The sequence below is a fragment of the Lemur catta genome, chromosome 13 (assembly GCF_020740605.2).
Source record: "Lemur catta isolate mLemCat1 chromosome 13, mLemCat1.pri, whole genome shotgun sequence".
NCBI lineage: Eukaryota > Metazoa > Chordata > Mammalia > Primates > Lemuridae > Lemur > Lemur catta.
In genome coordinates this window covers 5767194-5911372 of record NC_059140.1, presented here as the reverse complement: position 1 = coordinate 5911372, position 144179 = coordinate 5767194, and the positions used below count along the sequence as shown (strand labels likewise).

Below are 144179 nucleotides of genomic sequence, written 5' to 3'. Positions count from 1 at the left end.
TAAAATAAAATACTGTTAATATAAGCAACAAGAAAAAAAACTCACCTTGCATAAGCTTATATCAGGTCAGATATCCACAGATAGCTAACAACTAAATAAAACTAAATTAACTAATTGTTTATCCAAATAAATGTTAACCCAACACAGGCATGCACTTAAGGAAAGATGAACAAAATTAAAATGAACTTAACAAACACAAACCCTGCCTGTTTACTAAAAACATCATTTCTAGCAAATCTAGTATTAGATACACTGCCTGCCCAGTGACATATATTTAATGGCTGTGATATTCTGCCTCTACAAAGATAGCAAAATCATTTATTCCTCAATAAGAATTTATATGAATGGTCACATTAGGGTTTAAATGTCTCTTACTTTCAATTAGCGCAATTGGCCTTCCCATGAAAAGGCAGGGATATTAAAATAAATGAGAAGACCTAATGGAGCTTAAACCAACTAGCTCACTTAAAAACATCACCTAAGTGCACATTTGGGAATAACACCAATTGGGGGTTGGACAGATGTGGGGGTGGGGGGAGAGGATGGGTGTATACCTTCATAATGAGTGCAATGCACACTGTCTAGGGAATGGACATGCTTGAAGCTCTGACTCGGGAGGATAGGGGGCATGGGCAATATACATAACCTAAATTTTTGTACTTCCACAATAAGCTGAAATTAAAAAAAAGAAAAAAAATCTTAACCTAACCATAAAGAAATAACACAACCTAACTGGGTAAAAATTTGGGGGTGACATTAGAGCACAATACCTCTGAGTGATTTTTTTGAGACAGTCTCACTTTCTTGCCCAGGATGGAGTGCAGTGGCACAATCAAAGCTCACTTCAACATACAACTCCCGGGCTCATGTGATCCACCTTCTTCTCCCTCCCATGTAACTAGTACTACAGGGATGTGTCACCACACCTGGCTAATTTTTAATTTTTTTTGTAGAGATGGGTCTCAGTATGTTGCACAAGCTAGTCTCAAACTCCTGGCCTTCATCAATTCTCCCACCTTGGCCTCCCAAAGTCCTGGGATCATAATGCATTAGCCACCACACCCAACCTCTTAAAATGATTAGCATTTAGATCAAACCAGTCAAAGTACTGTAAGAATCAGTTGACCCAAACGATTTGATCAACACCCCAGAGGTAACAGCACAATTGCATTTTAGAGTTTCTGTGGTCAATATGGTTTATGACGACCTCCATGTTGGATCAAAACATCCCAATAGTGTAACCAGTGTTAATGCTTTTTTTTTTATTTTTTATTCAATGATTAAAGTTCTACAGGACCTGCCTTCAGACAATGATCTCAGTTGAGACTGGAGCAGTCCAGTTTTTATGTATTCAGCATTTATCCCAGTAGAAAAAGGACAAGAGAAATAAAGTCTACTTCTAAAAGAACCCTCATTTTAATAGATGATATCATCTCAATGTAATATACTATTACATGCCCTCCCCAGAAACAGGGCTTGTTAAGATGGCAGAGCCTGGTAATTGCATAAAACTTAAAACTTTGTAATCACAGGTTCAACAACTCTTAACAACATGTTCATAATAAACTTTCTCCTGCTTATTATTCCTATTCTTCTTTCCATAGCATTCCTAGTATTATTTGAATGAAAAGTATTAGGTTATATGCAACTTTGTAAATAGCCAAACACTGTTGATCCCCATAGTCTATTTCAATCCATTGCTGGCACAGTGAAGCTATTAATATTTATTAAAGAACCACTACAACCACCAACATCATCTATACTCTTATATATCATTGCACCTACCCTAGCCCTAGCCCTAACTATATAAATTCCATTATTCATGCTATAACCACTAATATAAATATAGGAATTTTATTTATTCTAGCCACATCAAGCCTAGTTGTATATTCTATCCTTTAATCAGGATGAGCATCAAATTCAAAATATGCATTAACTTGCACACTATGAACAGTAGTACAATTTCATATGAAGTTACCCTAGCCACTATTCTATTACCAGTACTATTAATAATGGGTCATTTACATTAAGAACATTTTTACTCAACAATACACATGACTGATTTTCCATTATGACCTTGAGCCATAATATGATTTATTTCAACATTAGTAGAAACTAATCGAGCCCCATTTGACTTAGCGAAAGGTGAATCAGAACTTCTACCAGGCTGTAACATTCAATATGCTGGAAGTCTATTTCCCTTATTTTTTCTAACAGAATACACTAACATTTTTGTAATAAATACTCTAACCACAATCTTTTTCCCAGGAGCACTTCATTATCTCCATATACCAGAAAGGTACTCAATCAATGTATTGTTAAAATGCTTCTCCTAACTATATTATTCTCATGAGTCTGAGCATATCCACAGTTCTGGTATGATCAACTCACACATACATCTTCTATAAAAAAATTTCTACCACTCACACTGGCCTTATGCATATTAGTATAGCCTTAATGCCTATTTTACTATCAAACATTCTGCCACAAATGTAATAAAAATGTCTGATAAAGAGTTACTTTGATAGAGTAATTACTAGAGGTTTAAGTCCTCTTATTTCTAGAATTATAACAATTGAACCTACTCTTAAAAATTCAAACACCTCCATGCTACCTAGTACACCATATTCCATGGTAAGGTCAGTTAAATAAGCCATGGGTCCCACAGTCTCAAAATGTTGATTTATATTCTTTCCATACTAATCAACCCCATCTTTACAGGAACCATAATCATCATATTTAGCTGACACTGGTTAATAAGCAGAATAGAACTAGAAATAAACATACTAGCCATTATTGCCATTTTAATAAAAAAAAAAGAGCAAAACCACAATCCACAGAAGGAGCTAATATTTCTTAACACTAGTAACTGCATCTATACTCTTAATACTAGCTATCATTATTAATATATTATATTGCTGGTAGTGAACAATCATAAAAATCCCCAATCCAATAGCATCCCTAATAATGACTATGGGAGGAAGGCATGGATCTCGACCTTCCACAATGCTAGAGGATCGCTCCCCCACAGGAACGGTGGTGTGAACCCACAGAGAATCACTGTGGGACACAGAGAATAAGAAAAAACAGAGGTGAGTGGGAAATCAGACCAAGATAATTTGGAGAGTGTGGACGGAAAATAGACAGCGGAGTGCAGGACAGTTGTACCTGCCTCACCAATGAGTGAGGCGGGTTCAGCCCCACAGCAAAGCGGCTTGTTCTCCCCACTGACCTCCACACCCACTCAATCAAAGATCTGACTGAAGTTGGTGCAGAATCACCATGGGAGAGGTGGAGGTCCGAGGACAGGTGACATAAGCTGGAAGGAGCTTAGACCCTGGGGGGTTTCCGCGGCTATATAACACTTAAAGGAACAGATGCCGAGCTGCGCTGAGGCGAGGGACCGGGATCGTGAAATATTAAAGCGGGTTTTTTTGTTTCTCTTTTTTTTCTTCAGCTGCCCCAAGCCAGGGAGCTGCTGTGGGCTCTGGCGCCTGCCGGGCTCCGAACATTCTCCCCCAGCACCGGCAACCGGTGGGCGTGTGGTTGCCATTTTGGGTTCCACAACGTAGCCACTGCGGACCCATAGGGGGCTGTGCGGTCCCCGCACAGATCCCTTTTGTAGTCCATGACCCCATGCCAAGAGCTGTGGCTCTCTGTGAACTCTGTGGATGGGAGACATCAGCGGGAAAGAGCTAAGACTCCTGGTGATGGAATAGCAGGTTTTTTTTCCCTCTCTTTTTCTTTTTCTTTTTATTCATATTGTTTTTTTAAAATATTATTATTATTTTTTATTATTATTAGTGTTTTTTGTTTGTCTTTTGTTTTATTGTTTCTCTTTTTCTTTTTCTTCTTATTCGTATTTTTATTTTTATTTTTATTTATTTATTTATTTATTTATTTTTTCTCCTTCTTTCTTTTTCTTTTCTCCTTTTTGGTGGCCCACTAGCCCAGGAGCTACTGTATACTCCTGAGCTCTCCAGGCCACCAGCTCTGGTTCCTACCAGAACCTGAACATTCCCCCCCAGTGCCGGTGATCTGTGGGTGGGTAGCTGCCATTGTGGGGTCCAAGGCCTAGCTACTGCAGAGCCATAGGGTGCCAGGTGGCTCCCCAGGGGTATCCATCCCCTGGTCTGTGGACGCTCTCCAGGTCCCCTTCCCAGGTGTGAACACTGAGTGCTTCCCCAGAGGCAAGAGTGTGGAGCCTGGACCTTGGGGACATTGGGACAGGGTAGACCTTTGCCATAGGAGCTGCAGCAACTGGGGCACTAAGCAAGCGAGGGCACCACCTCCTCCCCCTAGCCAGTGTCTTTCCTGTGGAAAGAGACAGAAACCACACACCTAGAGGAAGAACCAAAAGTCAGGGGGAAAAAAAAAAAAGAGAGACTTTCTGCTTGCAAATAGTGTGAACCCTGCCTGCTAACTGAAAGTCCACAACATAGTGACATAACTTGCCAAACTGGTCTTAGGTCAAGCCAACTCTCTGGGTGTGGACCCATCAGAAGCAGTCCCCCAACTGAGATAGAAAAAACTCTAAACATCACACAACAGTCTCCCCCTCTGGACAAAGGAAGCAACATACCTAGATTGTTTCAAAGCCTAAGAACAGAGTACAAGGCATGCTGTTAGCCAGACTAAAGCTGTGAGAAAAGATCTAACGATAGACCCAGATGGGAAGGGCTCAGCGGAAAAATATGGGGAGCACAAAAAACCAAACAGAAACCTCTCCCCCAAAGAGAAATATCAGCTTTCCTCCAATTGGCACAAACCAGATTCAGAACACCAACATGTTACCGGAAGAATTTCAGTTATGGATTATAAATAAGCTGAAAAATAAACAAGAAAAAATGGATAACCAACACAAACAAACCACAAAAAAAAAATCCAGGATTTTCAAGAAAAATTCACTAAGGGAGTTGAAATATTGAAGAAAAACCAAACTGAACTCCTAGAAATGAAGAATTTATTCAGAGAGCTACAAAACACAGTGGAAAGTCCCAAGAGCAGGGTAGATCAAACAGAAGAAACAATCTCAGAGATTGAAGATATCTCTTTCCAATTAAATAAGTCAGTCACAGAGATAGAGCAAAGAAATAAGAAAAAAGATCAGAGTTTACAAGAAATGTGGGATAATGTGAAGAAGTCTAACGTGAGAGTTATCAGCATCCCTGAGGGTGAAGAAGATAATAAACAAGGACTGGATAAACTATTTGAAGACATAATAGAGGAAAATTTCCCAGACCTTGCTAAAACTCTAGATATATATACAGGTTCAAGAAGCTCAAAGAACCCCTGGGATATTCATAGCAAATAGGAAAACACCACGCCACGTAGTCATCAGACTGACCAAAATATCCATTAAAGAGACCCTTCTTTGAGCTGTAAGGAGAAAGAAACAAGTAACATACAAAGGGAGGCCCATTAGAATTATGCCAGATTTCTCAACTGAAACTTTACAAGCAAGAAGAAGTTGGGGCCCCATTCTCACTCTTCTGAAACAGAATAATGCCCAGCCTAGAATCTTGTACCCAGCTAAGCTAAGCTTTCTATATGAAGGAGAAATTAAGACATTCTCAGATAAACAAGGACTGAAGTAATTCACCAAGACAAGACAAGCACTCCAAGAAGTACTCAAAAGAGAGTTACACACAGATCAGCACAACAAAGACCCATGAATGTAAAACCACCCAAGAGCTAAAGATCAAATTCTAGCCACCACAATGGCTCAAGAGAGAAAACATAGCAATGAAGTTGTACCCAACAATATGAACAGAAATTTGTCCCACTTATCAGTTCTCTCACTAAATGTCAATGGCCAAATTCCCCACTCAAGAGACATAGACTGGGCCAATGGATAAAAAACCACAAACCAAGTATCTGCTGTCTTCAGGAAACTCACCTAACCTTCAAAGATGCATTTAGACTGAAAATAAAAGGATAGAAATCAGTATTTCAAGCAAACGGTAGCCAAAAGAAAGCTGATGTGGCAGTTTTAATTTCCAATAACTTAGTCTTTAAACCAGCAAAAGTAATAAAAGACAAAGACGGTTACTACATACTGGTGAAAGGCAGAAGTCAACAAGAAGACACAACCATACTTAATATATATGCACCCAACCTAGGCACATCCAGATTCATAAAGTAAACCCTACTTGATATGAACCAAATGATAGACAACAATATCGTAATAGCTGGAGACTTTAACACCCAACTGACAGCACAGGACAGATCCTCCAAACAGAAAATAATCAAAGAAATAGTAGACTTAAACAGAATGCTAGAACAAATGGGCCTGACTGACATCTACAGGACATTGTACCCGAAATCCACTCAATATACATTCTTCTCATCAGCTCACGAGACATTCTCTAAGATTGACCATATCCTAGGACATAAACCATGTCTTAAAAAAATTCAAAAAAAATAGAAATCATACCATGCATCTTCTCAGATCACAGTGGAATAAAAGTAATAATGAACCCTAACAGGAATTCTCATTCCTACTCAAAGTCATGGAAGCTAAACAACCTTCTCCTGAACAACTATTTTGTAAAGGAAGAAATCAAGTCAGAAATCAAAACATTCTTTGAATTAAATGACAAAGGAGACACAACTTATCAAAATCTATGGGAAACATCTAAAGCAGTCCTGAGAGGAAAATTCTTTTCCATAAATGCCTATTTCAAAAAGACAGAAAACTTACAAACAGACAACTTAATGAATAGACTCAAACTGCTGGAGAAAGAAGAACAGACTGACCCCAAACCCAGCAGAAGGTGAGAAATTATTAAGATCAAATCAGAATTAAATGAAAAGGACAACAAAAATACTATAAGGGAAATTAATATAACAAAAAGTTGGTTCTTTGAAAAGATAAATAAAATAGACACACCACTGGCTAGACTAACCAAGAGCAGAAAAGAAAAATCTCTAATAACTTCCATCAGGAACATGAAAGGACAAAGCACGACCGATGCCACAGAGATACATGACATCATCTATGAATTTTACAAAAATCTTTATGCACACAAATTGGAAAATGAGGAGGAAATGGACAAATTTTTAGAAAAACACAGCCTTCCCAAGCTCAATCAGGAAGAAACAGAATTCCTGAATAGACCAATATCAAGAACTGAAATTGAAACAGCAATAAAAAACCTTCCCAAAAAGAAAAGCCCTGGTCCAGATGGGTTCACACCCAAATTTTACCACACATACAAAGATGAACTGGGGCCCATTCTACATAAATTATTCTCCAATATCGAGAAGGATGGAATTCTCCCCAACACATTTTACCAAACCAATATAACATTGATACCAAAACCAGGAAAGGATGCAACAAAAAAAGAAAACTACAGGTGAATTTCTCTCACTAACATAGACGTAAAAATTCTCAATAAAATCCTAGCAAATCGTATCCAAGTGCTTATTAAAAAAATAATTCATCACGACCAAGTAGGCTACATCCCAGATATGCAGGGGTGTTTCAACATTCAAAAATCTATAAATGTAATTCACCACAAAAATAGAAGCAAATATAAAGATCATATGATCCTCTCAATAGATGCAGAAAAAGCATTTGACAAAACTCAACACCTTTTTATGATAAGAACACTTAACAAAATAGGCATAAATGGAACCTACCTAAAAATGATACAAGCCATATATGACAGACCCACAGCCAACATCATACTTAATGGGGAAAAATTGAAAGCATTCCCACTCAGAACTGGAACCAGACAAGGCTGCCCACTGTCCCCATTACTTTTCAACATAGTATTGGAAGTCCTTGCGAGAGCTATCAGGCAAGAGAGCAGAATCAAGTGTGTCCAAATAGGGACAGCAGAGGTCAAACTCTCACTCTTCGCTGATGATATGATGTTGTATCTGGAAAACCCCAAGGACTCAACCAAGAGCCTCCTGGAATTGATTAATGAATTCAGTAAAGTCTCAGGTTACAAACTCAATACACACAAATCAGAGGCATTCATATATGCCAATAACATTCAATCAGAGAACCAAATTAAGGACTCAATACCCTTCAAAATAGCAGCAAAGAAAATAAAATATCTAGGAATATATTTAACTAAAGAGGTAAAGGACCTCTATAGAGAGGACTATGAAACACTGAGGAAGGAAATCGCAGAACACGTAAATAGGTGCAAAACCATACCATGCTCGTGGATTGGAAGAATCAACATACTTAAAATGTCTATGCTAACCCAAAGTAATGTACAGATTCAGTGCAATCCCTATTAAATTACCAACATCATTTTTCACAGATTTAGAAAAAATAATTATACACTTTGTATGGAATCAGAGAAGACGCCGTGTATCAAAAGCAATTTTAAGGAATAAAAACAAAATGGGAGGTATTAATTTCCAGACTTCAAACTATACTACAAGGCTGTGGTTCTTAAAACTGCCTGGTATTGGCACAAGGGCACGGACACAGACCAATGGAACAGAACAGAAAATCCAAATATAAAACCATCCTCATATAGCCATCTAATCTTTGACAAAATAGAGAAAAACATACTCTGGGGACAACAATCCCTATGCAATAAATGGTACTGGGAAAACTGGATAGCCACATGTAGAAGACTGAAACAGGACCCACAGATTTCACATCTCACAAAAATCAAATCACGGTGGAAAACAGATTTAAACCTTAAATGGGAAATGATTAGTATTCTAGAAGAAAATGCAGGAAAGACTCTTACAGACATTGGTCCAGGCAAAGAATTTATGAAGAAAACCCCTAAGGCAATCACAGCAACAACAAAAATAAATGAATGGGTCCTGATTAAATTAAAGAGCTTCTGCACAAGCAAAGAAACAGTCAGGAAAATAAACAGACAGCCTACAGAATGGGAAAAAATTTTCGCATACTACATATCAGATAAAGGACTGATAACAACAATCTATTTAGAACTCAGGAAAATCAGCAAGAAAAAATCAAACAACCCTATCAAAAAGTGGGCAAATGACATGAATAGAAATTTTCCATAAGAAGAGATAAGAATGGCTAACAAACATAAGAAAAAATGCTCACCATCCCTAATCATTAGGGAAATGCAAATCAAAACCACAATGAGATACCACTTAAGTCTGGTGAGAATGGCCTTTATCAAAAAATCCCAAAACAACACATGTTGGCATGGATGCAGAGAGACAGGAACACTCATACACTGCTGGTGGGACTGTAAACTAGTGCAACCCCTAAACAGATTCAAGTAGACCTACCATTCGATCCAGCAATCCCATTATTGGGCATATACCCAGAAGAACAAAAGTCATTCTATAACAAAGACACCTGTACCCAAATGTTTATAGCAGCACAATTCACAATTGCATAGTTGTGGAAACAACCCAAATGCCCATCAATCCGCGAATGGATTAGTAAACTGTGGTATATGTATACCATGGAGTATTACTCAGCAATAAGAAATAACGGTGATACGACATCTCTTTGGTTCTCCTGGAGAGAGTTGGAACCCATTATATTAAGTGAAGTATCCAAAGAATGCAAAAGCAAGCATCACATGTACTCACCAGAAAATTGGTTTCCCTGATCATCACCTAAATGCACATCGGGGAAGGATACAAATTGGATATCAGACTGAGATGGGGGGGCGAGTGGTGGGTGTATGCCTACATGATGAGTGCGTTGCGTACCATCTGGGGAATGGTCATGCTTGAAGCTGCTGACTCGGGGAGGTGGGAGTGGGGGGAGGGTATGGAGGTATGACTACATAATGAGTGCCAGGCTCACTGTCTGGAGAATGGACACGCTTGAGGCTCTGACTCAGGGGGATGGGCAGGACACGGACAATGTATATAACCTGAGCTTTTGTACCCCCATGAAGAGCTGAAATTAAAAAAAAAAATGTGACACTGTGATGATAGGCAGAGGCAGTGAGAGTCCATGTTCAACTGCTCAGTGTAGTGGATACTTAGCACTGTGAAGTTGCACGTCTCCACGTCCCCAGCACCAAATGTGTCACTCAGACCACACATTTAACTGCTGCATGTAATACACAGGGTAGTAATAAATCACCATGGCAGTATTTATGATAACTTCTTGCCTTGAGCCAGAACCACTTAAAAACATTTTGAAAACGTGTTTTCTAATATCCTTTTTAAAATATTCATAGGCAGCCAAGTATGTGGCTAAAGCCTATAATCCCAGCACTTTGGGAGGCTAAAGAGGGACAATCGCTTGAGACGAGGCATTCAAGATAAGCCTGACCAATTTACTGAGACCCTGTGTCTATAAAAAACAGACAAAAATTAGCTGGGCCTGGTTACATATACCTGTAGTCCCAGATACTTGGGAGGCAGAGGCATGAGGATTGCTTGAGCCCAGGAGTTTGAGGTTGCAATGAGCTATGATGATGCCACTGCATTCTAGCCCTGGCAACAGAACAAGATCCTATCTCAAAAAAAAAATTTATATGAATCAATTTCATTGAAAGTAATGCACAGAGATAATGGAGCAAAAAGAAAATTTCCCAATATCAAACCCTTGGTGATATTTTTAATTCATCATAAAGAAAAGAATTTACTGATAGTAGTAGCTACTTATTTTTGCTGAGTGTTCTCTGCTTTTCCGAATGTTTCACAATGTTTTCTTCCAAATATGAGCCTTCCACTTTTGTTCATGTACCTCTGGGCCTTATTCTCAGAGTCAGCCTTTTCCTCAAAGGGCAAGTATTTCTCCTCCATGGCTGGTACCCAAAAGGGGTCACTGGGGATGATCTTGTAAAAGAAGGTGACAGAATATGCTAGGTTAGTCAACTATATTTCAACTTCAAACCCCATCTTCTAAACTCTCCAATTTGTATAGTCTTAGCTAATGAAAAATTGAGGCAATGAACAGTAAATCTTGCTAGGAGTGGTAATAAACAAATCTGAAGAATCACTGGAGGTAATAAATCTAGAGTCACTTCCATTGTGACCAAATGGAAGTTGATTCAACAAAACTTGTAACATGTATTATTTTTGCTCATAAAGTCCTTTCATAAGACTAAGGAAGAAAGAACATTGTTAATTTTTATTATAATTTTAAAAGCTCTCCTTTTCACTATGACATATCTGAGTGTTACCGTCTTTCCACCAATTTTGCTTTTTTTCTCCAACAAAGACAAACACATGTAAGCATATTCTTGAATATTCTGAGATTTTCTCTAAAATTCAAATGGAATGCTCAGGTAAGCTGGACCAGAGGCAGACATGAGAGGCCTCCTTTCCTCTTTTGTCTGGGCCCATGTCTGTTTGCTACTTTGATGGAGAGGAAACACAAGACCTGTGGAAGGCTTACTGAGGGTAGTTTTTCTCCAAGGCCACTCTGAAAGGAAGAGAGAAAGGCAGAGCTTAGCTATGGTAAAGAAGCTGAGAAAAAGTTAATCTGAAAGCAAGACTGAGTAGAGGGGCTCATGCCCTCTTGGATGGCCAGCAGCCAACTCATGATGTCCAAGGAAGTGGTGAACTTGGACATGAACCTTCCTGAGTTCCACATCCAAGAGACTGACTTCCAGGACAGGACAGTGACTTGTGCACATGCCAAACACCATCCCTTTCATTTAGGGGGGAACACCACTCCTGGTGGTTTCCTTCAGGTAGAGCAAGCTCTGTGAGCTTAACACTTCCTGGAATTTCTGTCTCTTCACCCAAGATTCCCCATGGGAATCCTATTGGTAAAAGTGAGAAGAGAAAACAGACCTGGGTAGCCTTGCCTCTTTTTTTCCTTCTTACTGGAAACAAGCTGTCCACAGGAAGCACACAATCTGCCAAGCTGCTTATAGAAGTTGACCTTGCCCCTTCAGTGGGAGCCCTGTCCTATCTAGCCTGTTTAATTCTAGACTTCAGTATTAGGATATCCACTTGCCTACGGATAAAGACCACAGTCTCCAAAATCAGGTTTTTTTGTAATAAAGGTGAAAGCTTTTATGTGTCTTATTCTTTTTTCTTACACTTTTTGATTTTTTTATTTATTTGGAGAAAATATTATTTATTAGGTGGGCACATATCCCAACACTTTTCAATTCAAAATATAAAATGAATATATGTATATGTGTATATATATATATATATATATTTTTTTTTTTAAATAGTCACTCTTGAACAGAAAAAAGGATATTCCTGTGGACCAAGAAGGGAGAGAGGGGAGCCCACAGCAGTAAATTGTAGTGAAATCCCCATCCACAGCCCACAGGGAGTCAAGACGGATGTAAGGCAGGAGTGCTGGGCTCCTAATGCTCACTTAGGAGGAGCCGAAAGCCACATAGCCCAAGCGTGTGGGACCCAGAGCCACACACTGTTCTCTGGAGACAGAACATCCATGTCTGCCTGGGGATGTGGCTAGAAATTACTTCCAGACCATGAGGCAGAAGCAGTCACCTCTGGATACCAGACTTGGCCTGTGCTAAGTCTTGCCCTGCACCACCTGCACAGATGCAGGCCCTGAACTGAACCGCTGCCAAGGACACAGCCAGAGCTATGACACTGGGCAGAAGAGTGGGCAGGAGAGGTGGTGACTATGCAATGCCTAATAGGGAGGTCACTCCACAACCGAGTGTGTGGAGGAGAAAACTCCTACCTGAGATGGCCTTGCAAATAAGAATTACAGAACACAGCACACAAAAGCAAAGCCAGCACCATGAAAGACAGCCACCAGACTCAACAAAAGGGAGAATTCATAATCAAGTCAGGAGACGTAATACAGTAATCTGAAAATCCTTATTGACAGCATGTTTGAAATCCTCAAAAAATAAGGGGGCATGGCATCTATTAAACATTAGGCAGTTGTGGAAAAGAAAGAATTAGAAATCCTAGACAAAATTTAGACATAAAAATGAAAATGAAAGAAAGAGGTAGATTAAATAAAAGATGGCTGAAGAGAGTTTAGGTGAAGGAAAACACAGACTTGATATCCAAAATATATAAAGAATTCTTACAACTCAATAAAAAGACATACAACTCAATAAAAAATTAGTAAAAGTCTTGAATAGACATTTTTCCAAAGAAGGTATACAAATGGCCAACAAGCAAATGAAAAGATTCTCAACATAATTAGTCATTGGGGAAATGCAAATCAAACTATAATGAGGTATTACTTCACACCCACTATGATGGCTGTAATAAAAACAATTTAAAAATAGGAAAAGGAAATATTCGTAAAACTATGAAGAAATTGCAAGTCTCATACATTGCTGGTGGGAATGTAAAATGGTACAGCCACTGTGGAAAATAGTTTGGCAGTTCCTCCAAAAGTTACACACAAAATTACCATTTGACCCCACAATTCCACTCCTAGGTATATACCCAAAGGAACTGAAAACAGGGACTCAGAAAAGTATATGCACATAAGAGTTCACAGCAGCTTTATCTGCAATAGCCAAAAGGTGGGAAAGCCCAAATGTCCATCCATGGATGAATGGATAAACAAAATATGGCATGTCCATAGAATGGGCATTGCACAGTCACAAAAATAAATGAAGTACTGATATATGCTACGATGCAGATGTACCTCCAAAACATTGTGCAAGGTGAAGCCAGACATAAAGGCCATGTGTTATGTAATTGATTCCATGTGTATGAAATGCTAGAATAGATAAACCATCAAGATAGAAGGCAGGTTGGTGGTTACAAGGGATTGGGGTGGGGAGAAATGGTGAGCAACCGTTTAATGGATAAGACATTTTAGAGTGATGGAAATGTTTTGGCAATGGTGGCAACACTGTGACATGCCAAGTGCAATAGAATTGTTTAGTTTAAAATGGTTCATTTTATGCTATAGGAATTTCACCTGAACATATAATTTTTTAAAAAGACAGACTTATAGAAATTTCCCCGGATACAACACAGAGAGACAAAGATAAAAAAAGTATGAAAGGAAAGTCAAGAGCCATAAAATGCATTCAGGATTTATTTAATAGGAGTTCTAAAATCAGAGAACAGGACACGAGTCCTCAGAAAATCTTGACTGAGTCCTGAGTGAGATGATGAAATAATCCAGCCCCTGTGACAGTGGAGAAATGCCGGGACCGTGTGAGCACCTGCTTCTCCCGACGCTCTGTTCCGACACACTGGGCTCCGCAGGACAGGCGTGAGCCGCGGCTGTGCTCCCTGCTCTTGGACAAAGGCTGGAAACGGAACAGCGGCTTGTGTCCCGGTGCTGAGGCAGAGACAATCGGAGAGAAAAGCCAGATCTTCTACAGAGGAACACGAAGCAGACCAGTGATAGGCTTTTTATCGGCAGCGACAGATGCCAGAACACAAAGAAGAGCTTCCAAGCGCTGAGGAACCTACGTGTGAGCCTAAAAGTCGTGTCTAGTTAAATAAACCATTATCAGTGAACCAAAAAAAAAAAAAGCTTTTGTTGAACACATTCTAAAAACATATTACTTCTCACAGATTCTCAACAAAAGAACTAAGAAATACCCTCTTGGCAGAAAGAGACTAATCCCTGAAGGAAGAGCAGGTCGTAAGTGAGAGCAGTCAGTCATGCACAGAGGCCTCACCAGCAGCAAGAACAAAAGTTCTGGGGGTCACAGCAAGTCTGTAGCAGGAATGTCCTGAAGTGAGAGCCCCATTGGAGGCTGGGGGAAGGTCCAGCCTTTGGAGTAAGCAGAGTGGCAGACGAGGATGACAGGATGAAATTCAGACTGAGAAACTGCAGCCAGCGTGAGAAGCAGGGAGGAAGCTCAGTCCCGCAGACTTAGTAACCTGAGGGGCTTCTTCTGGGTTCCAGGTCACAGGGAGCAGACTGCAATTTTGTGAGCACACAGGTCTCCAGAGACTCGATTCTGACTCTCCAGCCTCTAAGTTGTGGATAGCAAGGCTCACTGCAGACCCCTCACTGGCAGAGAATGTCCCCAAGATACCAGCCAGGCTGAGTCCATGTGGGCTCAGGGTCTGGGCCTGGGAAGGAGCAGGGAAGGTGGCTGCCATTCAAAGAAGCCTGACTGGTCAAAAGCAACCCACCCAGGGTGAGGGGCACAGGGAGCTAATGAGGGGGGAGCATGAGGAAGCATTGTGGTAATGCAATAATTCTGCATCTTGATTGTGGGAGTAGTTACACAAAGCCACACACAGTAAAATGTTATAGAACTGCACAGATCTGCACACATGAATACATGAATATTCTGGGCAGAAGGTCTCTGCCTGGATCTTTGTCTATGTCAGTTAGCCACTGTACCAGCCCTAATTACTTCAGCAACTATTGGCATGGCATTACGATCCTCACCGGTGGAAACGCTCATGACTGATACAGAGTGATTGTGAACATTAAAGAAGGGATCGTATGAAAGGCATGTGGTAAAGCACCTGGCATACCCTAGTTCTGTCTGGCTCCAAAGCCTGCCCCTTTTCCATGGCAGCAGACTGCCATAAAGACTGAATTTATCCAAACATAAATTGCCCAATGGTACGAGCTAACACAGGTGCATGTGTTGTACCTGGTGAAATCTGAATAAGCTGTGGCTCTAGCAACATACTGTGCTACAGTTATAAGAGCTGCTAACACTGGGGGAGAAGAGGTGAAGTGTAACTAGGACCTCCCAGTACATACTTTTGATAACTTCCTGTACATAAAATTATTCTAATTTTTTTTAAAAGCCACCCATCCACAAGTTGTAATTCTAAGTCAAGTGTTAGGAGGAGGAGGTAAAACTCTCAGCATTTGTAAGAAACACAAACTGCTTAAGAAATGGGCTACTCTGCCTTGATGGTGGGAGAAGAGGGTGAGGGTGGTGATGTCTGCTCCTCATGCAACAAAACAGGCAGAGAGAGCGCAAGGAGCGGGAAGGGCCAGAGGGTCAGTGTGTGAGTGCAGAGCCAGCGAGGCAGGCATGGAGGAGCAGACACGGGGGCCGGTGCAAACATGGTGTGAGGGTCAACAGCCCTGGCTCTGGAGCCTGGTGGTGTCAGCTCAATGCCAGGACCCTGCACACTTAGCTGTGCTATCTTGGGCAAGTCGGTTCACATCATTTTGTCCCTGGGTTCTCCCATTTGTAAGGGTGGAATGTTGAAAGTGCCAATCTCATGACTGGATGAGGACGGGATGAGATCGTCAGCTGATGGAAGGAGCTGTGCCTGGGACGCAGAAAGGCACGTCACCAGCCTCTCCATCCACTGCCGTGTCAGAACCCTCGGCCTAGTTCACAAGGGCAAGTGCAGGTCAGTGGGAGGGGACATCCAGAAAGTAGGTGGTCTCTTCCACTCTGTGCACCTTTATGAAACCATCAGCATAGGGTGACTGGAAACACAGCCACTTTAGCAGCTGCTGCTGCATTCTGTGCCCTAACAGATGAATCCCTCTGCTTCCACAGTCACCTCTGGGGACACTGCCCCCACCCTCCCAGTGCCACAACGTGTAATAGCACAGAACTAGTGCCTCAGGTAAAAGGAGGATGACATGCTGGATATGAGAAACAAATGTGATCAGAGTCTATGTCCACAGGGGCATTACCAAAATCTCTCAGGGTGTCATTAGCAAAGCATTGGCAGGTTGCTGGGACCCTGCCAAATCTAAATGCTATAATGTGTATTGTACTGGGGGCTCCTCTGCAGTCTATTATTAATTTTTTTTAGTTTTTTGATTCATTTTTTATCTTATTTTATTTTTTTCATGTGTATTGGTATTGTTTATTTTATTTTTCCCCCAGAAAACCTGTAAAACCATCCACCATGGTAGAAGAGGAAAACTGTTTTATTATATCATTAATCCAGAATGTGATGTGCATCACAAGCACTCTGAGAGATTCCAAAAATAAAGAATAGTCACCATAATTAGTCTACACAGAAAACTTGACAGCATCACTTGTCATATGTAGGGCATTCTGGATTTGCCTGGTAATTGGGTAGGCTATCCCTGTTTTGGCTATATTGAAAGAAAATTTGAATTGGCTATGTTGAAGGGCAAAATTAACTTCTCTTGTCTTCATGACAAGATGTAGATTTGCAACTTGGATCCAGGGACCTGCTGAAGATAGGATTTTTTTATTATTAACTTTATTTATTTATTTATTTATTTATTTATTTATTTATTTATTTATTTATTTATTTATTTATCTATCTATCTATCATATGTATTGGTATTGTTTATTTTTCCTCTGCAGTCTAATGTAACAAACTTCTCAGTTTCCAGCAGAGGATAACACCAAAAACAGCAGCAATGAATGAGCCAGCAACAGAAAAATGGAGAGAGTAGGGTGAGTCAGGAGGGAGGGGATGAGAGAGAAAAAGACCATAAAGTCCATGGATCCCATGTCAAGGATCCATGGTATCTTGAGGAAGAAGGACTGCCTGGACCCACGAGCCATGTCCACACACGCTAGGGCTTCTTGTTTGATTGTAAAGGGCCCAGCTGTCCTAATCATTCTAATACTACATCTGGCCCTGTCCTGTCGCTGACTAGTTGTGTGGCCTTGAGCAAGTTACATAAGCTTCCTGAGGGTCGATCCTCTACCACCCTCCTGCAGTGGGATTGCTCAAGGCCGCCTCATGTCTGAATCTTCCTAAGAGCGCCCACATGTTCCTTCATTTCATCCTCAGGCTGGGCCTGAGGTTCAAAGAGGTCAAGACTTGGCCAAGGTGGCCCAGCCGGGAAGTGGTGCAGATTCCCCTGTAACACGAGGCCTCTACAGACTCTGCACCTAAGCCCTCCTCTCCTCCCACGTTGGGCCTTTGCTGTGGCTTTATCTCAGGAAGATGCAAATGACTATTTTTCTTTGAAGGTAGATGTCCTTAGTATACACTTAATAAACGCATGTTAATTGAATTTCTGCCTTGACTGCAGAAAGCTCAGCTTATTATACGAAATGTGTATATTCTTTCCTTCTTCCTGGATACCTGAACACCTGTTTGAGCGGAGAAAGAAACTGTGAGCCTCTCAGGAAAACCTGACAAGGTATCAGAGCAGCGGGTGGCACTGCTGATCCAGACATTCCCAGCACTGGTGCGTGGACGCGCAGGAGCAGAGTAGCCGGTGGCCAGAACAAGGAGGCAGCTGTGGGTTGAGATCTTGTGGCTGGAAGTAGATGGCTGGCATAAGAGATTCCTAAAATTGGTTGGTCAACCACGCTGGCCCTAGTGGCTGATGGGTCTAGACCAGATGAGCCACTTGATGCCCAAATCCAGTGAGGATGCAGAGGGCACCACGTGGAGGTAAGGCTCCCTTTCCCTCCTCCACAAGGAGGTCGCAGAAGCCTTCTCCTCCTTAGAAATGGGAAGGGGAAGAAAGTCAGGAAACTAAACCTTTACCTTGGCATCATCCACAACAACTATGCTGCAAGGGAATGTGATGTCCCTAGTTTTTAGCTGGTTACTATACCCCCATAACCAGCTGGCAGACAGACCCATCGTAGAACATAAAGAAGCCACGTGTTCTTAGCAGGTCTGAGCTGTAGTGCTAAATAAATTTTAGATTCTGTTCAATAACAAAGTGACAAATTGTAAGAAAGAAATGAAGTGCTGGGTGAGAGACACCAGACTCAGACTGGCTAATTTAGGACCAGAGTTCTTTGTTGAAAAATAGAAGACATGAGAGTTTCAACACTTCTGAGGTTGGCTCAGGTTGTCTCCTAGAGGCTCCCAGGACCACTTTTTCACTCACCGATATCTGCCCTGGGGCACCCTTTTGTGACTTTGCTCCAGGCTGCACCAGCCTGAATGCTCAGCAGCTCGCACCTCTTTCGTGGGACCCAACAGGTGCTCTGCTGTCACCTTCACTCCTCTTGTCTTCGTGTGGACATTGTGAAGCCACTTGCCTCATCATGCCAAGCAAACCCTGAGAACAGTGGACATGGAGTAGAACCTGACCGCCAGAGGGTAGTTTTGAATTTCCTTAGTGGGGCATAGACAAGGCTTCCCTAACGGTTGTCCACCGCGTGCTCTATAGAAAGTCCCCAGCAGGACACAGAGAGGGGGCTGCTATCAGACTGAAGAAAAAGGTGCCTTTTCCTCAGCAGCTCACCCAGACAGAATTCTTCTACCCAGAGTGAGAACGGATTTTTGCAACTCAGCAGCCTGAAGGGGATGCCATTGTCTAATTCACAGGAAGGCACCCAAGTGCAAACTGTTGCCCTGGGTTTTAAAAAGGGAGCCTGAAAAGAAAAAGCTTTGTGTGCTCCATTTCATTTTTTTGCCTAATTTTCACTATGATCATGGCTGTCAGGTGGGAATCACATGAAAAATAAACTTCCTTAATACTACTGTAATCACTTCCTTTTTTTTTTTTTTTTTGAGACAGAGTCTTGCTCTGTTGCCCAGGCTAGAGTTCTGTGGCATCAGCCTAGCTCACAGCAACCTCAAACTCCTTGGCTTAAGCGATCCTCCTGCCTCAGCCTCCCGAGTAGCTGGGGCTACAGGCATGTGCCACCATGCCCGGCTAATTTTTTTCTATTTTTTTTTTTAGTTGTCCCCCTAATTTCTTTCTATTTTTAGTAGAGATGGGGTCTCGCTCTTGCTCAGGCTGGTCTCCAACTCCTGACCTCAAACAATCCACCGGTCTTGGCCTCCCAGAGTGCTGGGATTACAGGCGTGAGCCACTGCGCCCGGCCTGTAATCACTTCTTTCTTACCACCCCTCAGTGTAATCTAAATATTAAATGGTAAATCTTGAGATTATGCTAATAGGCATTTACAACAGCATTGGTTGGTAATATTTTTCTTTCTGTGCCTATTATTAGCTCCTTTTCTTCCTTTTACATAGAAGGGAAAAAAGAGATTATGAAAATGCTGACTTCAAAGGTTTCTTCATAAACACATGGCTGTAATTTTATTTTCTCTATTTTTGAAGTACTTTCTCTCAAAAGGTTTTGATAATAAGTTATATGCTGTGATAGAATACAAATGAAAAAGCACCTTGGAGTGAGATGCCAGATCTCAACAACAGTGTTACTTCTAAATCTAACTGAAGGGAAGAAAAAAAAAAGACAGCCAAGAAATGTCAGATCAATGACATTTCATTACAATGTAATTTTCAAGACTTTCAAAGATTTAAAGTTTTTGGAAATAGGACCATGATAGGTGGCAAGGATGTGACATGACAGAATGATGGTCTAAAACTGGAGCAAAACTTTTCTTGACATTTCTTTCTAAAATTACATGGTGGCCTTATTTTTAATAACAAATTTAGCTAAGCCAAAAACAAATATTTTAAAACCAGCATTAATTTTATAAAATCAATTTTTAGCCATTTAAAAAAAATTCTGAGACATAAAGGAGGTTGAAAACCAAGCCCTCAAGGCTTTCATAGAACAAGAATTACCTTAATGTGGTAAAACCTTGCTGTTTACATAGTAGTAGCCCCAAGATATTCTATTCTTTGGTAATAGAGATTTTAGGTGGGCATAGGGGCAACTAGGTTCAGGGGACACAGGCACAATTTTTGTACAAAGAGTCAGATAGCAAATATTTTAGGCTAGCAGGCCAGATAATCTCTGTTGCAACTATTTAACTCTGCATGAAAGCAGCCACAGAAAATATGTGAAAACCTGGGTATGGCTGTGTTCCAGGAAAATTTTGTCCACCAAAATGGGCAAGGGGCCAGAGTTTGCTGATGTCTGACCTAGTTGAGGATCTGGGGCTGCCCACGATTCCACGAAGTCTACTAGAAATAACACCTTCTGTGAGGCCCGGGGGGTTAGGAAAACCTCATAGTAAATATTCCCTTTCAAACCTCATCCATCCTACTTCTGACCTCGGAGCAGCATGCATTTCCTTCTGCACACACAGCACATGGTTTCAGTGAAAAGATAAATGCCAGTCTCTCCTCTGTATCACCAGGGGGGCAGGCTGCACGTGCTCAGTATATTTTGAATACTGTCTCTTGGGACTTTTACTTTACATTTTGCTGTTCAAATTAAGAAATCTATCCTTGCTATTTAGATATGTCCAGATTTGTTAACATTATTACAAGTCACCCAAAAACAAAAAGCCAATACTACAATATTTCTAGTCAAAATTAAGAATTTATGAAAAAAGTAATGCTCTGCAGTAAAAAGTTCACTATTTATATTACATGTAAACATTTTTACTTAGTTTTCAATATAGTTTTATCATAAGAACATTTAATACTAAAATATCTTTACTACAAAATGATTCACCCCATGGATTTAATTACATTATAAGACAAAAAATTCCATATGAATTCTATAGGGAAGTATGATGCATCAGGAGGTAAAGGACCTCTATACGGAGAACTACGAAACACTGAGGAAGGAAATCGCAGAACATGTAAATAGGTGGAAAACCATACTATGCTCGTGGATCAGAAGAACCAACATTGTTAAAATGTATATACTGCCCAAAGTTATCTACAGATTCAATGCAATCCCTATTAAATTACCAACATCATTTTTCGCAGATATAGAGAGAATAATTTTACGCTTTGTATGGAACCAGAGAAGACCCCGTTTAGCAAAAGCAATTTTAAGCAAAAAAAACAAAATGGGAGGTATTAATTTGCCAGACTTCAAACTATACTACAAAGCTGTGATTATTAAAACTGCCTGGTATTGGCACAAGTGCAGGGACACAGACCAGTGGAACAGAACAGAAAATCCAAATATAAAACCATCCTCATATAGCCATCTAATCTTTGACAAAGCAGACAAAAACATACTCTGGGGAAAAGATGCCTTATTTGATAAATGGTGCTAGGAAAACTGGATAGCCACATGTAGAAGACTAAAACAGGACCCACAGCTTTCACCTCTCACAAAAATCAAATCATGGTGGATAACAGACTTAAACCTTAGGTGGGAAACTATTAGAATCTTAGAAGAAAATGTAGGAAAGACTCTTACAGACATTGGCCTAGGCAAAGAATTTATGAAGAAAACCCCTAAGGCAATCACAGCAACAACAAAAATAAATAAATGGGACCTGATCAAATTAAAAAGCTTCTGCACAGCCAAAGAAACAGTCATGAGAGTAAACAGACAACCTACAGAATGGGAAAAAATTTTCCCATACTACACATCAGATAAAGGACTGATAACAAGAATCTATTTAGAACTCAGGAAAATCAGTAAGAAAAAATCAAACAACCCTATCAAAAAGTGGGCAAAGGACATGGATAGAAATTTTTCAAAGGAAGATATAAAAATGGCTAACAAACATGAAAAAATGTTCAACATCTCTAATCCTCAGGGAAATGCAAATCAAAACCACAATGAGATACCACTTAACCCCAGTGAGAATGGCCTTTATCAAAAAGTCCCAAAACAATACATGTTGGCGTGGATGCGGAGAGACAGGAACACTCATACACTGCTGGTGGGACTGTAAACTAGTGCAACCCCTATGGGAAACAATATGGAGATACCTTAAACAGATTCAAGTAGACCTACCATTCAATCCAGCAATCCCATTATTGGGCATCTACCCAGAAGAACAAAAATCATTCTATAGAAAAGATACCTGCACCCAAATGTTTGTAGCAGCACAATTCACAATTGCAAAGTTGTGTAAACAACCCAAATGCCCATCAATTCACGAATGGATTAGTAAATTGTGGTATATGTATACCATGGAGTATTACTCAGCTATAAGAAATAACGGGAATATGACATCCCTTTGGTTCTCCTGGAGAGAGTTGGAACCCATTATATTAAGTAAAGTATCCCAAGAATGGAAAAACAAGCATCACATGTACTCACCAGAAAATTGGTTTCCCTGATCATCACCTAAATGCACATCAGGGAATGATACCAATTGGATATCAGACTGAGATGGGGGGGGGAGGGGATGTATGTATGCCTACATGATGAGCGCGTTGCGCACCGTCTGGGGAATGGCCATGTTTGAAGGTGCTGACTCGGGGAGGTGGGGGGTGGGGGGAGGGGATGGAGGTATGACTACATGGTGAGTACCAGGTGCACTGTCTGGTGAATGGACACACTTGAGGCTCTGACTCAGGGGGATGGCAGGGACATGGGCAATATAAATAACCTGAGCTTTTGTACCCCCATAATAAGCTGAAATACATATATAAATAAATAAATAAATAAATGAATATAAAAAAAAGAAAGAAAGAAAAAAATATATGTTTTTAAATAAAAAAATATATGTTTTTATCTGTGTCCCCAGAATCAAACATAATGGGACAGTACAGGATTTTACTAGAGAAGATGTTCAGTAATAAGGGGTAGGTAAATAAATAATGCTCCAACTATTCAGTGATACAGCAAGCAGTTATTAGAAGACATGAGGTAGAGCAGTGTGCACTGGCCTGGAAAGACATTCTGGAGCGCTCTCCAGGGATGAAGTACTGTATCATTATTTCACTGCTTTAAGTTACAAACAGCACATATAGAGTGAGCCTCATGTTTGTAAAATAAACAAAATGTTATATTTACATGCATACAAAAGGTTTAAGAAGAATCAATACCAAAATATTAATAGAAGTTAGCTCTGGGTATTCTGAGTATAACGAATGACTTTTCTGTGTTTTCTAAATCTTTTACATCGACACATTGATATTGTTATCAGAAAAACCCAAACACTAAAAAGTGTTTAAAATAGCTACTGGAAAGAGAAAAGATCTGTTGCTCAGAGGTTTCTCCACATCACATTGCCAATTCTTTCCCTGTCCTCACTCTCAGCGGGAGGGAGAGGAAGAGATCACTAGACAGAGCACATTTGCCCTCCAAATTAGCAAAGCTCCTAAAGTCAGAACATAAAACGCTGCATGAAAGGTTGATCAGTAATAATGAAACTGAAAAATATATATTAGTATCTTATACCATATTATTGATACTACCATCAGCTATCTTAGATACACTGTAACATAAAGGCAAGGCAGTAAAAATACTTTTTAGCCTATCTGGTAGGAATATCCCTTTGAAATGACTTGAAGAAATCACAGTCTTCCAAAATGTCTCAGAGGAGAAGAACAAAGCAGAGCATCAGCTACAAATGATTTTATCTAAGTAACCAACATAAGTCAATTCTTTATGTAGAAAAGCTAATATATTTTATATCTAAGTAGGAATTTCTCAGTTTCCAGGAAACTAATATAAAATTATCTGAAATAAAATATCAAACATAAACTTTCAATGTGTCCATACTTTATATTTGGTGTCCTAACTGTGTTTCTATGGAAAGTTAAGAATAATAGGGAAATGCTAAAATTGAGGTTTCTCTTGTCACTTTACTGAATGCCACAAAATTAAATTTTAAGACACACATTGAATGAAAATTTAACTGTCATTCTCATAAACATAAAATGGTAAACTCCGTGCTCACGAACTATTCTTTTCAAGTTTCTTGATTAAATGCTTTTCTTCATCATTCTGTGCTTAACGTCTGGTGTCTTATTTGCGCTCTTGCCAGCTTCTCCTAATATTCTTCTGTCCAGGGAGTTCTTCAGTTCACAGTTAGCAGAACAAACTCTTTAAAGCTTATTAGCCCCTTTATTTAACTGATAAATTTAGGCCATTTTCTTACCTCTACTTTTATTCTCATCCACTGAAATGAACGTATAAAAACAAGATGAAACCAGACATGGTGGCTCACACCGATAGTCATAGCTGCTGAGGAGGCCGAGATGGGAGCTTGAGCCCAGGCCAGGAGTTTGGGGCCAATCTGGGAACAGTGAGACTCACCACTTTAAAAGACACGGAGGGGCAAATGTTGCCACTGAGTTGTTTAAAATAAACTTTGAATGGAACTAACCAGCAGTAAGTTCTAAGAGATAGGTCTACTTTATGGGTAAAATATGACACATCCCTCAGATTTTTAAGTTCTTTAAGAACCAGATTTGGCACATGTACCATGTCCATGTCAGTCTGAGGACTTAGAACCTCATTCCCACTCAGCAGTGGACTTACATAGTCATTTCCGATCTCCGAGTCCCTGTTCCTTCATCAGTAATACACGGAAAATGTACATAGGCCTTACCTGTATTTGGAAGGGCCAAATGAGATATACATGAAAATATATTGCAAATTCTGAAGAATAACATAAAGAGTGTAAAGGCCCACTAGAAAACTTATGCTTGCTCACTAGATGACCGATGTCCACTTGACCTAAGTCTATACTTTAAATCTATGTTTCCTCTCTAGGTGACGTATGTTCGGCTTGACTTATGTCTGTAACTGGAAACATGTACCCTGCAGAGATAAAGCAAAGCAATTAACCTGTAACTAATTGTTTAAACTTTCCAGCTGCCTATCATGAAAGTTATTGTGCTTGCTTGATGCCTGAAAGAATTTTCCTTAATTGGTGCTATCTGCTTCTGTAAATCTGCTCGCTTAAAGATTGTAACTGAAATGGGGGTGGGAGTCCAGTCCAAGGCTGGTCCCAGACCCCACAGCTGTAGAAAAGGTGATATAATGTTGTTTCAACCACCGTGCCTAGAGTCACGTAGCTCTAACTTAGGATAGTATAAAACTTTCCTGTTTTTTAGGCTCAGGGCCATTCTCTGTACTTGTACTCTAACAGGGCAGGGGGTGGTCGCTGGCCAGCTAATAAAGACTCATAACTTGACTCAATTCGGTCTCTAGGTGGTCATTTCTCGCACTCCATACTATAACAAAGAGACTATTTTGAGCTCTCATCCTATGCTACCCATCCACTAACTGGTTTTGTAAAATCACTGGGAGGCTTGCCTTACACCACCAAGCAGAGTGGAAGTTCTCACAAGCATTTGCATGCTTTGTGTATAAAGGTACAATTAATTCACATATTTGTTCATTCTTTCACAATTTTAAATATTCTCAAAAGCGAATACAGTACTTCCCAGTTACAAGGGCACATCCATCATGTCATGAGGCTTCATTATTCCAACTTTTAAATAGATTGAGGCCAATGAAGTTTAAGTACAAGAGCTATAAGACATTTTGTCTATAGTAATAGAACCACTGGCATTTAAATGAAACAAATGAGCCAACCACATTTAAATGTCTTTATGATACAATGTTTTCTACTTCAAAACACTCATTTTTATTAAAGAACCACCTTGTTAGCCTGAATTATTTTTACCTAGATTCATCCCTTTCCAAAATTCTAGAAGTGAAAACTCGAAGGTTTCCTCTCCCCCGGCCCCACCATGGTTTGAAGTCTGAAGAGCTTTAACCTCAGTATTCTTACCTTCCCTTGGGATTCCGCTGGGGGGTGTTGGAGGGGGAGCCATGGCAACAAGCGGTGTGGCACAGGCAGGGTCTGGCATTTTAACTCCCAAACCTTCACACCACCTCTCCTTTGCAGGAGGAACATGAAGTCTGTTATATAACAGAGGAGCGCTGAAGACATGTCTGTTTCAAAGTGGGAAATTTAAAGTAATCAGAACTCCAGGTAAACTACTTTGTTTAAAATAAACAAAGCAAAACAAAATTTCTGCAGCCCTGGCACTAACATTCACACCTTTCACAGTTATTTTAAACACTCCCCACAATTTTCTTTCTTCATGTTCAAATTACAGTTGGAAGGAATAAAGCAGCCTATTAAGTACACCATATGGACAGTCCTATGGCAACCTCTATTTTTAATTTAAGTAAGAAATCTTCAAACATTTGGGTCTCAACTGTCCCACGTATCAGATACTTAATGAGTGGGAGGAAGGAACAACGAGGCCCTTACCTGGCTCCTTCGCTTAGGTTCCATCTGGACAGGGAAGGACCGAACTCCGAAGCCGGCACACGTGAGTTTTCATTCAGAAATGGGAGGAAACATACCGAAAACATCTTTATCAAGTCCCATGGGATGATGAATAGAGCTACAAAAATAAAAGGCCTCAGGGAGGGTCCCATGCGGAGTTGGGGAAATGGGAAGAGGGGCAAGAACTGGGCATTTGGGCAGGAGGAGGGGAGGAAACGGGCTGAGTGGCAGGCAGAGAACCAGGGGTGGGGCTGTGAGGCAGGGCCAGGCTTCGCCCCGGGGGCGCAGCCTCGGGAGAACTGGGTCCGGGCAGGCAGGAGCCCGAGGGTGAGGAGGCCTCCCGGGGGACCCTGGGGGTAGCAGAGGCCAGAAGTGTCCCTCTCAGGCATCTCCCGGGCACTGACGCGCTGCAGGTGGTGGCCCTCACCAGCTCCAGAACCCAACTTGGCAGTCTTCATGGCAGTGGGTGCCGGCGCCACCGCTGCCGGGTCCCCCCACCGCCTGGCAGACCTCACGGTCCAGCCCGGCTGGATGGGTGCGCCGGCCCAGCGTGGGGCCGGCACCGGGAGACACACAGCAGCCCCGCGTGTCCCCACGGGGCGCCCCCGCTGCTGTCCGGGCGGCTGCGCGCTCGCTCCCTCCCCAGCCCCGCCGCGCTCCGCAGCCGCTGCGCGCCCGCTGCCCGCCCGCTGCCCCTGCAGCCCCGCCCCGGGCTGCGCTCCAGCCTCGGCCCCAGCGCGCTCCCGCCGGCCGCTGCCGCCTCGGCGCCCACACGGGTTCGAGGGTGGGGACCAGCTGCGCTGATTTAAAAGGGACGGAGACCCAACAAACTCTGAGGGGGGCCGCCACGGCCAGGAAAAAGCACGGTCAGAGCTCCCCCTCCTTCCGCTGCAGCCTCCATACTGAAGGCTGCTCGCCCTGGCCGGTCCTTGCCAGCTAGAAAGTGTCCTGTGGTCGCCTGGATACAAGGAAAACGTCACACCCAGAGTTCCCTCTAGGCGCCCACCTCAGAGCCCAGGGAGGTGACTCACCGTGTCCCGCCCTTCCCTGCCCCGCCCCCCGGGCTGCCCCGCCCCCCGGGCTGCCCCGCCCCCCGGGCTGCCCCGCGCCCCCCGGGCTGCCCCGCGCCCCCCGGGCTGCCCCGCGCCCCCCGGGCTGCCCCGCCCCCCCAGGGCTGCCCCGCCCCTAGGCAGCGAGTACCGGGCTCCGGTTCTCACTCAGCCCTGGCTGCCAGGGCCTCTCTCCTGCGGGAAGTGCAGGGGCCCTTTGTTCCTTGCAGCCATCGTCGCCAATGGGCTCTGTAGAAAACCCCTGTTAGTAAAGAGCCGGTTCCGTTAGCGAATTATTTTTCTCCCTAGTCTAACACGTTTTCTTTGCTCCTCAAACTTAGTTACACCTGGAGCTCAAACCGTGAAAGCCAGTATTTCACAAATGACACCCAGATCAATGAAGCAATTTGCTCCAGGTTGCAAAGTCAGCTATGCAGGTATTATGCCTATGGCGTTCACAGTGCTGCCTTTAATAAGTGACTCCATTTCTGGTACTGTTTCTGGCTTCTCTTGTGGAGAATTTCATCTTTTTAGAGGTTAGAGAAAGCAACTAGGGAGCCACTACCATAAATTAAATTCCCATATAGAAGAATTGGGACAAAACATCAATAACCTTGGGAGAAAGCAACTGGAGTTTTGAATACTAGGGAGCGCCAATCTGCCAGAATCAAAAGTATATCCCAGATGTTAGAAAGATGGGTTCAAACACAATTTAAAGAAAGGAGGAGCTTGGTTTTGTTACATTCTGAAAGGACAACCTAAGATGGCTGGGATTCTCTTTTTCAGTTTTCCAGGCACACACTGCAATTGAAACTGATGACAGAGAAAAGGGAAAAATACCTACAGACATCTTTTCACGTTGCTTGGCAGATAAAATACAGAGTGGAAATAAGGAAGAATGACTCAATGGTGGCACGGACCCCGAAAAAAGACAAATGTCCAAAATCATGCAAAATGCTGCATATAGTTAAAAAGCCTTTTTAAATTATTCTAGGAAAAGGAAGACAGGAACAAGGAAAGGATACGCTTTAGTTCTAGGGTTGAAAAGCAAACAACTGATGATGCCAGCATTTCTCAAACTGTCCATATTCTACCAAAGCTCCGTGAACCAGCAAGTTCATTACAAACAGCAGCGAACGCTCTTTTCCCTCGTTTTAACTCTGTAAGTGTGAGAAGAGTAGTCAGGGTTTGGAAGGCAGAGGTGCGTGTCAGCGGCTGCACAGTTGTCCTTGGGGGAACCTGCCTGTAGACAGAGACAGAGGCCCAGCCCGCGCCTGCCCTGCGGCCTCCCCAGACGGCGACTGGGTGTGACTCCCACCCGAGGCCGCTCCGTGAGTTTCTTTTCCACGCCGGCCAAGGCAGCCATAATATTAATATAAAACATGAAGTGACGCCGGCTGCGGTGAGGCCCAGGCAGCAGGCAGCCCTGGCCCATGCGCCTCCACTGTCCCTCCCGGAAGCTCCGCTAAGGACAGGACGGCGCAGCGCAGGGTGGCGCTGGGCGGCCGCTGTCGTCTGGGTCCCGCGCCCACGAGCCGCGCCCACCCGCGCCCCTCCCACGCGGCACCTGCAGTGAGCACAGGGCCCCTCCTCTGGCACGTCACCTTCCTCCAGAAGAAGCCACCAGCTTGGCCTCCAGCTGCAGCATGGCCCGCCGCTTGGCCTGTGCAGCCACCAGCTGCCCCATGCGCCCACACGCGACCCCCGCGCGGCTCTTGCCACTCTCGGCCAATGGGATCGCCAGACCTGCGCCTGCCTCCCGCCTCGCTCGGCCAAGGGGGTCCTTGGGCCGATTGGGACCCTTAGAAATTTGCAATTTACCCATTAGTGGCTGAGGGAGGAGGGGAAGGGAGGGGAGACATTGGGTGCGGGCGACATCAAGACTGGCGCTCGCAGCGATGCGCTGGTGGCGGGGCATGTTTGCTTGGAGCAGTCTAACGCTGCTTGCACAATAAACGCTCACAGGTACAGGTAGTGTGTGGCCTGTTTATTTACTGGTGGGTCTCAGCGGATCGGCTTCCCTAGTTCTGAAAAAATGGGGAGGTATAACAGGGAAGCGGCCGATGGAGATGAGGGCCATCTTTTAATGTAGCCATGATTTATGTAACCCCTAGAGGCCAGTCGGGAAGGGGTGCTGGTGAGAGTTTAGTGGCTTCCTGGGGTGAAGACAGTAAAGCTGTGAGAAAGACACCATCTCAGCAAGGGGAAGCACTTAGAGTCCTCTAAGAGCCACTACAAGAATCTTCCTTGTGGGATATCTTGGAAAATTAAATGTAAAATAAAACTGATTTTAAACCCAATAAAGATGGCATTTAGGTTTTGATCTAGTGGAGGCACTGAAGGAGTGGATGGGTCTTTCTACCCCCCTCCCCACCCAACCCCCACCCCGCCAAGATGCCAGACCAAAGGCGGGACAAAGAAGCCAGGAAACTGCCCTTGAAGGGTGGGGTCTGGGTGGCATGGGACACTGGCTGCATAGATGGCAGGGACTCAGAACACCCGGGGGAGGGGCGGGGACGGAAGAGTCACCCTTCGGAGGCCAAGGCCGCTCCAGTTTCCTTGGCTGGACGTAGGAGGTGATCTGGCCACTTCATCGCCTCCATTACGCAAGGGGACACCCAGAACCCGGGAGAGGACACCCAGGTCCCAGGCCGCCGAGAAGTGGAACTCCTGTCCCGCATCCCCATCGCCCCATCTCAGGCCTGACATCAGGGCCAGGGCAGGGGCGTCTGGTTGGGGGGCAAGGCGAGCAAGGGTTGGAGACGGTCCCAGGGTGGGGGCAAGTAGGGCGAGCCAGGCGGTCCTGGGAGATGAGGAGGAAGGGGCAGGGTGTGATCTGCCCTGTCTTTTTTGGGGGGAGGGGCGCAGGACAGAGTCTCACTCTGTTGCCCGGGCTAGAGTGAGTGCCGTGGCATCAGCCTAGCTCACAGCAACCTCAAACTCCTGGGCTCAAGCAATCCTTCTGCCTCAGCCTCCCCAGTAGCTGGGACTACAGGCATGTGCCACCATGCTCGGCTAATTTTTTCTATATATATTTTTAGCTGTCCAAATCATTTCTTTCTATTTTTTAGTAGAGATGGGGTCTTGCTCTTGCTTAGGCTGGTCTCGAACTCCTGACCCGGAGCGATCCTCCCGCCTCGGCCTCCCAGAGTGCTAGGATTACAGGCGTGAGCCACTGTGCCCGGCCTGCCCAGTCTTTTGTTTGAAAAGGAGGTTTAATTGCCAGGGCTGGTCTGTGTGACCAGGACAGTCAAGGCGTGGGGACAGAGCGCAGGTACCAGGGCGGGGATGTGTTGCTCACAAGGTGACCCTCCCGCGCTCGGAAACCCAGGCCCTGAGTCCTGCGCCTTGCGCCAGCTGCATCTCCAACCGCAGCCCCAGCCTTGAACCTGGACCAGTGCTCAGCCTGAGCACCACCGACTGCAGCCTTTTGGTGTCGCCTTCCCTGCCCCAGGCTCTGACACAGAGCAAGTAAACCCCGCACCCCTATCGCCTCTGCGCACCCATGAATCTAAATGACCCTGGCTGCCCTCAGTGCCGCCCGCCCAGTACCCGCCACCCCCTCCATGTGACCGCACATGCGCGGTGTTGCCAGGGTCCCTCTCCCTGGGCAACTGCAGGACACCAAGCGACAGGGGACTTAGGGGCTGGGGCGCTGCGCAAGGCAGCTGGCAAATCTGGGCTGAGCACCAGTCCCCAGCCCTCGGAACCCAAGGCCTGTCTCGCTCCCCTAAGATTGTGGAGAGCATCCTCCTCCTCCAACCCCACCCTCGGAAACCCCTGACCAGCCCTTGCTCCCACCGGAACTGCAGACCTTCCCACCCCACCGCCCCTAACCCTCGGAATTCTACTTCACTTTACCTGGGAACCCCAGATCTGCCCTGCTCAGAACCCCAGAACTTCCCCCCACACACACCTGCCCACCTCCACCCACCTGCCCCTGAAGCCCCGGACCTGCCCTCCCTACCTTCTCAGCTCTGCCTGGAATTCCATGACTGTCCACCTCCCTCCGCCGTCGGAACCCCAGACCTCCCCTCCCCAACCCCAGACCCGTACCTCTAAACACACGTCTGTCCCCCAACCCAGACCCGTCCCTCAGTCTGGGCCTCAGAACCCCTGCCCCCCATGCCTCCCGCAGCTTTGCTGGTAACAACCACCTCTCTCTCCTCCCGGGGGCCAGAGGCAGGAAGGCCGGGCTGCTGGAGGCCAGCACGGAGTCGGAGAGGAGGAGGCTCTGGTCCGCTTCGTCAGATGGAGACAGGAGAGAAGATAATACTCTGTCTCGCCGGCGTCCCCAGTGCACGCCCTCCGAGCCAAGTGGCTGTCCAGCTGGGCTGCCCTCACCGTAGTCAGCTGTAAGGAAATCCGTGAACCCGGGTGGCCCAAATCACTGATTCTGCCGAACACAAGTGTCTAGTCCAGGACTGTCCAGGGCTCGAGGCCCGCGGGGCTGGTGAGCGCTTATGTGCGGGAAGGCGCCACTCCCGCTGCTCCTGAGCGCCCCCGCTGGTCACCTTCCCTCTCGGGAAACTGAAAAATTCAATGTGTTGGTGTGAAAAGTCTCTCCTGGTGGCTCTATGGAGAGCCCTGCACTTGCCCCTGTCTTCGTAAGTGCCCATGCTTGCCTTTTGTTAGACGTGCCGTTCATTTTCCTTGGTAACTACAACCAAGAATAAAGTTGGTGGGTTACAGGGTAGGCACATATTTACCGCCAAACAGTTTCCTAGCTGGGGATAAGAGTTCAGGTCACTCCCCTTCAATGCCGAGTTGGTGTTGCCATTGTCATTTGGGGCACTCTGGTAGGTGTATGTGGGTATCTCCTTGTGGTTTGAATTTGCATTTCCCTGACGACTGATGATGTTGAGCCCCTTTTCACGTGTTACTTACTGGCCATTTGGAGCTCTTGTTTTACGGAATGCCTTTTCCAGATCTGTTGGCCATTATTAAATTGTGTTGTGGGTCTTACTTAAAGGAATTCTTTGTATATTATGGATACCAGTTCTTTATCAGATAGAGGTATTATACATCTGGCTGGCCTCATCAGGCACTTTATGATTCCTTTTGATAATCAGAACTTCTTAATTTTAGTGGAGTCTAATTGTCAATCATATGTTTAGTGCATTTTGTGTCCTATTTAAGAAATCTTTGCCTATTCCATTGTCCAAAGACAATATCCTGTTTTCTTTTAGAATTTTTACTATTTCACATTTAGGTCCACACCCTGCTGGGGTTTTGGGTGTTGTGTATGGAGTGAGGTCGGGGCCAGTGGGTCACTGTTCATTCCACTGCTCGCTCCCCCCATGAATATCCAGTCGACTCAGCCTCTGCCTGGCAATGTTACCTTTGTGGACAGTCAGGTACAGGTCTATTTTGGGGTTCTCCTTTATGTTCTGTTGATATTTCTGCCTATCCATATTCTATTCCATCCTAAGTTCTAGTACTTTTACAGTATGTCTTACTAGCTAAAGTCCTCTGACTTTTTTCTTCTTCAAGATTGTTTAGGTTTTCTTGGACTTTTGCTCTGTCATATAAATTTTAGAATCAAATAGTTAATTTACAACCATGTACAGATGCTGCTGGGATTTTAATTGTATTTACGTTCAATCGATAGACCAATTTGTTCATCATTATTGTTAATCTTAACAATGCTGAATCCTCTAACCCATAAACATTTAGTTCTCCTTTAATTCTTCTCAGCAATGTTTGGCACATTTCACTCTATAAATATACAAGACTTCTTCTGTTAGATTTAATCCTAGATATTTGTTGTTTTCTAATGTTGTAAATGATATTTTTGAGTTTCATTTTCTAATTTTTTTTATTATATATAGAAATACAATTTATTTTAGTGTACTGACTTAGTGTTGGGTGACCTTACCAAATGTTTATACTGGTTCTAATAGCTTGGGGATTCATTTAGGTTTCCTACTTACACAGTCTCCATCTACAAATCTTTTCAATCTTTATACCTTTTTTTTTCCATTTCATGCACTATTCCCTTGAATAGTACTTTCAGTACAATGTTGAAAGAAAATAGTATAATATACATCTTTGTGTTGTTCTCAGATTCAAGAGGAAAGTGTTCAATATTTTGCCATGAGGTATGATGTTGCTATAGGTTTTAAGGGAAGTTCTCTTTTACTGCCACCGTCTAACATGCCTAAACCCTCTGTGTCCTTCACATGTGACCTGTGTGGCTCACCTTGCTATTTCTCCACTATCTCCATCTGTCTCCTTCTTGGAGACTGTAGTTAACTCCAGGAGGTGATGCTGACTCTAAGACTCGGGCTGTAGACAAGCCGGCTAGCACTTGGTCCAGAAACTGCCCAAGGCACACAATGGAGAAAGGAGTTTCCACAGCAACCTACAGGTGAGGAACTGTGGTGTTGTCTGTTTTGTGTTATCTCAAATCATCCCATATCTTGCTGCAATTTCTATTTCCATTTTGTTTTTCTCATTCTATTAAAGTATTTTGGGGGTATATGTTAGAGTGTATGTAATTGATTAGTATCACAATGTACCCCAAATATGAATAATTATAATGTCTCCTACAAGATGGATGCGCAAATATTTTTTGCTAACAGAAAAGTGTAAACAAAAATGGAGAAAAAGGAGAAATCTGGTCATTATTTGGCTGTTTATTTTTGGCACAACACGGGAGAAAACATTATACTGAATATCCAATATTTCCCACCAAACAGCGGCGGCTGTCCTATTTGGGAGTGAGGAGGGCAGCGCAGAGAAGGCAGGAGGGAGGGATGGGAAGAACTTTCCACACTGCTGGGGTGGGCAGACTGCCCGAGCGGCCCCCAGGGCGGCCCCGCGAGGAGAAGGGCGAAGGGGCGCGGGCGCCGGTGCGGGTGGAGCCTCCGAGCCAGGCGGGGGCGCCAGCCCGTCGGGCGCTCCGCGCCAGGAGCCGCGGGGTCAGCTCTTGCCTGAGCGCGGCTAGTCGGAGGGTCCCTGAGCCCACCGGGCTGCTGGCGGGCAGCGACAGGGGCGTGGGCAGCATTGGGGACCCGAGGGACGGGCACGCGGCCGCCGCATGGAGCTGCTGCTGCGCCCGGATCCAGAGCGCCCACCGTGAGATGAGAGGCGGGTGCCGGGCCCGTGCAGCGACAGCGACAAGTGCTTGGCCGGGCCCGGGGGCACCGCTGCTCCTGCCCAGGCCCCGCAGGCCAGCCATAGGGCGCTGCTCGCAATGAGTAGCCATTGCAGTTGACGTCCTTATGTTACTATTTTTTTTTTAGTTTTAATGTAGTGTGTAGTTCAGTGAAATGTTATCTCTTAAAACAGGAGAAATCTGAAAAAATTCAGAAGAATTTAGTCATAATTCTTTGTTCTTGAAATTTGGAGATACTTTAATATGTTTATAATATTTTAAAACCATTTAAAGTTGCTATAAATCATTTTTTCAATATTTTAAATTAATTAGCTCTTAGACGATGCCTTTAAAAAATTATTCTCTTATACTTATTACTAATGCAGAATTTTTGTTGTTGTGGTTACAAAAAATCCTGTCTGGACGTATCTTTCTTCCACTTATGAATTTTCTGTAGGGTTAATAATTACATCACAGGAATGGGAGCTTGAAATATTCTTTGTGGTTTTAAATACTTCCCTAAAATTAATTCTGTTTTAGTGTCTTATATGTTTAACAAACTAAAAATTATGAAGTCTTTGTATATTTCTTTGGGTGACATTATTAATGTTGAGAAACTAATGCTTTTCAAAATATTTAGAACATAGCATTTCCTTACTATAAATATACTTGTATATCTTCTAGATTTTGTTTTCATAATGTTTTATTGAAAGTTTCAAATTTTAATTTTCTTCTTAATACATGTGTTCTGAAATATGACAAGTTCATTTTTATTTTGTTGAAATTTACAGGTAAATGGTGTCCAAATTCAGTAGGGATAGTGCCTCATGGTGCCTATCTTTCTTTAAATGAAAACAAGAAGAATGAAATCAGTATGGGCTGAAAATAAAAAGGAACAATAATGGTGATGACAATTGTTCCTTTGTGGCTCAGGAGGGCATCGGACCCTCAAGAATACTTAACAGTAAAGAACATCTTTCTCTGAAAATTAGAAACAAAATTAAGGCATTCATGTTAAAAGTCTGAACTGTATGCAGTTAGGGTGGATAATGTCAGAAAGGAGGGACATCAACTGATTGTAGTCAAGTGTCCATGGAGAACAGAAGATATTCCAGTATAGAACTTGGAAATGTCCAACCAAATTCAATATTTTTACATTTTATTATATATGACTTTCATTTTGTCTTCACAGTGATGCACAGGACCATGATGGTAAAAGAACTTAGAAGTCTTTAGGAAAAAAAGAGTATATACTTTACTCCTTTGTTCTGGACACACACACAGACAGCCAAAAGCATTTTTATTATAGCACACAGGAATTGAGATCAAGTCATCAAGTCTCTCCATTGTTTCTCTGTCCCACACTTTTACAGTGACAGTTTTCCTGCCTGTGCTTTCCCCCAGGGAAGCTAAGAATTATAAATCTTCCTGTCAGAAACATTGTGCCTCCACTTGCAGCTTACACTCCGTTAACTTTCTAAAGAATAGTCGATGTATTACAGTCATTCAGTGGTATCTGCTGTGCAGCATATTTATCCTTATGCCATTTGTGCATTTCATAATGATCTTTCCATGGAACTAATCTTGGTGAGAAATAAGTTTTCCTTCTCTGAAGTTGCCAGCTGTTTTCCAGTTTTCAAGCTATTGCCACTGACTGAACCAAGTAACCCTCTCTCACCTTGTCACCTGCAATGATCCAAATCACTTTACGCTCTCAATGAGCCCTCATAGGTCTTACAATGCTGCTCAGTACCTGTGGCAAAATTAGTGATGAAAATGATTCTATAGTTATTAGTATAGTAAAAAAATTTAAGAATCATACAGATAATATTTAGTCAGCACAGGGCAGAGTATAAAGATCACTATTCAAATGATACCATTTATAAAATAGCGCTATTCTAAAAATTAGATATTGTGATACCGAAGAGTAAATAGATTTACCAAAGTTGTTTTTTCTTCAAAAGAACATATTCTCTAATGCAAAACACCTGCTGGGTTTCTATAAATGGCTTTTTTAATTCACTCCTATTTTTCCCCTCCCCCTGATCTACGCCCAGGTACATTATGATCAATCTTTTTTTCCTGGTTCATGTGATGGTGTTATTTTTCATTATTCATGATTGTGCACATGCTTTCGAACCTACAACACTGAAAGGAGCCTAGGGTGAATGCTGGTATGAGAATGAACTTGTTCTGTGTCATATGGTCACTGAGGGTGCTCAGAGGATTCACCTTCAGCTCCAGGAGGCCATGGTTGTCACTTCTTATGAGTGCTGAGATGTGCATTAGGATTTTAACTTTTCAGTGTGTCAGATAGTACTCAGTTATTAGCATTCTGGCCAACCTATAGGCCACCTCCATAAATTTTTTTTAAATTTTGTTTCTCCCTAGTGGGTACCATATTATTGCAAATTGCATGATTTTTCCTGTTGGGTTTCCCAGATTCATTAAATTCATACATAGGACACAAAGTTTAAAATGCAGACCAACAACAAATGACTTTTTTGCACACACATATATGTTTTTGACCACTATCAATTGTTTGATTCTGTGAGTTGAGATATATTTCCAAAAGATATAAAAATACTTATACTTTAGTTGTCAACATTATTCCATTGAAATATTATATATATAGTTAATGAATAACTGCATATTCATTATACAGTTATTAGTACATATATTAGTAGCTTATGCCCAAATATTTTTTAACTGGTAATTCCTTAACGTACCAGACTATGATTCCTAAAATGTGGAGAACACTATACCTTTAAGAGAGTATTATTGGATGCTTCTCATGGGTCCAACTTGACAGCACAACAAAGAAATGGACCGAGGATGCAGATGTATGTTGGTGGTGACTATCAGTTGTTTGCTTCTGGTAGTTAAGATAATGATGTCCCTTTATTAGATTAAGCTTTTGGAGAATGATGATCAACTGTAAGATGTGTCCTTTACAAACTCTTACATGCCAGCTGGTTTTAGAGCAATTGTCTACATCAGCCATTAATTTCTGAGTATGAGCCAGAAATACTAATTATCGACATAGCTACATTGCCTTATATATATACATGCATGTGATGACATAGACAGGAGAGACTTTAGAATATAACTGGACATTCATCTCAGAAAAGAATCTAAGTGAATGTGCTGTTTTTGATTTTTTCTGTCATAAAGCTGAATTGTTTTAAGCACTGAATTAAACTAGTGATGCCTGAATCCGAGACAAATAACACGAGATAGTAACTCCACAATAATTAAGTGACATTTTACAAGGTGTTCTGGTGTAGGAGATATCCTGAAAAACTCAGTGGGATTATCTTGGTTATCGGAGACGTCAGTGATTTTCAAGGCATAGGAGAATATCCTTGTTGCAAGTGAAGTCTCAGGAAAAGAATCATGTGACTATTTTGATGCAACTTCATGGTTGTCATAAAGTTGTTAAAAGAAGTGTTTACCCTTTTGATAATCAAAAAGTTCTATGTTAGCTAGTCTGTTTGAGATGAAGAGTTCACATAGGGATTTCTGGGACATAAACTAAACTGGGACTAAACTCAGAGAGAACCATGACCAGTTTTAGGTGATACAGGATTTAGATAAGCACATAATGGCCCCCAAAGTTTCTGTGTCCTAATTCCCACACATTGGGAATGTAATAGACTTCATGGCAAAAGGAATAGACGTTTGAAGGTGAGATCAAGTTTGCTAAACAGCTGACTAAAAATAGAAAGATTATTCTGACTTATCAAAATGGGTCCAGTGTAATCACAAGGGTCCAAAAATGTGGAAAGGCGATAAATAGAAAGTGTCAGATTGGTGAGATGTGAGAAAGACCCAAGTGGATACTATATTTTCATTGGTTTAACCAATTTTATATGCCTATGAATGTTTTGGAAGTTAAATATAAAATGAGGGAATAAAGAACAACAAAGATATGACTTCTAAAAGGGGAGGCCCAGGTACAATAAAAGTATAGATAGTGTGCATTCCACAAGGGCACAATTGTGGATATGTTGGTGTTTTCCATATACATGTTTAGTGTGGCAAATGATGCAGAGGCTAGATTTTCAGAATTTATATGAGATAGTCCATGTTAATCAAGACTAAGTGGATAAAATAAGAAACAATAATTATGGTGATAATTTGACTATTTAAGAAAGAACATTGATAATGTAAGGTTTATTGTTTTTTCCAGATATACAAAAGATGTTTCCTCTGTGCCATTAAGATGAACATTCTTTCTACTCATGTTATTAAAAATGCCTTTTTTTTCCAACCTGGTGTTGGAGTCTCAGCCAACACTTTCCTCCTTCTCTTCTACAGCTTCACATTTCCTCTGGATCAAAGGCCTAGCCCACTAACCTGATCATCTCTCACTTGGTCCTCATACACACAGTGATGCTCCTCACTGCAGGGGATTTTTGTCTACAGACCTCTTGGAGTCTCTGGATTCTTGGAACGACTTCAAGTGTAAGGTGCTTTTCTACATGAGCAGGGTGCTGACGGCCTCTCCGTCTGCACCACCTGCTCCTGATCATGCTCCAGGCCATCACCACCAGCCCCAGCACCGCCCGGATGGCAAAGTTCAAACACAAGTTCACAAATTACGTGATCCATATTTTCTTCTTTTTATGGCCCCTCATTTTGCCTTTTAGTAGGAACCTGATATTTTACACTGTGGCTTCTTTCAACATGACCCAGACCAATGTGCTGATTCTCGATAAATACTTTCACCCATGAACTCCATCATCAGAGATCTGTTTTTCACTCTGACTACATCCAGTGATGTTCCTTTGTAGGATTCATGCTGTTCGCAAGTGCATACATGGTGATTCACGTGTTCAGGCATCAGGCGGGATCCCAGCACCTTCACAGCACCGGATTCTCCCTGAGAGCCTCTCCCGAGAAAAAGCCACCCAGATCATCCTGCTTATGGTGAGTTTCTTTGTGGTCACATACTGAACAAACCTTATCATTACAGCCTTTCAACCCTGTTGTGGGTGTTCAGAAGCTTGTTGTCAATTGTCTATGCCACTGTTTGCTCTTTGATACAAATGAGTTCTGATAAAAGAATAATTAATAACCTGCAAAATATGCAACCGAAGTTTCAACAGTGTTTAACATGTTAGGGATAAAAAGTTGTCTGAAAAATAGATTTTTCTATAATTAGTTAAGTTATCCAAGCAGAATATAATTTATCTAATTTAAATTAAATATATTGAATCTCACTTTTATTATCAAAATACTTTTGAATTTGATGCTACCAAGGACAATATAGCTCCACTAGTTTAACATCCATTATGATTTAATATTCTCATGTCAAACCTCTTAACTCTTTCATCTTTATTTGACCTTCATAAGGGAAAATATTTCTGTCTCCTTAAAGTATACTTTAAGAAGCTCCTATTGGTAATCAAATCTTTCAGTGTTTTTCTTCTGCTTCTTCTTAGCTAAGAATCTAATTCTAGTTTGAATTTCTCTCAGCATCATTAATAAACATTTCTCTGTTTTCTGTCTCCATAAAAGCTGTGGAAACTTCCTTCTCACCTTTGGAGATTAAGTTTTTTTTACCTCTCACTTTTTTTTTTTTCAGTGTTTACCTTCTGTTTGCTGTTAGATGCAGCTTGACTATTGCTTTTAATAATTTTTCTTTGCTTTTCTGTTTTTTATATATTGTACATCTGAATTTAATGATTCAGAACTGTTTGTTCTTTTTATATATTTTAGTGAACCAAGTACATGTGCTTCTTTTCTTCTCATTGCATTCTTAATATATGTATTACTAAATTTGTATTTTCTATTACTTTGTCTCCCTTGCACATGGTGCCCAAATTACAGTTCCCTAGCCCTCTCCTCACATCAGTCTAATTTAATGTTTTACCCAAATGTTATCTATTAAGTAGATTTATTGCATTTTCAATAGTTTTCATGTGATTTGCTCTTTCCAAGCACGGCTTGTCAAGCTTATAGTTTCTTGCACTAGCCACAGTGTTTTGGTTTCCGTTTTCCCCATTGTATTGACTTAAATGTTTTAAACATAATTCTTATATCTGAAACTTAGGCGATGTGAAATTTCTTCTAACTCTCATCATAGTATCTTATTCCTTGAGTACAACCTAATTTATAATTGGGCTGTCATATATAAGAGACAGCGTACTCGGGACATCTACAGCCACTTTTTAAAAAGTGTATTCCATTATCCTGTAGCCCGTTGGACAATCCATATGGATTTGATGTCTTTGGGATCAGCTGTGTCTGAATAGAGCATGTGCTTCTTAGTTGATTGGTCCTCTAGATAATGCCCTTGATTTACTTCTACTCCCGGGAAGTTCTCACATTTTCCTTTTGCCCCTACTCAGCATTTTATGGATTCCTGTATTTTTCTGAGGATTTTAGCCACGTGCATTAAAAGTGTTTAGAATGTATAGTGTTTTCCCCAAAAACACAAATATGAACAGTGTCCACATGAAGAAAATATTTCACACAATATTTTTTATAGCATCAACAGCATCTCATAATAAATCCCAAGTTACTTCATCGGGAACACTCCCCCTCAATATGCCATATGGCAATTATAAGTTGTAAAATGTGATTATTTAAAAATATACTAGATATTTATGTTTTGCCCAAATACCTGAAATGACAATACTGTTCTACAGAGAATAGTACTTTTATATGGTCAGAATTTCTGTTGTCTTTTAAAATGAAGCTAATATTGGTAGAATTATTTTCTTAAATTCACATATTTTGGTTCCAATCACCATGTTGCCAAAATTAGCACTTCCCTGACCCAGTAAAAATGATCTCAGTTTGGATTTTCCATTTAATGCTGAAATCAATTTAAAATATCTTAAAAGAAATCTGTATGTGACTTGGTATTCCTGGTTGGTTATACTTTAATTGATAGTTTCTGTTGTAATTTTACAGTGTTTACAATATATAAGCAGTTGGATATTTGTTATTAATTTAATAAAAATTTTAGGCTTAAAACTTATCCATTTAGCCGGGTGCGGTGGCTCACGCCTGTAATCCTGGCACTGTGGGAGGCTGAGGCCAGAGGATTGCTTGAGGTCAGGAGTTTGAGACCAGCCTGAGCAAGAGCAAGACCTTGTCTCTACTAAAAATAGAAAGAAATTAGCTGGACAACCTAAAATATGTAGAAAAAATTAGCTGGGCATGGTGGCACATGCCTGTAGTCTTAGCTACTCGGGAGGCTGAGGCAGAAGGATTGCTTGAGCCCAGGAGTCTGAGGTTGCTGTGAGCTAGGCTGATGCCATGGCACTCTAGCCTAGGCAACAGAGTGAGACTCTGTCAAAAAAAAAAAAAAAAACAACTTATCCATTTAAAATACTTTTGTCTGTTATTTGAAAAGAATGCATATTCTCTGTTGGGTGGTCAAAATGCTGCCCATTTATTTCTATTACTAATTAGTCAAATATTCTAATAAAGTTACCTAACACTTTAGGTTAATTTATTTACTGTATACCAAAACAGTTGATTTTTATGATGCTTTTAATGTCACTTCGTATGACTGAAAATATGTCAAATTGTCATTTCTAATGAATCTCTGAATTATTTATGTTTGAACTCTAGAAATTATATCTATACATGTATCATGGTTTGGTATAGTACCTAATAAACTGTATGTGCTAAGTGAATACAAACCACCTGGAGCCATCAAATGATCTTTTATAAATACCATTCAATTATAATATTTTGTATTTGTCATAAAAATTATGTGTCTGTCTTATCTAAATACTGATGAAAAGAGGAGGTTATCTCCGTCAGAGCCCTCTTCATAAAACCCAATGTCAAATTACAGTTTTACTAATATCTTTTATATTCAATAACTTATTTGTCACACACAGTAAATATGAGTATTAGGTACAGTAATTGCAGTCACGATCTCCATTCTACAAAAGAGGAAATTTTGGGTCTGTCATTGATTATGCAAGCCTCATTGCATATTATTATTCCAGATTTTCTCAGGTCAAATTTCCAGAAAATCTCTTACCATGGAATACTATATATTAGAAATAAATATCTTTATAGGAACAAATTTTGAAAGAAAACTGAAGAAATAGCTTATACAAATAGTCATATATAAAAATAAATACAGTCCTGCCCTACATAACAAAGTTTTGGTCAATGATGGACTGCATACACTAAAGTACTTCCATAAGATTGCAATGAAGCTGAAAAGTATCCAGTGCATGTTAAGATTGAAGCACAATGCATTATCCATGTATTTATGGTGATCCTGGTGTAAACAAACCTATGTTGCCAGTGAGATAAAACTATGGTACATACATTTATATACAATACCTAATACTTGATAATATGATAATAAGTGACTATGTTATTGGTTTATATATTTATTGTACAACTTTTAGTCTTACATGTTCATTGATGGCAAGTGACCTATACAGGCGTACCATTTTTTTTTTATTTTTTGTACTGTATTTTACTGTAACTTTTCTATGGTTAGATATCTAACCATAGATACACATTTAGATACACAAATAACATCGTGTTATGATTCCCTACAATATTAAGTACAGTAACATGTTGTACAGGTTTGTAGCCTAGGAGCAATAGGTCATACCATATAGCCTGGGTGTATGGCAGGCTATACCTTCTACGTTTGTGCAAATACATTCTGTGATGTTCACACAATGACAAAATCACGTAACTGCATTTCCCAAAACAAATCTCCATTGTTGAATGATGTATAGGGCTTAAATGATAAGTTTTATCAACATATAATAAAAATTATGCCAATTCTTCAAAGTAACTTCTAAAAATAAAAGCAACACATTCCAATTCATTCTATGAGGCCACCATTACCATGATACCAAAAGCAGGAAAGAAATCAAAAGTAAAGAAGAGTATAGACAAAAATCCTTTAATAATACAGACACAGAAATCCTTAGAAAATACTAGCAAACTTCACAAGGAGCATATAAATATGCCTATATGACCTAGTGAGATTTTATTTTAAAAAATGTAATGTTGGCTTAATATCCAAAAGTTAATCAAGATAATACACAATATTACTTTATTCAAGTGACACAAGATATCATTCCAATAGACACACGAAAATATTTGACAAATCTGACACCCACTGTGATAAAATTCCCAGCACACTACTCATATTTGGAAAATTCTGGGTCTTGCCAGAAGTAATGTATGAAAACCTACAGTTAACATTATACGTAATAGTGAGAGACCGAGTACTTTGCCTGTAAGTCTAGGAACAAGACAAGAATCTCCACTTTCACTACTCTATTCAACATTGTACTGGAGATAATAGCCAGGGAAATTACATTAGAAAGTGAAATAAAATCCTCCAGATTGAAAAAAAGAAGTAGAACTACCTTTTATTGGAAACAACATAATCTTGTACATAAAAATTTGGAAGGAACTTACAAAAGCTCACTAGAACTAACAAATAAATCCACCCATGTCACAAGATACAAGATCGATACATATTATACTAGCAATTAACAATGTGAAAATTGAATTAAGAAAACTACTCTATTCACAATGGCATCACAAATAAAGAAATATTCAGGAATAAATTTCACAAAAGAAGTGTAAGAACCTTACACTGTTTTTTTAAATGCTAAAAGAAATTTCAAAATAAATGACTAAATGGAAAGACATCTAATGTTAAATGATAACAATACTTAATATTGTTAAGAACAGAAAACCCCATAAATTGATCTAGAGTCAATGCAGTCCCTTCAAATTTTTTTTTAATTGAACTGCCACTTTATCTTTACCATTAAGGTGATGGTATTATTTATTTTGAAGTCACATGGCGTATTTCTGAGTCCATTCTCGAGCTATTCCGTCGTAATTTCTCCTATCCTTTCTACAGATCTTCAAAATCTCAGGAACCAAAGGATCATCGGGGTTGGGGTCGCACAACACGGAAACAGCTGGATGACGACACTTCGGAAACGGTCAGAGCCGGCGACCACTCAGATCTAAGGAAGTGCAGACGGACGCTTCCATTTCTGTTCACGTCGGGTGGTGAATGCGATCTTGGGTGGTTTGAAGGCCTATGCGGATGGCAACTGGATCGTCAGGAAGAAGACCCCTCCTTGGTAGGGGCTGTCGTTGGGCCCCGTTAGGGTCGCCTGCCAGTGGATCATATGGTCCCCCGCCGGCCCTGCTGAGACCTGGGCAGGGGGTCTTGGGCCACGCCCAGCAGCTCCTTGTGGACGCGCTTTACCGCGCTGTCCTGAGCTGGGTACTCCGCTGTCCCCAGGCTGCGCTGCCGCCACCGCGCTGGTTCCGGGCAACCTGGCCCCCGCTTGCCTCGGCCGCCCGCATCCGGGTGCCAGTGGCCTGCGGGGACCCGCTTTGTGAGGTCGCTGAGGCGGTGTTGACAAGGCGGCCTGGAGGCGCCAAGGATGCCTCCTGTCCCGTGGGGGAGGGGGCGTCCTTCAAATTTACAACTGCATTTTTAATGGAAATCAACCAGCTTACCCTAAATCTATATTTGTGTGCAAAGGAAACCAGAAATCACAAAACAATCTTTAAAAGAGTAACAGTAACCGAAGCACATAGTAGAAGAACGAGGATAGATGCAGGTAGACCAATGAGGAGATTTAAAGGTTCGTTAACAAACACAGGCATTTTGAGAAAGGGGTCAAGAAATCTGAGGGGAAAGAAAAGTGTTTTGAACAAATGCATGCTGGTAAAATTGGATATGGAGATGCAAAAAGGTAAATGTGGACCCCAAATTTGAAACACATGACAAAAATATTCAAAAAGATTGTATATCTAAATGTTGGAACTAAAATATTCCTAGGAGGAATACTAGAGTATTTTATTGTGATCTTGAATTAGGCAAAGGTTTCGTAGATTTTACACCAAAGGAATAATGAAGAGAAAATTTGATGAATTGTCCATCAAATTTAAAATTTTTTGTCTTCAAACATCATGGAAATATAAGTAAATAAATGGGAAACTACTCCAGCTGCCACCTTGATATCAGATTTCTAGCCTCAAGAATTGAGTAAATGCTGCTAAAAACACCCAGCCCTGTAGTAATTTGTCATGGCAGCCCTATCAAACTGATGTGATCTACTAGGACACATGCAGAGTGTCCCCTGCAGCATAGCTGAGATGGCAAGAGGATTGAATCATGTCAGGGTCCACTAGCATTGAAAGGCTAAAATGCTGTGAGAAACGGCCTCCCTGGTGGAATATTATGAAGACAAGGGAGACCACAGCTTTCAATATGGCAGCATTAAGAGGATGTGTTCTGTAAGACAGAAAGTTGTAGACAAATGTTAGAATAGCTTAAACCCCTCAAATATTTTAAAACATAAGCCATCCTAGTAAGAGTGATATTTGTGTGTTTTATAGAATTGGAGGTCTGGAAGGGCAGTGGAGCTGACAGCTACATGGGATACCTGTGGCAAGTAGTTAAAACTATAAAACAATAGTCAAATGCAAAGACACTCATGGTCTAGTGTAAACTGAAAAAAATGCAAACATTTTCTCTGATCTTCTTACAAGTATATGCACATGAATTTTGTACGTAACCAAGTTGCCACTGGGCACTAAAGGAGGCCAGGATTCCTTGGAAGGGGACTGTGAGTCACTCAAGTAAAAAAGTCCTAGGACAGGACCCAGGGAGTTCCCGTATTTGGCTCTGGGTCCTAGGCCCACCCTGGTCATGTTGAGTTCCAGGCCGTGGAAACCCTTCTGTGCCCACTCTCACCCCAACGCAGTACTGGCGATGGCTGGTGCCATGGTACCCTTACCCATTACCCAAGGAGATGGAGTAGTTGGACCCACACACCTCCTCGTTGATTTCCTGCATTGAGCCCTGCGAATAAGGTGCCTGGCAGCTAGGTCAAGTGGTATCAGTGGTCTTTTTAGGAACTCTATACCCTAGATCAGGCACAGAGAAGAATCTCCAGAGACCTCCAGCCAGGGAGGAAACCAAATGGTGAATCAAGGCCTCAGAGTTAACATCTGAGTAGACAAGCTTGATCCCCAACACTCAACTTTCCATTCTGCCATCATAACCTGGGGTGTGTCGCACCCACCAGTGTTCCAACACCTGAAAACCTGATTCTGCACAGGAATCCCTCTCATCCCTGTTCCTCCCACATACATATATTAATAGGGAGGGGTGTGAGGCTGCCCAGGTGGAATCACAAGTGAGGCCTGACCTGGATGGACCTGCCCTGGGGTACCTTGTGTTACCTTTGGGTGTCTCTTGTCAACTGGTCTGAGGCATGGGGGTGAGAAGCTTGAGGGCTGAGCCAATGTCTGCACCATTCAGAAAGGCTCTCACTCCAGGCCTTGGAGACAAGAGCCTCAGACAGTTGGGATACAGGAGGAGGACATCTTACTCTCTTAAGAGTCTCCTGTCAAGTGAGTTGTATAGAAGGCTGTCTCTAGAATGTGGGTGCCTGGTTATCAGAGCTCTAAGTTCTCTTGGGGATAATCACCAAGCAGGTGAGGTCACTTCTTCAAGGTTCCATCACGTGGGCCCTTTTCAAAGGGCCTTCTGGGCTGCTGACTGCTCACCCTGCTCCCGCATGTCAGCTGCTGGCTTATCCACGATTATGCAAACACAGCCTCCCTCAGCACCCCAGGAAGTCCTGGCTACAGTCAGGGCCACAGGTTTGAGGAGACAGAGCTGGGTCAGAGCCTCCTTGTTCTTACCAGTTCTGCAAGCCTAGATGTGTCATTGTGCCTCTACTGGCCTCCTCAGTCTTTCAACCTGCACAGTGGGAATAATGCTTACCATCTAGCTCCAAGGGAACTCATCTGGTGTATATGAGATAATACTTATAATTCTTGTAGGTGTGTATTACTTGTAGGTAAGGCATAAGCTTAGAGATGGAAGAATTATGATCAGTAGGATGTAGCCTAGAATAAAACCCAAACTGACATGGGTTCTGTCAGTTGGATCTTGGGGAAATCACTCCCTCCCTTGGTCTCATTTACCAAGACCCACCATGGGGGAGTTGGAATTAAATAAAATTCAGATTTTGTTATCTTGTGATAATCAACCTTCAAATGCCTTCCCATTATATTTGGAGTCAAGCTCATGTGCCTTACCTTTGTGTCTGTGGTGGGAGCCCCATGATGACGCACAATGATCCCCACCTCCAAGTATCCCCATCCTTGTATAACCAATAAGGTTTAGTGACTCACTTTTGGTCAACAGCATGCAAACTAAAGATATGGAATGTCACTTCACAGATTGAATTACTAAAAGATGGTGACTTTCCACTTGCTTTCTCTCTCAGGTGTCTTATCTCCCTCTCCCTCTCCCTCTCTCCCTCTCTCTCTCCCTCTCTGTCCTGTACCTTCCTTTGGGGAAGCAAGCTTGAATGTTTTGTGATTCCCTATTTATGGGCCTGTGTGACAAAGAATGGAGGGAGGGCCCAGGCCAAGAGACAGAAAGGAACTCAGGCCCTCATTCCAAACTGAATGATGCCAGCAACTAACCAGATTGAGCTTAGAAGCTGATCCTCCCCTGCCCAAGCTTCAGTTGCAGAAACAGCCCCAGCCTTATGAGAGACGCTGAGGCAGAGGCACACAGCTAAGCCATGCCAGGATTCTTGGGCCACAGAAATTGTGACATAATACATATTTGAAGTTTTAAGAAACTAAATTTGGAGCTAATGTTTTCAGAGAGCAGTAATGACACAGTGCACCAGGCCCCAGCATCTGACCCTGTCTTCCCCCACCCTCCCATTATCTCCTCTAAGGCTTGCTGCAGCCATAGTCGCCACCTGTCTAACCTCGTCTGCCCAAACTCATTTCTGCCGACAAGTTTCCATACCAGGGATACTTTCTCCCTGACTCAATGTGCTAGTCAGCATTTTCCAGAGGGGAACGGAAACCAATAGAATTTATAGAGACATACAGGAAGAGATTTATTATGAGGATTGGCTTATGCAGTTATATAGCCAAAAAGTTCCATATGCCAAATGAAAACTTAAGGACAAGTAAGCCAGTGGTCTGTGTCTGAAAGCCTAAGAACCTAAAACCAGGAGGGTGGGGGGCAGGGGAAGGTCCAGTGGGCAGAGAACCAGGAGCTGTGATGTTCAAAGACAGTAGAAAATTGATATGCCAACTCCAGAAGTGTGGGTAAACATTTGCCTTTCCTCTGCTTTTTTGCCAGTCAAATTTAGCCGTGCAGGGGTTGTTGTATATCAACTTTAGTGACATAATTGTTAATAACTTATGATAACCCATACCTTTATGTTTTATCTGGGCTCTCAACAGATTTAATGGAGACTGCTTTCATTGGTCAGAGCAGAGTCCCTTTCCTCAGTCTCCTGATTCAAATACAATCTCTTTATGAAACTCCCTGTAAGACACACACAGAAATAATATTTTGCCAGCTATCTATGGATGCCTTAGCCCAGTATAAATAAAATTAACAGACAGTGAACCACCAGAAGTGTTCCCCTTTTTCAACTTGGAACCCATAAGCATCTTCTTAAACCACACTTAATTTTGAGATAAAAATGACAAGGTCATAATTCTACTTAACATGATACAACTTTTGTACAACTGAAACTTGCATACAACTTAAAACACACTTAACCTTTGCCCATAACAAGAGGTAAAGTCCTTGAGTAAATTTTTCTAATCTCCAGATATTCAGTAACTGAAATAATATGATGTAAAATTAATCACACTAAAATACTGATACAAAGTCTAAATACATCTTATGAAACATAAGGGAATAAAGGGAAAATACAGAGATATTTGCTTAATAGATGTATATAAACAAAAAAGTATTTATAACAAAATGTGGAAATACTTGTGAAAATTACAGTCCTCCTTGCTGCAGCTGGTCACATGGTCCTAGCTCGTATTCATAAACTATCTTCTTTCCCTGCCCATTCTATATTTGCTTTAACTCCAGAAAGGTCCTGAGCTTATCCTGGCTTTTACCAGCAAAGTTGACCCAAACCTTCATTCTCGAATGGACTGGGTCAGTTACAGTACTGCTTGCATTGTGCTGTTAAAGTTTTCACTGACCTTAATCATAGGGCATAGTGATACTAACAGATGTTCTGAGGCTGCAGTCTGCAACCTTTTTGGCACCAGGGATCAGTTTCATGGAAGACAATTTTTCCACAGGCTGGGAGCAGGCGGGTTGGTTTCAGGATGATTGGAGCACATTAATTTATTGTACACTTTATTTCTATTATTATTGCATTATGATAGATAATGAAATAATCATACAACTCACCATAATGCAACCTCTCTGCTAATGATCATCTGTATTTGCAGCCATTCCCCAGTGCTAGCTCATCTCCATCTTAGATCATCAGGCATTAGATTCTCATAAGGAGTGTGCAAGCTAGATGCCTCACATGTGCGGTTGACAGTAGGGTTCACACTCCTATGAGAATCTAATGCCACCACTGATCTCACTGGACAGGGATCTCAGGCCATGGTGCAAAGGATGGGGAGCAGCAGTAAATACAGATGAACACACTCACCTGCCTATTGCTCACCTCCTGCAGTGTGGCTGATTTGTAACAGGCCACAGACTTGTACCAGTCAGCAGCCTGGGCGTCGGGGACCACAGCCCCAAGGGATCCTGTAATCCAAGCATACTGTTTCTTATCTCCATTGTGAAACAGTAGACCAACTTCCTCTTGGTAGTCTGGATCAATTACATCAGCCAACACTGTAACTCCTCCCTTCTTGGCCTATTGACTCAGAAACACAAGGATCCCACAGTGGCCAGTGGCAGTCTTATCTTCCAGTGCAATGGAACCATTGTTGTGTCTCCTGGTGGAAGATTCCTCCTTCTGGGACTAAGAAGACTAGGCCAGCAGAGCATAAAATCATGGGAACAAGAAGCCAAACATTTTTTATTTGGTCACCAGGGATGACGGTGAGTTGTGCCATTCTCATCCACGACTTGATTTTTTAATTTGTAAATCCTAAGTATAAGTGAAACAGGACCATATGTTGGATGCTAATTCAGAGCATATACAGCCTTCTGTGAAAACTTATCTCATACCTTCAAGATACTGCACCTAATTGGTGCTGTAAATGCATCTTCAAATGGTGATTACAAAGTTCTGCAAAGCCTGCTCTTTCAGAATAATGGAAAACATGAGAAGAGCATGAATTTTGTAAGTATGGGTCCATTTCTACACTTCTTTGACTGTCAGTTGAGTTCCTTAGTCAAATGCATTGCTGTGTGGAATAACAAGGTAGTGGATGAAGCATTCTACAAGTCAATAAACAATAATTTTGGCAAAAACATTGCATGCAGGGAAAGCAAATCCATATCCACAGTAAGTGTCTTTGCAGTAAGGACAACAGCTTGCCCCTTCCATTATGGAAGTTGTCCAGTATAATCAACCTGGCACCAACCAGCTGGCTGATCATCCTGTGGAACGGTACCATACTGGGGTTCAGTGTTGGTATCTGCTGTTGGCATATGGGGCACTCAGTGGAGGCCATAGCTAGGTCAGCCCTGGTGAATGAAAGTCCACATACTGAGTCCATGCATAACCTCCATTCCCTGCCAGGATGGTTACTTTGATCATGGGCCAAATGGGTGATGACAAGTGTGACTGGGGAAAGAGGCTGACTAGTATCCAAAAAATGGGTCATCATGTCTACCTGGTTATTTAAACCTGTCTCTGCTGAGATCACACTTGGGTTGGCCTTGACATACGACACAGATATCTTCATGGTTTTGGCTTTTCCAGAAGTATGTTTATGCATATGGCTCTTCCTCAAATTCCCTTTCATCAATTTCCCAATCTTTTTCTTTTCAAGTTGCTGACACTCCAGCCAAACCGTGGGCCACAGCCAATGAACTGGTATACAATAGCATGTCTGGCCATTTCTCCTTCCAACAGAAGTTCACAAGGATGTGTACCACCCAAAATCCCACCCACTGGGAAGATTTTCCTTCATCTCTGTCCTTCAGGAATGTCTTAGAGAGGGGCTGTAGTGCTGTAGCTGTCCAGTTTTTGGCGGTGCCTGCATGTTGTTCAGAACCATCTGTAAACCAGGCCCCAGTCTTTTCTGCCCCTGTCAACTGATAGTAGGGTACTCCCCATCAGGTGCTGGCTTTCAGACAGAAGGCAGTGCAGGAGGAGAAGAAACCATTGGCATTTGGGCCACTTCTTCCTATAACTTAGCTGTGTTTCAGGATCTGCTTGGGCCCAATCATGTATATGCCACTTCCATTTGACAACACAGTGTTTCTATGCACACTCAACCTTGTAGCTTGGTGGGTTAGATAATACTCAGCTTATCATAGGCAACTCGGGTCACACAGTAACTTGTGGCCCATATCAAGCATGTAGTTTCTACAAAGCCCAAGCAGTAGGCTAAGGGCTGTCTCTCAAAAGGAGAGTAGTTATCTGTAGGTGATGGCATGGCCTTGTTCCAAACTTCTAAAGGCTGACATATGATCCACTTATTGGGGCCTAACAAAGGCTCCAAAAAATTCCTAACTGCCACTGATACCTCAACCGCTGGATCTTGATGACCTGGTCTGAGTGGCAGAGCAGCTTGCACAGCATCCCGGGCCTGCTGCAGAGTTGTCTCCTGGACCCCCCTGGAAACTAGCAGCTTTTCAGGTCATTTGGCAAGGGGCATGCAGTAATACACCCAGGTAGGGAATATCTTGCCTCCAAAGTCTAAAGAAGCCACTATGCACTGTGTCTTTTTCTTGGTTCTGGAAGGAGCCAGATGCAAAAACTTACCATTCACCTGAGAAGAGATATCTCAATATGCCCTAGCCACTGGGCCACTAACAATTTTCCTGAGGTAGAAGGCCACTAAATTTTAGTCAGATTTATTTCCCATTATCTGACAAGCAAATGGCAGTTTTGTTCCTGGGGGGAAATTCTAATACAGAGAAAGGAGAAATGCAGACACATAACATTAAGACAGTCCCAGGAAAAGTAGGGATGGGCCAGCATCTGCAGTTCCTGAGGCCAGAGAAAAAAATTACACCATATATATATATGCATTTATTTATGTATTAACGCTTCATTTTTCTTATAGTGTATCACATTTGATGACTTTGGATTGTCCTAGTTGATTAACTTCCCCAGGGGTCATACAGCCCCTTTGGTGCAGGTGAAGGAATGCAAGAAGGAGGTGGGTGCGGCCACAGGTGGGGAAGGGAGAATCGCCAGAAAAGGATCACCATCCTCCCCGGAGGGCAGTCAGGTGAGAGGTGCCCAACCAGCCAGGGCAGGTGCCCCAATCAGTATGAAGTTACCCAGTGAGAGGGCACGTGTGATGTTAAGTCAGGAATTGGCAGCACCCCTGGAACATTCCAGTGAGAACTGAACTCTGTCATCAGCAGAGAGGACACAGCTGTCCCAGTGTTGGCTGAAAATGAGGGGAGATAAAGAGAGTGAGGATCAGCTGTGACTCTGGAGGAAACTCACCAAGGTGAGGAAAGAGACATTAACAGGAAGTAACTGGGGCTTGACTGTGAACGTGGACTAGTGGTGGAATGTTGGCAAAGGCATTACTGGCAAGCTGACAGGTTGGCTGCTCTGTGGATGGCTGAAATGACCCTGTGATTAAAATTTTCATTAACTTTGGTGCAGAGTAGTTGGTGAGTAGGTCTGGAGAAGCCACAATTGAATATGGAATATGAGGCCACCTAGGGCAGCAAGAGCCACCAGATGTACTGAGGCTGAGAAATAAATAGTCACATGGGGATGTAAAAGGAGTTGAACAGACTTGGAGTTACTGGTAGTAGGCTTGGAGTTGCTTGATTATGAGCAATGGCAGGCCGAAATGGGATAGGATCTAAAGGACTGAGAAACAAGTAGTAAGGTCTGAAGACACTGGGTGTGCAGGAGGTGATGTCGTAGGTGCAAATCTTGATATTGGAGATGGCCCAATCACACCTAAGTTTTGAGTCCTATCTGTCCCAAATGACTGGCAAGCACAACTGAGGTGTCAAGTGTTTCCAAGTGGTACAGGTTGTAGAAACAGCCATGGAGGTGGCCTAAGAGACAGTTAAACTAATTGTGGCCTGAGGCTGCCTTCCTACCTTAAGTCTTTAAGAAAGAAATTGCAACCTAACTTAATATGTAACGAAATGGGAAAGCTAATTTAGGAGTATGTTTTGTGTAGAACATAGCTGAGTCTTGGGCACTAACAGCAACCAACCTTCAGCCACCCACAGGCTGCCAATAGTTCAGACCTGCCCCCAAAAGGCCAAGGCCGAGCTGTCACCAGTGAAGCTGTCTCTGTATCTCATTTCTGTTTGCTGTCTCTGAATGCTCTCTGCCCACATTGTGGAGCAAATCTTTGACCTCTTCTGGTCCCAAAGGCTGCCTGACTTGTAAATTATTCATTGCTCAATTAAACTTTGTTAAATTTAATTTTTCTAAAGTTTAAGACTGATGAGAAAATGCACCTGTAAAGGTCTTGCTAGGTCAAGATGTAGTCAGGATTGGTGGGACAGTCTATGTGACCATACGAATGAAAGACAGAAATTGTAACAATGAGAGCTTCTTTCAGAAGGTGGAAAAGTTGGTGTGTAGTCTGGAAGGGCATGAAGCAGTCACCAGGGCCAGAAGACACACATGCTGTTGTCCATGAGACAGCTCTGTACAGATTAGACAGACGTAAGCTGCATCAGGGACTGGCTGAGTGTTGCAAAAGTTCTAGCCTGTAAAGTTGTCATAGCAGTAGAAGAGTCTCAAGAAAAGCTAAAAATAAATGCGAGGAGGTGTCCGTGGATGCTGATCCAGCCTGGAAGCTCTGCTCTGTGACGGAAGAAAGCAGACTCCCTGTAAGCAGGGAAGAAGCTCTGGGGCACAGAAAAGCTACCTGCGGTGAAGCAGGTAATGATATTAGCCAGCTGCATTGTCAGATGACAGAGTTCATGGGGTGGGAAAAAAGTAGCAGTAAAGTCTCAGTTTCTCTTAATCACAAGGGAAGACATGGGTGCCAGGAGGAAGGTGTCATGAAGTCAATGTTGCAATAGGTGCCTTTCTCTGCTATTAATTGTTGGAATTCTGTCAGTAAACCAGTTGAGGCAATGCAGTGTCAAAAATCAGAGTAAAAACGGTCAAATCCAGGAGTCCGTCTTGTAGATACCACAATAAAAAAAAGTCAGTTCAATAAAAAAGGGACCCTGCATCAGTCCAGTCCAGACAGAACATGACTAGTTGCATCCACAGGGGTGTTACGGGGTCCATTGGCAGCCGCTGCATGAGGAATGTGGGGGCACCATTCAAGAGTCTCTAATTGGGACCGTAAGTGGAAGCACAGCTCACAAGCTTGCTGACAGAGCAGTAGGAGCAAATACCAGGGCCTTTCTTCCAAGACTGGAGATGCATTGGTTCTCGGCCTTTTGGCTAAGATCAAGTGTCATATCTGTTCTTATCAGTTTCATATCTGATATGGCCTCTGTCAAGACTGGAAATGCTAATCATGTTGGCATGTTAGCAGGATGAGCAGAGTCCTGTCCTCATTAATCAGTTGTTGCTGTATTATTGGGAGGAATTACCACAGGGGTACTTGGCACAACAGGGACAGTTTGGGTCTGGGGTTTGTGGCAGACAAGATGGAATCAGTAACCAGGCCTCACAGTAGACACTAATCTAATTTTTATGCTCTCCTCAAAATGTAAATATTTATGATGATGAATATGAGTATAATTATAATAGGCATGTTTTCCAAGTTGAAGACTAAATGTCAAAAAGAATGTTCCAGAATCCTTTGATATGAAATATCTAAGTGGAAGTCACTGGATCTCAAATGCATTCATGTAAACTAACTCTTCTAGCCTAATTACAAATACTATCTGTTTGTTATCCTACATATTACCTACCATATTGCTGGTGGAATCACCCTCAATTTTAGATATTTTCATTCAGTTTTACTGTGTCTAATAATAGCTATGATGATATTGGAGAAAAGACTCTATAGCTCAAAAAAATTTTTTTTAAAAGAACATAGAAAACAAGCAAAGTGGATGCATAGAATTATATACCTGCTGATGGGAAGGTAATTTCAAATATAGACATGGAAAATGAGAGTTAACCTCTTCTTTTCCTGCATGGAAACAATGCACACTATTTTATTTGTAATTTAGGTAACAGAACTAAGATTTTATGTAGCATTTACAATATCTTATATCATAATGCAGGATTTCATTGCTTTTTACCAATCTTCTCTGAATTTCTATATATAGGCTTCTATGATATAAGTGGGGTAAACATACTGAAACTGCTCTAGGGCTTTCCATTCTTAACCAAACCCTATTATATACTGATGGGCCATGGCCTTTATTCTAAAAATGAATGAAAATAAAGATAAAAATAAATACCTAACTCTATCTAAATAATGAGAAATGTTTTCTTCTGATGAAATACATTTCCTTTCACTCTACAATAAGAGATTTTTTAACAGTTTCTTCTCTACCCAACCAAGCCAAAGTAAAATCCAAAATAATCAATAAATTGCAAAATTTAGAAATTAACTTTGCTTTTTCTCTAAGTTTTTAAAACTTTGTTGTTTTTAAAAATGTTACAATGTTCATGATGTAGTTTGCTCTGGTTTAAATATGTGTTCCAAAATTGTGTTGGAAAATTAATACCCAATGCAGTAGTGTTGAAATGTGGAACATTAAAAGGTGATCAGGTCATGAGGGCTCTGCCCTCCTGAGTTCATTAATACTGTTACCAGAGGAGCAATTTAGTTATCACAGGATGGGGTTCCTGGTAAAAGAATGAGTTCTTCTATCTCCCACTTCCTCCCCTCCTGGCCATCCCCTTCCGCCATGGGATTATGCAGCAGGAAGACCCTCCTCAGATGTGGTCCCTCAGTCTTGGAATTCTTGGCCTCCAGAAGCGTGAGACAAATACATTTCTTGTCTTTGTAAATTACCCAGTCTCCAGTTTCCTGTTATAGTAGCAAAAAATGGACTAAGACACAGTCCGCATTTATAGTACATGCTAAGTAGGAAAACATCTGAAAGGATAATGGAAAATTACTACAAAGTAGTCCTAATGCATTGGGCTGGAAGGATAGGGATTAGCAAAGTTTTCTAAATTATTTTTTAAATGAAGTCGGAGTTTATGGTTTAAATTATTGTGATGTTCAATAACAGAATGCAATTAAGATTGCTAATCAGCTGACATTAAGATAGAGACATTACCCTGGGTTACTCAGATGAGCTCAATGTAATTATAAGAATCTATAAATGTGTAATCAGGAGGCAAGAGACTCAGTGTCACAGGGATATAACATAAGAACAACCACTGCTGGCTTTGCAGGTATCAGGCAGACAGGAGCCAAGAATTGCAGGTAACTTCCAGAAGCTTGGGACAAAACCCAAAACCAGGAAACCCAAGAAAATTGATTCTCATCTAGACCCTCCAGAAAGGATTTCAATCTTACTGACCTCTTCCTTCTCCTCCTCCTTGTCTTAAGACAAATTTTGGTCTTTGACACTGAAGAATGAAATATGATAAATATACGTTGTTTTAAGGCCCTAGGTTTGTACTAATTCTCCAACTCAGAATACCATCACATTTCATGAGAAGGTTTTTTTAAACATCATGTTGATCTTAATAAAATCTTTTCTCCTTTCTGTCAGAGTAAATGAAGTTTCATCAAACTGTTGAAAAACTCCATTATATCTCCAAAGAAAAAGTTTTAGGCAAATAAGTCAGAATGTTAAAAACCCAGAAGAGTTGTAATGGACATAAGATTTTTTTTAATTGTTAGCCTTGGTGATTCTTTTTCCTTTAACATAAATTTAATTCAGTTCATTTGTGCAAGCACCATAGAGTAATTTTTGTATGCTGAATGAATTTTTAATCAGAGAAAGTAGAATATTAATAAATGCTTCCAAGTAGTGAGGCCCAGGTGTTGTAGGAGCATAGCTAATGGACAGCTACACAGGCTTGGTTGTGCTTGAGATGGTGTTAGGCGTATAAAAACTACATAACATAAAAAATAATACAGAGAGGCTGATTATTTAAAAATTTGTATGAGCTAGTTAGGGTTACTCAAGGATCATTGGGTTGAATAAAAATGATAGTAGTGGTAATAATTTTGCCTATAAAAAATAACAAATGATATGAGCTCTATTGTGTTTTTCAGAAACAAGGTATGTTTCTTTTTTGCTGTTAAAATGAGAACACTTTCCACTTATGTTACCATTAGAAAATGTCTTTTTTTTTCTGAGCAGGCTTCCCAGCAAACACTTTCCTCCTTGTTTGTGCATCTCCACACTCCATCTTGAATGTAGGCCTAAGCCCACTGATGTGACCAGCAGTGACTTGGCCCTTGTCTACATACAGTGATGTTCCTCATTGAAGTTTTTATGGTATTTTCAGAACTGTTTGACTCATTGGATTTTCAAGATGACTTCAAATGTAAGGCATTTTTCTACCTGATCAGGGTGATGAGGAATTTCTCCATTTGCAACACCTGCCTCCTGGGCTTGCTCCAGGTCATCACCATCTACCCTAGCACCTCCTGGTTTGCCAGGTTCAAAAAGAAATTCAAATGTTACATCTCCTATTTCTTTTTCTTCCTCAGGTTTCTCTGTGTGTCTTTCAGGAATAACCTGATCTACACAGTGAGATCTTCCAACTGGGCCCAGACCAATCTAATGATTCTCATTAAATACTACTCCCTTTCTCCCAGAAGTTATATGAACAGGAGTCTGTTTTCCATGCTGGCACTAAAAAGAGATATCTCCTTTTTTGTAGGAAATATGCTTCTCTAGTGCATTCATGGTGATTCTCTTGTCCAGGCATCAGAGGCGATCCCAGCACCTTCACAGCACCAGCTTCCCCCCAGGAGCCTCAGCAAAGAACAGGGCCGCCCAGACCATCCTGCTGCTGGTGAGTTTCTTTGTGGTCATGCACTGGTGGACGTCACTATTGCATCCACCTTAACTGTGCTATGCGGGTATGACACAGTCATCCCAGGTGTCCAGAATCTTGTGGTCAGTCTCTATGCCACTGTCTGTCCCTTGATAGAAATGTGTTCTGATAAAAGAAGAATAAATATTCTGCAAAATATACAATCAAAGTGCCATTAATTTTTAACAAAGTAGTGATGGAAAAAATTTCTATAGATTCTTCTACCAATTATTCAAGTACTATAGGATTTGTTATGTGATTTAAATAAAATGTGTAGAACTAACATACACACACACACACACACACACACACACACACACACATAACCATTTTTTATTTTGATGCTGCCAAAGCCTATTTGGCTTCTCTAATTTAGTGTTCATCAGTGTTTGATATTCCCATACCCAGTCTCTTATTCTTTAATTTTCACTTTTAACTTTACATACAGAACATTACTTTTCTCTTAAAATGCACTCCTATTTGAAACTGAATCACTTGGTGTTTTTACCTTTGAAATTATTTCAATTTACCCATTTTTGTTAAAGTTATTTTATCTAAGCATTCAATTCTAGGTTTAATAATAGTTTCTCTCAGCATTGTTTATTTTTCAATTTTTGGCTTCACACAAGCTATGGAAATTTTCTTCTCATTTTCATAGGTTATCTTTGTTCTCTCAGTCATTTTAAGTGTTTCCCTCTTCTTTGGTGTTATACAGCTTGACTATTATTTTTTTAAGCCTTTTTAAAAAAATTATTCTCATTTTGACACACTGCATTTTTTTAACTCAGTGGATTTAAGGATTCATGGATTCATGTTTGGTTTTCAATTTTAGAAGCTTATACATAACCAATGCCTTGACTATTACCTTGCATTTTTTTATATATCTAGATAAATAAAGAGATGTGGCCCATTTGTATTTATTATTTTCTTCATACATGTATATTTGTATTTTCCATAATGTTTTCTTTTTTTACTGTATTTGTCTATGTTGTGTTCAATATTCCAGTTTACTAACCTTATTAGCTCAGTATAATTTAGTATTTCATCATATGTTGTTTATTAAATTAATTATATTTTCAATTGTTTACTTTCTATTTGGCTCTTTTAAAAACATGGCTTGTCAAGCTTATAATTTCTTATTTTTTCCATATTATATATTTTTTCGTATTGGATTGACTTACACAATTTAAACATTATCCCTACATCTGAAATTTGTGTGATATTGAATTTCTTCTGCCCCTCATCCTGATAATTTATTTCTTATGTGAAACATAAATTATAATTTGGTTCTTATATATAAGAGATTTTTCATCTGGGATGTCTGCAGTCAGGGTTAAAAGAGTAGATTTCTAAATGTTTATATAATAGAAAATTACAAATATGTGAAGCGATGGCTTTGTTATTTAGCTTAATATTTTCCCAATGTAAACTTACACCAAAATATCCCATTGCACCCAATATATACCACAATTTTTTAAATTAAAAATAAAATTTTTCCAAAGTTAATTATTTTTTCCAATGAATCTTTGAACTATTCATTTTATATTCTTGTATGTTACCTATGTATATTTAATGGCTTAGAATAGTGTCTAACATATGGTGTCTCCTAAATACTAACCACACTTATTGCCAAATTATATCTTGTACATATCATTCTTCAAATACAGTATTATTTTGTATTTTTTCTTATTAAAACAGTTTTTCTCATCTAAATATTGCTAACAAAAAAGAAGAAGCAGCGTTGCTTTCCCTGATTTATAGATTTTAAAGTACAATGGCAGTTTCACTAATTTTTTATATATATATCACTTAATAAATGTGAATTCTTTGTGTGTGGGTGATTTTTATTCCAGAATATTACTAGGGTATAAATGATTAGGTTATATATATTGCCTTTGCACTTTCTGAGCCAGAGCTACAAGCATGCCCATCCCCCAGAGAGTGTGCACCTCACCCATTAGGCATGAATATACCCATTCCCTCCTCCCTCCCCCAACACCCAATGAATGTTACTTATGTGCACATAAGTTTTGAACAATAAGTACCGATTTGATGGTGAGTGAATACCTGTGGTGCTTGTTTTTCCATGCTTGTGATACTTCACTTAAGAAAAGAGTGGGCTCCAGCTCCATCCAGGAAAATACAAGAGGTGCTAGTTCACCACCATCTTTTTGTAGCTGACTAATACACCATGGTATACATATCCCATATTTTATTAATGCACTCATGTATTGATGGGCACTTGGATTGTTGCCACATCTTTGCAATTGTGAATTGTGCTGTTATCAACATTCTGGTCCAGATGTCTTTATTACAGAATGTCTTTTATTCCTTTTGTTTTATGCCCAGTAGTGGGATTGCTGGATCAAATGGTAGTTCTACTTTTAGTTCTCTGAGGTATCTCCATATTACTTTGCCTGGAGGTTGTACTAGTTTGCAGTCTCACCAGAAGTGTATGAGTGTTCCTATCTCTTCGCATCCATGACAACATTTATTGTTTTGGGACTTGATAAAATCCATTCTCACTCAGGTTAAGTGATTAGCTCATTGTGGTTTTGATTTGCATTTCCTTGATGATTAGAAATGTTGAGCATTTTTTCATATGGTTCTTGGCCATTAGTCTATCTTCTTTTTAAAAGTATCTGTTCATGTTCTTTGCCCACTTTTTATGGGGTTGTTTGATTTTTTTCTTGCTGATTTTCCTGAGTTCCATACAGATTCTAGTTATCAGCCTTTTATTAGATGTATAGCATGCAAATATTTTCTCCCATTCTGTAGGTTGTCTATTTGCCCTACTGATAGTTTCTTTGGCTTTCCAGAAGCCTTTAAATTTGATCAATTCCATTCATTTATTTTTGTTGATGCTATGATTGCTTTTGGGGTCTTCTTCATAAATTCTTTGCCTAGACCAATGTCTATAAGAGTTTTTTCGATGTTTTCTTTTAGAATTCCTGTGGTTTAATTTCTTAGGTTTAAGTGTGTTATCCATCATGAATTGATTTTTCTGAGAGGTGAGAGGTGTGGATCCTGTTTCAGTCTTCTACATGTGGCTATCTAATATTCCCAGCACCATTTACTGAATAAAAATTCTTTTCCCCAATGTATGTTTTTCTCTGCTTTGTCAAAGATCAGAAGGCTATATGAGGATGATTTTATATCTGAGTTCTCAGTTCTGTTCCATTAGTCTATGTCTCTGTTCTCAAGCCGGTATCATGCTGTTTTCATTCCTATAGCCTTATAGTATAACTTGAAGTCTGGTTAATTGATGCCTCCCAATTTGTTCTTTTTGCTTAAGGTTGCTTTAGCTATATGGTGTCTTCCCTGGGGTCATACAAACTGTAGATTTATTTTTTCTAGATTTGCAAAAAATGATGTTGGTATTTTATTAGGGATCACATTGAATCTGTAGATTACTTTGGGTTGTATTGAAATTTAAACTATGTTGATTCTGCCCACCTGTGATCATGGAATGGTTTTACTCTTGTTTATGTCCTTTGCTATTTCCTTCCTTAGCATTTTATAGTTCTTCCTGTAGAGGTCTTTTACCTACTTAGTTAAATATATTCCTAGGTATTTTATTTTCTTTGTTGCTATTGTGAAAGGTCCTAAGTTTCTGATTTGGTTTTCAGTTTGTCTGTTGGTGTATATGAATGCTACTGATGTGCAGATGTTGATTTTGCAACCTGAGATTTCACCGAACTTAGTTATCAATTCCAGTTGTCTCTTGGCAGAATTTTTGAGGTTTACTAGACATTGGCTCACATCATCTGTGAAGAGCAATAATTTGACCTCTTCTACCCCCATGCGGATGCCCTTGATTTCCTTCTATTGTCTGAATGGTCTGGTGAGGAATTCCAGCACTATGTTGAAGAGAAATGGTGATAAAGGGCAACCTTGTCTGGTTCCATTTCTAAGCAGGAATGCTTTCAGTTTTTCCCCTTTTATTATTATGTTGGCTGTGGGTTTGTTGTATATGGCTTTTCCCATTTTGACATAAGTCCTGTCTATGCCTATTTTGTTAAGTGTTCTTATCTTAAAAGGGTGCTGAATTTTATCAAATGCTTTTTCTGTATATATTGAGAGGATTGTATGGTGTTTTTTTACTTCTGTTTATATGTGAATTACATTTATAGATTTACACATAGTAAAGCATCCCTGTATCTCTGCAACGAAGCCCACTTGGGCATTATGAATTTTTTTTAATAAGGATCTGGATAGGATTTTATCAAGAATTCTTGCATCTATAATCCTAAGGGATATTAGCCTGTAGTTTTCTTTTTTTGTTGAGTCCTTTCATGGCTTTGTTATCAGGGTGACGTTGGCTTCATGAAATGTGTTGGGGAAGATTCCTTCCTTCTCCATATTCTGGAATAATTTCTGTAGTATAGGCACCAGTTCTTCTTAGTAGGTCTCGTAGAATTCAGATGTGAAACCGTCTGGTCCAGGACATGTTTTTTAGGAAGGTTTTTTATTGCTGCTTTAATTTCAGTACTTGATATTGGTGTGTTCAGGAATTCTATTTCTTCCTGATTGAGCCTAGGAAGGTTGTGTGTTTCTAAGAATTTGTCCATTTTCTCCACATTTTCAAGTTTATGTGCATGGAGATTTTTATAGTATTCAGAAATGATATTTTGTATTGCTGTGATATCAGTTGTAATTTCTTCTTTTTTATTCCTGATTGAGTTTATTAGAGTCCTTTCTTTTCTGCTTCTGGTTAATCTAGTTACAGGTGTGTCAATTTTATCTTTTCAAAGAACCAACTTTTTGTTTCATTAATCTCTCATATAGTTCTTTTATTATAAACTTCATTTAGTTCTGTTCTGGTCTTGGTTATTGCTTTTCTTCTGCTGGGTTTTTGATTGGTTTGCACTTCTTTATCCAGTTCTTTGAGTAGATTCATTAGATTTTTGGTTTGTGATCTTTTAATCTGTTGGATGTAGGTATTTAAGGCTATGAGTAGTCCTCTCAGGACTGCTTTAGCTGTGTCCCATAGATTTTGATAATTTGTGTCCTCTTCATCATTTAGTTGAAAGACTCTTTTGATTTCTGTCTTAATCTCCTCCTTGACTCAATAATCACTCAGAAGTTTGTTGTTTAGTTTCCATAATGTTCTGTAGAGATGAGTGTTTCTGTTGGAGGTGATTTCTAATTTTATTCCACTGTTGTCTTGAAAGATGAATAGTATAATTTCTATTTTCTAAAATTTTTTGAAACATGTTTTGTGGCCTAGGATGTGGTCAGTCTTAGAGTGTCCCATGAGGTGGTGAGAAGAATGTATACTCAGTGGTTTTTGGGTATAAAGTTCTGTAAATGTGTATTAGTCCCATTTGCTCTAGAGTTCTGCTTAAGTACAATGTTTCTTTGTTTATTTTCTTTTTGGAAGATCTCTTCTATTCCATCAGTGGGGTATTGAAGTTTCCAGATATTACAGTGCTGTTGTTATTATTTTGTTTAGATAAAGTAGGTTTTGCTTTATGAATCTGGGCACATCTTTGTTGGGTACATAAATATTTATAACTGTTATGTCTTCATGTTGTATTGTCCCCTTTACCATTATATAATGACCATCTTTGTCTTTCATTTCTTTTGTTGATTTGAAGACTATATTATCTGATGTGGAAACTGCTATACCAGCTTTCTTTTGGTTTCTATTTGCATGGAATATTCTTTTGCATTCCATCACCTTGAGTCTGAATGAGTCCTTGTGGGTAGATGTGTTTCCTGAAGACAGCAGATATTTGGCTTCTATATATTTATCCATTCAGCCTGTCTATATCTCTTCAGTGGGCAGTTCAAGCTGTTCACATTTATTGAAAGAATTGATAAGTGGGGTGTATTTCTGTTCATCCTGTTGAATAGAACTTTGTTGCTTTCTTTTATGCCTTGAGCCACTGTGGCGTCTGACCTTTGACCTTTAGCTACTAGATGATTTTACACTGGTGTCTATTGTTCTGATCCATGTGTAACACAGTTTTGAATAGTTCCTGAAGGTCTAGAGTTGTTTTGACAAATTCCCTCATCTGTTTGCTTGGATGAGAAAGTATTTATTTCCCCCTCATATATGAAACTTAGTTTTGCAGCATACAGAATTTGAGAGTGGGCATTATTCTGTTTGAGAAGACTGAGAATGGGGCCCCAGTCCCTTCTAGCTTGTAAGGTCTCGGTTTAGAAATCTGCAGTTACACTGATGGGTTTTGCTTTGTAAGTCACTTGCTGCTCTCACCTTATGGCTCATAGGAGGGCTTCTTTCATGTTTATTTTGTCCAGTCTGATGACTACGTGTTGTGATGTTTTCCTCTTTGTGATGAATCTCCCAGGAGTCCTTTCAGTTTCTTGTACTTTGGTATCTAGATTTCTGGCCAGGACAAGGCAATTTCCTTCAATTATTCCCTCAAATAGATTATGCAACCCATGTGTATTTCCTTCTTCACCATCACAGATAGATATGATTCTTATGTTAGGCCTCTTCACATAATCATGCATTTCTTGTAGGCTTTGCTTTTTTCTCCTATTTCCCTATTCTATCTCTGTCACTGACTTGTTGAATTGAAAGATGTTGTCTTCAAGCTCTGAGATTCTTTCTTATGCTTGATCTAACTTATTCTTAAGGCTTTCCACTGTGTTTTGTAATTCCTTAAATGAATTTTTCATTTCCAGAAGTTCTGTTTGATTTTTAATATTTCAATTCATTAGTGAATTTTTAATTCATTTCCTGCATTTTTTTTCTTCTCTGGTTTCCTTGTGTTGGGTTCCCACTTTATCTTGCATTTATTGAGCTTACTTACATTCCATGTCCAAAGTTCTTCATTTGTCATTTCAATGTTCTGATTTTCGTTGGTATACATTGCTAGAGAACTGATGTTTCCATTTGATTTCTTCATGCTTCCAGAGTTCTTTTGCTGATTCCTTCTCATCTGGAGCAGCTGTTCCTTCTTACGTTTGTATTGTCTCTTATATAGATAATGGCATGCCCAGTTTAATATCTGAGCCAGTAGGTGGTGCTTGTGGGAAAGAATTGATCACACCCTGTATGATGAGTCAGTAAATGCAGTAAAAGGGCATGCATATTGACCTCCCTGTCAGTAGGTGGTCCTTGCTGGGAGGGACAAGCTTCAGTTTTGTTTTTGGGTCCTGTAACCAGCTCTAGTTTCTCAGGAGAAGCATTCTAATGCCCTAGGTGGTGGATGGGACCCTGGATCTTCCAGGTGTGTTCTTATTTTCCACCTCATAAATGAGTTTTAAGTAATAAAATCATATTCATATTCACTATCCTAACAATGGAGAGAATTTTGAGCCATTTATTGGTTGGGCTAAAGACTCATTCTTTATTTTGATTCCAGATAATTCCATGTCAAGTGCCTAAAATATTAATTTTTATGAAATACAACAAAATAGAAATAAATGTATTGGTAGCCATAAATTATGAAAGTAAACTAAAGAAATTGACAGGAATAGACATACATAATGAAACAGAATATATAAACAGTCATATAATAATAAAAAGAAAATAATTAAAAATATTTCCATATAGAAAAGTGCAGTATCAAATTGCTTAAATTGTAAAATCAATCAATATTTAATGAAGAATTAATATTAATTCTTTATAAAAACGTTCAGCAGTAGATGTAAGTCCCCAATTATTTGATTAGCCAGCATTATCATGATGCTAAGACCAGACAAAAGTATCACACATAAAGAAGAATATGGGTCAATATTCCATAAAAATATAGACACAGAAATCCTCCTAAATACTAGTAAATTGAACCCAGCAACATATAATGATTATATAGTATGACTAAGTAGGATTTTTTTCACAAATGCAATGTTAGTTTATTATTAAAAAATCAACCAAAGTATTGCAAAAATAATATTTGAATAAAAAATAATTTAAATAGGCAGAGAAAAATTTTGACACGCCCAACACCTATTTATGATAAAATTCCCAGCAAATTACTAGAAGAGAATTTCTGAGACTTGATAAACTGCATCTATGAAAACCTACAGCTAATATCACTCTTAATAATTAGAGACTGGGTGCTTTACTCATACCTTTGGGAACAAGACAAGAATTTTCTCTCTTACTACTCTTTTCAACATTGTACTGGAAGTATTAGCCAGAGAATTATACTTGAAACATAAATAAAATTATTTAATTAGAAAAGAAAAAAACAGAACAGACTTTTATCACACATTTCATAACATTGTGTAAAAATGTGTAAGAAATTTAATTTAAAAAACTGATTAAGCTGATAAACAAGTTCATTGTCAGAAGCTATAAGATCAGCAAACAAAATTTAATGTACTTTTATATAAAAGCAATGAACAAATGGAAATTAAATTAAGAAAATCATTTTATTAATAATAGCATCAAAAAAAGCATTTAGAAATAAATTTTTAAAAACAAGTGCAAGTACTTTATATGAAAAAATTATTAAAAATGCTGAAAGAAATCAAAGAACTGAATGTACTGAGATATATTCAATGTCCAAGAGTAACAATACTTAATAGTAACATCAAAATATCCAAATAATTGATCTATGAATTTAGTGCAAATTTCCAAATAAGTTTTCTTTAATTGAAATTGAGAAGCTCCCCCTAAAATTCATATGAAAATAAAATCATATACACACAAGAATTTTGAAACACTTCTGATATGAATTCCTAAAACAATGTCACAGTAATGAAATGTATATTACTAGCATAAGGATAGATTTATGTAGATCAAAAGAATAGAATTGAAGGTCCATTAATAAACACATTAATTTGTAGTAAAATTGATTTTGTCAAAGATGCCAAATAATTGTAATAATGAGAAAAAATTCTGCTCAACAAATGATAATGGAAAAATTAAATATTCACATGTAAAAACATGGAGTTGCACCCCTAATCCAGATTATACACATACAGAAACACTCAAAATGGATTATATACCTAAATGTAAGAGATGAAACTGCAAAATTATGGGCAAAAATATTAGGGCACCTTGTTGTGATCTTGAGTTAGGAAAAGATATTTTTTAGATATTACACCAAAAGCACAATCAAGAAAAGAAAAAAAAATAATCAATTATACCTTATCAAATTAAAAAAAATTATTTCAACGTAATAATAAATATTCAAAGAAAACTTCCTTATTGAGAGAAAATGTTTTAAATTATATATCTGTTTAAGGTCTAGTAGAAAGAATATATATAGAACTCTTACAAGTTAGTAATAAAAAACTTTACCAATTAAAAATGGACAAAGTATTTAAATAGACATTTTTCCTATGATGTAAATTTTGCATGTAAAATATGCTCAACATATTGTTCATTAGGTAAATGAAAATCAAACCACAATAATAAAATAATCAACACCCACTAGAATGGTTATACCCGATACAGGAGTTCAGAGCATCTTACTAGAATGTGTTTCCTGAAGGGTGGGTGTGCCTTACTAAATTTTATTCAACTTCTATTGCCCTTGGCACAGTATAATGTACATGATTTAACATAATAAATGCTCACGGGGTAAATGCATGAATATCTGGAATGCCCAGGTTTGGTTCTCTCAGAGTTAGGCTCTTTTTTCACCAGCCCAGCCAGAATTCTGCCCGGCCAGAGTTAAAATGCTTGTGGTTGTCACCTAAGCTGGCAGACAGTTTCCAATATATATGAGATAAGTGTCTTCTTAGAGAATTACTCCTCGACAGAGATCCCTGTTCAGAATGCTAATAAATTCTTCCTGTGCCAACTTGCACCTCCTGATATTATCAATGATCTCCATTATGAGGTGGTCAGAGGAAGAAAAGGGGCTTAGAGATTCCCTCATTTATTAACCCAATAACTCTGCCTCAAGAATTCACCCTGCACCAGGTGCACTGGTGGGCCCAACATATGGTATTGAAAATGACCAAGTGGTCCCTGATCCTCTTACAGGAGCCCAGAGTCTGAGGACAGCTGGATTAAAGGAACTACATGTGAAAGAAAAAAGCAAGTGCTGTATTGAAAGTCATGTAGGATGTTGGGAAGGAGGGATGGGGAGTAACTGCATTGACTAAGGTTACACTTACGCTGTAACAAGAATGACAACAGGAAGTCAGCTCTGCACAAGTCTGCGAACATTGTGTCAAGGAGAAGCCACCCCTGGTACAGAGACTTACAGGTAGAAGTAACTTTGGGAGACGAGGTTAGAAAGGGGCCAGTGGGGCTGGAAGGGGTCTGGGGAAGAGAGGTGCAGAGGGAGGTAGGATCCTGGGAGACATGAGGGGAGTGACCTGCTTCTCTCTGACAACACTGCCCCAAGACATAGTACTTTTAAGCAACTATTTAATATCTCATAATTCATGTGGACAAGAATCTGGGCACAGTATAGGTGAGAGCCTCTGCCTCAAGGTCTCTCATGAGGCTGGGCTGTGGTCCCAGCTGAAGCTGGATTGGGGGAGGATCAGTTTCCAAGCTCACTCATGGGTATCGGCAGGATTCAGAGTAGACAAAGATCCTCGGCTCCCCCCTGTCTGCTGGCCTGGACACTTCCTCAGTTCTCTGCTGTGTGGGGCTTACCACAGGGCAGCTCCTAGCATCAGAGATTGTTTCCTCAGTTTGAGGAATACAATAGAGAAAGAGAAAGACAGGGACAGACAGAGATATTGAGGAAGAGAACAAAGCACAGAGTGAGTAGGAGGTAAATGAAAACTTTTTGGTAATACAATCTTAGAAGTTACAATACACTAACTTCCTCCCATGACTTATATGTTGAAATTTTATCCCCAAGCATAATGTATTCAGCCTCCCTTGGGTGTTAATATCTTTTTTATTTTTTGCTAATCTGATGTCTGTGTGGCAAACGAAATCATTGTTCCTTTCATTTCCAGGTTTCTAAATGACACTTGTGAGTCACTGCTGGGTTGTTTAATACCTGCTTGAATTTTGTCTTCCTTGAGTCATCTGTGCAGATCCTTGGCCCTGTGATGGGCTTTTTCTCATGGTGGAGTCTCCTGCCATTTTCCCCATTGCCAGTTTAGGATTATTAATCTGTTTATTAAGGCTCCTTTACTGCAAAATAAACGGATGCTATTATGTTTTTTAAGTCAAAATGTTTCTTCCAAAGTGTCTTTTCCTGTTCATTGTACCTAAAATGCGAAGAAAATGAGGCTCCCCTAGGCCCTTCACCTCCATGTCAAAAGCAGATAGAGCCTCAGGTAGCATAGAAGGAATTTCATGCAGCTCTCACTGCACAACATTCTCTATTCTGATCTGTGGGCTGGTGAGCAGCTGGCTGCAGACGGGGAGTCAGACACTCACATTAGACACCATAAGGAGGCCATGTCCACAGAATGTGAGATGTGATGCCCTCCTAAAGCCTATGTTTTTCCATGTCTTAATAAAGATTTTTTGAGGACTCAGTGGAATAATGGTTTTCATACATACAAGCTATTAATACAGGTGGGTGCTATTGCTCTACAGCTGAAAGGATATCATGGAAATTCCATGAAGGTATTTTACTGGTGCAGGTCCTTGGGCTCACTATGCAATAAAAATTAGCCAGAGGCTGGAAGAGAGACACAAGCAAGGCTTTATTGGGGCTTATGTTCAACATAAGTGAGGCAGCACAGAGGAAGAGTTCTCTTGCTGACTCCCCAAGGGAAGTTCAGTGAGAGTTTTAAAGAGGCTTAGGTGGGAAAAGGATGGTGTGTAAGGAGGTAAAAGTGTAGATTTTCTTGTGCCTCTGTAGCTCTATTACATGCTTCTTCTTCTAATTTATGTCCCATTAACATGGTAAATCTCCAACCCTGGGTGTGATTTTTAGCATTCAAATGGGAATAAATGAGTAACAATCAACGCAAGTTCAGTGTGGGGGTCCTTTTTGGCTTGAGGTGGTTAGATCTGGATATATCTGGTTTCTTTGCAGAGAGGTTCTTCATCTAATGTCAGCATCTTGTTTCAGTGGTCTTGAAAAAAACATTACCCAAGAGACAGATTATTCAGCCTCCCTCCTTATGTGGGTATGGGCTGAGTTCTAGTGGCCAGGAGGTCATTTGTCTTTTTGTTTGTTTTTTGTCTTCTACAGCTAATTAGGCTGGATCATGCTGCCTCTTGTTGCCTCCTTGGTCAGAAGTGACGCCAAGGCCTTCCCCATACTGTCTCAGTATTAATAGGTTAATTATTTTCCACTCTCAGATGAAATTTTACTTTGAAAGCCTAGAGCAGTTTTTCACCATGAAAATCCGTGTTCTTAACATGCACAAGTCCCTAACGTGGTGTTCCTGGTTTGCGCTCCAGACTCCAAACCTCTGGTAGTTTGTGGTGCTGTCACTGACCATATGTATCTTCTTATCCTCCCTCATATGAAAATGAGTCTTCCCTGAACCTAGAGGCCATAATGTGGAATTTCCAGCGAGACACAAAGCAGATACTGGTGGACTCCCTAGCCTTCCAGGGTTGAACTATCTTCTTTTTCACCACCTTCTGGGGCTCCCACTGGGACTTTGCCCCCATCCTACATTTTCTGGAGCAGCTGTTTAGCAGGTGAGCATCTATCCCCTCTGAGGTACAGTAGTGATTCTGCCACCTACTAGCTGTGTCATTAGGATACCAGTGCACCTCTCTGAACCTCAGTTTGTTCTTTCAAAAGTGGGGTGATCAAAACATGAACTTCACAGGGATTTTGTAGTGACTAAATGGACTCAGACATGACAAGCAGGTCCCTAGTGCCTGGCTCTGTGGAAAGGCTGCAGGCCATGATGTGGTTTTTCATTTACATTATTTTTTCTCCCCCTCACTGAAGCTCTCTACCTCAGGTCTCAATGGTCTATGTTTCTATGTCCTTAGAAAATCACAAACAGAGCAAATCATTTTTTTGTTTGTTTTGGCATTTGTAAAGTACTTTATTTGTGCAGTCACTTTTCTAGATACTTGGGATAATTTAGTAAAAAAAGGTAACAAAAATTTCTTAGCCTCAATATTATTTGGGGAGTAAGACACTCATAGCAGACATCATAAGGGAGCCATATCAACAGAATGTGAGATGTGATGCCCTCAATGACTGCTCTAGGTATGGATGCATCCCCCCAGATTCTGACAAGGATGACAGTTCCCAGGACCAACCATAACATTTCAATAGATGCCAAAAGGGATTTGACTAAATTCAACATCCCTTCATGATATTACCTCTCAATAAATTAGATATAGAACAAATTCACTCCAATACAATGAGGGCCATATATGACAAACGCACAGCTAACATACTAACAAAAGGGCAATAGTTGTAAGGTTTTCCTCTTAAGAGCCTGAACAAGTCAAGGATTTTCTTTCTCTCTATTTCTAGTCAACACAGTAATGGATGTCCAAGACAGAACAATTAAAGAAAAAATGAAAACCATCCAGATTGGAAAGGAAGGAGGTAAATTGTCCCTGTTTGCAGATGACATAATCTTATATGCAGAAAACCTTAAAGATTTCACCAAAAAACTATTAGAGCTAATAAAAAAATTCAGTAAATTTTCAGGACACAAAATCTGCATGTAAAACTCACTAGTACTCATATGCACTAAAAATAAACTATCAGTAAATGAAATCAAGGAAACAATCTTATCTACAATAGCTATGAAAAAATAACTTAGAAATAATTTTCACAGCAATGATGAAATATCTCTACCAAAAGAGCTAAAAAACATTAAGTAAGAAATAGAAGAAAACGCAAACAAATGGAAATATATCCCTGGTCATGGATTAGCAGAAATAATATTGTCAAAATGTTTATCTTACACAAAATGATCTACAGATTCAATGCAATCCTCATCAAAATACCAATGACATACTTCAAAGAAATAAAAATGCTAAAAAGGTATATGATTCCAACAAATATCCTGAAGAGTATAAGCAATGGAATGGGGGGAAAAAAAGCTAGAGACATCACAATACTTGGTTTTGAAATATACTACAAACCTATAGCAATCCAACGAGTATGATACTGGCCTAAAATCAGACATGTAGGATAATGGAGCAGAATAGAGAACTCGGAGATAAATTTTTGCATTTACAGTTAACTGATTTTAGACAAAGGTGACAGGAAAACACAATGAGGAAAGAAGAAGTCTCTTCAATAAATTTTGTTGGGAAGCCTTGATGTCCAGACACAGAAAAATGAAATAAGTCTCTCACATCATACCATATACAAAAACTAACTCAAAATTCATTAAAGGCTTAAATGTAAGACCTGAAGCTCTGAATCTACTACAAGAAAATTTAGCATGATAGCTTTATGACATTGATCTACATATTGATTTTTTGGATTTAACCTCAAAATTCCAGGTACCAAGTAAAAACAGGCAAATGGGATTACTAACTAAAACATTTCTACACAACACCAGGTAGAAACAACAGACTGATTACACAACTTATAAATGGGAATAAATGTGTAAATTATATACCTGACAAGGGGTTAATATCAAAAATATATGATGAACTCAACTATACAACAAAAATTGAGTAATTATTTCAACAGAGGCAATAGACCTAAGTAGACATTACTCAAAATAAGACATACAAATGGCCAACAGATGTAAGAAAAATTGTTCATCATCAATAATCATCAGGGAAAGGCAAATCTAAATCACCATATCAACCAGTCAATCTTGTTAGAATGACTACCATTAAAATAGAAAACATAATAAGTGTTGGTAAAGATGTACAGAAAAGGGAACACTTGCAAGCTGTTTTGTGATTGTAAATCAATGCAATCTTATGGAAAAAAGTTGGGAGAATTCTCAAAAGTTAAAAAAAAACTAAACTACCATGTGATATAGCAATTGGATAATTAAGTATGCATCCAAAAATAGAAGATTATATACTGAAGGAACAGCTGTACTCTCACATTTATTGTAGTCTGATTTATAATAGCCAAGATATGAAATTGACCTAAGTGTCCATAATCAAATGAACAGATAAAGAAAGTGTGCATGTGTGTAATATTTATATGTATATAATGGAATATTAGACATAAAAATCCTGTCATTTTCAATCAAATGGATGAACCTGGAGAATATGTTAATTGAAATAAGCCAGACACAGAAATACAAGTATCTCACTATCTCATTCAAATGTGTAATCTAAACAAGTTGATCTCATTAAAGTAGAGAGCAGAATGTCATTACCAGAGGCTGGAGTTTTTAGGAAGGATGGGAGCTGGGGAGATAACTGTCAAAAGATACATAATTACAGTTAGGAGGAATAAGTTCAAGAGAGCTGCTCTACAGCATGGTGACTATAGTTAATGATGACATAATGTATATTTAAAAAATGCTAAAACACTAGATGTTAAGATTTCTAACCACAAAAATAACATGTGAGACACAATACTAGTTAATTGGCTAGAATTAAGCATTTTATAATGTAAATATACTTGAAAACATCATGTCTTAAATAAAAAATGCATAAATATTACCTGCAAACCTGAAAATAAATGTTGAAAAATTGTTTAATATTGGCAAAATTCTATTTTTTATTTTATTTATTTATTTTCTTTTTTTTAAATTTCAGCTTATTATGCGGGTACAAAAGTACAGGTTATATATATTGCTCATGTACCGCCTATCCCCCTGAGTCAGAGCTTCAAGCGTGTCCATTCCCTAGACAGTGCACCTGGCACTCACCATGAAGTTATACCCCCATCCCATTCTCCCACCCCCCACCTCCCCGAGTCAGCACCTTCAACCATGACCATTCCCCAGACGGTGCCCAATGCACTCATCATGTAGGCATACACCCATCCCCTCCCCCAACTCCACCTAAGTCTGATATACAATTGGTATCCTTCCCCAATGTGCATTTAGGTGATGATCAGGGAAACCAATTTTCTGGTGAGTACATGTGATGCTTGTTTTTCCATTCTTGGAATACTGCACTTAATATAATGGGTTCCAACTCTCTCCAGGAGAACCAAAGAGATGTTGTATCACCGTTATTTCTTATAGGTGAGTAATACTCCATGGTATACATATACGACAGTTTACTAATCCATTCGTGAATTGATGGGCATTTGGGTTGTTTCCACATCTTTGCAATTGTGAATTGTGCTGCTATAAACATTCAGGTACCGGTGTCTTTGTTATAGAATGACTTTTGTTCCTTTGGGTAGATGCCCAATAATGGGATTGCTGGATCCAATAGTAGGTCTACTTGAATCTATTTAAGGTATCTCTATAATGCTTTCCACAGGGGTTGCAATAGTTTGCAGTCCCACCAGCAGTGTATGAGAGTTCCTGTCTCTCCACATCCACACCAACATGTGTTGTTTTGGGACTTTTTGATAAAGGCCATTCTCACTGGAGTTAAGTGATATCTCATTGTGGTTTTGATTTGCATTTCCCTGATGATTAGGGATGTTGAGCATTTTTTCATATGTTTGTTAGCCATTGTTATATCTTCCTTTGAAAAATTTCTATTCATGTCATTTGCCCACTTTTTGATAGGGTTGTTTGATTTTTTCCTGCTGATTTTCCTGAGTTCTAAATAGATTCTTGTTATCAGTCCTTTATCTGATGTGTTGTATGTGAAAATTTTTTCCCATTCTATAGGTTGTCTGTTTATTCTTGTGACTGTTTCTTTGGCTGTGCAGAAGCTTTTTAATTTAATCAGGTCCCATTCATTTATTTTTATTGTTGCTGTGATTGCCTTAGGGGTCTTCTTCATAATTTCTTTGCCTAGACCAATGTCTGTAAGAGTCTTTCCTACATTTTCTTCTAGAATTCTAATCGTTTCCCATTTAAGATTTAAATCTGTTATCCACTGTGATTTGATTTTTGTGATAGGTGAAATCTGTGGGTCCTCTTTCAGTTTTCTACATGTGGCTATCCAGTTTTCCCAGCACCATTTATTAAATAGGGATTCTTGTCCCCAGGGTATGTTTTTGTCTGCTTTGTCAAAGATTTGATGGCTATATGAGGATGGTTTTATTTTTGGATTTTCTGTTCTGTTCCACTGGTCTGTGTCCCTGCACTTGTGCCAATACCAGGCAGTTTTAAGAACCACAGCCTTGTAGTATAGTTTCAAGTCTGGCAAATTAATACCTCCCATCTTGTTTTTATTGCTTAAAGTTGCTTTTGCTATACGGGGTATTCTCTGATTCCACATAAAGTATAAAATTATTTTTTCTAAATCTGTGAAAAATGATGTTGGTAATTTAATAGGGATTGCATTGAATCTGTAGATCACTTTGGGTAGTATAGACACTTTAACAATGTTGATTGTTCTGATCCACGAGCATGGTATGGTTTCACACCTATTTACATGTTCTTAAATTTCCTTCCTCTGTGTTTCATAGTTCTCCCGATAGAGGTCTTTTACCTTTTTATTTAATATGTTCCTAGGTATTTTGTTTTCTTTGTTGCTATTTTGAAGGGTATTGAGTCTTTAATTTGGTTCTCCAATTGACTGTTTTTGGCATATATGAATGCCTCTGATTTGTGCGTATTGATTTTGAAACCTGAGACTTTACTGAATTTATTAGTCAATTCCAGGAGTCTCTTGGTTGAATCCTTCGGGTTGTCCAGATATAACATCATATCATCAGCGAAGAGTGAGAGTTTGATCTCTTCTTTCTCTATTGATTCTGCTCTCTTGCCTGATAGCTCTTGTAAGGACTTCCAATACTATGTTGAAAAGTAAGGGGGACAGTGGGAAGCCTGGTCTGGTTCTGGTTCTGAGTGGGAATGCTTTCAATTTTTCCCCATTTAATATGATGTTGGCTGTGGGTTTGTCATATATGGCTTGTATGATTTTTAGGTAGGTCCCGTCTATGCCTATTTGTTTAAGCGTTCTTAACATAAAACAGTGTTGAATTTTGTCAAATGTTTTTTCTGCATCTATTGAGAGGATCATATGGTCTTTATTTTTGCTTCTATTTATGTGGTGAATTCCATTTATAGATTTACGTATGTTGAACAACCCCTGCATCTCTGGGATGAAGCACACTTGGTCGTGATGGATTATTTTTTGGATAAGCACTGGGATACGATTTGCTAGGATTTTATTGAGAATTTTTGCATCTATATTCATAAGAGGAATTGGTCTATAGTGTTCTTTCTTTGTTGCATTCTTTCCTGGTTTTTGTATCAATGCTATATTGGCTTGGGAAAACATGTTGGGGAGAATTCCATCCTTCTCGATATTGGAGAATAGTTTATGTAGGATGGGCACCAGTTCTTTGTATGTGTGGTAAAATTTGGGTGTGAACCCATCTGGACCAGGGCTTTTCTTTTTGGAAGGTTTTTCATTGCTGTTTCGATTTCAGTTCTTGATATTGGTCTATTCAGGAATTCTATTTTTTCCTGATTGTGCTTCTGAATTCTATGTGTTTCTAAGAAATTGTCCATTTCCTCAACATTTTCCAATTTGTGTGCATAAAGATTCTTGTAGAATTCATACATGATATTGTGTATCTCTGTGGCATTGGTCGTGATTTCTCCTTTCATGTTCCTGATGGAAGTTATTAGAGATTTCTCTTTTTGCTCTTGGTTAGTCTAGACAGAGGTTTGTCTATTTTGTTTATCTTTTCAAAGAACCAACTTTTTGTTTTATTAATTTCCCTTATGGTATTTTTATTGTCCTTTTCATTTAATTCTGATTTGATCTTAATAATTTCTTGCATTCTGCTGGGTTTGGGGTCGGTCTCTTCTTCCTTCTCCAGCTCTTTGAGTCTATTCATTAGATTTTATATTTGTAAGTTTGCTGTCTTTTTTATATAGGCATTTATGGAAATGAATTTTCCTCTCAGGACTGCTTTAGCTGTGTCCCATAGATTTTGATAAGTCGTGTCTCCTTTGTCGTTTAATTCAAACAATCTTTTGATTTACAACTTGATTTCTTTCTTTATAAAATAATGGTTCAGGAGAATGTTGTTTAGCTTCCATGACTTTGAGTAGGAATGAGAGTTTTTGTTAGGGTTCATTATTACTTTTATTCTGCTGTGATCTGAGAAGATGCATGGTATAATTTCTATTTCTTTAAATTTTTTAAGACATGATTTATGTCCTATGATATGGTCAATCTTAGAGAATGTCCCATGAGCTGATGAGAAGAATGTATATTCAGTGGATTTCCGGTAGAATGTCCTGTAGATGTCAGTCAGGCCCATTTGTTCTAGCATTCTATTTAAGTCCATTATTTCTTTGTTTACTCCCTGTTTGGAGCATCTGTCCTGTACTGTCAGTGGGGTGTTAAAGTCTCCAGCTATTACAGTATTGTTATCTGTCATTTTGTTCAGATCAAGTAGGGTTTGCTTTATGAATCTGGGTGCGCCTAAGTTGGGCGCGAATATATTAAGTATAGTTATGTCTTCTTGTTCAATTGTGCCTTTCACCAGTATGTAGTAACCATCTTTGTCTTTTATTACTTTTGTTGGTTTAAAAACTAAGTTATTGGAAATTAAAACTGCCACACCAGCTTTCTTTTGGCTACCGTTTGCTTGAAATGTTGATTTCCATTCTTTTATTTTCAGTCTAAATGCATCTTTGCAGGTTAGGTGAGTTTCCTGAAGACAGCAGATACTTGGTTTGTGTTTTTTTATCGATTGGCCCAGTCTATGTCTCTTGAGTGAGGAATTCAAGCCATTCAGATTTATTGAGAGAACTGATAAGTGGGATAGATTTCTGTCCATCTTGTTGGGTAGAACTTCATTGCTACGTTTTCTCTCTTGAGCCATTGTGGTGGCTGGAATTTGATCTTTAGCTCTTGAGTAGTTTCACATTCGTGGGTCTTTCTTGTGCTAACCTGTGTGTAACTCTGTTGTGAGTACTTCTTGGAGTGCTGGTCTCGTCTTGGTGAATTCCCTCAGTCCTTGTTTATCTGAGAATGGCTTAATTTCTCCTTCATATGGAAAACTTAGCTTAGCTGGGTACAAGATTCTAGGCTGGGCATTATTCTGTTTCAGAAGAGTGAGAATGGGGCCCCAACCTCTTCTTGCTTGCAAGGTTTCAGTTCAGAAATCTGGCATAATTCTAATGGGCTTTCCTTTGTATGTTACTTGTTTCTTTCTCCTTACAGCTTGAAGAAGGGTCTCTTTAGTGGATATTTTGATCAGTCTGATGATGACCTGGTGTGGTGTTTTCCTATTTTCTGTGAATCTCCCAGGGGTTTTTTGAGCTTCTTGAACCTGTATATCTAGAGTTTTAGCAAGGCCTGGGAAATTTTCCTCAATTATGTCTTCAAATACCTTATCCAGCCCTTGCTTATTATCTTCTTCACCCTCAGGAATGCCGATAACTCTCATGTTAGGCTTCTTCACATAATCCCACACTTCCTGTAGACTCTGATCTTTTTTCTTATTTCTTTGCTCTATCTCTGTGACTGACTTATTTAATTGAAAGAGTTATCTTCAATCTCTGAGATTTTTTCTTCTGTTTGATCTACCCTGCTCTTGAGACTTTCCACTATGTTTTGTAGCTCCCTGAATAAATTCTTCATTTCTAGGAGTTCAGTTTGGTTTTTCTTCAATATTTCAATTTCCTTAGTGAATTTTTCTTCCAAATCCTGGATTTTTTTTTTTTTTTTGTGGTTTGTTTGTGTTGGTTATACATTTTTTCTTGTATATTATTCAGCTTGTTTATAATCCATAATTGAAATTCTTCCTGTAACATGTTGGTATTTTGAATCTGGATTGTTTCAATTGGTAGAGAGCTGATATTTCTCTTTGGGGGCGGGATTTGTTTGATTCTTTGTGCTCCCATATTTTTCCGCTGAGTCTTTCCCATCTGGATCTATCGTTAGATCTTTTCGTACAGCTTTAGTCTGGCTAGCAGCATGCCTTGTACTCTGTTCTTAGGCTGTGAAGGAATCTAGGTATGTTGCTTCCTTTGTCAAGAGGGGGAACCTGTTGTGTATTATTTAGAGTTTTTCTATCTCAATTGGGGGGGCTGCTTCTGATGGGTCCAGCCCCAGAGGATTGGTTTGACCTAAGACCGGTTTGGTGAGTTAAGTCACTGTGTTGTGGACTTACAGTTAGCAGGCAGGATTCACACTAGTTGCAGGGAGAAAGTCTTTTTTTTTTTTTTTTTCATTTTTGTTTTTGGTTCTTCCTCTAAAGGGGTGGTTTTTGCCTCTTTCTGCAGGAAATACACTGGCTAGGGGGAATAGGCGGTGTCCTCACTTGCTCAGTGGCCCAGCTGCTTAAGTTCCCACGGGCAAAGGTCTGCTCTGGCCCAATGTCCTCAACATTCAGGCTCCACACTGTTGCATCTGGGAAAGCACTCAGTGTTCACACATGGGTGGGGATCCTAGGGAAGGTCCACGGACCAGGGGAGGGAGCCACCCAGGGAGCAGCCCAGCACCCTATGGCTCCACAGTGGATAGGCCTTGGACCCCACAATGGCGACTGCCTGCCCGTATATCACCAGCACTGGGTTGAATGTTCAGGGTCTGGCAGGCACCAGTGCCGGGGGCCTGGCGAGCTAAGGAGTACACACTAGCTCCAAGGCTAGAGGGCCGCCGAAAAGAAAGAGAAAAAAAGAAAAACAAATCTGTAATTCTGCAACCCTTCGCTGCCTTTCTCCTTAGTGCAGCTCCACCACTCTCGCTCTAAGCGCTGCATCCTGGCAGAGATCGCCTAGAGTCTAAGCTGTTTCCCATTGATGTCTCCTCTCCACAGAGTTCATACAAAGCCAGAGCTCTTGGTGTGGGTTCACGGACTAGGGAAGGGAGCCCTCCAGCACCCTATTGTTCCACAGCAGCTAGGCCATAGACCCCACGATGGCTACTGCCTGCCTGCAGATCATCGGTACTGGGGGTCAACGTTCAGGGTCTGGCAGGCACCAGAGCTGGGGGCCTGGCGAGCATAGGAGCCCACAGTAGTTTCCTGGCTCAACGGCCACCGAAAAAGAAAAAGAAAAAAAAAATCTCTAATTTGGCGATCCTTTGCTGCTTTTCGCCTTAGCGCAGTTTTGCCCCTATCCCTTTAAGAGCCACATTCCAGTGGAGATCCCCTAGAGTGTAAGCTGTTTCCTGTTGATTTCACCTGCCCACCAAGCTCCACGTCTCCTGTGGTGATTCTGCACCAACTTCAGGCAGATCCCTAATTGAGTGGGTGTGGAGGTCAGTGGGGAGATCAAGCTGCTTTGCTTTGGGGCTGAACCCGCCTCACTCATTGGTGAGGCAGGCACAGCTGTCCCGCACTCTCCAGATTTTCTCGATTCTATTTCCCATTCACCTCTGTTTTTTCTTGTTTTCTGTGTCCCACGTTGATTCTCTGTGGATTCACACCGCTCTTCTTGTGGAGGAGTGATCCTCTAGCATTGTGGCAGGCCGAGATACATGCCTTCCTCTCCAGGAGCACGAATCCAGGTCACCTCCACTCCTCCATTTACCAAACTCCTGGCAATATTCTAAATATTGCATCTGTGCCTTTGTCGTAAGCTTAGCTAAACTCCATCAAAAAATGTAATTTTTGTGATCTCTTTGTTGTTCCATTTCTTGGTCATAACTATAGGGATTCGGTTATTAACCAGCATGTGCACAACCTAGTACCAAAAAATGGCAGTGGCCAATGCACTTTAAACATATGGTTCATGGCGTCCTTTTTTGCTGATAGTGTCGGTATGGAAGACACCTAAGACACAGGTCGTGCTAATGCTTCTGTCTCTGGCCACACTGTGAACATGAAAAAGAAGTTTGCATCCAAAATCACTGAGAAGATGTTTTAATCCAAAACCTGCTCTGATCTCTGAGATTTTTCTAGAGAGAATGATGAAATAGTTGGCTATGGTTGGGTGACTAGGAATGAAAACACTGTACTGTTAACTGTACCCATTAAAATAAAAGAGGATATAATATGAGTGAAATACTTCTCAAGATTGCAACATGAATGTGAAAAAAAGATTACTCTAAATTTTAAATCTACACAGGTCATTTTGTTACTGTCCAACACTTAGCATACACACTCAAAAATAAAAGATTCTCCCTACACACATAAGTTTTGCTAAACTATTTTGTAAAAAAATTAATTTCAAAATTCAACACTTACCATTATCTTTCATTCAGAATTTATTTATAAGAAACGCTTTCTCTTAGGATATTTAGGAACTGTTATTCTTCCTTGCATAGCATTCACAATATATGGATCACTCTTATTAATGCTTTACCTAATACAAGTAATTTTATATTTACCACATTTTGTGTTAGGATCTAATAACATCTTCCTTTTACAAACAAAGACAAACAATGCTAACTGCTTGACTTAACCCTCTTATCCATGGCCGCTGAATCCTCCTTACCTCACTTAAGGGATCAGAATATTGCATTTATAAACTATAAATTGTCTCAAACTCTCCACATAAAAAAAAATTGACCACATGAAAAAAAAATCCTAAGGTCTCATAAGAACTTGTACAGTGTTATGTGAAATGACCTGGGGTGGGGAGAAGAGTAAGAAAGCTGTAGCCATAGAACAGGCAAAGAAAAAGGACTGAGGTGCATGTGTAGCTGGGGGTGAACATAAACACACAGCAAGAAACTGGACACAATTAGGAAATGAAAAGAAGCAGAATTTCTCTTTCTAAATTCAGACAAATTTTGCAGCCTCTAAACAAGTGATCTCTCTGCACATGCAGAATCTATGTCATTTCTTCACCTGGCTGTTTTCAATCTCTTACTTGAAGCCACAAAATCACTTTAACAGAAATACTCACTGCTAATTATGTAACACTTATTATACACCTAGTGCTGTCATGTTTTTCATTCCAGTAAATGTCAAAACAACCTGATGTCTTATGAAGCCTCTTCAGTGTTTATCTAGATTGGCCCAATAGTCTATCAACTCAATTATGTCAATTACAATAAGTGAAAGAGAAGGAACTAAAGAGAAGTTGGCTTAAACAAATTTTGCCATTTGAAAAGAAAAAGATGATATTTACTAATAAATACAATTTAACTTAGTATACTCACTATGGCATTACATCTACAAATTATTTTGTGAATACAATTAAATTTCATAGAAATTATTTGTATAATCCCTGAGTCATACGAAGAATATTTCTTAACTTTTGGAACAATAATTTATTTGACGTAGCATGAACAACAGGCATTTGAAAACAGAGGATTTACATGGGGAGATTCAGAACCAGGAGCCATAAGATTTGACAGAAATAAATTCAATTCAAAGCAGAGAAAATATACTTACTTTCAGAATCTATGAGGTTTCTAGTTTGGTAGTAAATTATTAACTTTTTTTAATTACCTTTTTTATTCCAATATTTTCCTTTTCTTCTCAAAATAGGTACACCCACAAACACAATTACTTCCTCCATCATTCTGCACTTAAAGTTTATCTACAGAGTCTATATGGAGTTTTCAGGCCAGGGAGGTTGCACATTCACAGAAAAATGTACAAAGAAAATTTGTAAATAGTCATTCATTATTCAGCAATGTATGGCCTTTGATTATACTCCTATATAATCTCAGTATAATCATTTTAATGTCCCCTTATAGTTGCAAAAAAAGAAAAAGAATAAAATTATAACTTATGGAAGCAACATTTTTCAAATTAACTGAAGCTTAAAGCCTCTGCAAAAAAGCTCCTTAATAATGTTACGTTCCACTATGTTACCCAATATTACATTGTTTACATTTGTTATCTGGACATTGAATAAAGTGGACTGGGTAAATCTCAGTGGAAGGTTAATACTTCATTCAATACACAACATGTAACACTTAAAAACAATTTTGTTTTATTAAAACAAATTAAGATCACACATAGTCTTAGTAACAGCATTTCAAAATCTACTTTGTTCTATTACTTAATATACAGTTGGTAAAACAATTTACCTCTAAAGTTGAAAATGTCCTGAAAAGAATATTACATTAAAAACCTACCATACAGATTACTTAAAACAGTGTTATGGCTTGATCACAAAGAGCCTCTCCACTTAGATTTTCTTACTGAATATAACATTTTAGTGTCTGTAATATTTTTTGCAAGGGTACAAAAATGATGCCTACATAATTTAGAAAGTTGTTTCATAGCTCTGATGCAGCAAAAGTTGGCCACATCCTTTCACAGAAAGAATAGGAATGAAAGCAGAGCAGCAAGTGATATGAGTGTTGAACTACATCAATATTTAATTTTTCAAACATCTAAGATCATTTAAATGCAAAATAGCATAATTTGAGTGGAATTATAACCCTCCAAAAATCAAATCTCCTGGTCTTTTTAAGCCTATATACAAATAAATTATCTATTTTAACTTTGGATTATTCTTCATAATCAATCCTCTGCTTTAATGTCTGAAAGTGTTAGTGCCTTGGTTCATTCTACTGTAAATCCTCTGATGCTTATTTAGACTTCAGTTATGATTAATGTTTTTCATATTTCTTGTATCTCTAAAATATCTTTTCATATTAATGCTGATGTTTCCTAAGGCATATTTTTTGAACAAATATTTTTCCACATTTATTTTATTTGTAGGGCTTTTCTCCAGTCCAAATTCTGTGAACTTCAATACACTTTAAGCAATTGTTAGGAATTTACCCTCCAGTATTAATTTTGTGTACAATAAATAAGATCTGCGATATAAGTAAACGTATTGCACCAGTCTTTATACTTCTAATTTTTTTCCCTGTATCAATAACCATGGTGCGCTCTAAGACTTTTATTTTGTGGAAGGTGTTTCAACAGTCTTTACATTTATACCACTTTTATCCAGTATGACCCCTGTCATGTCAAATAATATGTGAACAGTTATTAAAAGATGTGCCACATTGTTTACATTTGTAGGATTTTTCTCATGTATGAATTCTGTCATGTATAGTAAGTAAAAAGCACTGGGTAAAGGCTTTGCCACATCATTTACATTGGTAGGGTTTCTCTCCAGTATGAATTGTCTTATGTGTGGTCAGGTGTGAATGCTGGATAAAAGCTTTGCCACATTCTTCACATTTGTACGGTTTCTCTCCAGTATGAATTCTCTTATGTGTGGTCAGGGTTGAACGCTGCATAAAAGCTTTGCCACATTCCTCACATTTGTAGTGTTTCTCTCCAGTATGAATTGTCTTATGTTTCATCAGGTTTGAACGCTGGATAAAAGCTTTGCCACATTCCTCATATTTGTAGGCTTTCTCTCCAGTATGAATTGTCTTATGTGTGGTCAAGTTTGAATGCTGGATAAAACCTTTGCCACATTCTTCACATATGTAGGGTTTCTCTCCAGTATGAATTTTCTTATGTGTGGTCAGGTGTGAAGGGTGGATAAAAGCTTTGCCACATTCTTCACATTTGTAGGGTTTCTCTCCAGTATGAATTCTCTTATGTGTGAGCAGGTTTGAATGCTGGATAAAAGCTTTGCCACATTCCTCACATTTGTAGGGTTTCTCTCCAGTATGAACCATCTTATGTGTGGTCAGATTTGAATGCTGGATAAAAGCTTTGCCACACTTTTCACATTTGTAGGGTTTGTCTCCAGTATGAATTCTCTTATGTATATTACGGTATGAAGACCGCTTAAAAGCTTTGCCACATTCTTCACATTTGTAGGGTTTCTCTCCAGTATGAATTCTCTTATGTTTGGTCAGGTTTGAATTCTGGATAAAAGCTTTGCCGCAATCTTCACATTTGTAGGCTTTCTCTCCAGTATGAATAGTCTTACGTGTGGTCAGGTTTGAACGTTGCATAAAAGCTTTGCCACATTCTTCACATTTGTAGGGTTTCTCTCCAGTATGAATTCTCTTATGTGTGGTCAGGTGTGAATGCTGGATAAAACCTTTGCCACATTCTTCACATTTGTAGGGTTTCTGTCCAGTATGAATTGTCTTATGTTTCGTCAGGTGTGAACACTGGATAAAAGCTTTCCCACATTCTTCACATTTGTAGGGTTTCTCTCCAGTATGAATTCTCTTATGTTTGGTCAGGTATGAATTCTGGATAAAAGCTTTGCCACATTCTTCACATTTGTAGGGTTTCTCTCCAGTATGAAGTGTCTTATGTGTGATCAGGTTTGAACGCTGGATAAAACCTTTGCCACATTCCTCACATCTGTAAGGTTTCTCTCCAGTATGAATTGTCTTATGTATATTAAGGTATGAAGACCACTTAAAACCTTTGCCACATTCTTCACATTTGTAGGGTTTCTCTCCAGTATGAATTATCTTATGTGTGGTCAGGTTTGAACGCTGGATAAAAGCTTTGCCACATTCCTCACATTTGTAGGGTTTCTCTCCAGTATGAATTGTCTTATGTATATTAAGGTATGAAGACCACTTAAAATCTTTGCCACATTCTTCACATTTGTAGGGTTTCTCTCCAGTATGAATTCTCTTATGTGTGGTCAGGTTTGAACGCTGGGTAAAAGCTTTGCCACATTCTTCACATTTGTAGGGGTTCCCTCCAGCAGGACTGGACTTATGAGTAGAACGGCTTGAGCAAAATTTGAAGACTTTGCCACCTTCTAAATATTTGTTATGTTTCTCTCTAGTATGAATTCTTTTATACTCAGTAAAGTGTGAACATTTGTTAATGGCTTTTCCACATTCTTTACATTTGAAAGTTTTCTCTACAGTATGTCTTAACTTATGTGTATTTTGGTTTGATAATTTTCTGAAGACTTTCAAACATTTATTACATTTGATGACTTTGCAATAGCTAACTGTTGAAAATTGGTTAAATCCATTATGACATTCTTTCTGCTCCTTACACTCATCCACATTTTCCCAGTCTTTCCTTAAACTTAAATTATGAAGTCCAGAGCCTTCATAATTTCTCAGTAGCACTTTTTGGAATGAATCTTTCAGGATTTTCCCTGGCAAACAGTTTTGGCTATAATGAGAGGACACAGCTGAAACAAATAAAAATAACAAATTATCCCACTTGTTTTTTTCAGCCTTAGATGAACACCTATTACAAATCTAGCATATAAAATTACAGCAAACACATTATCAAGATAGCATAATAAAATACCACAGGCCCTAATACAGTTATAGCTACATAACTTTAATAAAAAATATACTAACCAAATTGCTTCTGTGTGAATTTTAAAACCAATTAAATATGTGCAGCATCCTGGGAGAGCACAATGCCAAAAACCACATAGAAGAGGAAGAAAAGTTTGTTACATTTACCTACGATTGCCCTTCCTAATATTAATATAGCATGGTTTATATGGGTTTAAAAAAATAAACTCCTGGATTCTCCCCAAAAGAAGGAAGGGAATTGTGGCACATATATATATTTGGACTTTTAGAGGCCTTTCCAGAGCCTGGTTAGTGTCTCCCATAACACAGAATGCTGAATGTAATTGTGTTGTGCTTTGGAAGGTGGACTGAGTTTGCTGCAAACAAAGGTAAATGACTGTTAAAGCAGCAGAGAGACTTCAGTACAAGTGGCAGACAATAGGTGTAGCAAATGATTACAGGGCCTTAAGAAAAACATGGAAAAATCACTTCACCTGGAAAATAAACATACAATTCCACAGAATAAACATCTTGAGAATAGATTTGGGAGGCTCCAAGAATCTGTTGCCCAAGCAATTCATATCAGAATCTCCCAGGACAAGGCCATTTTTTAAAGATTGTCAGAGATGAATTTTTATTTAATCCCCAAATAGCAACCAAAGATTATAACATACACAAAGTATCAGGATATCCTAGCCCAATAAAAGGAACAAAATAAATAATCAGAAATTAACTATAAAGAAATAATGCTATACAAATTACCTGAGAAAATTTAAAAGCCCCATCTGAATTGTGCACAATGAGGAAATGGAAACACACACAACTAAACAAATAGAGGAAAATTTACAACAGCAATAAAAAGTATAAAAGAAAACAAGCTGTGGAGCTTAAGAACACAAATAGAAATGACTGAGCTATTCTAAAATGTAAAAAAAAGAAGTAAGAAATCAGGAAGCTCAACACACTTTAATTAGGATAAACAAAAAGATGCATAATAAGACATCATAAGCAAAGCTTTGAAAGTCACAGAAAAGAGAATCTGAAAAGCTGAAAGAGAAGAGTGATGTGTCATCTATAAGCTTGCTTATATGACAGAACCAGAGGATTTATCATCAGAAACTTTGCCCAGCAGAAAAAAATTGGGTTATATACTCAGAGTGCCTAAAAAACAAAAACTGCACAGCATAAATACGATATCTAGCAAAACTATCCTCCTAAAAGAAGAAAAAATAAAGATTTATCAACATAACCAGATGCTGAAAGAGTCTGTCAGCACTAGATCTGCCCTACAATAAGTGCCAAAGGCAGCCCCTTTCATTGAAAATAAAATGATGCTAGAAAACAACACAAAATTATATAAAAATAATTAACTGAAGAGGGGAGAGGGCAAAAGAGCCTACTAAAGGCATCACTTGCTGGAGCACCCCAGAGGGAAGAAAGTGTTTTAGATAAAGTAAAGAGCGGAATGGGCACAGCTCATGTGTAGTTTGGAGGAGGTGCCGGAAGCTGCTGGCTACTTCACAGGGGGAAATTGTGAAGCAGAACATGAAAAAGGAAAAAGAAAAAGACGAGAAGAAACTGGTGAGAATCAAACCCAAAGAGGCTCAGAGCCCAGTGAAGGAATAAGGGAGTACTGCGTTTCTCCTTCCTACAAACCTTTGGTAATCAGTGGGCTACTCAGTTGTATGCGAGCTTTTCCACATTTATGAGCATGGACACTGCTGCACCCACTGAATCATGTGGACAACAGGAGTGCCTCTGGAGCTTGGATGTTTCATGCAGGCTTCCTTCCAAGGAGGGTGACTGGAGGAGCCAGGGTCCTGGCTCTATTCCTGGCTCTCTTCCTCCCTCCCCCACCCACGGCAGCTGGGAGGGCAGCCACCAATCATCACCTACAGTGTTCTCCACACCTTTACCTCTGGGGACCTGTGGTGGACCCAGGCGTGCCCAGTCTGGGAGTTTCCTGCCTGTGATACTCTGTGCAGACACTTGCCAGTGAACAAGACACACAGGCTGGATCCTGTGCCCCCACGACGTGAGTGAATTCCTAGAGGGCACAATGGAGAGATTTGAGAGATTCACTTGGTAGGCAAGGGAACCCACATGGGAAGAAACGATGCGAGAGTACAGTCGGGGTTTGAGCCACAGAAATCTGGTGAAATGCCCATACCCCCACAGGAAAGTTACGCTCTCAGACTCGAATGGATCCCCCCGCTTAAAGTTCCCAGCCTGTGGTCTCACTGTGGCTGAGGGCAGCATGTTTCTGTGCCCATTTGCAAACAGACACTGGAGGGAGCCCCTCAGGGCAGGGGTAATGAGAGAGCGGCGGGGCTCACTCCAAGAGCCAGTTGGTGAACTACAGACAGCCCCTCCCCCATGAGCAGTCTTTTTAGTTTTGATAGATCTTTTTGGCGCCTCTCCCAGTGGCTTTTCTCAGGGCACTGGGATAGGACTTTGAGCCCTGCCAAGACTTTGCAGAGCCTTCCAGGCTTGCTCAACCTAACCCCACCCAGCCTCACTCTTCCACTGTCCTTTGTTGTGGCGGAGAGTAAGCAATCCTCTGGGGACTGCAGGCCCCTCCCACAGTCTGAGATATTCAAATGCTTCTCCTAAGGGGCTGAAGCCTATTCCAGGCACAAAAGAACCCCTCTGCACTTGGCTCTTTCCTGCAAGCATCAGCCACTGACAAGGAGAATGATCATATAGCCCATTACAGCACCTACTGACTCAATCCAAGAAGGTGTAGCTGACTCTTATAAGCACCACCCAACTCAGAGCTTAAGCCAGGGGTCCCACTACAATTCACACTATTGGGAAGAGGAGAAGACAGCAGAATTGAAGTAGCACTACTTTTTAGGAGAGGAATCAAAGTTGCAGGGAGCTTGAACTGTGAGGAGTCTCCCCCATCCACTGCAGACCTCTGGCTCGTTGGGGAGCTGCTCAGCATTCATGCAGACACATCGCACATGAGAGCAGGGGATGATGGCATGGGGCAGAGATAAAGAAATCCTTACACACTGTTGGTGGGACTGCAAATTAGTACAACCTCTATGGAAAACAGTATGGACATTTCTCAAAGAACTAAAAGCAGACCTACCATTTGATCCAGCAATCCCACTACTAGGTATCGACCCAAAGGAAAAGAAGTCTATCAAAAAGACACCTGCTCTCAAATACTTCCTTCAGCACAATTCACAATAGCAAAGATGTAGAATCAACCCAAGTGTCCATCAATTTATGACTGGATTAATAAAATGTGGTATATCTATACCATGGTGTACTACTCAGCCATGAAAAAGATCAATGCCTTTTGCAATCATTTACATGTAACTTGGGACAATTATCCTAAGTGAAGTATCTCAATATTGGAAAAACACCACATGTACTCATTAAATTGGAACTAACTGATGAGCAGACACATGCACACAGGAAAGGAAAACTTGGTGGAAATCAAGCAGGGGGCAGGGGAAAAGAGAGAAACAAAAACCTGCCTGATGGGTACAATGAACAATATTTGGGTGATGGGCACACCTGTAGTCATGGCTCAAGTGTTACAAAAGTGATTCATGTAACCAAAAATATTTGTATCCCCTTAATATTCTGAAATAAAAGAAACCCTTTCTGGGAAAGAGATGCAAGCACATCTAAATAAAGTTCTGCAGTATTAGGATAATGGTGCAGAAAAATGCTCTTAATCATGCTTTAATGTTTATAAGATAAAAGCACAAAAATGATCAAAAACATCTGTTAGGCTTAGTGCAGTAGCTCACGCCTATAATTTTAGCACTATGGGAGGCTGAGGTGGGACAATCTCTCAAAGTCAGGAGTTCGAGACCAGCCTGAGCAAGAGTGACACACTGTCTCTACTAAAAATAGAAAGAAATGATCTGGACAGCTAAAAATATATATAGAAAAAAATTAACCAGGCATGGTGGTGCATGCCTGCAGTCCCATATACTCAGGAGACTGAGGCAGGAGGATTGCTTGAGCCCAGGAGTTTGAGGTTGATGTGAGCTAAGCTGATGCCATGGCACTCTAGCCCAGGCAACAGAGTAAGACTCTGTCTCAAAAAAAGCAAAACAAACAAACAGAAAAAGAAACATCTGTTAATGGATATACAGTATAAGAAAATACAATTAGAGACATAAATAACATAAATTTTAAGGCAGATGTAATAAAGAAGAATTTTTGTATACAAGTAAAGAAGAGTTGTTACTTGCAAGTTTAAAGTATATTGTTGTAACTGTTACAGCTCTTATGTAATCCACATGGTAACCACAATAAAATACCTATAGAGATACATTTTTAAAAAAGAAAGGATCAAAGCAAGTCACTACAAAAATCAATGAGACACAAAGAACAGAAAATGAGGAAAAGAAGTACAAAATACCTGCAAGAATCAAAGAAAACAGTTACTAAAATGGCAATAGTAATGTCTTCCCACTCAAACAATTATTTAAATATTAATAGACTAAAATTCCCAATCAAAAGAAAAAAATGAGTAAAGGGATTTAGGGAAATTCAAAATGTAAGATCCAACTATATTCTCTTTATAACAGACTCACTTTAGATCTAGTGGCAAAAAATGGACTGAAAGTGGCAGGATGGAAAAACCCACTCCATGCAATGGTTAAGCAAATGAGAGCAGGAGAGTCACAATTATATTAGGCAAAATACACTTTGAGTCAAAAGCTGTCCTATTTCATAAAACACACTACTTTAAGCCAAAACAGTCACGAGACAAAGAAGGACACTAAATAGTAATACAAGGGTTCATTCACTGGAAACCTATGATTTATATATATAAAAAATACTTTTATATTTGGGATCCTAGATCTCAAAACTCTTATAAAGGCACTTAGATTTTGAGATTTATTTTATATAGAAAACTATTATACACACACATTATATAATCAGGGTTCCCAAATATATAAATGTATATAATTTTTATAGACATATGGCTGATTTGTATTTTAATTAAACCAGACATTGATAAAGTGTATACAGGAAGCTACAATTTCAACCAAAATTATAATGTGTAGGCAAAACAAAACACACAATAAAGTTATGTCAAAGGACATAATTTAAAAAAGTAATGCAGTAATATGTCATTATAAAACAAGAAATGTTTAGATGTAAAATTTGATATAGAACAAGATAGAAAGTGAGACTGTATATAGAGAGTGACATTCACAACATGGTGGAATAGGAAGTCTCCTACTTTTCTGTCTCCCCACAGCAACTAAAATTTGGCAGCCATCCATGGACAAAAGTGACTTTATGAAAGCCAGGCACAGTAGCTCAAACATGTAATTCCAACAACTTAGAGGCTGAGGAAACAGGATCACTTTAGTCCAGCAGTTTGAGACCAGCCTGAGTGATATTATGAGACCCCCATCTCAAAATCTAAGTGCTTTTATAAAAGCTTTGAGATCCAGGAAGGGGGTTATAAAATAATACTAAAGCCCATGACCAAAGAGGGTCATTTTGAGAAGGCAGGCCCTCATTCAGGTGGTAAACTTGAGAACCCCTGGTCTTGGCTACAGAACAAGAAATGGCTCACTCCACTTGGTACCACTGAGAATTCTGAAGTGACTCTATAAGCAACTTCAGCTTCTCCCAGCTATGGTCAAGGGAGGATCCTCCCTCTCCAGAGGCCTGCAGGGATTGTCCATTTCTGTCCATGGAGGCAGGCCTACAGACCTTGGCACTCACTGTGGTCTCTGAAGCAGCTGTAACTCAGTTCCAGTTCTCTCAGCCACAGTGCATGGCCAGTGCTGCACACCTAGGGACCAACACCGTGCCCTGGGGAAAACCTCTCACATATTCAGTGGGAGCCACACTCATACATATACTTGACACCCTCCCCACCATATGCAGACCCAACTGCAACTTCCTGCCCTACAGATCAAAGTCCCAAGGGCAATCCAGTCTGCCCAGGAACAAGACAGAATTGACAACTGTCCAAGCCCCTAGTAACAGACCCACTGAAGGGAAGCATCAAAGCTGACCCAGAAGTAGCCTTGTAAGCCAGCTAGAATCCCTATTCTTTGCAAGTCCACAGGATAACTCATCAAGCTGTGGACCCAAAAATGAAAGACCTTTACCTGCTGAAACTGGTTTATGAAAACTGGATGACACATTTGCTCCTTCAAATGCACAGACACAAATGCAAGGCTGTATTGTACACACTTTCAATCCTTCTATTTTATCGTAATATTGGAAGTCTTAGGAAAAATATTGGGAAAAATTTTTTAAAGCCATCAAATAAAAAAAGTCACTATTTACAGATAACATGATTATATACATACACAACCCTAAAGAGTAGAAAAAAAACCTGTATAAACTAAAAAATACACTGAGTAAATGAGCAGAATATTAAATTAACATGCAAATGTCATTTGTGTTTTCATACAGTAACAATAAACTATCCAATAGAAAAGAAAATAATCTCATTTATAGTAGCATCAAAATAATAAACATTTTAGCAATAAACTTAACTAAAAAGGTGAAAGTGATTTACACTGAAAAATATAAGCTGGTGATGAAAGAAATTGAAGACATAAATAAATGTAAAGATTTCACAGGTTTATATACTAGCAGAATAAATACTGTTAAAGTGCCATATTATGCAATGTCATCTAAAGATTCAATGGACTCCCTATCAAAATTTCAATGGCATATTTTCACAGTAATAAGAAACACAATCCTAAAATTTTTATGGAACTACAATATATTTTCAGTAGCCAACATAATACTGAGGAAGAACAACAAAGCTGGAGGCCTCATACTTTCTGATTTCAAACTAATTTCAAAACTATAGCAATAAAAGCAGACTAGAATATTCATTTAAAAATGACCAAAAAACCAACGGTACAAAACAGAGAGCCCAGAAAAAAATCCATGCATGCAAAGTCAACTCATCTTTGACAGGGGCACCCAGAGCACACAGTGCAGAAACTATAGTCTCATCAATACTTCAATAATTGGTGCTAGAAAACCTGGATACTCACAAGAAAAAAATACAGTTACACCATTTCTTGTATACCATACCCAAAAATTAATTCAAACTATAGACTTATATAAAGCACAAATCCTTAAAAATCATAAAAGAAACACCTGGAAAACCTCCTTGATAATGACCTTGGCAATGAATTTTTTGGATACAACATTAAACATGTGACAACAAAAGTAAATATAAATAAGTTGGACTGCACTAAACTAAAAAAAGATTTTGTACAGCAAAGACAATGAAACAAGAAAACATAAAGGATGGGAGAAAACGGTTGCAAATCATATGTCTGATAAGAGACAAAAACAGTAATAATGATAATAACCCAACTGAAAACTAGGAGAAAGATTGAAAAGATCTTTTCCCAACAAAGACATATAAATGGCCATACGTATATGAAAAGATGCTCAACATCACTAATCATTAGGCACTTAAAAATCAAAATCATGTTAAAATACCACTTCATACATGTTAGCATGGCTAATATCAAAAAGAGTAGATAACAAGTTTTCACAAGCATGTGAAGAAAAAGAAATCCTTTATACTGTTGGTGAGTTGGAAATTGGTGAAGTCATTATGAAAACCTGTATGGAGGTTCTATTGAAAAATGAAAAATTAGAATTGCCACACAATCCAGCAATCCCACTTCTGTGTATATAATCAAAGGAAATAAAATCAGTATCTTTGACTGGGTGTGGTTGCTCATTTCTGTAATCCTGGCACTCTGGGAGGCCAAAGCAGGAGGATCGCTTGAGATCACGAGTTTGAGACCAGCCTGAGTAAGAGTAAGACCCCATCTCTACTACGAAGAGAAAAAATTAGCTGGACGTGGTGGTATGTGCATGTAGTCCCAGCTACTTGGGAGGCTGAGGCAGGAGGATCGCTTGAGCCAGGAGTTTGAGGTTGCTGTGAGCTAGGCTGATGCCACAGCACTCTAGCCTGGGCAACAGAGTGAGACTCTAAAAAAAAAAAAAATCAGTATCTTTAAGAAATATCTGTACCCCTATGTTCTTTGCAATATTATTCACAATTGACAAGATATGAAAACAAGCTGCTTGTAAAATTCTGAATGGATAAAAAAAGGCATATATACACAGTATATATATAGTCTACTGAATGTTATTTAGCCACAAAAAATATTATTCAACCATTTCATCAACACAGAGGGTCCTGAAGGACATTAGGTTAACTGAAATAAGCCAGGCACAGAGTGACAAATACTGCGTGATCTCACTTTTACAGGGAAGCTAAAATGATTGAGGTAGAGAATACAAATGTGGTTTCCAGGGCCTGCGACGGGGAAAATAGATGTTCAAAGGGTGCAAACTTTTAGTTATCTGATGAATACATTTTGGAGACTTAATGTATAGCACCATGACTATAGTTAATCATAACTTGCATCCTAATTTTTTCCAAGACAGTAGTAGACTTTAAGTGTTCTCAATAGAAAAAATTAAAGGTGATTGTGAGGTGATAGGTATATTCATTAACTTGATTTTATCAATCATTTCACAATGTATACAAATGTCAAATAATTATATTGTATACAATAATTATATATAACTTTTATGTGTAAGAAAATGTTATACATCCACATACACGTGTGTCTCTGTGTGTGTGTGTGTGTGTGTGTGTGTGTGTATATGAATGAGGCAGTTCCAGTAAACTTCAAACTAAGTAAGAGAAAACTACAAAATGACAGTTATTAAAAAATGAAGTAGCCAGTTGGAGCTTAATACATGCTCAGCAATGTTCTAAGCTTCCCAAAGACATACTATATTTAAGAAATGTAGGAAAAAGATAACTTAAGCTATATTAAAGTTGAGGAATTTGGGCATATAGAGTTTAAATTATTTATCATAGTTGATACAAAAACAGAATTTTGAAGTAAATTAACACTCGATGTTGTATATTTAGAGAGTTCCGATAAATTACTGAGTATGAATTTCCTGTAAAATTACATGTAAAACCTCCATAGGGTAGGAAACCACAAAGCAGAAAGCATACCATATTTGTTTGTGGTGTTTCTGGGATACCTGAACCAAGTTCTAATATCACAACTTCACTCACACATTTCAGATACGATGCAAAAGGAAAATGAAAAAATTGTTTCAGAGAGACTTCCTCAAAAATACACAGATATTACACAGATGTCCTGAAAGGCAATAGAACAGGACTCAGATCCTGCTGTCCCTTGTAAGCCACAAACAGAACTTTGCTTCTCACTGTAACCTTCAAGGAAGGTCACTGGTGGGGAATCAGTGCTTAGGGAACTAGAAAACAAAGACAAGACATGCCCTTATGTGAGACCAAGGGAAAGAAACCCAGGCTTCTTAGAAATCATTTTCATTGAAGCACAGCTTCCCAAACCCCATTTTAAGGTCTGGCTTCCTCCTTAAATTCTGGACCTCTCTCCCCTGTGCCATCTGCTTCATTCTCTCCCACCTACCTGGGTATTTGGCTACTGCAACGTATTTCTTTTCCTTCCAAGGTTCACATCTTTGCTCCAGACAGATGATCAGGTCTGGTTTAGAGACAGCAAGACCTATTTCATTAGAAAAAATTCACATGACTCTTACTGGGATTCTCCAATTACCAATCTAGTACTGTGCTCAGTAGAGAAAAGAGAACATATAGAAAATTCTAGAAAAATAATCCCCAAATACACTTTCCTGACAGAAACTTTAGAATACTTAGAAAGAATTTAACATTTGTGGGCTCTTAGCTCCCCTACCCAGTACTACGGAATCAAAAATTGGTGGTGGAAATTTTATTTCAAGGTATGGGCAACAATATTTTATGCCACTACATTTCTGCAATTACTACTAATGTAGAGTGAAAGATACAGATTTGCAGCTCAAAAAGAGGTAAGATTAATGTCAAGATAAAACACTTCGAATATTTTCTTTTCTATATCAAAAATCCCCAAGCTTTTCTTGGAAACAAGGATCAGAAACTCAGTCATGCAAAGCAGAAACTCCCAGAAAATAATTTACAAAAAATATGAAATTATTAGTGTGGAATGGGAACGGTGTATTGAAGCTATCCTCACCTACAGAGACCAGGTTTGTGTAGTTCTCTAACATCACATCCCTATACAAATTCTGCTGAGCAGGGTCCAGGCATTCCCACTCTTCCAGAGAGAATTCTATGGCCACATCCATGAATGTCAACAGTGCCTGGAAAAAAAAAATACTTACCAAGGAGCCATGAGGAGAGAGAATTTTACTGCTGGTGAAATGAGAGAGTAAAGAGAACTGGTTCTGACTTATACGAGTGACTGGAATTATCATATAACATAATTTTAACAAAAAAAAAAACATATTTCCTAATGTACTCTCTAACTCTGTGGAAAGAGTACAGTATAACATGCACAAAAACAGTGCAGTTACTATATATTTTAGATAATGCAGCATAAAAGTGAGGCCACCCAAACAGCCATGGACATTTTTGAGTGCCTTATTTATATCCTACATGATTAAGTTGTGTATATTTTTCTGATGGAAATATCATGGTGGGTTAGAAGGTACCTCTCAAATTTTAATGTGTACAACAATGAACTGAAGATCTGGTTAAAATGCAGATTTTGATTCAGAAGATATGGGATGAAGCCTGAATCTCTAGCAAGCTCATGAGTGATGCCAATGCTTCTGGCCCAGGAGGATATTTTGGCAAACATCCACCAACTGGGTTTATCCCAGTTTGCCAGACCAGTAAATAAAGATGAGAGCCTTCCTTTTCCAAAACAAACTGTATGAAAGAGAATCTAAGAACAAACAGGAACTTCCAGATTCAACGTGATGGTTTACACACATCTCCCCAAGGTGTGTATTGATGGAGAAAAATAATTTATAGTGGAAAAATCTCTTAAAGAGCACCTTAACTAAGTGTATAAAGTTAACAACCATAATAGAGCAAATTGGTATCAGGTGCTGATTCACATAGGCAGAGACAACATCATCTCTGTGACAACAGTGGCCAAAAAAAGCAAATAATTTTAATCTAATCATGAGGAAACATCAATTTTATGCAAACCTCAAGCTACATGTATCTCCCATGTTTTATAATCTCTAATAGTGTATGTAAACTCTTTTCTTAGCATCCTAGAAAGCAAGTCTCTTCTAATTATTCTTTTTTAAAACTCTGAGTTATTCTAGGCAATTAATGTCAGCACTTTAAAAGTGCATTTATTTCCACCTGTTATGCACAGAGCTGATGGAGCATCCACATGGAACCTAAACAGTTTCATGTTCCCCTTCTTCACTGATACCAAGGACCTGACACTATCTCAAATAAGAATCTTAAGCAGCCACATGATCCCACGTTTGACAGCCACAAAGGGAACATTTTCAATATTGCAGCGCATAAACTTTTGAGAAGTGTTCATGGCACACAACAGGCCTGGATGGAGAGAAGGAATAGGAAGCTCTGCTATACAGGGAAGATTTTCAGAGCACCTTGGCCATTATAAGATAAAAGAACAAAAGAACCATTGAAACAAACTCATTGGGCTAGAACATCACAAGAGAAAGAAAGACTTTCATTCTAAACACATGACATTTCAGGATGACAAGTGAACATGGTTCTGGAACTGGGACCTGGGACCTGTACATAAGAACCAGCCATTTCTTCCTCTTCCTTCTCTGGAATAGTTTCTCAGGACAGAGTATCTGGACAAATCACATCTGCATTTTGATAAAGTGCCATCAAAGGCATCAGCACAGCCCCTTCATCTGCTACGAGTACACCCACAGGCAGAGGGACCTTGAAGTGCAAAAAAATCCACCCTTCCCTGTCCTTCATCACAGTCATGAACATGGAGCTTCTACATGGAGAACAATGAGTGATTTCTCTCCCTTCCTGCCCACAGCTGCCCTCCTCTACCACAGACACCAGCAATATCTGCTACAGCAGTGGGCACATGGGCTGGGCTGTGCTGCCCTGCACCCCACAGACCCATGCAGAGAAGACTCTGTGAGGTCCCCGTGGAACAAAGGTTGGACTCAACTTTCATAATTATATCTGGGAGCCCTTGTGCTTGACCCTGGACTCACATTAGCATCACGTGGGGCACTTAATTAAAACCACATAGATGCTCCAACCTTAACAAACAGAATCTACAGGGAGGGCACAGGTGATGGTGTTTCTTTAAACTGGACACGTGATCCTAATTGGAAACTGGGGTGAAAACACTTAGCTAAGCATTGCCTCTCAGGCTTTACTGAGCATATAAACCATTTGTTATTCCAGGCCACACTACGTCATGGGAATCTGGGATTGCAGGTGTGAGTCACCACCCTAGGCTTCTTCGTACATTTTATAACATACAATAATAAGCAGTTTAATCAAAAACACTTAAGTTTTTCTGGAATTATATTAGAACTAGCTAAATATTCATCCTTAACAAGGTAAAAGAAATAAAGACCAAAAAAACTCTTCTGCTCATAAATGGCCTTCATGTGCTGACATCAGAACTCACAACATAAGGAAAATGGCCCAAATAAAGCAAAAGTCTGAGGAACTTTTCCTCGTCTTGACTACATGATGCTGAATTCAACCATTTAACCATTTGCTCTAGACTGGACAGGAGGAACCCTGCCTGCTTTACTTGTTCCTCTAATGCTCATATGAGATGGAAAGAATCGATTGATCTACGAGTTTGTGTCTCAAGACCTCCTCCTTGTTTATCACTGAAGTACCAGGGAACTGTGGCAACTCCAATCTGGACACCAACAAGGGAGATTCTTTCTATGCGAGGAGGAACAAACCCTGGATGACTTATTCCTCTTCCTCTGAAATGGAGGGGAATTATAGCCTGTCATCCTGACCCCAGCATGGAAGGACATTCCCAAATCTCCATAAGCCTCCCACATGCTGGTGGGAGGGTCCCCAGTGAGCTTGGGCTGATGTCCCCATGCTGATCCAGGCAGGAGAGAATCAGGCTGACTCTGTGAGGTCAGCAGAGAAAATGGAAATGCCCTGGTAGGGCAGCTGATCCTGGATCCAGGTGTGACATAACCTGTCCTTTATCAGCTAACTGTTAGGTATGAGGAAGGAGAACACCCTACTCCAGTAACTGCACAGGAAGCTGTAGTTGTGATCGTGGCTGTGAATACTTTGTGGCCCTGGCCTCCCACAGCTGAGGTGCTTGTTCACACTTACAGATTTTGCCAGTAGATTCTATTTACAACAGGAACCCTTCCTACAACTGTAAGAGCTCACTGGGCAATATCTGGAAAACTTGAAAGGCCCCCTTTAGTAAAGGCTGGCTTCACAAAGTCTATATTGACTTCTCACAATGCAGAAAATGTTTCCCTCAGGTTTTCTGTACCAACTCAGTCCCAAGACTGGCCCTGCCTTGTGAATCCCAGGTAGAGGCCAGCCTTATGTGTGGATTACAGGTGGACTCAACCTGGCTCTGTATTCTTGGGTGATACAGAATGAGGGGGAACCTAGAAGCTGCTCATGGAAGCTGCTCTATCACATCTTTATGATCATGAGGACCTGAATTCAGAATTTGCAGCTGCAGATTGAGGTCTTGGAGGAATAGGGAGGCAGCTGGTGCCCTCTACATATTCATGAGTATTTGGGAAAGAGGAGGAGAGGGAGTTAAGATTCTCAGGCCTACTCAATGCACATGTGTCTACCTGGCTGGGTTTGCAAGCCCAACAGTCTCTGGATAAATTTCAGGTCTGAAAATGCCAGGGTCATTGACAAACAGCTGCAAGGGATGATTGCTGTCTTGTAACATTATTTTTGTAGAAATCTGGTCAAACTTCTCTAGACAGCAGATTGAAAATAGGCAGAGAGACCATTCTACATGTAGAAATTGGAGGCACGTTGCACAATTGTGAGTTATTACTGGAAGGCCAAGAAGGAAAGAGCTCTCTAGAGTGAAGCCTGGTGAGTACTTTATATTTTTTTACCATGCCTGGTAATTCTGAAAAGTGTTTGGAAAATATAATTAAAAACAAAATTGTTTTCAAGCCCAGAATAACTCTCCACAATGGTAAAAGAGAAGGAAAACTTTTGTTATACAATTAAACCAGAATGTCGTGTATATCTCAGGCAACCTGATAAGAGATTGCAATGACATAAAGAAAAGTCAACATAATTAGTCCTCAAGTAGACTTGTCAGCACCATTTTTCAAATGTAGTTGACCCAAAATTCACCTAGTAATTGGAAAGGCCATCTGTGTTTACTAGTGGGCTATATTCAAAGAAAAAAAAACCCTTTAATATCTTCATGAGAGAAGACAACTTTGCAACTTGGAGCTAGGTGCCTATGAATGGGAGGTTCCTACTCTAAAAGAAACTGGGATACATGCAGATTTTTTTGACTATTTACATTTCAAAGCAGTGGTTCCTAGATTTTAATGAGAGACAATCCCCAAGTTAAAAAAAAAAAAATTTCAAAAGACCTGTTAGCTCATAAAATAATTTACATATATTTCAAAGTGGCAGAGAAAAAGGTACATGCAAAATTAAAAACTTTAAGAAAGAGAAGAGAGTATAATCTGTTTAAGAAAGAGAAGAGAATATAATCGACACCAGAGCTGAAAGATGGATGTGACTGGGGCAGGGTCCCTGAAAATGGTTGTTAAAAAAAAAATTGAATGCAGCGGCTGTTCTGGCCCAGGTACTCACTCCCCACTGAGAAACCCTCTATAAAACCCAAGGCTTTCCTCTCCCTCAGTGTGGACGCTTTTTTGCCTCCTCCCATCTGTACCCAGATGCTCAAAATAAACAGCGTTTAGCTACCCATGAGGCTTCACGTGTCTCTCTGTCTCTCCCCCCACAACCCCCGGACCTAACAGAAACAGAATTTAGTCTTAACCAACAACAAACTGCCAATTATCCTCTAATTACAAACCACGTGATTTTTGCCTGGATAGTCCACATAAGTTAAGCACATGAATGTAATCCGTTATTGAACTTGGTGGCTTCCTCACCACACCTGATAAAAGGCTTTCCTTCAAGCCCCAGCCCCGTGGGCCCCCAAACCACAACCCATCCCTGGAGGCCTCACGATTCCTGAACTGATCTTAGTTCCAATGAAATGAACTCTTTACCATTTTATTGCTGCCTCGGTTTACTTTTAACAAGAGTCGGGAGGGGCTGGGAACCCCACAGACGCCAGCTGCCCCCACGCGCGACCCCGCACACCGAGGCAGCGGGACCCTCCCTGATGATCCCCGTAGTCACCACACAGTCTGGGGGGAGGGGAGGTGCAATACAAGAGCTGCCCAGACAGGGTTCAGGGCCAGCGTGAAGTCACCAAACGGGATGGGACAGGACACTCTGGACCCCGGCTGCCAGGCAGCAGCACCCTGAACAGCAGGGACACGGGGGTGGGACTGCGTCAGGGGCCGAGACCGGCTGACCCCGGAACCGCGGCGGGGAGGCCGGGTCCCACCGCAACCGCTGCCACCCCGCCAGGACACGCAGACCTGCGTACTCACCACCTCCCCGCTTCCGGCGTGTCCCCACATCCTCCCTACGGATCTTCAGGGACCTGGAGGTCACAGGGCAACACAGGCGGCAGCAGAGTCACCGGGGCCTCCGGCAGCGGAGAGCGAGGAGCCCCAGAGACCAGACCAGGATCGGGACGCGCCCGCTAAAGCCCCGGAGTAAAGGGCCCGTCGCCAGGACACTGAGGCCGTGGAGCCCGCCCCCTCCACTCTCCTGCGCACCCGATTGGACAGTTCCCACTCACTGCAGCGCCCTGATTGGATAGGGCTCCAGGCCCTGCCTCCTCTGGTTGAGTGACAGGAGATGCAATTATTGGTGGGACTAAAGAAAGTCACAGTTATCAGGGGGTTTTTTGTTTATTTTTTTGAGACAGAGCCTTACTCTGTAGCCCGGGCTAGAGTGCCATGGCGTCAGCCTAGCTCACAGCAACCTCAACTTCCTGGGCTCAAGTAATCCTTCTGCCTCAGCCTCCTGAGTAGCTGGGACTGCAGGCATGTGCCACCATGCCCGGCTAATGTTTCTATATATTTTTAGTTGTCCAGCTAATTCTTTCTATTTTTAGTAGAAGAGGGCTCTCCCTCTTTTTAAGGCTGGTCTCAAACTCCTGAGCTCAAAAGATCCACCCACCTCAGCCTCTGAGAGTGCTAGGATTATAGGCGTGACCCACCACTCCCGGCCCCAGAATTACTGGTTCTCTTTCTTTTTTTTTTTTAAACAATAAGTATTTGTTTTATTGACAAACAGTTTAAGTGTTTAACAAGCAAGTCTAATTACAACACCAAGGTTAGATGGTAGCCTGGTTTTCCAAGCCATCATTTTACAATTTATTAAGCAAACAGGGAATCACACAGCGCTCATCCATTCACCTGATGTGATCTTTCATACAAACACTATTAAGTCACATCTGGAACTGCTGAAAATCTTTTAGTAAAAGCTTTAAAGATGAGCTCTTAATGGCTGCCATTTTCACGCAGATATTTCTTCCAGAATTGGGACTTGACCTTGCCCAGGAGTCATTTGCATATAATCTTATACATAAGATTATGCTCATTTATTTCAAATATATGTTATTCACAAATGGAAAAAATATAATAAAAATTATTTTTAAATTTCACATTTCCTAACCTTTCTGGTCTCTGGGGTTTTTTTGAGGAGACAGTCTGAGCTTTGAAAAGAGTGACAATCCTCTATAGCAGCAAATGGACAGAAATAAAATATGAGTCACACGTGTCCTTTTAGAGTTTCCATTAGATGCACAAAATAAAAGTGAAAAAAGGCGACATTGATTGTAACAATTTACTTAACTCAGTATATCTAAAATATTGCCATTTTAGTATGTGATCAATATAAAATTATTAAATAAGTATTTTTATAGTAAGTCTTCAAAGATCATCTTATTGTAGGCTTCTAGCAGATCTCAGTCCAGACCAGCCTATTTTAGGTTCTCAGCAACCCCACATGGCCAATGTTGTCCACATTGAAGTGCAGCTCTGACTTCTATGACCTCGGGGAGGTGAACGGCCTGCACCTCCTTTTCTGTCAGAGGTGAGGAAATCGTCCCTTTATAGCAACATCTCTCCTTAGGCTCAAGAGTGGGAGAGAATGTAACCCTACATAGAGCATGGGGCAGCAGGCAGGAAATGTCCGCAGGTAGACCACTGCTGACCACTGCTTGCTGGGGACCCATTCCCTGTCCAGAGATCAAACAGAGGTGATAGGTCCCCAGAAGGAAGGAACCCCAGGTCTTCAGATACATCTACAATCTTGACCTCTACAGTTAAATGTGGAAGACATAGAATAAAAGCAAACTTGTTATTTTGCAATTTGGCCTTGACCCTAATGGTCAGGCTGTGTGTGTCTATTTCTTCCTGTTGTGTGGGGAACTGTGTCAGTTTAAGCACCAATTGCATGCACACATGTCTACATGCATTTCTACTAACATATAACTCAACACTATCTCTTAATAACAAGAAATCCAACTTTAAATAAGAGTAAAAGGGAATCTACTGTTTTTCAGGTAACTTGTAATCAACCTGTCATGGAATTCTGGCATCCTGTCTGCACCAGGTGTATATATTAGTTAGGGATTGCTGCATAAAAAACCACCTTAAAACGTATTGGCTCTTGGTTGAGCTGCTCAGCAATATAGGCTGGGCTCAGTTGGGTCATTCTTCTGGGCTTAGCTGGGCTCCTTTAAGCATGTGTGGTCAGCTTCTGGTTGATTCATTGGCTCCTGAGGGTGAGCTGCCTGTCACAGTATCTCTCTGTCCAGCAGACTTCCATAAGCTTGTTCTCATGCAGAGGGTAGGGTTCTAAAAGAAAATCTGAAGCATTCAAGACCTTTTGAACCTAGACCCAAAACTAGCACGCTGTCATATTAACAGCTTTCAATAGGCCAGAGCTAATGATGTCGGCCCAGATCCAAAGTTTGAGAAACAGATTCCATCATTCAATGGGAGAAGCTGTAAAAGCTCATTGCAAAGGGCATGGATTCAGGGATGGATGAATTGCTGCCATTTCTGCAGTATCATTATGCATTTTCTTGCCAACAAGATTTATATAACTCATAACATTCAAGGAACTACTAAGCAGCTGGGCTGGGACTCAGGATCAACTCTGCCTGACTGCAAAGCTCATGTGCATCTATCTATATAGACCACACTATTCATGCAGATCCCTAGGCCTTTGAGGTTCTAGAGAGTGACTCTTCTGCAATAGAAGCAGGATTGCTTTGAGAGTGTTGTCCTTCTAGTAGTCTTCACCTCTGGGAATAATCCCCTCCATAGAATGCTTCTGAAGTGTGCTGGAAGAACCTGGAATAATTTGGGGAAATGGCTGAGCAATGAGTTTAGAAAATCAAGGCCCAACAACATAGTACTCATTTCTCATCTTAGGAGAAATTTGAAAACATATATAATTCACTTGATATGTGCGAAAATTTTTTCATGTTTCAGGTATTTGTAGGCTATTCACGGTTTTCATCAAAGACCAAACCAAACTGCTGTGCCTGAAACAACCTCTTGCTCTGAAACCAAGTGCTATAAAGATAGAGCTGCTGAGAAGACATTTCCTTCTGCTGTAATGGAGCCAAACAGCTGAGCACATTTTGAAGGCATCCTTTGATCTTCAAGAGGGCAAATCTGTTTTTCAGGCCCCCAAACTCAGGCCCCCACCTGGCCGTGGGGAAAATCCGCACAGTCCACAAGGCAATCAAGCACAGCTAATGCATCCTTTGCTCTGAACCAGTGGTTGTCACTCCTGGCTGCACATTAGAATCACCTGGGTGGGGAGACCTTTTAACCTCTGTGAAATGCAAGTTGAAACAGACCAAATAAGTCAGAATTCCTCAACTGGAACCGAGGCAATGGTGTCATTTAAACCTCCCCAGGTGATTACTGTGTGTGGTCAAGCCAAAAAATATACTGATTTGAACCAATATCTTTTGATGAGCAAATTTCAAATGTTTTCTCAAATGAATGTCAAAATGGTTGTCGATGAGTTGTGGCCTTTCATGCTTACCTGCATTACCTACTTACTACATTTTGCAGAACAGACCTCTGCTGCTGGTTTTATTTCTCACTGAACTTAATTCCATGTGTACTGACTGCACACTAGGTTCAGGGCACTGTGCTTCGTGCCTCTGCTTCAATGAGCATCATTGTGGGGGGAGGGCTTTGCTGAAAATATATGGCCAAAACATTAATACTATGCTACTGCCAAATTGAGGCAAAAATGGAAAGACCTAGAGAGTCATCAAGCATTAGGGCATTAATAGATACTTTGGAATATTAAAATGTATCTGATGATGCCCTGAGTGAACATATTCTGCTTTAAAACATAGACCAAAATGCTGCCATTATTCTGAGATACTGAGTTAGGATTTTTGTACAAATATGTAATATTTACATCTTTTATATATGTAAAACAGAAATAAATGCACAAAGCATCCATTTAAGGCTAGATAAATTAATATAAAACAAACACACTCCTGTAACCAAGAAATAGAACCAGTCTCATTCAGGTACCCCAACAATCACTTTCTCCCTCCCACCTACCGAAAGGTAACCAAGATCTTAAGAACTAATATTGTAAGTAAATTTTGTCTTTTCATACAAGTGTTTTATTACAGAACATTTACACATATACAAAATAAACAAAATAGAATAATTGACCAGTCATCCAGCTTCAACAACTACTAATCCTGTGCCATTTTTTCTTTCTTCTATACTTCGATGATTTTTCCACTCCCTTCACTATTTTTTCTTACTAGTGAGGTAAGATATACATACATTGAAAGGCACAAATCTTAACTGTACATTTTTGGCAAACACACCCATATAATCTTTCACCCATTTAAGAATATAATATTTTTATCATCCTAGAAAAATCCCTTGTGTTCCTTCTCAGGAAATTTTCTCTTATCCCAGAGTCTGTCTCTGTGCTATTTTTTTTCACTGTAGGTTCATTTTAACTGAAATCATACCATAGGTATCTTATGTCCAGCTCGTCTCATATGGCAGGTTTATGAGATTCGTCATGGGTCTGTGCTTCCACAGTTTATTCCTTTCTATTGCTGAGTACTGCTCTGTTGTATGACTGCTCTACAATTTGTTCCTCCATTTTCCTATTGATGGGCATTTGGATTGTTTCCTGATTTGTGCTATTATGACTAAAATCTCTACAAACATTCTTTTCAAATACTTTTTTATATTCAGTATGATTTCTTTATTAGATGTAAGTGATGCCTCTGAATTTTTTTAGTGATTGATGTAGGGATTAAAATATTCATCTTTAACATATCACAATATACTTAGATTTAATACTATAAAATTTTAGTAAATAAAAAAACACAAACTCCTTGCTACAGAACAATTTCTTTTACCTCCTGTGACAGGTCTGTGAGATTTCTCTTTTTCAGCACCTTTTGGCTTTCTGGCTTTACAAGCTACTCTAGGTTCAAGTCATATGTTTCATCTCCAGCTCTGGAATTATCTACTTTTATAAGAAGCCCTGGTTCATCTTGTTGAAAAACGGTATTTATTTTACTTATTTATTAATTATTTAGATATAGTCTCATGCTGTTACCCAGGCTAGAGTGCAGTGGCATCATTAGACCTCACTGCAACCTCAAACACCTGGGCTCAAAAAATCTTGTCTCAGTCTCCCAAGTAGTTGGCATTACAGGCACATTTCATCACACAAGTCTAATTTGTTTTTTGTTTATTTACGTAGAGATAGGGTCTTGCTATGTTGCTAAGCCTGGTCTCAAACTCCTGGCCTCAGGTGATCCTCCCACCTTGGCCTACAAAATTGCTGTGATTACACATGTGAGCCACTGTGGCAGACCTGAAAAATGGTATTTAGAAACGAAGATCTGAGAATGAGGTGTTTTCATTGGTTCTGGGGTGTCAAAACTTCTGAGCCTTCTCAGCAGAGTTTGAAAATATACATATAGATATAAACTGATGTATGCCTACATTCTACCTATCTCTCTATCTACCTATCTATGTACCTATCATCTATCTAGCTACCTACCTCTCTCTCTCTCTCCCTGTCCCTCTCTCTCCCTGTCTCTCTCTGTCTCTCTCACTGTCACTATCTATGTCAATGAATATATTACCATAGATACAGGTTGATTCTGATATTCCTTCCTCCAGTCTAGCACCACAGAATTTATTCTAGCATTCTTCCTTCATTGATTTATGACTTTTTACCTCTAGAGTGAGAAATGAGAAGTAATTATCAGCAGTATATATGCTAACATGTAAAGTAGTTATAGAATTGCTAATACATACACTTGTAGAAAACAAATTTACCAACTGAAAAAGAGTGTTTTCTGGATATAATGGCTCATGCCTCTAATTCCAGAAAATTAGGAGGCTGCAGGAGAATCCCCTGAGGCCAGGAGTTCAAGACCAGCCTGGGCAAAATATCAATATCTTGTCTCTAAAAACAATTTTAAAAGTAGCTGGGTATGGCGGCACATGCCTGTAAGCCACTTGGGAGGCTGAGAGAGGAAGATTACTTGAGTTTAAGGCTTCAGTGAGGTATAATAACACCACTGCATTCTAGCCTGGGCAATAAAGTGAGGCCCTCTCTCTAATAAATAAATAAATAAATAAATACATAAGCAGTGTTAATGTACAGTTCTTGAATCTTAAATTATTCAGTCAAAACACCGTTTTCCAAGGTTACTTGGATAAGGATCTTTCTTTCCCATCGTTTTCAATGACGTTAGGTCATACATTTATAGAACAGTAAGACTCATTTCTCATATGCTTTCCATCTGAATTCCCCAATATTCTGGGTTTTTAAATTTTACATAGATAAGATGTACTCTTTGCAGTGTACAGCTTAATGGGTTTTGACAACTGTATAGACTCACATGTTCTTCTCCATAGTACCATAAGGAACTGTTTCCTCACCCCAAAAATTCTTTCTTGCTGTTCTTTGTAAAAAGCTGCTTCCCTCAGCCCATTATTTGGCAACTCTGATTATGTTTCATCCTTATATTTTTGCTGCTTTTTTTTTTACAATGCCATGTCAATAGAATTATATAATATTTGGCCTTTTGGATCTGACTTCCTTCACTTAGACAGATGTACTTAAGATTCATTCATGTTGTGGTGTGGACTGGTAGTTTGTTCATTTTTGTTGACAACTGGGATTCTATTGTATGGATACACCACTGTTTGTTCATTTATTTCCCTGTTGAAAAGCATCTGGTTTAATTCTAGTTTTTTTGCAAATATAAATCAAGTGAATATAAACATCCACAAAAAAGGTTTTTGTATAAACTGTAGTTTTCAATTTGCTTCAGTCAATACTTAGGACTGAGATATTTTGGTCAGATGGTAAGTTTAACTTTATCAGAAACTGCAAAACTGTTTTCCTAAGTAACTATATCATTTTGCAGTAGTAGTTCTAGGTATTTGCATTCTCCTCCTTCTCCTTCTTCTTTCTTCTTGTTTTTTTCATTTCTGCTGGGAGGCCAATATTATATAATCAATGTGGAGAAAAACTATAAAATGCCTGGGAATTAACCTGAAATTCTGGACTCCCACTTCTAGGAATCTACTATGAAATTAGAGCATGACAAATATAAAACAACTATTTTCAAGTTTATCCCAAGTGGATTTGCTATGGCAAAATATGAAAAACAGTGCTGAAGTCCATTAATAGGACACAGGTTTAATAATTCTAAGGCACACTTTAATTAGAATACTGAGGTAGCTGTGAAAATGAAGAAGAGAGATCTCTGTGTGCCTGTGGGATGGTCATGGCACATTGTGTAGTACAACAACTGTGGAGAAAATGAATATTGATAATGCCTTATGTGTAAGATATAAACATTTGAATGTTGGGCATATTAAAAATTTAAACTAAAAGGCAAACCCTAAAATTGAAAACAAATTAAAATGAATGCAAATAACTATATATCATTGGTAATAGGACCACACAGAGTAAAGTTTTTTTTTCCTGACTTTAAAGTGTGGCATACTAATCAGATGTCCTTAGTGGAGTGTATTCTATTTCCACTAACATTCAAAATGAAATCATTTATAGGTTTTAGAAGCTGATGCAAAAGATAAAAATATAGAAAGCTTCGAATGTGTCTTTATCATGTATTGTTACCTAAAAGAGAAACTGATCAAAGTCAACAAAAGACAACTTGAAGTTAATCTCATTTGTCAAAATAGATACACAAGTTCTAATCAAATAATATTAAATTAAATCCATAATTTTATGTGTATATGTATTGCACTATTGAAATACAAATATAATTAAAGATGTAAAATTTGTTTTTGTATTTAATTACTTTAAGAGATAAAAAAGTGATTATTTATTATTGTGAAAATGGCATTGTCTAAGCAGGTATCTATTTATATAAATAGATACCTTTATGTATTTATATAATATCTCTATGTATTTCTTATCTATACATCCACAGGATGTGTGAGAAAGGATGGATTTGAAATAAATGGGAGTGCCTGAAAAAAAATGCCTTTGAAATGTTTAATAAAAGGTGGAGTATTACATAAATAATGTCCAGAAACTAGGGTATCCATTCAGAAAATATCCAACAGGATTAATAATATTGACTCAAAAATTTCAGATGATCAAAAAGAACATGTAAAAGTAACCCTAATTAGGATTATTAGCTGACAATAAGAGAGTATGTTCACTTGCATGGAGAATGAAAGCTCTTTTTAGAATGGACACAAAACATAAAAAATATCATTGAAAAAGACTGATCAAGCAGATTATCTCAAAAATAAACATCTCTGTGCTAAAAAAGTTATGAAACAAGAGAGTGGAATTGGAAACTTTTGAATAAAGCATTATTGTAACCCAGGTAGCTGAGGGTGGTGGTGGAGCCTCTGTAATTGACATTTCTTTACATAACAACTTTGTTTTTCCTAAGTTGCCTACCGTCATTCCAAACAGGCACTTCTATTACACTAAAACACAAATCATAATTTAGTTAGGACTATTCTTCAAGAAATAATGTAAATATATATTTAGAAAGGAGTAATTTTTATTTTGACAGAATGTACAACTACTAGTTGTATGCTATTCAGTTTCTTAATGGAGAATTCATGCTACTCAATATTAACACAAGTTATGAAATATAAGTTAAAGTAACTGCCTGGTTTAAAGAAAATACTACTCTACGGTTATCAAGAAATTATTACTTTTTGATAAATGGAAATGACTTCAGATAGTTTCTACTGCCTACAAAATAAACCCCAAATGTAGGTATATACTTTTTTGAAAAAAAATGGTTAGAAGAAAAAAAATCACTGGAATGAGATGAAATTGTGCAAACTGTAACTTAATATGCTTCACAAAATTTCTATATATATTAGGACAAAATTGAGCAATGGTGGAAAAAATTTTGATAACCTATAAAAGTTAGGTTCTAAGATCCCATGCACTGTGACTCAGTTAAAATGCAGCCAAGAATTCCTAATTGAGAATATTAATGCAAATTATATAGTATATACATCTGCTATATTCTTCCACAAACATTTTAATGCCTTAGCATTTTTTCAAAACTTCAACAAAGATCTTTATCTTTAAGGCCATAATAATTAGATAACATCTGTTATTTCTAGCATTCTCTCCCCTTTTAAAATCTCTACAAAAACAAACCTTTGTTAAACTATTCAAATTCACATAACAAAAGGGAATTAGCACTATATTTTAAAAATGCCCAGCTACTTCAAAAATTCAAAAGTCCTAAACATCTGGTTGGTCATTTTCTACAGTGTGTGAAGTATGGCCATTTCTTTCTCTGTGTAGTAACAAGAGGAGGTATTGTATAAGTCTTAACACCCTACCTAGACAATGTTCCACAAATCTGTAGTTTCCCATAGCATTTCAGAAATCTTATTTTTACAGAGTTTTTTTTTTTCATGAATTACTTCAGGCATCTGTTTATTCATATTCAGATTAAAATAACTATTTTAGAAGTCATTATTTTATTTGTAAAAGTTTATTTTAAAAGAGAAAACTGAAATAGCATATCTTTGGGAATTTTAATATTAGTATATGACACACAATTTATCATGTACTGTAATTATCTTGATAGAATTACAGTTATGCCAAATATAAAAAAAAATAATACATTTTATTCCTTTGAAACAATGATGCAAAGTGATTTATATAAAAAGCTTGATTAAACAATTACATTGGAATCATAGCAAAACAATTATTTTACAATTGGAAGAAACCTTAGAGTCCAAACTGCTTCTTTGCAAAGCTAAAATATGCACTGTATTATTTCTGGGTCATAAACTAAGGGCCTTACTGAGATGTTACAGACTACCCTAGCAGTATCTAAGAACAGGGAATATTTCTTGTTTTGGAACACCATATCCTCAGTGGTTTGTGCAGTGGTTGGTATCTGGTAGGCACTAAAAAAACATTTTTTGAATAAATAAATTCTGCAAAAAAGTAAGTTTTATGAATTAAATGTTTAAGTATTTTGCATTGTAAAAAGATTTTTAGTCATTAAAATGATGGAATGTGTCACTATTACCACGTTAGTTCTAATTGTGGTACTTAAAAAAATTTTTCAGCACTACCTTTATTGAATTCTTCTGCCAGATAGGGTTCTGTCTATTCACACTGGTTTGAAATTTCCTAGTTAGTCATGAATGAACCAGACAGTAAAGAGATGATGTTCAAAGGATCAAGATTAAATTGCTACAGCCACCCTGAAAATTAGCTATGAGGTCAAATCGCGTTATGGTATATGTCAGATTATTTTGAGTCCTGAAGAAATAAGATGTAGGGCATTTTGATGTGACTTAATGGGGAAACTTTATGAAGCTATCCTAACAGCAATAAATCCTGAGGTTAGGGGAATCAGAAGTATTGAAAGAAAATTGCATGAAGTCACGGGGCATGTGGAAGGGCAGCCAGGCAAAGATAACACTAATATGGTAGAGGAGTCCTAAAACTGGAGGATGGATATTCAAATATAAACTTCACCTCTTGCACAACTTTGCCCCAGTGGTACTAAAGATGGTAACATGGGTAAAAAGTTATCAAATAATGTACTATTTTCACTTTTAAAAAGCTGAGAGGGCCCCTCTTTCCACCCTGGAAGTGGAGGATAGGGCTGAAAATTCCAAACCTCTAATCACAGGGTTAGTTTCCCAGGCAGCCAAGATTGACAAACAGGTGTATCCTTATCTAAACTGAAAATAAATCAAATCACATAGTTAGATGAAGCCTTTGACATGACTTCTTTATTTTATTTATTATTTATCTTTTTTGAGACAGATTCTCACTCTGTTGCCCAGGCTAGAGTGCCGTGGCATCAGCCTCACTCACAGCAACCTCAAATTCCCTGGGCTCAAGTGATCCTCCTGCCTCAGCCTCCCAAGTAGCTGGGACTACAGGCGCCCCCCACAATGACTGGCTAATTTTTGTATTTTTAGTAGAGAAGGGGTCTTGCTCTTGCTCAGGCTGGTCTCAAATTCCTGACCTCAAGGGATCCTCCCACTGCCTTGGCCTCCAAGAGTGATAGGATATTATGGGCATGAACCACCGTGTCCAGCCTGAGATGACTTCTTTTAACATGAAGAAATGGATAGTAAGTGATTTCACCAAAATCAGAGTTCTAAGACACATATCTAGAATCCAAGTCATCTTCCTTCTAGTCCAGTGATATTTTCACCTTACCACACCATCTCATCTCACTTCAAATATTTCAAATGAAGTAATATCTTATATGCATTGAGATGACTTTCTATTAATGTTAATTTTTAATAGATATTCTTAAATATGGATCATTTTTGTATATTGTGCCCTTTTTTGGGACATATACAGTGTGACACATTTGTTTCCCAGCATTTGGTTGTGCTGACCTAGGAATGTTCATCATATCCCACATTAAAAATGATGACTTTTTAAATTAAAATTAACTTTTAAATGTTTATAGGAGCATGTGCTGTGATGTAATCTAAAATTCGTATTATTTTTGTCATAAACTGTACTGGTCTTAATTATTGTAATATAATAAAAGTAGTTACGGTGACTATGAAGACAAATCATGAAATATAGAAACAGTATGTAAATGTCAAGTATTATGATTTTAACTGTTATAGTATGGAGTGCGAGAAATGACCACCTAGAGACCAAATTCAGCCAAGTTATGAGTCTTTATTAGCTGGCCAGCAACCACCCCCTGCCCTGTTAGGGTACAGGTACAGAGAATGGCCCTGAGCCCAAAAAAAGGAAGGTTTTATGCTATCCTAACTTAGAGTTACGTGGCTTTAGGCACGGTGGTTGAAACAACATTATATCATCTTTTCTACAGCTGTGGGGTCTGGGACCAGCCTCGGACCAGACTCCCCCCCACCCATTTCGTTTACAATCTTTAAGCGAGCAGGTTTACAGAAGCAGATAGCACCAATTAAGGAACATTTTTTCAGGCATCAAGCAAGCACAATAAATTTCATGACAGGCAGCTGGAAAGTTTAAACAATTAGTTACAAGTTAATTGTTTTGTTTTATCTCTGCAGGGTACGTCTGTCCAGTTACAGACATAAGTCCAGCCAAACATACATCACCTAGCAACCAAACATAGGTTTAAATTATAGACTTAGATCAAGTGGACATCGGTCATCTAGCGAGCAAGCATAAGTTTTCTAGTGGGCCTTTACATTAACTAATTTTAGTACAACATATTAAACATAATTCAAAAATGTGTTTTGTTTATCTGCAATGAGATGAAAGAAGTTTCAAGATCCAATGTTCGGTGAAAAAATTTTCAACAACTAATGAAGTGATATTGTTAACAGCTCACATGTACCGAGCACTTTCACTGTGCCAGAGTGTTTCAAGGCAAACCTGTCAGGTAGGTATAGTTATTTCTCATGTCACAGACAAGGTGACTGAAAGGAAAAAACATTAGTGACTTGCCTAAGGTCATCCAGACAGCGCACAGCTGAGCTAAACTTTGCTATGACTTATTCTTCCCTGCTTCCCTTTCCCAGTGTCATTATTCATTTATTAAACAATTACTGAGAATCTTCCATGGGCCAGGCACGTGCCTGCATTGGGATATAGTGAACTAGACACGGTTCGTATGAGCAAATACACAAAGAAGCAAACCATAAACACCAAGATCACTTGAGAGAAAGCTAAGTGCCAGGACAGGCTGCTGCTGTGCTGGATGCCTGCGCAGAGTCAGGAGCGCTCTGCTGGGGTGAGGGGCTGGTTCTAATGGGAAGGCGGAGGGTGGAGCGAAGCTCCCCAGGGAGAGCCACAGCTGAGCCATGTCGTGCCCGCCTCGCCAGCAAGGATGACGCGGCAACAGGAGTTCTTCTAACAGTGCTTTATTGGGGATCCCTCTAAGCTTCAAGATGCGGAAGACCCTGAGCACAAGCTCTCACACAGTAATATACCCTCAGGGAAACAGGAAGTAACAGAGATAGGTCAAAGTCAATCACAAGCGGTCACCAATAGGCCAAGCCAGAAAACCTCATATGCATACTTATATAACAGATCTACAGACGTACTACGCATGCGCCACACTTGTTTACCTCAGCCAGGCCACCGGAAATCGGCGCCATCTTGCAATGGCGTCCGCGCTCCCCACAGAGCCAGGCCTGGAGACTTGTATCAGTGTGAGAATGTGATTATAGTAAGAAAAGTATATTGGTATCTGTCCCAGTCTCCTGGCAGGCAGCCCCTAACGCCCTTGGAATGTCTGAAGTGATGAGTATCTTTTGTATGCTAATCAGATGACTGAAGGCTGGAGGCTCCTGGACAGCCTCAGATGGAGGGTGGTTGCCAGGAAAACTAACCCTGTGATTAGAGGTTTGGAACTTTCAGCCCTATCCCCCACTTCGAGGGAGGAAATAGGGGCCATCTTAGCTTTTTAAAAGTGAAAAAGTACATTGTATGATAAAAATAAATAAATAGTAAAAAGGGGCATAGAAATGAAAATTTATCCCACTTCAGCCTCATTACCCCAAGTCACCACTAGGGGCAAAGACTTGTCTCCTCCTTTCAAAATTGCTCTATGCCTTTCCATGCATACCATTTTTGAGGAAGGGCACATTCAAACCAATATGCAATCTCAGTTCCTGAGTTTCTCAGCAAACTCATGTCCCTCTCCGGTTGAAGACAACCCCGAAGATGGTTTTTCCTCCCAGAGCCTGGACCACACAGAGGCCAAGGCATGCTCGGGAACGCTGGTGGGCACGTAGGGCACCCGACTGACTGCACTTGTGAGCAGGAGCCAGCCCCAGCAGAGCTACCCCGTGTGTGTGTGTCCAACCTATGCTGGGCCCTTCTGTCCATCTCCCTCCTTCAATGACATGGCACCTCAGGGTTGGGGTATTTACATCCCGGTGAAAGTTCCAGGCAAGCCCGCTGTGCTCAGGACACACGAACCACTGACAAGAAACAAGTTCAAATGAAAAACTTGCAAAGCCACTAGAAATAGGGCCTGATACTGATGTCCAGGTTCCTGGCCCTCACCTCCCTTCCCCACACTGTTCTCAGCTCCTCCCACAAACAGGGGGCCCAGATCATAAGACCAACAAATCCACTGAATCTGCCACTGAGAGAGGAGGAACTGAGAGAGGAGCTCTGCATTTTCATCTGGGGCCACCCGAGAATAAACTCACAGCCATTTTCAGCATTCAGGGATATTTATTCCCATCTTCACACTGCACCAGAGTATTCAACTGTGACAGCATAGGCTAGCTGGAACCTGGTGCTTGGAACAGTCTACATCCCCAAAGAGCTCAGTGTTGCAGCCCTAGCTACATGCCTGACCACCTGCCAACCAAGTAAAAAATATAAAGAAACCAGAGTCACTGCAGTTGGTTGTGCATCAGCCAAAGATACACCAGCAGCCAGCTAGCAGGACCTTGGCTTGTTCTCCTGAGGTCCTATGTGATAACAGAAAACAATAATTAAAATGTATTAGTTTAGCTATCTACTCTTAGGTTTGCTCCAAGTGGGAACCCAAAAAGTATGTATAGGACAGAATGCGGTTAATGCAAAATGTAGGCTTGTAAAAAAATAGCCACAGGATCTGGAGAGTCCCAGGACTTTGTAGATCTAACAGATTGCCCACAGCCAGCATTGCTCACCCTCCCTCCCTGACAGAGAGAAGTTCATCCCTCCCTAGGTCTCCTGATAAGAATGATGCTAGAGCAGATGGATGGATGCGACTGGGGCAAAGGGGTCGTAGGAGTTGGTGGTTTGAATAAGAATTCATTACAAGCAGCTGTTCTGCCCTGTCCTCTGCCATACACGAACTGCACGTAGCAGGAAGCAATTCTTCACCTGCCTGACCGCAGCAAAGGTACAGATCCGGAGTTTGGCCCAGAAACAAAGAACTGAACAGGGAAGGTGGGAGAGGGTCGGCTATGCCCATTTATAAAAACCCTCACAAAACCCCCTTCTGTGCTGACTCTCTTGTCAGACTCATCCCACGCACACCCGGGTGAACAAACCAGCCCTGTTGCCCCATATAGCCTGTGTGTGAAATGTGTCCTTTGGGTCATTCACTCTTTCATCTATTTTTGATGTGTTATGTATACTTTTAAATATCTAGAGGGACTGGATGTTTTTTTTTTTCTTTTTTCTTTTTATTTTTTTTGAGACAGAGTGTCACTCTGTTGTCTGGGCTAGAGTGCCCTGGCATCAAGCTCACAGCAACTTCAAAATCCTGGGCTCAAGCGATCCTTCTGCCTCAGCCTCCTGAATAGCTGGGACTACAGGCATGTGCCACCATGGCTGGCTGATTTTTTTTTCTATATATATTTTTAGCTGTCCAGATCATTTCTTTCTATTTTTAGTAGAGATGGGGTCTCACTCTTGCTCAGGCTGGGAGGTGTTTTAAGTAGATGTTCTACACTATACACACAGTAGCACTGAACACGCTGCACAAAGGCAACAAAGGCTGTCATTTGCAAGTGTCTCCTAGATAGGAACTTTCTAGTCTAGAGCCCCTCCCCTTCTTACCTCTATAAGCCCAGGGGATGTGTGAGCATCTGTAACACTGAGAGAGAATTTTAACAATTTTATTTCCATAATAAGTTTTAGAACAGACTTTTCTATGAATATTAACAAAAGTGTACACAATATGTTAGTTTCCTAACTCTAATTTTTTCCTACACTCACAACCTCTTTAACCTCTAGAAAGACTAGATGTAAACTAGGTCTTATTTGTTCATTGTGTGCACTATACACATAGCAGAGTAAAACAAATGCACAGACACAAAAGACAATGGTTAATCTTGCCTCACTATAAACACACTGGAATAAAGCCCTTTGCACTTTCTTCTCCTCATTCATCCTCAAACTCGCACAACTACAATAATGGGTACTGCTCAGAGAAATGGTGTAGAGGCCGTGAATTCTAATGTTCAGGTTCCGCCACACTGGCTGACTAAATGGATCCCTCCTGGCCAAAGGGATACCCTGAAACTAAGTTGCCAGGCAAGATTGGGAGGTCAGGCATGGCTCATCATGCCTGCCCCCCCTTCTTGGGGACATCCTTTGTATCACATTAACAGGTCTAAGGGTATGTAAGACAAACCTACAGGTCCTCAATTTATACAACAAATCTATGTCCGGTGGCTCATCTCTGATAAACAGCTCCTTATTTAAAATCTTCAAGTCTTTAGACAAAGCTTCATAGCTTTAACCAATTACAAGTCAAAGAATCTTTAAACTCACCTGTAACCCATAAGACCCCCTTCTGCACCCCCTCCCTTGAGACAGCCCACTTTTTTGGGCCAAACCAATGTATGCCTCACACATCTTGATTTAAAACTTTACCTATAACTCCTGTTTCCCTGAAATGTATGAAACCAAACTGTAACCCAGCCATAGTGAGTCCACTTGCTCAAGGCTTCTTGGGCATGGCTCTGTGTCATGGTCCTCAAATTTGCCTCAGAGTAAATCTCTTTAAAATTATTTTCACAGTTTGCCTTTTTTTTCATTGACAACATTGGTGCCCAGACGTGGGGCTCAGAGAAGACTCAGAACCGCTGAAGGAGCAGCCCAAACTTGGTGCCAGGTACTGGCATGGCCCTTTGGGCCCTCTGACTCTGAGCTTCTCCTTTGGTGGAACTGCTAACTCCTCCTGAGCTCCGGACCTCTCATTTTTGGTTGATGGTCTTGGTTTACTCTGAGCTGGCTGTTTTCCTAGGAATTGTTGTTTGGGATCCTAACTTAGATTTGGAGGTGCATTCTAAACGGTCTTTTCCATTGTCTTTGTATTCTAAAATTAATCTCAATGGCTTTTCTGTGCATTTTTGAAAGAGGAAACTGAACTGTCTTGTTTGTAGATAAGTGAGAGACTGAGCTCCTCAGCTCCAAAGACAAAGGGCATCTTTATCTCCTCCCAGCATTTGTAGCCCTGGGTGACTGGAGTACTGAGTGGGAGTTGCCTGGGGTGATTCCCCAAGGTACGACTGGCCCTATAGGGAATCCCCCAACAAATTAATTAAGGGAAGGCTCATCCAGGAAATGCATATCACTGGGCATTTTGAGCCCTCTTGGAGGTACTTAGACCCCCAAGAGAGAAACTGACACACATAAGAGGGTAGAACAGACTCAGTGGTGAGACTCTGAGGAGCCCCACACACAATCAGCACACTCTGATCCACGACACCAAACCCTATATTACAGTTTGGTTGTTTCTGTTAAAGAAAAATGGGAAATCCTTTAAAAATGAAGAAAGAAAAGGAGAATGACTCCCGTTGGGCATCCCAGTTGCTTTGTGGCACCTCTACTTGCAAGTACTTGTGTAAATGAAAAGATTCAAAGACATGCCAGGTTTTCTAGGGCTCCAGCTGGTAATAGCAAATTATTGGGGACAAGTTTTTATGAAAGGGAAAATTACATCAAGGAAAATTCAGAGCTCAAATGGTTGACCTACCCCTATAGAGTTAAAATGTCTCAAGCTTTTTGTCTCTCTTCTTTCCTGGCTACTGTATAACCTGCTAACTTTTTCTATTGATGTTAAAATAACTCATTTTTTATAGTATTTACAATTGAAAGGCTACCTGGAGATCCTGCAGCCAGTTCTAGCTAAAATGCAAATATTGAAAACTCATTTTGAACTGAAGAAAAAAAAAAATGAAAAGTTTTTTTTTTTCTTTTTTTTAAATCAAACTGCCATGGAAGCTGCTTTACCCAAAACTTTGATCCACAGGCCAAATTGGGTTACCTATCAGGACAACTAATGTTTGCCATGTGAACAAGTTCCAGTTTCATCAGAAGAAATTTGGTATAGCTGTCTTACAGACTGGTGAGTTTGTGTTACCATCTCATGGCTAGAGTTCTAGGGTAACATCTGTTAGAACTTTGTGTGCATGTGTATGTGTGTATATGTTTAGGTATGTTTTGTGTCTGTCCATATATTACGATTGTGCTTACATGGTTCTGGGCTGGCTTAAAAATAAGGGAGCGCTCATAAATTAAACCCAAAAGCTTCATGTGAATGCAGTAATCTTTGGTAAATAAGTTGAGTTATTGTCAAAAAAAAATTAAAAGGTGTTACTGGTAAAGTAATAGTAAAAATGTTTTCAAATTGTCAGCATACATTTGTTTTTGCCTGCGTTTTACTGGACACTTTTATGTTTTTGAGGTGTCAAGATTTGACATAAAGGTTATGAAAATATAAACTCAGCCAAAGACAAAATAATCTGTGATTTTTGATAAGTAAGGTAAATTTAATATTTGGTCTAATGATAATCACTAAATCTGAATTACCAACAAAAAATACCTATGTATTTAACTTTAACGTAAAAATGCAAATGTGCCTAAGTGTCAGCAAATAATAATAAAAAAACTAGGAAGTACAGCACAAAAAAACCCACAAACTTATGATCAAAGGTTTATGAAAATATTTTAGTTTTGCTCTTTTAATCCTAACTGCAGGTTTAGTTTACTTCCACCAATTCAATGTGTGTAGAGAGGTACACAATGCATGTTTCTAACTCACCATCATCTAATATTAACAGTACTATTAGTGATTCAAAGTTCTCCAAGAAGTTGTAGTTAGAAGAGCTTATATTGGAAGCTTCAGTTTTCCCTTGGCCTTGTCCATTTTTGTCACGCTCTTTACAAGCTAGCCGGTTATGTGTACATTATGTTGATGTAATAAAGTTTTTGCCTAGGAAAAAAAATTTTTTTAAATTGTTAATTTTTGTGTGGTCATTTATTTTAAGACAAAAAGTGAATGATGGTTAAAATCCAAACAGAATCTCAAAACAGAGTTAGTCTTTATACATGTTGCATGTACTCAAGTTTATACCCAAGGAAAAAAAAATATTTTGAGACTGTTTAAAATGTTTTAAAACAGCTTAATCTTGATCCTCATGTAAAAAGCATGTTGCCACTTTGTATCATTGTTTGAAGTGCTAAGGATTGGTGCTAAAGTTTTTTTGCTCAGTCTACAGTCAGGTAATCCAATGTTGATGGGCTTCAGAAAACTAACTTAAAATGAAGGCTTCAGAAGCAAAAATTTTCTGACCTTGCCTTGTCTGCCTGCTTCTTGTACCAATTCTTTCCTGAAAGCTAGTCATAAAACCTAAAACTATTCTATGTAAAATGGCCATAAAGTAATTATCTGACCTACTTTGTTTTTACTTTGTTTTACTGTAAAACCCTATTCCAGAAAGGGCCTTGCCCTGCACCCAGAAAGGAGGAATGCACACTCAAAGAGGCCAAAAAGAATCTAAATATAAAAGCCATGATGGATTCTGCCACTCAGCCTGTTAGAATTAGTTTGCACCCTTTTTGTCCAATCATATTTTTACATAGCTGTCCATACTTTAAACATAAAAAAAATGGACAATTTCCCCTGTATCTTTGCATGTTTGTTCTGAAGGCGTCCATGTATAAGTTTTAATTATTTCTCCTATTAATCTCCATGTCAGTAAATTTTTAGCAAGTCTTTATGGGAAACAGTGGCCTTTGCTCCCAAACTTTGGGGGCTAGGGATGCTTTGATCCCTATGATGTCAACAGATTTTGTTTTGAGATGTGATGTTTTGGAAGGATCTAATTAACTAATACCTTTAAACAGGATATTCTAAAATGTCTACTATGTTTATAAAATTTAGAAGTGATGTCATATCTGTTTAAAATAATAAGTCTTAATGCATTACTTTTCTGTTTTTCTTGGTAAGATTTATGAGTTTAAAAGAAAAGAAAGCAGTAATTAAAACTGTATTTTGATCCCTGTTCTATTTTACATATCTAATTTACACGATATAAAAATGGTAACAGAAAAGTAACAAACTACTAATAGCTGGAATCTAAGTGAACTGCTTAGATAAATAAGATAAATTAGGTAACTGTAAATAAAATAAATACAATGAAATTTTCATAAAATTTAAAATCTTAAAGTTATTATGTTAAGTAAAAAAGGTAATCATAAAATGTCTGGGTCATTTATAAGGTGAAATACTAGAACATTAGTTCTTAAAAATAAGTTTAAGCTTATACTTTGATATCTTAGCTTTATATTTAGGAATACTAAGAAAATTGATGACAGTTCAAAGTTACTTTAACTTCCTAGGTTTTTCTAAGTGTTGACATTATGATTAGCATATGTAATTGAAACTTCTAGATAAAAGGCAAACAATTCCATGTAAAAATTTTTAATAAAAATGTTATGACATAAGTATTAGCTTTGTTAAAAGATAATTTTGTCTAATTTATTGGTTTTTGAAAATACTTTAAAATTCAATATGTAAATGATCATTAAAGATGGATTTGTTTATAAAATTTTATTAAAATTAACTTTATAATTAATACACTAATACATTTAAATTTGGTTTTCTCTTTTAAACTAGATTGTCATATGATATTAATAGGAATAATGAATGATTTTTATACACCTTTTAATAAACTGCAAAAGGGAAGGAAAGGTCAGAAAGACACAGATCCAGGCTCCTTATTAACTTGTACTTCAGTATGTCCTTTAGGTCTTATACTCATTTGAGAAACTGAGTCTCCTCTCTCAAAAATAGCATTTCTGCATTTCTAAAAAATATTTAAATTATCAGTTTGGCTATAATTTTATAGTAACCTGCCATCTTGCTTCATGGCAACAAGTGTCTCATGGTGAACAATTCATGACTTCCTGCTCTTTAAGCTTTCACTAAAATTTAAAGTTACTAAAAATAAGAATTCTACTCAATGCATGTAATTCTATATAAGGTATACCTATATAAGGTATACCAAAGAATAAGATATGGTTTTAATAAGAAAAACTATAAAAAACCAGAATGTGTTCTTACTAACATATATATAACTTTGTCTAATTGGGAGGTTATTTAAAGGTTGAATTAAAATAAATTTAGAGAGAAAATAAAAACAAAATTCCACTTGTGAGTAAGAGAAAAATGTAAAAAGACAATGAATATAGAAATACATTTTTGGTAAGAAAGGTTAAACAAAAAGCATAATGTAAAGAAAGTATCTTGCATAAAATTTTTTGTCCTAAAATGACTGGTTATTTAGGAAAAGGGAATGTTAGGACAAAACAGAAAGTTTTTAGGCATGTTTTGTAGATAGGATCACCCACTTCAACAGTACACCTCACTTCCACCAAAGTTTAGAAAAGTATCTGGACAAATCAATTAGTCTAGGTAAAATGATTTCAGATACTAATAGTTGAAAGTCTTTCACAGAAAATGCAAAATTGACATTTAAACACCACAAGGTGAGTAGTTCTGTCAATGTATCAACTCAACCTTAAATAGGAAAGGACAGGAAGGGAGCAACAGAAATCTAGCGGAAGCTTCCACCAATAAATGAGAGGCCAAAAGAAACAATAAAAAAAGAATACCTGGGAAACAAAGGACAAAGAAAACTAATTTCTTTTGGGGATAAGAGCAATGTTGTATAGAATCATAAAGAATGTATGTTATAAATAAAAAAATTTGGAGGACAAGGAAGCCCTTGGAAATTACAAAGGTAATTACTTCTATACTTCTGTACCTTTCCACACCAGAATGGTGAGAAGAAAAATTCAAGGAAATCTCTTTAAGGGTAGGAAAAAGTCAAAACAAAGAGCTAGAAAATAGAAATATTATAACAGGGGGAATGGTCTGAAAAAAAGTGAAAATATTTTCTGTCTCCCTAAAAACTCACCCACTATTTTTGGGAATTAAAACCTCCATACCTACTTCCCTGCCTCAGGCCAGTGATCAGGAGGGGAAGGGGAATGGCCCTTTGTAGGAATCAAAACCTGCATACCTGCCTCAGCACAGTGGTCAGGAGGGGGAGGAGGGTGTCCTTTGTTATTTGTACCACAGGAGATGACTCAAGGGAATTGTCCTGGCAGAGGTCAGGAGACTGTCTTAGCAGATGATGGGATCAACCAGAACCATCAACTGTAGTTGAACAGCAATATCTGATAGCCGAACATTCCATTTAGAAGCTTTGTATTTCTGCTCAGAGGCAGGATGTTGATATTTTAAGACAGGAGTCTGCCAACCTCCTCATTTGCCAGCAAATTCATAAACTTCTCTTTCCTTCTCCACAAACCATTTGTCCTTCTGAAGCAGCCTAAGGGACAAATGCTGAACTTTCAGTAACAATACCCTTAGCAATTTGGAATATCAATCTATAATCTATAATGTCTTTCTAACAGGATTTCCAAAAGAGAGAAGAGGAAATTAGCAACAAAGTAATAGAAAATAGTTCTCCCAAACCCAAGGATTCTAGTCTTTAGTATGAAATAACCTGCCAAATTTCCTGTGTAATGAAAGGAAAGAGACCCACATTAATGCATATTTTCTTGCAATTTCAGAAAAACACGAAACTAAGACCTTACCAGTGTCCAGAAATGAGGAGGGGAAAATGTCACACTGACATAAAAGTGAAAAAATGGCAGCATTTCTTAACATCACACCGGATTTTATCAATGTCTTCATTATTATCCCAGGGGTCGTGGGTAATACCTTGAAGACATTTTCATACATGAAAGCCTTCAGGAAATTACTTCCTATGGCCCCCTTTTATAACTCTACTGGAAAATGGGCTTTAGCAAACAAGATGGCAAACTAAAAATGAGGAAGAGATGGGGTATGGTAAAGTAGTGAAGTCTTTGCCCTTTTTACGTTTACATTCTATTAAAAAATGGGCAATCTGTAAGTCTATAATAAATTATGACAAATGTTAAATAGAAAAGGAAAACAGGGTAACGGGACTGAGATACGATAGTTGGGAAGATGCTTTGGATAAAGCACAAAAGAAACTTCTCTGGGACATGAATGAAATACAAAAGAAATGCTACATTGATGAAAACTGTTGTAGGCAAGGTGGGTAGCAAGTAATAGGTCCCTGAGAAGGGGACATGCTTGGCTTATCAAGAACCACATAGAAACTAGACTAGCTGGAACCAATGATGTGCTGGGATAGAGATGACCTAACAAAGTTGGACGAATTAGTAAGAGGCCATGTCATATGGGGCTGTTTGCCCTTGGGAAAGACTGGATTTTATTCTAAATGTGACTGTCCATGACATTTGCTGGAGGATTTTGAGTGACGGAAAAATATGACTTGATCTGTATTTTGAAAACCCACTGGATGGCAAATAGTTGGGAGGAAATAATACATAAAAGTAAGGAAACAAGGTAAAGTGTACTTGTTTTTGATACTGCCTTTAACTTTTAATATTTTTATGACTCGTTCTCAAAATAGTATTTTTATTCACCATTTTGAATTTGCTATTCCCACTTATCTTTGGGATGTTTTGGCACATAGGTCCTTAAGTATAACCCTATGTCTGACAGTAGACAGCAAACAACCAAAAACTCCAGGCATAATTTCCCTAGAATTCAGTTCCCATATAATGTGATTATTTTCTCATTTATAACTATTCATTATTACCTCTATCAACAAAGAGTATACAGAAACATTAAAGTGGCTGAAGTATGCTGATATATAGTTGAGCCAGTTGAACAAACTCAAGACATTTCACCCCAAAATATGACTCCCTGGTATAAAGAGTATATCTAATTAAAGGCCCTTAAGAATCAACAGGCCTTGGGAAGGGCTTTCCCTCTATATGCATAAAACCAGACAGACTCATCAAAAAGAACAATTGACTTCCCTTCCCCTGCCTCTTATCTCAGTATACTACAGGAAGGAAGATCAAGAATGCTACCAGTCATGGTCATAATCATTTTAAACATAATACATGTCTCTCAGGCTAATTTAGCTTGCAAAGAGAATCATTTACAAGTCAATCTGTTTCTCCCATCCTTTCATTCTCCCAAGTATCGATTCATCCTCCCTGGTGACAAATTATTGCCCCTAAACACAATTACCTACATCTCTCATCTTCCCGTCCCCTCTAAAACAAGGGTATATAAATTTCTGAACCTCCCTGGGATATTGGGTAATCAATCACTCTGTGATTATCCCCATGCACACAGTAAATAAATATCCTTTTCTTATTAATCTACCTACTGTCAGTAGGTCCTCCAGTGAACCTTCCAGGGCCATGGGGAAGTTTGCCCTCACCCCCACACAGTAATCAAAATAGCTGATATATTTTAATAGCACAAGGTTATATATGACACTTTGAGTCTTTGAAACTAAATAATTGAGTAGGAGTGGAAGAAAAATAAATGATTGATGTTTCACATGCTCAGATTTTTAATTTTTGCAGGAACAAAGTTCAATTATAGAATATTGTCACCCTATAATATCAGCAGGTAAAGTTACCCAGTAGTCTAATTAAATATGTGAAGACACAACTGCCTACTTGATACTCATGCCAATTTTTTTTTTAGTTTCTCCTGGTTGTCAGTTTGTTTTCTTTTCTCATTAGAAAAGACCTAACATTCTTAATTTAAAAAGTACACATTTCTTAAGTGGAAGAAATGTTTGTTTTAAAGCAGCACCATCACTACATTAAATTTAACCTGGGACATATGGAAATGGAACCTAGTGTCACAATGTGCTTCTGGGCCTCTGAGAAACTTTTTGACTCAATAGACTGTGAAGATCACCAAAAATCCTTATTACAGTAATCCAGAAACTGCTAATGAGTGTATTCTTGCATGTTAAAGAAGATATGCAGGGTCAGCAGAGAATTATTCATGACAAGCCTGAAGAAGATAGAAATCATGGCTTACCTGCACAAGGAAAACTTTACATGAAGACTACAGTTTTCAAACTTAAAAGTTGTCAAGAGATTTCATTGCTACATATTCCAAAAAGAGGCAATGATTAAGAAAGGGCAGTGCATGTTAACTCTAAGTGGCTGGCTGACTCTAGAACAATAAACACCTTACACAAGGTTAAAGTAATGAACTGAGAGTTGATCCTCCTCCCACAGTAGATGAGACAAATTTTGAGTTTTGAGTCTAACCAAGGTCACTAATTGATAAAACACACACACACACACACACACACACACACACAATCTACGTTTTGAAGGAATATAATAAAACCTACAGGATTCACAATATAACATTCACAATGTACAGAATAAAATTTAAAATTATTTGACATATGTAGAACCAGGGCAATGCGACTCATTTTCAAGAGAAAAACATCAGGGGTCAATGCTGAGATAACTCAGATGTCATAGTTCCAGGACTTTGGCAGATAGTATTATTATGTTCAATGAATTAAAAGGTGTACAATTGCAATGAATGGAAACATATTAACTCGTATAAATAGGAAATAAAAAGAATCAAATGGAAAATGTAGAACTATAAAAAATACATAATCTGAAATAAAAAGTTCACTGAAGTTCACTGAATAGGCTCAATGGCAGAGAAATGAGTCAGTAGCATTGAAGATGTATTAATAGATTGCTTGGGGGGTCTTTTTCAAAAATTCCTTGCCTAGGCCAATGTCTGAAAGGGTCTTCCCAACATCTTCTTCTAGAATTCTTAAGGTTTCATGCCTTAGGTTTAAGTCTGTTTCTATTATTTCCAAATCTCTTGCGATGATCCTGCCAGGGACCTGTTTTTGCTGGGAGTATAGCTAACTTCTGGCAAACCTGATATTATTTTTTTAATTTATTTTTTATTTCATCATATTACAAGGGTACAAATGTTTACATTAAATATATTGCCTTTGCCCTACCAGAGTCAGAAATTCAAGCATGTCCATCCCCCAGTTGGTGCACACCACACCCATTAGGTGGGTATATACCCATCCCATTTTCCCCTACCCGCCTGCCAGACACCCAGTGAATGTTACTACTATTTGTGCACTTAAGTGTTGGTCAGTTAAGTCAGTTAATACCAATTTGATAGTGAGTACGTATGGTGCTTGTTTTCCAATTTTGGTGATATTTCACTTAGTAGAATGGGCGCCAGCTCTATCCAGGATAATACAAGAGGTGCTAGATCACCATTTTTTTGTGTGGCTGAATAGAACTCCATGGTATACATATATAACATTTTGTTAATCCACTCATGTATTCATGGTCAGCTAGGTTGTTCCCACATCTTTGCAATTGTGAATTGTGCTGCTATAAATATTTGAGTGCAGATGTCTTTTTTATAGAATGTATTTTTTTCATTTGGATAGATACCCAGTAATGGGATTGTTGGAACAAATGATAACTCTACCTGTAGCTCAATGAAATATCCTCATATTACTTTCCACAGGGGTTGTACTAGTTTGTAATCCCACCAGCAGTGTGTGAGTATTCTACCTCTCTGCATCCATGCCAACATTTATTGTTTTGGGACTTTTTGATAAAGGCCATTCTCACTGGGGATGTTATATTTCATTGTGGTTTTGATTTGCACTTCCCTTATGATTAGAGATGTTGAGCACTTTTTGATATGCTTGTTAGCCATTAGTCTATCTTCTTTTGAAGAGTTTATGTTCATGTCCTTTGCCCACTTTTTGATAGGAGTTTTTGTTTTTTTCTTGCTGATTTTCCTGAGTTCTATGTAGATCCTAGTTATTAGCCCTTTATTGGATGTGAAATATGCAAATATTTTCTCCCATTCTGCAGGTTGCCTGTTTGCTCTCATTCTAGTTTACTTGGCTGTGCAGAAGCTTTTTAATTTGATCAAGTCTTCTTTGTTTATTTTTGTTGTTGCTGTGATTGCCTTGGGGGTCTTCTTCATAAATTCTTTACCTAGACCAGTGTCTAAAAGAGTCTTCTCAACATTTTCTTCTATTATTCTTAAAGTTTCATGATGTAAGTTTAACTCTGTTATCCATCATAAGTTAATTTTTGTGAGAGGTGAAAGGTGGGCATCCAGTTTCAATCTTCTGCATGTGATTATCCAGTTTTTCCAGCACCATTGATTGAATACAGATTGTTTTGCCCAATGTATATTTTTGTCTGGTTTGTCAAAGATTAGATGACAATATGCAGATGGTTTCAGATCTGGGTTCTTAGTCCTGTTCAAAAGGTCTATATCTCTGTTTTTGTGCCAGTACCATGTTGTTTTGGTTACTATAGCTTTTAGTAAAGCTTAAAGTCTGTTAGACTGATATCTCCCAGGGTTTTTTTGTTTGTTTGTTTTGTTTTGTTTTGGCTTAAGATTGCTTTGGCTATACAAGATCTTCTTTGGTTCTATATAAAGTGTAGAATTATATTTTCGAGATCTGTAAAGATTGATAATTATACTTTGATGAGGATTGAATTAATTCTGCAGGTCACTTTGGGTAGTATGTACAGTTTAACAATATTAATTCTGCCAATCCATGAGCATGGTATATTTTTCCATCTGTTTTCATCTTCTATAATTTCTTTTCTCAGTGTTTCATAGTTTTCCCTATATATGTCTCTCACCTCTTTCGTTAAATATATTCCCAGATATTTAATTTTCTTTGAGGCTATTGTGAAAGGTGCTGTGTTATTTATTTGATCTTTGGCTTCACTGTTATTGGCGTATATGAATGCCACTGTTTTGTGAAACATTACTGAATTCATTTATCAATTCCAGGAGTTTCTTGTTTGGTTTTCTAGATATAATATCATATCATCAGGAAAGACTGACAGTTTGATCTCTTCTGCCCCCATTCAGATGCCCTTAATGCCCCTCTCTTGTCTAATTGCTCTGGCAAAGACTTCCAGCACTATGTTGAATAGAAGTGAAGATAGTGGACAACCTTATCTGGTTAAAGTTTTAAGCAAGAATGTTTTCAATTTTTCCTCATTCAGTATGATATTGTCTGTGGGTTTATCATATAGGGCCTTAATAATTTTAAGGTATGTCCCATCTATGCCTATTTCGTTTAGAGTTTTTATCATAAAGTTGTGCTGGATTTTGTAAAATGCTTTTCCTGCATCTATTGAGAGAATCACATGGTCTTTTTTCTTGCTTTTATTTGTGTTGTGAATTGATTTTATAGATTTGTGAATGTTGAATCAGCCTTGTATGTCTGGGTTAAAGCCCAACTGGTCATGATGAATTATTTTTTTCATGTGCTGTTGGATTCAATTTGCTAAGATTTTGTTGAGGATTTTTGCATCTTATTGATGAGGGATATTGGTCTGTAGTTTTCTTTTTGTTGTGGTTGTTGTTGTGTCCTTTCCTGGCTTTGGTATCAAGGTGATATTGCCTTCATAGAATGAGTTGGGGAGGATAACATCTTTCTCAATGTTGTGGAATAATTTCTGCAGTATAAATATAAGTTCTTCTTTGTACGTTTGGTAAAATTCGGGTGTGAACACATCTAGTCCAGGACTTTATCTTGTTGGAAGGTTTTTAATTGCTGCTGCAATTTCTGTGCTTCATATTGATCTGTTTGGGGATTCTATTTCCTCCTGTATGAACTTAAGGAGGTTGTATGTTTCAAAGAATTTGTCCATTTCCTCCATATTATGCAGTTTCGGGGCATATGGATTTTTATGGTATTCAAAGACTTTCAAATGTTTCAAACATTCAAAAATATTTTATGTTTATGTGATGTCTGTGGTGACCTCTCTTTTTGATTTCCCATTTAGTTTATTAGAGTCCTTTCCTTTCTAGTTCTTGTGAATCTAGCAATAGGGCTGTCAATTTTGTTTATCTTTTTGAAAAACCAACTTTTGGTTTTATTGATCTTCTGTATAGTTATTCTATTCTCAATTTCATTTAATTATGCTCTGATAGTAGTGATTTCTTTTCTTCTCCTAAGTTTAGAATTAATTTACCCTTACTTTTCCAGTTTCTTCAGACTGTTTATTAGTTTGTTAATTTTTGAGCTTTCTGCTTTTGGATGTGAGCATTTAATGCTATTAGTTTTCCTCTCAGGAATGCTTTTGCCATACCACACAGTTTTTAATAACTTGTGTCCCCATTATCTTTTAGTTTAAAGAATCTTTTGATTTCCCTCTGTATCTCCTCCTTGATCCAGTAGTCATTCAGCAATAGATAATTTAATTTCCATGACTTTGTCAAGTGGCAAGTGTTTCTGTCGGACTTGAGCTCTAATTTTATACCACTCTGGTGTGAGAAGATACATGGTATAATTTCTATTTGTTTAAATTTGTTGAGGTCTGATTTGTGGCCTAGCATGTGATTGATTTTGGAGAAAGTTCCATGGACTGATGAGAATAATGTATATTCAACTTTATTTAGGTAGAATGTTCTGCAGATGTCTGTTAGACTCTTTTGTTCTAGAATTCTGTTTAAGTCCATTATTTCTTTGCTTATTTTCTCTTTGGAATATCTGTCCTGTTCAGTTAGTGGGGTGTTGAAAGCCCCAGCTACCATGGCATTTACTATTCATTAGGCCATTTTGGTCAAACACGGTCTGCTTTGTGTATGTGGGTGCTCCTGAGTAGGGTGCATAGATATTAAGAGTTGTTAAAGTCTTCTTGCTGGAGTTTTCCTTTCTCCACTATATAGTGACCATCTTTGTCATTCCTTACTTTTGCTATTTTAAAGCGTGTGTTATGTGAAATACGTACAGCTACTCTCACTTTCTTTTGGCTTCCATTTGCCTGGAAGTTTGTTTTCCAACTCTTGACCTTGAGTCTGAAAGCATCTTTGTAAGTTAGAAGTGTTTCTTGGAGACACTTGGCTTGAATTTTTATCCATTCTGCCAGTAGGTACCATAAGCAGATACTTGGCTTATGAATTTTTGTCCACTCCGCCAGTCTGTGTCTCTTCAGTGGACAATTCAAGACATTCATGTTTATTGAGAGAATTGATATTTGTGGTAGATTTCCATTCATATTGTTGGATAAATACTTATTGATTTATTTTCCCTCTCAGGCCATTGTGGAATACAGGTTCTGGACTTTAACCCTTGAGTGATTTTACTTTGGTGAGTGTCTATTCCACTGTTTAGTGTATAATGCAGGTCTGAGTACTTACTGTAGGGCAGATCTGGTCTTTGCAAATTCCATCAGTGATTGCTTATCTGGGAAAGTCTTTATTCATCCCTCATAGATGAAGCTTAGTTTTGCCAGGGAATGAATTCTAGGTTGGGCATTATTCTGTTTTAGAAGATTGAGGATAGGTGCCCAGTCCCTTTTGGCTTGTAAAATTTCAGTTGAGAAGTCTGCAGTCAGCCTGATAGGTTTTCCTTTGTAGGTTATCTGCTGTTTTAGTCTTATTGCTCGAAGGATTGCTTCTTTCATCTTTACTTTGGCAAGCCTAAAAACTATGTGATGTGATGACTGCCTTTTCCCATTAAGTCTCCAAGGAGTTCTCTGTGCTTCTTGTATCTGGATACCTATGTTTCTGGCCAGACCAGGCATATGTTCCTCCAATATTCCATGACATAAATTTTGCGGCCTTTGTGTATTTTCTTCTTTTCTCTCTGGGATACTTATGATTCTTGATATTTGGTTTCTTTACATAATCCCACATTTCTTGTATATTTTGTACTTGTCTTTTCCTTCTGTGTTCTTTTTCTTCATCTGATTTGTTTAGCACATAGGCATTATCTTCAAGCTCTGAGATTCTTTCCTCTGCATGATCCTTTCTATTCTTTAGGCTTTCCACGGTGTTTTGTAGTTCCTTAAATGCTTCTTTCATTTCCAGAAATTCTGTTTGACTTTTTGTAATATTTCAATTTCTTTAGAGAATTTTTCATTGATTTCCTGTATTGTTCTTGTGGCTTCTCTGTGTTGGGTTTCTATTTTCTCTTCAATTCCATTGAGTGTTCTTATCCATATTCTGAACTCTTCCTCTGTCATTTTAATCGTATCATGTAAGTTGGTATCTGTTGTTGAAGATTGAATGATTTCTTTCATGGGTGACTTTCCTCTCTGATTTTTCACGTTTCCTGCATTCTTTCACTGATTCTTCCTCATCAGGATACTTTGTTGAGAACTTGGTGTTCTGGACCAGTTTATGGCCCTGTCTCCAAATCCTGAAAGAGACGTTCCTTGACAGTGCTGGGAAGAGGTGTGCTGGTCCTATATTGCCTCAGAGGTGTTTTAGCCAGTTGGGTTATCGCTGACCTGTTGTCTTCACCTCTTGCCAGTGGAGATTAGTGAGTTTAGTCCCCCAGTTTAAGCTCCCAGGTGGTGAATCACACTTGTGTGTATGACTACACTGTCCTTTAATAGTTTGAGATGGAAGGCAATGTGTTGAGTTATGGGCTTACCCTCTCTATCATTGGTTGTAGTTTGTATGGAGGAGCCAAGTATCACAGTAATCCAATGCCTGTGTCGAGCTCTGGTTCCCTGAATGGGGTATATGTATGCCCCAATCTTTGAGAAATGTCTTGTCACTCCCAAGGGATACTTGAACCCTGTTCCCCCTTTAGGTGGGGTAAGGGAAACTGGTGCCTGCAAGCTTGAGTGTGTATACTTCTATGATTGCTTGATCTGCTGCTAAGAAGAGCTGCTAATATGTTATTCAGTACTCTTTCACCACACCTGGGAGGCTGCTCCTTATGGGGCACATCAATTGGTGCAATTGCTGAGGGCTCTGGCCAGGATTTTCCTTCCCAGTCCACAAACCCCAAAGCATGCAGCTGCCCAGATGTGGAGACCAAGTCCTAGAGTTTTGTTCTTATCAGATGATCAAAGCCAGTCCACTGGACTGAATCAAGAAGCTTCCCCCTATTGCTTAGTGCCAACACCCCCAGATTCATTCCAGTTGCACAGACACAGTGTCTTTTCTCGCTTCTCCCCACCTCCAAGGGCAGAGCCCACCATGCTGGTGCGAAAGTCACTGGGCTGAGGAAAGGGTGTTGCCTGAGACCACTGTGTGTCCCAGTTTCTGGGGATCCTGCAGCTGGTGGTCTCCCCCAAAAGCACCAGTGCTGGGAAGACATGCTCAAACTTTGCCACCAACACTGGCCCAACTAGCTGAATTGACAGTTTGTGGACTTTTTAGTGTCAAAGTCAAGCAGATTCATGCCAGTCACACAGAGAAAGTGGGTTTTCTCATTTCTTCCCACCTCCAAGGACAGAGTCCACTGTGCCAGCACAAAAGTCACTGGGCTGGGGAAGGGGTGGTGCCCCAAACCGCAGCACATCACAATGTCTCTGGGCTGTGGACCCCCAAAATGGCCACAGTCCACCCATGGAGAGCCAGCACCGGGGGTGACTGCTCAGTGGTCGGAAGATGCTGGTGTAGCAGACTGAATCGATAAGCCTCTGCCTGCCCCTACTGCATCCCTGTCCTGTTCTCTCTGTCCTGCCCTGAGCCGGCCGAATCTTTGGCGATTGCCAGGGGCAGAGCCTCCCTTTCAGCATTCACCTCCTTTGTTCTGGTCCCTCTGACCGCTAGAGGCAAGGTGCCTGTCTCCAAACTCTTTCACGTGGTCCCAGGAAGTGTCTACTCAGACCAGTCCCTCTCCAGCCCAGTGCCTGTTTTTTTTTTTAGTTTACATATATTTTAATTTAAGTTTTTGTCTCAAGAAAACTTCACAGAACACCTCCAATAGCTCTCTGCAATGACCTTTGTTGAGTCAGCTTATTGACTGTTGTACTAAAATAGCCTATGTATCAATCAATTATTGTATATATTTAATTATAGTAGAGCTCTATGTTTCTATGTCTATATTGACTTATGGCTTATAGGATTCTTAAGAAATTGAGTACGTTTAATTCATTTTTGTTGTCCCAAGGTCCAATGCAGTGTTTAAAGTAAAAGTGTTTGCTATTTGTTGTAAAAATGTTCTGCTCACCTACAATACAACACCAAGGTTTTTGCTTAAAACCTCTCATTAAATCTTATTGGAGAGCATATGACCTTTACATAGAATTGTTTAAAAGGATGTGGAGTTATTCTATCAGTTCTTGAGTCTGCCAAGTGAAAGATGATCATAGATGTATAGTTGCTTGGTGTGTGAACCTACTGAAATTGTATGAAAATTTTAGTATGCACTGCATTTGCATATGTACTTTTAGTGAAGATAAGGTCCATACTTTTCATCCAGTTGTAAGGTTTATTGATTACTATATTTTACCAGCTATGGATTATATATTTTTAAGTCTTGTATTTTGCATCAGCCAAGGCCAACAGTAATTAGTGATACAAATCACATTATGTTGAGCTTTTCTGGAGTATTTTGGTTTTTAATCTTCCACTTACACTGAGGATTACTGTTTTAAAATGAAACAGACAAAATAAGACAAAATAGTAACTGCAAAATGCTTTTCAAAGATTTTTTTCCTGGGGGAGTTTTTATGAGAACTCTGTCCATTACAACACAGTGTCCCATTCCGTTTCCCACATAATGAATGTCTTTTGCACATAAGCTTTCATTGATTTGGCAAATATTTATTGTTTCCTGAAGACTAGGCAGTTTATTTTACATCTCATCTAATTTACATCTTAAATTAGTTTCTTCTCTTTCAATCCAAAATTCTAGAGAATGGGGGAAATATGCAATAAATAACAACATATCAGGGAAAACTATGCAAACATCTCTAAATAGATGACATTTAAACTGAGACCTGAACAGGATGAAGGCAGCATGTATTTAAAGATTAGAGAAAGGTCAGTAGAGGCAACTGAAGTTGCTAGTGCAAAGTCACTACAATGGAAAGGAGCCTGCCATGCCCAGGACAAAATAGAAGAGCAGAATGTGTGGAGCTCAGTGGGAGGAAGGAAGAGTGGCAGAAGATACAGACGTCAACTGAGAGAGGATCAAGTTAACGTTGCAGACCTTGGTAAAGAATATGGAAGTTATTCTAAATGGGACGGAAAACAAATACAGGATTTTCAGGAAAAGGCATGAAATGATCTGATTTTGATTTTTAGCAGAACTCATTGGCTTCTCTGTGAAGAGTAGATTTTGTATAAGCAAGAGCAGGAAAGAGAACTTTATAGATCATTTCTTTTTAGTGCTGTATAATATCCCCTTCTTTGGGTGTACCAGAGCTTATTTTTCTATTTGCTTACTTTAGGACATCTTGGTTACTTCCAAATTTTAGCAGTTATGAATAAAACTGCTATAAACATCTCTGCGCAAGTTTTTGTGTGAACATAAGTTTTCGATTTATTTGGGTAAGTACCAAGGAGTGCAATGATTGTAAACCATGCACTGCAAAAATACATTCCAGCCAATGACAGACCATATATAGCAGCGGTGCCCAACCTTTTTGGTACCAGGGACTACTTTCATGGAAGACAATTTTTCCATGGACCAGGGAAGTTGGGGTGGGATGGTTTGGGGATGGTTCATGCACATTACATTTATTGTGCACTTTATTTCTATCATTATTACATTTCAATATATAATGAAACAATTATACAACTCAACCATAGGTTGGGTACCCCTAATATATAGGATGGTGGTGCCATAAAGTTATAATGGAGCTAAAAAATTTCTAGTATCTAGTGACATGGTAGCCATCATAACATCATAGTGCAACACATTACTCATGTGTTCTTGGTGATGCTGGCATAAACAAACCTACTGAACTGCTAGTCACATAACAGCATAGCATATACAATTATGTGTACTACATAATACTTGATAATGATAACAAATGACTATTACTACTTTGTGTATTTACTACACTATGTATTTTATCATTACTTTAGTGTGTACCCCTCTACTTATATATTTGAAAATGTAAACTGTAAGAGAACCTCAGGCAGATCCAGCAGGAAGTATTCCAGATAAGGCATTGTCATCGTAGGAACAGACAGCTCCATGTGTGTTACTGCCCCTGAAGACCTTCCAGTGGGACAAGGTGTGGAAATAGAAGACAATAGTATTGATGATCCTGACCTTGTGTAGGCCTAGGCTGATATGAGTATTTGTGCCTTAGTTTTTAACAAAAAAGGTTAAAAAGTAAAAAGAAAAAATTTTAAAAACTTATACAATAAGGACATAAAGATAATATTTTTGTACAGCTGTACAACGTGTTTGAGTTTTAAGATAAGTGTCATTATAAAGAAGTCAAAAAGTTTAAAAAGATTTAAAAATTTTATAAGGTAAAAAAGTTACACTTAACAAAGGTTAATTTATTATCAAAGAATCAATATTTTGTAAATTTAATGTAACCTAAGTGTATAGTGTTTATAAAGCCTACAGTAATGTCCTAGGGCGTCACAGTCACTCAGCACTTACTCAACTGACTCACCCAGAGCAACTTCCAGTTTTGCAAGCTCCACTTATTATAAATTTCCTATACAAGTCTACCATTTCTTTTTATCTTTTATAACTTACTTTTACTATACCTTTTCTATGGTTTAGATATGTTTAGATACAGAGATACTTACCACTGTGTTATAATTGTCTACAATATTCAGTACAGTAGCATGCTGTACACATTTGTAGCCTAGCCAGGGGTAGGGAACCTGCAGCCTTAAGGCCACATGTGGTCTTCTAGGTCCTTAATTGTGGCCTTTTGACTGAAAACAAATTTTACAGAACAAATCCTTTTATTAACATTGGTGCAGTGAAGAAAACTGAAGCTTTTCTTGCCTCCTTTGCTACTTAAAAAGGAATAATCTTGAAATAAGAAGGCTACAGGCTCCCTATTGTTAAATATGCAAGTACACTCTATGAGGTTCACACAATGTATTACTTAGAACATGTCTCTGTCGTTAAACACTGCATGACTGTATTTATTTTTTAAAATATTAATTATTTGACAAAATGTTCTTTCATTTTTTACATATTCAATAATGTTTTATTATTATTAATATTTCAGCATATTGTGGGGTACAAAAATTTTGGTTATGTATGTTGCCCTTACCCCCACCCCATCCTGAGTCAGAGCTTCAAATGTGTACATTACCCAGACAGTGCCCATTGCACTCATGACCAAATGTTATAGGTTCAACTTTTCCTATCATCCAGGAAATATGTAATTTTCATTTAAAGTACTAATGACTTTACCAATGTATTTTTATCTTTCCCTTCCTTTTTTTCTCAAAGGTACTATAAAATACTAAAGCTGGTTTATTTATGACTACTATAATTATATATATTTTGCAGAAATTTAACATGAAATTGAATAAGAATAAGGATTTCTTTTTTTTACATTCTCAAAATCTAACACCAAAGGGGATTTCATGGGTACAATTATGACTTTTGCAAAAGTACTCCTGACAAAATTATAAGTATGGAAGCCCAACTGAAGTGGGTGAAGAAAATCTAAGAAAGCATTGTTCTTAGACAACACAAGAAAAATTGTTTTGAAATGAAAAAATTCAGATGATAATTCTCTTTCTTTCTTTTCTGCCTTCCTTCCTTCCGTCCTTCCTTTCTTCTGTTCTTTTCATCCCTCCTTCCCTTCTTCCTTCCTACCTTCTTTTTTTCTTTTCCTTCTTTTTTCCCACACAGATACTAGAAAACAATATTTGTTGTTACAGTAACATGACAAGGAAAACATTTTTCACCTGAGAGCTGACACAATACCTCTTCGTTAAAAATGAGAGGTTTGTGCAAAGACTTTTCTTTTTCATTTTGACTACCAGACTAGTCAAAGCCTAATTTGACCTGCATATTTAGCAAATGAATTCAATGTTATTTTCCTGACAATTGTGATTTTATCTCTAAGTCAAGATATTATTGTTTAATTCATGTCATTTTCTGAGCCACATACATTTTAATTTACATTTTCTCATCTTGCCATATGTGCTTCTGTTATGCACTGTTCCACATATTTGGGGAGACACAACAAGGTATAAATAAATTAATGCATCTAGAAATGTGAAACTTTCTAACCTGCAATGAGGTAGCAATACAGGTGGTGTCTGGAGGTCATTTCAGTGGCTGCTCATCTAGGTGTCCTTCCCTATTGGTAACTTCACTTTGTAATCTAGCGAAAGAGACAGTTGCACAATGGACCCTTTTCAACTGTATCTTCTGAAACATAACTGGATGTTGAAAGAGTTTCCATTTTTCTCTGATGCTTTTATGTCCTACCAATCTTCCTCAGTCTAAACATATATCAAGTTAAGACGAAATTTAAAATTTTGGTTTATTGAGGGTCCATTTATACCTCAACACAAAATAGAATAAAGTAAGTACAGAGGTTTTTTCCAAGCTTGGGATTCACTTTTATTAAAGAGTGGGACAGATCTATCTCTTAAAAATAAGAGTGATCCATGTGGGTACTTCTTTGTTCAATCCCTTACTCTCTCCCTTTCTTGTATCTGCAAGAACATGTAAAATAATAAACTTCCTTAAACTTTGATCCTTTAGACACAATAAACCTGCAATTTCTATGCTAAGCCATTTTTAACTCTTTATTGGCCTTTTTAAATATCCCAGATGTGCGGCGTAAGGTATTAATGATACTATTTTAGCCAACCAGCATGGTGGATAGATATATAGATAGATGTATACTTCATTTATAACTCAAATAAATTCATATTATTTAAGCCACTAAGGTGTGACCATTCAATACAAGCTAGACAACAAATTATACATTGTTTTGACAATTTTTATAAGGTGTCACCATTTAGCCCTCCAGAATACTCAACATGATACTTCTGCTTAAATGTTTCTGCCATATCCATTGTTTTAGGATAGAGACAGACTTTTACCTGGTTTAACAAGGATACACTTAAGCATCTTCAGCCCGATTACTCTTCCTTCCCAGTGCTTACTATTAGGTTTATTGCAAATGGCAGGCTACAGCTATATTCAGTTACCTTCTGTTCCTTTAATGGACCATGCTCTATCTCAACTCTAAACATCTGAACATGCACTTAGCCTCAACTACTAATTTCTTGTCCTTGAGGTCTCAGCCAAGTCATCTCTTTACATGGGAAATGTTCTTTTAAGCTATCTCCCCATAACTACTCACCCATAACCTGAATTGTGTAACCAACATTTATGCATATTTGTATTATAGTGTTTAATATATTGTATTATAAGTCCAACTTTTACTTGAAAATATTTTTATTCCCATGATATTTTGAAGGGCAAAACTGTGTTTCCTTTATGGTTGTAACCTATAACATACAGCAACTAGAAATAAATATTAAAAGAAAAACTAGATGAATAAATTTATTGAGCAAGAAAATTTATTGAGCTCAACATTTAATGAGCAAAATACATGTGCAGAACACAGGTGAGTAAATTCAGTGGTCCAACCCAGACATATTGCTAAAGAAAATAGATGTATGATTTGGAAAAATTATATTACAATTCTTTATAACCAATGCCCCCCTGATTTCCAACAGGCTGAACTTTTTTCCTTTTTTATGGACTAAGTGTCTATAATTCTAAAAATCTATTACTAATACATTTAGAAAAAGTAGTTATATCCTTCAACATTTACTTTCCAACAGAATAAATAGGCTGAGCATCATTCAATGCCTGTTTTTAATTGCTTTACCCCTACAGTTTTTAGTATAATAAAGGAATTAACACTCTGGGAGGCCAAGGCAGGTGGATCATCTGAGCTCAGGAATTTGAGACCAGCCTGAGCAAGAGCAAGACCCCGTCTCTACTAAAAAAAATGGAAAGTAATTAGCTGGACAACTAAAACTACATATAGAAAAAATTAGCCGGGCATGGTGGTGCATGCCTGTAGTCCCAACTACTCGGGAGGCTGAGGCAGTAGGATCGCTTGAGCCCAGGAGTTTGAGGTTGCTGTGAGCTAGGCTGACACCACGGCACCCTAGCTGGGCAACAGAGTAAGACTCTGTCTCAAAAAAATAAAAATATAAAAATCAATAAATAAAGGAATTAATAAGCCCGAGACTACTCAGTATTATGATATAAAATAAAATTCATAGTAATTGCAAGAGGAAATTTTAGAAAAATATTTTTTTATTGAGATTCAAATGTTAAGATATTAAAAATTTAGTATCAATAAAAGCTACACCAATTTTCTCACTGGCATATTTTTCTACTTAACCAAATATGTATAGATACAGTTTTTTTTTCCCCCCCTTGGGACAAAATAAAACGAATTTTATCACAAAATTGATCTTCATGAAAAATTGGGCAAACTTGAAACACATTTATTTACCCTAAATTAGCACTCATGAAAAATAATTGCCACCAAATTTCTAACAACTAATTAATTGGAATCACCACCAGTGCAACTTTGATAAGCAAGAATGAGCATAGGCAGGAGGAAAAGTGGGGAAAGAACATTAATAAGGCACATAACATTGTAGCAGGAGAATGACTTAATGAACCATCTGATTGGAAACTTTTAGATGCCAAGGAGGGGAGCGTGTTGTTAGACTCCCAGAACCTTCCTCACAGATTTCAAAAGGTAGTACGTGCTCATTCCTGAATGATAATTTTCAATCCCTGCTATATGAAAGCCACTAAATCAGAACATGAATTTGCCAAATTGAAAGACTTTGGTAAAAACAACTTTATTTCCAGACCTAAATTCCAATAATTCCAAAAATGTTAAATCATCTACTCCAGTTTAAGTAGTACTTAACTTGTACACAGTGTTTCCACTCACACAATGAACTAATTATTTGAAATAAAATTCTGTTTCTGTCAAAGCAAACAAAGAGATGAGTCTTTCATGTTTTAACATTTTATTCCAAAATTTTCACTTTTTCCTTCAGATTTGTGCAATATTCTTGGCTAGTGAGAGTTTTAAAATAGTCCTCCAATGGACTAGGCCTTCTGACCTTCAATCAGGCGTCTTTATTTAAAGAAAAATCTTCTTAAAATATCAGAATTACTGGGAGCAAGTACTTTTTATTCAATATTTTATAATGTATTACCAGTTCCTATATTAGTGCATAACTGTAATTCCTTTTTGAACTTGTTTAGTTTCCCCACATATGGATAGGACCTCTAGATTATTAATTCTAAATGTCCTATGATGAATAAGACAATGGGAAAAATTCTTTATAATGATTTGCTACTAAAAATTTACAAATCTGCCTCAGGGAATCATCAGGAACTATAAAACTCTTTCTTAATGATGTAGATATGAGTTTCAAACTACCGCATTTTCAATTTGTCTTTTTCTTCTGAATTAGTAAGCTCAAGCCAGACATTTGTCTTCACCACTCCACTAAAAAGGCTCTCTCAAGAATGTGGGTACCTTAAACATTGCTTTAGTCAGTGGTCAAATCTTAATTCTCATTTAACTTGAGTGGTCAACAGAATTCCAGGTTCCAATGTCCAAATGCCTACTATCATTGACAATTTCCATTGGAAATTTAATAGGAATTGTAAATTTAACAATGTAAAACTATTAATATTTTGACATTTCCCTCCAAATGTTTTTATCTGCAGATTTTCTCTCAAGTCAGTTAATGAGAACCTCTTTCTTCCAATTCATCATGTAAAAATTCTTGGTGTCATTTTATTAGGAAGGAAGGAAGGAAGGAAAGAAGGAAGGAAGGAAGGAAGGAAGGAAGGAAGGAAGGAAGGAAGGAAGGAAGGAAGGAAGGAAGGAAGGAAGGAAGGATGGATGGAAGGAAGGAAGGAAGGAAAGAAAAGAAAGGAGGAAGGAAGGAAGAAAGGAAAGAAAGAAAGAGAAAGAAAGAAAACAAAGTACAAAAGAAATAGCAAAAGACAGAGAAAATAAAGGAAAGAGCAAAAGATAGAGGATAAGATATTAATAGAAGTAAAGAAAGAGGATACAGAAAATGTGATATAAATATATGCCAAGGAATGCTACTCAGTCATCAGTCTTTTGCAGTAACTTGGATGGAATTGGAGGCCATTATTCTAAGTGAAGTAACCCAGGAACAACAACAGCAAAAATACCATATGTTCTCACTTGTAAGCGGGAGCTAAGCAATGAGTGAGTATGTATGGTTATACAGAGTGACTTTACGGACACTGGAGTCTCAGAAGGGGGAGAGTGGGAGGCATTCTTTAAATATCTGATATAATAATAAATAATCAAATGACAAAAAAAGTGAGAAAAAAAAGTGCAAAAAATCAGAAAAAAGAATAAGGGAACAAAAGAAAAATAAGGAAAGAGCAAAACAAAGAAACAAAAAGAGAAAAAGGAAGACTAAAAGATTGAGCAATAGAAAGAAATCGTACAATAAAGAGAGAAGGAAAGAAAAAAAGAATGAAAGAGAGAGGAGAGCAATACCGGGTATCACTGCTTCTGGGACCTCTCAGCAGAGTTTGGAAATATATGTATAAATATAAGCTCAGATGTGCACACGTCTATGTATGTATGTATCTATCCATCTATCTGTGTAGATATATTACAGTAGACATAGGTTCATCCTAATATTTCCCACTTCATTCCAGGAACGCAAAATTCATTCTAGCATTCTCTATTTATTTTTAACTTTTGTCAAGTACAATGAGAAATAGGCTGTAATTATTTAAAATATATACACTAACATGTAAAATAGTTTAAAAAGGACTAATCCATATCAGTATGAGGGGAAAATTACCAAATGGAATACAGCATTTGTATACAGTCTTACAGTACTCAATCAAAACAATTTTTCCAGAGTAACTTAGGTCAGGATGTTTCATTCCCACCCTCTTCAATAGGTTATAGTCATACATTTTAAGTACAATGAGACTTATTTGTCACCGTATGCATTGCATCTGAGTTCCCCAGACATCCTGGTAAATTTGTAGAAATTTGCACAGAAGAAAATTTACTCTTTGTCATGTATAGTTTATTGGGTTTTGATAACTCACTAGAGTAACATAGTCACATCCACAGTACCTCCCAGAACTGTTTCATTACTCTCCAAATTTTTCCAAACTGGCCCTTTCTAATCAACTCCTTTCCTCATCCAATTCTTTAGATCATTTTCCACTTTTATAATTTCACTTTTTATAAGACTCTGTATTAACAATATATAGTCTTGTAGAGCTGATATCCTTCACTTAGAGAAATGCACTTAAGATTCATTCTTGCATATTGTAGTGTAAATCAAGTTTCTTCCTTTTTGTTGAAAACTAGGATTTTATCATATAAATGCCCCAGTTTGTTTAGCCAGTCACCTGCTGAAGAATATCTGGTTTGTGTCAAGTTTTCTGCAAATATAAATACAGAAGCTATAAACACTTACAAACAAGTCTTTGTTTAAACATTAATTTTCAATTCGCTAGAGAAAATACCGGGACTGGGATATCTAGGTCACATAATAAATACTAATATATGTTTAACTTCATAAGAAATTGCTAAACTCTTTTCCAAATTTAGCATGCCAGTTTGCATTCCTATTGCTTCTTGCACCAAATCCTCACCAGCACTTGGCATTTGCAACTTTATTTTGTAATTTTGCCTTTCTCATAGGGGTGTGGTATCTTGTTTTGGCTTCTGCTTTACTTTTGAAAGAGAGTTCTCCTGAATATAGAATGCTGTGCTGA

General features: G+C 39.1%; 1 protein-coding gene and 2 pseudogenes across 1 annotated transcript; 1 reads left to right on the top strand and 2 right to left on the bottom strand.

The window, feature by feature from the left end:
• Positions 1 to 44570: 44570 nt before the first annotated feature.
• Positions 44571 to 44991, bottom strand: LOC123648849 (annotated as a pseudogene).
• LOC123649450 (zinc finger protein 708-like) lies at positions 44991 to 102059 on the bottom strand. Its single transcript, XM_045567587.1, has 9 exons — positions 101805 to 102059; positions 96620 to 96746; positions 96017 to 96112; positions 86163 to 86440; positions 84782 to 85838; positions 84464 to 84697; positions 53020 to 53132; positions 50258 to 50470; positions 44991 to 45206 (listed from the first exon to the last, which is right to left on the bottom strand). Exons 1-9 carry the CDS (start codon positions 102057 to 102059, stop codon positions 44991 to 44993), a joined length of 2589 nt encoding a protein of 862 aa, XP_045423543.1.
• LOC123649598 lies at positions 55104 to 55281 on the top strand (annotated as a pseudogene).
• Positions 102060 to 144179: the final 42120 nt, after the last annotated feature.

Excerpts from the sequence above, each read along its gene's own strand:
- LOC123649450 (XM_045567587.1), bottom strand. The coding sequence starts at position 102,059 with ATGTGGGGACACGCCGGAAGCGGGGAGGTGGTGAGTACGCAGGTCTGC. Across the intron at positions 96,113-96,619 it reads CACAAACCTGGTCTCTGTAG|GTCTTGCTGTCTCTAAACCA; the intron begins GTGAGGATAGCT and ends CTAATGAAATAG. Across the intron at positions 84,698-84,781 it reads ATGTGAAGAATGTGGCAAAG|CTTTTATCCAGCGTTCAAAC; the intron begins GTTTTATCCAGC and ends AATGTGGCAAAG.